The following is a 130,382-nucleotide window of genomic DNA, read 5'->3' as shown; positions in this document are numbered from 1 at the left end:
AGTGAGTGCAGAGTGAGTGTGCAGAGTAGTGAGTAGTGAGTGCAGAGTAGTGAGTAGTGAGTGCAGAGTAGTGAGTAGTGAGTGCAGAGTAGTGAGTGCAGAGTAGTGAGTGCAGAGTAGCGAGTGCAGATTAGTGAGTGCAGAGTAGTGAGTAGTGAGTGCAGAGTGAGTAGTGAGTGCAGAGTGAGTAGTGAGTGCAGAGTGAGTGTGCAGAGTAGTGAGTAGTGACTGCAGAATAGTGAGTGCAGAGTAGTGAGTAGTGAGTGCAGAGTGATGAGTGCAGAGTAGTGAGTGTAGAGTAGTGAGTGCAGAGTAGTGATTGCAGAGTAGTGAGTGCAAAGTAGTGAGTAGTGAGTGCAGAGTAGTGAGTAGTGAGTGTAGAGTGAGTGTGCAGAGTAGTGAGTAGTGAGTGCAGAGTAGTGAGTGCAGAGTAGTGAGTGCAGAGTAGTGAGTAGTGAGTGCAGAGTAGTGAGTGCAGAGTGAGTATTGCGAGTAGTGGGTAGTGAGTGAAGAGTGAGTGTGCAGAGTAGTGAGTAGTGAGTGCAGAGTAGTGAGTAGTGAGTGCAGATTAGTGAGTAGTGAGTGCAGAGTAGTGAGTGCAGAGTAGTGAGTGCAGAGTAGTGAGTGCAGAGTAGTGAGTAGTGAGTGCGTAGTGAGTAGTGAGTGCAGAGTAGTGAGTAGTGAGTGCATAGTGAGTAGTGAGTGCAGACTGAGTAGTGAGTAGTGAGTGCAGATTAGTGAGTAGTGAGTAGTGAGTGCAGAGTGAGTAGTGAGTGCAGAGTGAGTAGTGAGTGCAGAGTAGTGAGTGCAGATTAGTGAGTGCAGAGTAGTGAGTGGAGAGTAGTGAGTGCAGAGTAGTGAGTGCAGAGTAGTGAGTAGTGAGTGCAGAGTAGTGAGTGCAGAGTAGTGAGTAGTGAGTGCAGAGTAGTGAGTGCAGAGTAGTGAGTGCAGAGTAGTGAGTAGTGAGTAGTGAGTAGTGAGTAGTGAGTGCAGAGTAGCGAGTGCAGAGTAGTGAGTGCAGAGTAGTGAGTGCAGGGTGAGTAGTGAGTGCAGAGTGAGTAGTGAGTGCAGAGTGAGTAGTGAGTGCAGAGTGAGTGTGCAGAGTAGTGAGTAGTGAGTGCAGAGTAGTGAGTATTGAGTGCAGAGTAGTGAGTAGTGAGTGCAGAGTAGAGAGTGCAGAGTAGTGAGTGCAGAGTAGTTTGTGCAGAGTAGTGAGTGCAGAGTAGTGAGTGCAGAGTAGTGAGTGCAGAGTGAGTAGTGAGTGCGGAGTGAGTAGTGAGTGCAGAGTGAGTAGTGAGTGCAGAGTGAGTGTGCAGAGTAGTGAGTAGTGAGTGCAGAGTATTGAGTATTGAGTGCAGAGTAGTGAGTAGTGAGTGCAGAGTAGTGATTGCAGAGTAGTGAGTGCAGAGTAGTTTGTGCAGAGTAGTGAGTGCAGAGTAGTGAGTGCAGAGTAGTGAGTGCAGAGTAGTGATTGCAGAGTAGTGAGTAGTGAGTGCGTAGTGAGTAGTGAGTGCAGAGTAGTGAGTAGTGAGTGCGTAGTGAGTAGTGAGTGCAGATTGAGTAGTGAGTAATGAGTGCAAAGTAGTGAGTAGTGAGTGCAGAGTAGTGAGTAGTGAGTCCAGAGTGAGTAGTGAGTGCAGAGTGAGTAGTGAGTGCAGAGTGAGTAGTGAGTGCAGAGTAGTGAGTGCAGAGTAGTGAGTGCAGAGTAGTGAGTGCAGAGTAGTGAGTAGTGAGTGCACAGTAGTGAGTGAGTGCGTAGTGAGTAGTGAGTGCAGAGTGAGTGTGCAGAGTATTGAGTAGTGAGTGCAGGGTAGTGAGTAGTGAGTGCAGAGTAGTGAGTGCAGAGTAGTGAGTAGTGAGTGCAGAGTAGTGAGTGCAGAGTAGTGAGTGCAGAGTAGTGAGTAGTGAGTGCAGAGTAGTGAGTAGTGAGTGCAGAGTAGTGAGTAGTGAGTGCAGAGTAGGGAGTAGTGAGTAGTGAGTGCAGAGTGAGTGTGCAGAGTAGTGAGTAGTGAGTGCAGAGTAGTGAGTAGTGAGTGCAGAGTAGTGAGTAGTGAGTGCAGAGTAGTGAGTGCAGAGTAGTGAGTGCAGAGTAGCGAGTGCAGAGTAGTGAGTGCAGAGTAGTGAGTGCAGAGTAGTGAGTGCAGAGTAGTGAGTAGTGAGTGCAGAGTGAGTAGTGAGTGCAGAGTGAGTAGTGAGTGCAGAGTGAATAGTGAGTGCAGAGTGAGTGTGCAGAGTAGTGAGTAGTGACTGCAGAATAGTGAGTGCAGAGTAGTGAGTAGTGAGTGCAGAGTGATGAGTGCAGAGTAGTGAGTGTAGAGTAGTGAGTGCAGAGTAGTGATTGCAGAGTAGTGAGTGCAGAGTAGTGAGTAGTGAGTGCAGAGTAGTGAGTAGTGAGTGCAGAGTGAGTGTGCAGAGTAGTGAGTAGTGAGTGCAGAGTAGTGAGTGCAGAGTAGTGAGTGCAGAGTAGTGAGTAGTGAGTGCAGAGTAGTGAGTGCAGAGTGAGTATGCAGAGTAGTGGGTAGTGAGTGAAGAGTGAGTGTGCAGAGTAGTGAGTAGTGAGTGCAGAGTAGTGAGTAGTGAGTGCAGATTAGTGAGTAGTGAGTGCAGAGTAGTAAGTGCAGAGTAGTGAGTGCAGAGTAGTGAGTGCAGAGTAGTGAGTGCAGAATAGTGAGTGCAGAGTAGTGAGTGCAGAGTAGTGAGTAGTGAGTGCGTAGTGAGTAGTGAGTGCAGAGTAGTGAGTAGTGAGTGCGTAGTGAGTAGTGAGTGCAGACTGAGTAGTGAGTAGTGAGTGCAGATTAGTGAGTAGTGAGTGCAGAGTGAGTAGTGAGTGCAGAGTGAGTAGTGAGTGCAGAGTGAGTAGTGAGTGCAGAGTAGTGAGTGCAGATTAGTGAGTGCAGAGTAGTGAGTGGAGAGTAGTGAGTGCAGAGTAGTGAGTAGTGAGTGCAGAGTAGTGAGTAGTGAGTGCATAGTGAGTGCAGAGTAGTGAGTAGTGAGTGCGTAGTGAGTAGTGAGTGCAGAGTGAGTGTGCGGAGTAGTAAGTAGTGAGTGCAGATTAAGTGTGCAGAGTAGTGAGTAGTGAGTGCAGAGTAGTGAGTAGTGAGTGCAGAGTAGTGAGTAGTGAGTGCAGAGTAGTGAGTGCAGAGTAGTGAGTAGTGAGTGCAGAGTAGTGAGTGCAGAGTAGTGAGTAGTGAGTAGTGAGTAGTGAGTAGTGAGTAGTGAGTGCAGAGTAGCGAGTGCAGAGTAGTGAGTGCAGGGTAGTGAGTGCAGAGTGAGTAGTGAGTGCAGAGTGAGTAGTGAGTGCAGAGTGAGTAGTGAGTGCAGAGTGAGTGTGCAGAGTAGTGAGTAGTGAGTGCAGAGTAGTGAGTAGTGAGTGCAGAGTAGTGAGTAGTGAGTGCAGAGTAGTGAGTGCAGAGTAGTGAGTGCAGAGTAGCGAGTGCAGAGTAGTGAGTGCAGAGTAGTGAGTGCAGAGTAGTGAGTGCAGAGTAGTGAGTAGTGAGTGCAGAGTGAGTAGTGAGTGCAGAGTGAGTAGTGAGTGCAGAGTGAGTGTGCAGAGTAGTGAGTAGTGACTGCAGAATAGTGAGTGCAGAGTAGTGAGTAGTGAGTGCAGAGTGATGAGTGCAGAGTAGTGAGTGTAGAGTAGTGAGTGCAGAGTAGTGATTGCAGAGTAGTGAGTGCAGAGTAGTGAGTAGTGAGTGCAGAGTAGTGAGTAGTGAGTGCAGAGTGAGTGTGCAGAGTAGTGAGTAGTGAGTGCAGAGTAGTGAGTGCAGAGTAGTGAGTGCAGAGTAGTGAGTAGTGAGTGCAGAGTAGTGAGTGCAGAGTGAGTATTGCGAGTAGTGGGTAGTGAGTGAAGAGTGAGTGTGCAGAGTAGTGAGTAGTGAGTGCAGAGTAGTGAGTAGTGAGTGCAGATTAGTGAGTAGTGAGTGCAGAGTAGTAAGTGCAGAGTAGTGAGTGCAGAGTAGTGAGTGCAGAGTAGTGAGTGCAGAATAGTGAGTGCAGAGTAGTGAGTAGTGAGTGCAGAGTAGTGAGTGCAGAGTAGTGAGTGCAGAGTAGTGAGTAGTGAGTGCGTAGTGAGTAGTGAGTGCAGAGTAGTGAGTAGTGAGTGCGTAGTGAGTAGTGAGTGCAGACTGAGTAGTGAGTAGTGAGTGCAGATTAGTGAGTAGTGAGTGCAGAGTGAGTAGTGAGTGCAGAGTGAGTAGTGAGTGCAGAGTGAGTAGTGAGTGCAGAGTAGTGAGTGCAGATTAGTGAGTGCAGAGTAGTGAGTGGAGAGTAGTGAGTGCAGAGTAGTGAGTAGTGAGTGCAGAGTAGTGAGTAGTGAGTGCATAGTGAGTGCAGAGTAGTGAGTAGTGAGTGCGTAGTGAGTAGTGAGTGCAGAGTGAGTGTGCGGAGTAGTAAGTAGTGAGTGCAGATTAAGTGTGCAGAGTAGTGAGTAGTGAGTGCAGAGTAGTGAGTAGTGAGTGCAGAGTAGTGAGTAGTGAGTGCAGAGTAGTGAGTGCAGAGTAGTGAGTAGTGAGTGCAGAGTAGTGAGTGCAGAGTAGTGAGTAGTGAGTAGTGAGTAGTGAGTAGTGAGTAGTGAGTGCAGAGTAGCGAGTGCAGAGTAGTGAGTGCAGGGTAGTGAGTGCAGAGTGAGTAGTGAGTGCAGAGTGAGTAGTGAGTGCAGAGTGAGTAGTGAGTGCAGAGTGAGTGTGCAGAGTAGTGAGTAGTGAGTGCAGAGTAGTGAGTATTGAGTGCAGAGTAGTGAGTAGTGAGTGCAGAGTAGTGAGTGCAGAGTAGTGAGTGCAGAGTAGTTTGTGCAGAGTAGTGAGTGCAGAGTAGTGAGTGCAGAGTAGTGAGTGCGTAGTGAGTAGTGAGTGCAGAGTGAGTAGTGAGTAATGAGTGCAGAGTAGTGAGTAGTGAGTGCAGAGTAGTGAGTAGTGAGTGCAGAGTGAGTAGTGAGTGCAGAGTGAGTAGTGAGGGCAGAGTGAGTAGTGAGTGCAGAGTAGTGAGTGCAGAGTAGTGAGTGCAGAGTAGTGAGTAGTGAGTGCACAGTAGTGAGTGAGAGCGTAGTGAGTGCAGAGTGTGCAGAGTAGTGAGTGCTGAGTAGTGAGTAGTGAGTGCAGGGTAGTGAGTAGTGAGTGCAGAGTAGTGAGTGCAGAGTAGTGAGTAGTGAGTGCAGAGTAGTGAGTGCAGAGTAGTGAGTGCAGAGTAGTGAGTAGTGAGTGCAGAGTAGTGAGTAGTGAGTGCAGAGTAGTGAGTAGTGAGTGCAGAGTAGGGAGTAGTGAGTAGTGAGTGCAGAGTGAGTGTGCAGAGTAGTGAGTAGTGAGTGCAGAGTAGTGAGTAGTGAGTGCAGAGTAGTGAGTAGTGAGTGCAGAGTAGTGAGTAGTGAGTGCAGAGTAGTGAGTGCAGAGTAGTGAGTGCAGATTAGCGAGTGCAGAGTAGTGAGTGCAGAGTAGTGAGTGCAGAGTAGTGAGTGCAGAGTAGTGAGTAGTGAGTGCAGAGTGAGTAGTGAGTGCAGAGTGAGTAGTGAGTGCAGAGTGAGTGTGCAGAGTAGTGAGTAGTGAGTGCAGAATAGTGAGTGCAGAGTAGTGAGTAGTGAGTGCAGAGTGATGAGTGCAGAGTAGTGAGTGCAGAGTAGTGAGTGCACAGTAGTGAGTGCAGAGTAGTGAGTAGTGATTGCAGAGTAGTGAGTAGTGAGTGCAGAGTAGTGAGTAGTGAGTGCAGAGTGAGTGTGCAGAGTAGTGAGTAGTGAGTGCAGAGTAGTGAGTACAGAATAGTGAGTGCAGAGTAGTGAGTAGTGAGTGCAGAGTAGTGAGTGCAGAGTAGTGAGTGCAGAGTGAGTGTGCAGAGTAGTGGGTAGTGAGTGCAGAGTGAGTGTGCAGAGTAGTGAGTAGTGAGTGCAGAGTAGTGAGTAGTGAGTGCAGATTAGTGAGTAGTGAGTGCAGAGTAGTAAGTGCAGAGTAGTGAGTGCAGAGTAGTGAGTGCATAGTAGTGAGTGCAGAGTAGTGAGTGCTGAGTAGTGAGTAGTGATTGCAGAGTAGTGAGTGCAGAGTAGTGAGTAGTGAGTGCAGAGTGAGTGTGCAGAGTAGTGAGTAGTGAGTGCAGAGTAGTGAGTAGTGAGTGCAGAGTAGTGAGTAGTGAGTGCAGAGTAGTGAGTGCAGAGTAGTGAGTAGTGAGTGCAGAGTAGTGAGTGCAGAGTAGTGAGTAGTGAGTGCAGGGTAGTGAGTGAAGAGTAGTGAGTGCAGAGTAGTGAGTGCAGAGTAGTGAGTGCAGAGTAGCGAGTAGTGAGTGCAGAGTGAGTGTGCAGAGTAGTGAGTAGTGAGTGCAGAGTAGGGAGTAGTGAGTGCAGAGTAGGGAGTAGTGAGTGCAGAGTAGTGAGTAGTGAGTGCAGAGTAGTGATTAGTGAGTGCAGAGTAGTGAGTGCAGAGTAGTGAGTGCAGAGTAGTGAGTGCAGAGTAGTGAGTAGTGAGTGCGTAGTGAGTAGTGAGTGCAGAGTAGTGAGTAGTGAGTGCGTAGTGAGTAGTGAGTGCAGACTGAGTAGTGAGTAGTGAGTGCAGATTAGTCAGTAGTGAGTGCAGAGTGAGTAGTGAGTGCAGAGTGAGTAGTGAGTGCAGAGTGAGTAGTGAGTGCAGAGTAGTGAGTGCAGATTAGTGAGTGCAGAGTAGTGAGTGGAGAGTAGTGAGTGCAGAGTAGTGAGTGCAGAGTAGTGAGTAGTGAGTGCGTAGTGAGTGCAGAGTAGTGAGTAGTGAGTGCGTAGTGAGTAGTGAGTGCAGAGTGAGTGTGCGGAGTAGTAAGTAGTGAGTGCAGATTAAGTGTGCAGAGTAGTGAGTAGTGAGTGCAGAGTAGTGAGTAGTGAGTGCAGAGTAGTGAGTAGTGAGTGCAGAGTAGTGAGTGCAGAGTAGTGAGTAGTGAGTGCAGAGTACTGAGTATTGAGTGCAGAGTAGTGAGTAGTGAGTGCAGAGTAGTGATTGCAGAGTAGTGAGTGCAGAGTAGTTTGTGCAGAGTAGTGAGTGCAGAGTAGTGAGTGCAGAGTAGTGAGTGCAGAGTAGTGATTGCAGAGTAGTGAGTAGTGAGTGCGTAGTGAGTAGTGAGTGCAGAGTAGTGAGTAGTGAGTGCGTAGTGAGTAGTGAGTGCAGATTGAGTAGTGAGTAATGAGTGCAAAGTAGTGAGTAGTGAGTGCAGAGTAGTGAGTAGTGAGTCCAGAGTGAGTAGTGAGTGCAGAGTGAGTAGTGAGTGCAGAGTGAGTAGTGAGTGCAGAGTAGTGAGTGCAGAGTAGTGAGTGCAGAGTAGTGAGTGCAGAGTAGTGAGTAGTGAGTGCACAGTAGTGAGTGAGTGCGTAGTGAGTAGTGAGTGCAGAGTGAGTGTGCAGAGTAGTGAGTGCAGAGTATTGAGTAGTGAGTGCAGGGTAGTGAGTAGTGAGTGCAGAGTAGTGAGTGCAGAGTAGTGAGTAGTGAGTGCAGAGTAGTGAGTGCAGAGTAGTGAGTGCAGAGTAGTGAGTAGTGAGTGCAGAGTAGTGAGTAGTGAGTGCAGAGTAGTGAGTAGTGAGTGCAGAGTAGGGAGTAGTGAGTAGTGAGTGCAGAGTGAGTGTGCAGAGTAGTGAGTAGTGAGTGCAGAGTAGTGAGTAGTGAGTGCAGAGTAGCAGAGTAGTGAGTAGTGAGTGCAGAGTAGTGAGTAGTGAGTGCAGAGTAGTGAGTAGTGAGTGCAGAGTAGTGAGTGCAGAGTAGTGAGTGCAGAGTAGCGAGTGCAGAGTAGTGAGTGCAGAGTAGTGAGTGCAGAGTAGTGAGTGCAGAGTAGTGAGTAGTGAGTGCAGAGTGAGTAGTGAGTGCAGAGTGAGTAGTGAGTGCAGAGTGAATAGTGAGTGCAGAGTGAGTGTGCAGAGTAGTGAGTAGTGACTGCAGAATAGTGAGTGCAGAGTAGTGAGTAGTGAGTGCAGAGTGATGAGTGCAGAGTAGTGAGTGTAGAGTAATGAGTGCAGAGTAGTGATTGCAGAGTAGTGAGTGCAGAGTAGTGAGTAGTGAGTGCAGAGTAGTGAGTAGTGAGTGCAGAGTGAGTGTGCAGAGTAGTGAGTAGTGAGTGCAGAGTAGTGAGTGCAGAGTAGTGAGTGCAGAGTAGTGAGTAGTGAGTGCAGAGTAGTGAGTAGTGAGTGCAGATTAGTGAGTGCAGAGTAGTGAGTGGAGAGTAGTGAGTGCAGAGTAGTGAGTGCAGAGTAGTGAGTAGTGAGTGCAGAGTAGTGAGTGCAGAGTAGTGAGTGCAGAGTAGTGAGTGCAGAGTAGTGAGTAGTGAGTAGTGAGTAGTGAGTAGTGAGTGCAGAGTAGCGAGTGCAGAGTAGTGAGTGCAGAGTAGTGAGTGCAGGGTGAGTAGTGAGTGCAGAGTGAGTAGTGAGTGCAGAGTGAGTAGTGAGTGCAGAGTGAGTGTGCAGAGTAGTGAGTAGTGAGTGCAGAGTAGTGAGTATTGAGTGCAGAGTAGTGAGTAGTGAGTGCAGAGTAGAGAGTGCAGAGTAGTGAGTGCAGAGTAGTTTGTGCAGAGTAGTGAGTGCAGAGTAGTGAGTGCAGAGTAGTGAGTGCAGAGTGAGTAGTGAGTGCGGAGTGAGTAGTGAGTGCAGAGTGAGTAGTGAGTGCAGAGTGAGTGTGCAGAGTAGTGAGTAGTGAGTGCAGAGTACTGAGTATTGAGTGCAGAGTAGTGAGTAGTGAGTGCAGAGTAGTGATTGCAGAGTAGTGAGTGCAGAGTAGTTTGTGCAGAGTAGTGAGTGCAGAGTAGTGAGTGCAGAGTAGTGAGTGCAGAGTAGTGATTGCAGAGTAGTGAGTAGTGAGTGCGTAGTGAGTAGTGAGTGCAGAGTAGTGAGTAGTGAGTGCGTAGTGAGTAGTGAGTGCAGATTGAGTAGTGAGTAATGAGTGCAAAGTAGTGAGTAGTGAGTGCAGAGTAGTGAGTAGTGAGTCCAGAGTGAGTAGTGAGTGCAGAGTGAGTAGTGAGTGCAGAGTGAGTAGTGAGTGCAGAGTAGTGAGTGCAGAGTAGTGAGTGCAGAGTAGTGAGTGCAGAGTAGTGAGTAGTGAGTGCACAGTAGTGAGTGAGTGCGTAGTGAGTAGTGAGTGCAGAGTGAGTGTGCAGAGTAGTGAGTGCAGAGTATTGAGTAGTGAGTGCAGGGTAGTGAGTAGTGAGTGCAGAGTAGTGAGTGCAGAGTAGTGAGTAGTGAGTGCAGAGTAGTGAGTGCAGAGTAGTGAGTAGTGAGTGCAGAGTAGTGAGTAGTGAGTGCAGAGTAGTGAGTAGTGAGTGCAGAGTAGGGAGTAGTGAGTAGTGAGTGCAGAGTGAGTGTGCAGAGTAGTGAGTAGTGAGTGCAGAGTAGTGAGTAGTGAGTGCAGAGTAGTGAGTAGTGAGTGCAGAGTAGTGAGTGCAGAGTAGTGAGTGCAGAGTAGCGAGTGCAGAGTAGTGAGTGCAGAGTAGTGAGTGCAGAGTAGTGAGTGCAGAGTAGTGAGTAGTGAGTGCAGAGTGAGTAGTGAGTGCAGAGTGAGTAGTGAGTGCAGAGTGAATAGTGAGTGCAGAGTGAGTGTGCAGAGTAGTGAGTAGTGACTGCAGAATAGTGAGTGCAGAGTAGTGAGTAGTGAGTGCAGAGTGATGAGTGCAGAGTAGTGAGTGTAGAGTAGTGAGTGCAGAGTAGTGATTGCAGAGTAGTGAGTGCAGAGTAGTGAGTAGTGAGTGCAGAGTAGTGAGTAGTGAGTGCAGAGTGAGTGTGCAGAGTAGTGAGTAGTGAGTGCAGAGTAGTGAGTGCAGAGTAGTGAGTGCAGAGTAGTGAGTAGTGAGTGCAGAGTAGTGAGTGCAGAGTAGTGAGTGCAGAGTGAGTATGCAGAGTAGTGGGTAGTGAGTGAAGAGTGAGTGTGCAGAGTAGTGAGTAGTGAGTGCAGAGTAGTGAGTAGTGAGTGCAGATTAGTGAGTAGTGAGTGCAGAGTAGTAAGTGCAGAGTAGTGAGTGCAGAGTAGTGAGTGCAGAGTAGTGAGTGCAGAATAGTGAGTGCAGAGTAGTGAGTAGTGAGTGCAGAGTAGTGAGTGCAGAGTAGTGAGTGCAGAGTAGTGAGTAGTGAGTGCGTAGTGAGTAGTGAGTGCAGAGTAGTGAGTAGTGAGTGCGTAGTGAGTAGTGAGTGCAGACTGAGTAGTGAGTAGTGAGTGCAGATTAGTGAGTAGTGAGTGCAGAGTGAGTAGTGAGTGCAGAGTGAGTAGTGAGTGCAGAGTGAGTAGTGAGTGCAGAGTAGTGAGTGCAGATTAGTGAGTGCAGAGTAGTGAGTGGAGAGTAGTGAGTGCAGAGTAGTGAGTAGTGAGTGCAGAGTAGTGAGTAGTGAGTGCATAGTGAGTGCAGAGTAGTGAGTAGTGAGTGCGTAGTGAGTAGTGAGTGCAGAGTGAGTGTGCGGAGTAGTAAGTAGTGAGTGCAGATTAAGTGTGCAGAGTAGTGAGTAGTGAGTGCAGAGTAGTGAGTAGTGAGTGCAGAGTAGTGAGTAGTGAGTGCAGAGTAGTGAGTGCAGAGTAGTGAGTAGTGAGTGCAGAGTAGTGAGTGCAGAGTAGTGAGTAGTGAGTAGTGAGTAGTGAGTAGTGAGTAGTGAGTGCAGAGTAGCGAGTGCAGAGTAGTGAGTGCAGGGTAGTGAGTGCAGAGTGAGTAGTGAGTGCAGAGTGAGTAGTGAGTGCAGAGTGAGTAGTGAGTGCAGAGTGAGTGTGCAGAGTAGTGAGTAGTGAGTGCAGAGTAGTGAGTAGTGAGTGCAGAGTAGTGAGTAGTGAGTGCAGAGTAGTGAGTGCAGAGTAGTGAGTGCAGAGTAGCGAGTGCAGATTAGTGAGTGCAGAGTAGTGAGTAGTGAGTGCAGAGTGAGTAGTGAGTGCAGAGTGAGTAGTGAGTGCAGAGTGAGTGTGCAGAGTAGTGAGTAGTGACTGCAGAATAGTGAGTGCAGAGTAGTGAGTAGTGAGTGCAGAGTGATGAGTGCAGAGTAGTGAGTGTAGAGTAGTGAGTGCAGAGTAGTGATTGCAGAGTAGTGAGTGCAAAGTAGTGAGTAGTGAGTGCAGAGTAGTGAGTAGTGAGTGTAGAGTGAGTGTGCAGAGTAGTGAGTAGTGAGTGCAGAGTAGTGAGTGCAGAGTAGTGAGTGCAGAGTAGTGAGTAGTGAGTGCAGAGTAGTGAGTGCAGAGTGAGTATTGCGAGTAGTGGGTAGTGAGTGAAGAGTGAGTGTGCAGAGTAGTGAGTAGTGAGTGCAGAGTAGTGAGTAGTGAGTGCAGATTAGTGAGTAGTGAGTGCAGAGTAGTGAGTGCAGAGTAGTGAGTGCAGAGTAGTGAGTGCAGAGTAGTGAGTAGTGAGTGCGTAGTGAGTAGTGAGTGCAGAGTAGTGAGTAGTGAGTGCATAGTGAGTAGTGAGTGCAGACTGAGTAGTGAGTAGTGAGTGCAGATTAGTGAGTAGTGAGTAGTGAGTGCAGAGTGAGTAGTGAGTGCAGAGTGAGTAGTGAGTGCAGAGTAGTGAGTGCAGATTAGTGAGTGCAGAGTAGTGAGTGGAGAGTAGTGAGTGCAGAGTAGTGAGTGCAGAGTAGTGAGTAGTGAGTGCAGAGTAGTGAGTGCAGAGTAGTGAGTAGTGAGTGCAGAGTAGTGAGTGCAGAGTAGTGAGTGCAGAGTAGTGAGTAGTGAGTAGTGAGTAGTGAGTAGTGAGTGCAGAGTAGCGAGTGCAGAGTAGTGAGTGCAGAGTAGTGAGTGCAGGGTGAGTAGTGAGTGCAGAGTGAGTAGTGAGTGCAGAGTGAGTAGTGAGTGCAGAGTGAGTGTGCAGAGTAGTGAGTAGTGAGTGCAGAGTAGTGAGTATTGAGTGCAGAGTAGTGAGTAGTGAGTGCAGAGTAGAGAGTGCAGAGTAGTGAGTGCAGAGTAGTTTGTGCAGAGTAGTGAGTGCAGAGTAGTGAGTGCAGAGTAGTGAGTGCAGAGTGAGTAGTGAGTGCGGAGTGAGTAGTGAGTGCAGAGTGAGTAGTGAGTGCAGAGTGAGTGTGCAGAGTAGTGAGTAGTGAGTGCAGAGTACTGAGTATTGAGTGCAGAGTAGTGAGTAGTGAGTGCAGAGTAGTGATTGCAGAGTAGTGAGTGCAGAGTAGTTTGTGCAGAGTAGTGAGTGCAGAGTAGTGAGTGCAGAGTAGTGAGTGCAGAGTAGTGATTGCAGAGTAGTGAGTAGTGAGTGCGTAGTGAGTAGTGAGTGCAGAGTAGTGAGTAGTGAGTGCGTAGTGAGTAGTGAGTGCAGATTGAGTAGTGAGTAATGAGTGCAAAGTAGTGAGTAGTGAGTGCAGAGTAGTGAGTAGTGAGTCCAGAGTGAGTAGTGAGTGCAGAGTGAGTAGTGAGTGCAGAGTGAGTAGTGAGTGCAGAGTAGTGAGTGCAGAGTAGTGAGTGCAGAGTAGTGAGTGCAGAGTAGTGAGTAGTGAGTGCACAGTAGTGAGTGAGTGCGTAGTGAGTAGTGAGTGCAGAGTGAGTGTGCAGAGTATTGAGTAGTGAGTGCAGGGTAGTGAGTAGTGAGTGCAGAGTAGTGAGTGCAGAGTAGTGAGTAGTGAGTGCAGAGTAGTGAGTGCAGAGTAGTGAGTGCAGAGTAGTGAGTAGTGAGTGCAGAGTAGTGAGTAGTGAGTGCAGAGTAGTGAGTAGTGAGTGCAGAGTAGGGAGTAGTGAGTAGTGAGTGCAGAGTGAGTGTGCAGAGTAGTGAGTAGTGAGTGCAGAGTAGTGAGTAGTGAGTGCAGAGTAGTGAGTAGTGAGTGCAGAGTAGTGAGTGCAGAGTAGTGAGTGCAGAGTAGCGAGTGCAGAGTAGTGAGTGCAGAGTAGTGAGTGCAGAGTAGTGAGTGCAGAGTAGTGAGTAGTGAGTGCAGAGTGAGTAGTGAGTGCAGAGTGAGTAGTGAGTGCAGAGTGAATAGTGAGTGCAGAGTGAGTGTGCAGAGTAGTGAGTAGTGACTGCAGAATAGTGAGTGCAGAGTAGTGAGTAGTGAGTGCAGAGTGATGAGTGCAGAGTAGTGAGTGTAGAGTAGTGAGTGCAGAGTAGTGATTGCAGAGTAGTGAGTGCAGAGTAGTGAGTAGTGAGTGCAGAGTAGTGAGTAGTGAGTGCAGAGTGAGTGTGCAGAGTAGTGAGTAGTGAGTGCAGAGTAGTGAGTGCAGAGTAGTGAGTGCAGAGTAGTGAGTAGTGAGTGCAGAGTAGTGAGTGCAGAGTGAGTATGCAGAGTAGTGGGTAGTGAGTGAAGAGTGAGTGTGCAGAGTAGTGAGTAGTGAGTGCAGAGTAGTGAGTAGTGAGTGCAGATTAGTGAGTAGTGAGTGCAGAGTAGTAAGTGCAGAGTAGTGAGTGCAGAGTAGTGAGTGCAGAGTAGTGAGTGCAGAATAGTGAGTGCAGAGTAGTGAGTGCAGAGTAGTGAGTAGTGAGTGCGTAGTGAGTAGTGAGTGCAGAGTAGTGAGTAGTGAGTGCGTAGTGAGTAGTGAGTGCAGACTGAGTAGTGAGTAGTGAGTGCAGATTAGTGAGTAGTGAGTGCAGAGTGAGTAGTGAGTGCAGAGTGAGTAGTGAGTGCAGAGTGAGTAGTGAGTGCAGAGTAGTGAGTGCAGATTAGTGAGTGCAGAGTAGTGAGTGGAGAGTAGTGAGTGCAGAGTAGTGAGTAGTGAGTGCAGAGTAGTGAGTAGTGAGTGCATAGTGAGTGCAGAGTAGTGAGTAGTGAGTGCGTAGTGAGTAGTGAGTGCAGAGTGAGTGTGCGGAGTAGTAAGTAGTGAGTGCAGATTAAGTGTGCAGAGTAGTGAGTAGTGAGTGCAGAGTAGTGAGTAGTGAGTGCAGAGTAGTGAGTAGTGAGTGCAGAGTAGTGAGTGCAGAGTAGTGAGTAGTGAGTGCAGAGTAGTGAGTGCAGAGTAGTGAGTAGTGAGTAGTGAGTAGTGAGTAGTGAGTAGTGAGTGCAGAGTAGCGAGTGCAGAGTAGTGAGTGCAGGGTAGTGAGTGCAGAGTGAGTAGTGAGTGCAGAGTGAGTAGTGAGTGCAGAGTGAGTAGTGAGTGCAGAGTGAGTGTGCAGAGTAGTGAGTAGTGAGTGCAGAGTAGTGAGTAGTGAGTGCAGAGTAGTGAGTAGTGAGTGCAGAGTAGTGAGTGCAGAGTAGTGAGTGCAGAGTAGCGAGTGCAGAGTAGTGAGTGCAGAGTAGTGAGTGCAGAGTAGTGAGTGCAGAGTAGTGAGTAGTGAGTGCAGAGTGAGTAGTGAGTGCAGAGTGAGTAGTGAGTGCAGAGTGAGTGTGCAGAGTAGTGAGTAGTGACTGCAGAATAGTGAGTGCAGAGTAGTGAGTAGTGAGTGCAGAGTGATGAGTGCAGAGTAGTGAGTGTAGAGTAGTGAGTGCAGAGTAGTGATTGCAGAGTAGTGAGTGCAGAGTAGTGAGTAGTGAGTGCAGAGTAGTGAGTAGTGAGTGCAGAGTGAGTGTGCAGAGTAGTGAGTAGTGAGTGCAGAGTAGTGAGTGCAGAGTAGTGAGTGCAGAGTAGTGAGTAGTGAGTGCAGAGTAGTGAGTGCAGAGTGAGTATTGCGAGTAGTGGGTAGTGAGTGAAGAGTGAGTGTGCAGAGTAGTGAGTAGTGAGTGCAGAGTAGTGAGTAGTGAGTGCAGATTAGTGAGTAGTGAGTGCAGAGTAGTAAGTGCAGAGTAGTGAGTGCAGAGTAGTGAGTGCAGAGTAGTGAGTGCAGAATAGTGAGTGCAGAGTAGTGAGTAGTGAGTGCAGAGTAGTGAGTGCAGAGTAGTGAGTGCAGAGTAGTGAGTAGTGAGTGCGTAGTGAGTAGTGAGTGCAGAGTAGTGAGTAGTGAGTGCGTAGTGAGTAGTGAGTGCAGACTGAGTAGTGAGTAGTGAGTGCAGATTAGTGAGTAGTGAGTGCAGAGTGAGTAGTGAGTGCAGAGTGAGTAGTGAGTGCAGAGTGAGTAGTGAGTGCAGAGTAGTGAGTGCAGATTAGTGAGTGCAGAGTAGTGAGTGGAGAGTAGTGAGTGCAGAGTAGTGAGTAGTGAGTGCAGAGTAGTGAGTAGTGAGTGCATAGTGAGTGCAGAGTAGTGAGTAGTGAGTGCGTAGTGAGTAGTGAGTGCAGAGTGAGTGTGCGGAGTAGTAAGTAGTGAGTGCAGATTAAGTGTGCAGAGTAGTGAGTAGTGAGTGCAGAGTAGTGAGTAGTGAGTGCAGAGTAGTGAGTAGTGAGTGCAGAGTAGTGAGTGCAGAGTAGTGAGTAGTGAGTGCAGAGTAGTGAGTGCAGAGTAGTGAGTAGTGAGTAGTGAGTAGTGAGTAGTGAGTGCAGAGTAGCGAGTGCAGAGTAGTGAGTGCAGGGTAGTGAGTGCAGAGTGAGTAGTGAGTGCAGAGTGAGTAGTGAGTGCAGAGTGAGTAGTGAGTGCAGAGTGAGTGTGCAGAGTAGTGAGTAGTGAGTGCAGAGTAGTGAGTATTGAGTGCAGAGTAGTGAGTAGTGAGTGCAGAGTAGTGAGTGCAGAGTAGTGAGTGCAGAGTAGTTTGTGCAGAGTAGTGAGTGCAGAGTAGTGAGTGCAGAGTAGTGAGTGCGTAGTGAGTAGTGAGTGCAGAGTGAGTAGTGAGTAATGAGTGCAGAGTAGTGAGTAGTGAGTGCAGAGTAGTGAGTAGTGAGTGCAGAGTGAGTAGTGAGTGCAGAGTGAGTAGTGAGGGCAGAGTGAGTAGTGAGTGCAGAGTAGTGAGTGCAGAGTAGTGAGTGCAGAGTAGTGAGTAGTGAGTGCACAGTAGTGAGTGAGAGCGTAGTGAGTGCAGAGTGTGCAGAGTAGTGAGTGCTGAGTAGTGAGTAGTGAGTGCAGGGTAGTGAGTAGTGAGTGCAGAGTAGTGAGTGCAGAGTAGTGAGTAGTGAGTGCAGAGTAGTGAGTGCAGAGTAGTGAGTGCAGAGTAGTGAGTAGTGAGTGCAGAGTAGTGAGTAGTGAGTGCAGAGTAGTGAGTAGTGAGTGCAGAGTAGGGAGTAGTGAGTAGTGAGTGCAGAGTGAGTGTGCAGAGTAGTGAGTAGTGAGTGCAGAGTAGTGAGTAGTGAGTGCAGAGTAGTGAGTAGTGAGTGCAGAGTAGTGAGTAGTGAGTGCAGAGTAGTGAGTGCAGAGTAGTGAGTGCAGATTAGCGAGTGCAGAGTAGTGAGTGCAGAGTAGTGAGTGCAGAGTAGTGAGTGCAGAGTAGTGAGTAGTGAGTGCAGAGTGAGTAGTGAGTGCAGAGTGAGTAGTGAGTGCAGAGTAGTGATTGCAGAGTAGTGAGTGCAGAGTAGTGAGTAGTGAGTGCAGAGTAGTGAGTAGTGAGTGCAGAGTGAGTGTGCAGAGTAGTGAGTAGTGAGTGCAGAGTAGTGAGTGCAGAGTAGTGAGTGCAGAGTAGTGAGTAGTGAGTGCAGAGTAGTGAGTGCAGAGTGAGTATTGCGAGTAGTGGGTAGTGAGTGAAGAGTGAGTGTGCAGAGTAGTGAGTAGTGAGTGCAGAGTAGTGAGTAGTGAGTGCAGATTAGTGAGTAGTGAGTGCAGAGTAGTAAGTGCAGAGTAGTGAGTGCAGAGTAGTGAGTGCAGAGTAGTGAGTGCAGAATAGTGAGTGCAGAGTAGTGAGTAGTGAGTGCAGAGTAGTGAGTGCAGAGTAGTGAGTGCAGAGTAGTGAGTAGTGAGTGCGTAGTGAGTAGTGAGTGCAGAGTAGTGAGTAGTGAGTGCGTAGTGAGTAGTGAGTGCAGACTGAGTAGTGAGTAGTGAGTGCAGATTAGTGAGTAGTGAGTGCAGAGTGAGTAGTGAGTGCAGAGTGAGTAGTGAGTGCAGAGTAGTGAGTGCAGATTAGTGAGTGCAGAGTAGTGAGTGGAGAGTAGTGAGTGCAGAGTAGTGAGTAGTGAGTGCAGAGTAGTGAGTAGTGAGTGCATAGTGAGTGCAGAGTAGTGAGTAGTGAGTGCGTAGTGAGTAGTGAGTGCAGAGTGAGTGTGCGGAGTAGTAAGTAGTGAGTGCAGATTAAGTGTGCAGAGTAGTGAGTAGTGAGTGCAGAGTAGTGAGTAGTGAGTGCAGAGTAGTGAGTAGTGAGTGCAGAGTAGTGAGTGCAGAGTAGTGAGTAGTGAGTGCAGAGTAGTGAGTGCAGAGTAGTGAGTAGTGAGTAGTGAGTAGTGAGTAGTGAGTGCAGAGTAGCGAGTGCAGAGTAGTGAGTGCAGGGTAGTGAGTGCAGAGTGAGTAGTGAGTGCAGAGTGAGTAGTGAGTGCAGAGTGAGTAGTGAGTGCAGAGTGAGTGTGCAGAGTAGTGAGTAGTGAGTGCAGAGTAGTGAGTATTGAGTGCAGAGTAGTGAGTAGTGAGTGCAGAGTAGTGAGTGCAGAGTAGTGAGTGCAGAGTAGTTTGTGCAGAGTAGTGAGTGCAGAGTAGTGAGTGCAGAGTAGTGAGTGCGTAGTGAGTAGTGAGTGCAGAGTGAGTAGTGAGTAATGAGTGCAGAGTAGTGAGTAGTGAGTGCAGAGTAGTGAGTAGTGAGTGCAGAGTGAGTAGTGAGTGCAGAGTGAGTAGTGAGGGCAGAGTGAGTAGTGAGTGCAGAGTAGTGAGTGCAGAGTAGTGAGTGCAGAGTAGTGAGTAGTGAGTGCACAGTAGTGAGTGAGAGCGTAGTGAGTGCAGAGTGTGCAGAGTAGTGAGTGCTGAGTAGTGAGTAGTGAGTGCAGGGTAGTGAGTAGTGAGTGCAGAGTAGTGAGTGCAGAGTAGTGAGTAGTGAGTGCAGAGTAGTGAGTGCAGAGTAGTGAGTGCAGAGTAGTGAGTAGTGAGTGCAGAGTAGTGAGTAGTGAGTGCAGAGTAGTGAGTAGTGAGTGCAGATTAGGGAGTAGTGAGTAGTGAGTGCAGAGTGAGTGTGCAGAGTAGTGAGTAGTGAGTGCAGAGTAGTGAGTAGTGAGTGCAGAGTAGTGAGTAGTGAGTGCAGAGTAGTGAGTAGTGAGTGCAGAGTAGTGAGTGCAGAGTAGTGAGTGCAGATTAGCGAGTGCAGAGTAGTGAGTGCAGAGTAGTGAGTGCAGAGTAGTGAGTGCAGAGTAGTGAGTAGTGAGTGCAGAGTGAGTAGTGAGTGCAGAGTGAGTAGTGAGTGCAGAGTGAGTGTGCAGAGTAGTGAGTAGTGAGTGCAGAATAGTGAGTGCAGAGTAGTGAGTAGTGAGTGCAGAGTGATGAGTGCAGAGTAGTGAGTGCAGAGTAGTGAGTGCAGAGTAGTGAGTGCACAGTAGTGAGTGCAGAGTAGTGAGTAGTGATTGCAGAGTAGTGAGTGCAGAGTAGTGAGTAGTGAGTGCAGAGTGAGTGTGCAGAGTAGTGAGTAGTGAGTGCAGAGTAGTGAGTACAGAATAGTGAGTGCAGAGTAGTGAGTAGTGAGTGCAGAGTAGTGAGTGCAGAGTAGTGAGTGCAGAGTGAGTGTGCAGAGTAGTGGGTAGTGAGTGCAGAGTGAGTGTGCAGAGTAGTGAGTAGTGAGTGCAGAGTAGTGAGTAGTGAGTGCAGATTAGTGAGTAGTGAGTGCAGAGTAGTAAGTGCAGAGTAGTGAGTGCAGAGTAGTGAGTGCATAGTAGTGAGTGCAGAGTAGTGAGTGCTGAGTAGTGAGTAGTGATTGCAGAGTAGTGAGTGCAGAGTAGTGAGTAGTGAGTGCAGAGTGAGTGTGCAGAGTAGTGAGTAGTGAGTGCAGAGTAGTGAGTAGTGAGTGCAGAGTAGTGAGTAGTGAGTGCAGAGTAGTGAGTGCAGAGTAGTGAGTAGTGAGTGCAGAGTAGTGAGTGCAGAGTAGTGAGTAGTGAGTGCAGGGTAGTGAGTGAAGAGTAGTGAGTGCAGAGTAGTGAGTGCAGAGTAGTGAGTGCAGAGTAGCGAGTAGTGAGTGCAGAGTGAGTGTGCAGAGTAGTGAGTAGTGAGTGCAGAGTAGGGAGTAGTGAGTGCAGAGTAGGGAGTAGTGAGTGCAGAGTAGTGAGTAGTGAGTGCAGAGTAGTGATTAGTGAGTGCAGAGTAGTGAGTGCAGAGTAGTGAGTGCAGAGTAGTGAGTGCAGAGTAGTGAGTAGTGAGTGCGTAGTGAGTAGTGAGTGCAGAGTAGTGAGTAGTGAGTGCGTAGTGAGTAGTGAGTGCAGACTGAGTAGTGAGTAGTGAGTGCAGATTAGTGAGTAGTGAGTGCAGAGTGAGTAGTGAGTGCAGAGTGAGTAGTGAGTGCAGAGTGAGTAGTGAGTGCAGAGTAGTGAGTGCAGATTAGTGAGTGCAGAGTAGTGAGTGGAGAGTAGTGAGTGCAGAGTAGTGAGTGCAGAGTAGTGAGTAGTGAGTGCGTAGTGAGTGCAGAGTAGTGAGTAGTGAGTGCGTAGTGAGTAGTGAGTGCAGAGTGAGTGTGCGGAGTAGTAAGTAGTGAGTGCAGATTAAGTGTGCAGAGTAGTGAGTAGTGAGTGCAGAGTAGTGAGTAGTGAGTGCAGAGTAGTGAGTGCAGAGTAGTGAGTAGTGAGTGCAGAGTACTGAGTATTGAGTGCAGAGTAGTGAGTAGTGAGTGCAGAGTAGTGATTGCAGAGTAGTGAGTGCAGAGTAGTTTGTGCAGAGTAGTGAGTGCAGAGTAGTGAGTGCAGAGTAGTGAGTGCAGAGTAGTGATTGCAGAGTAGTGAGTAGTGAGTGCGTAGTGAGTAGTGAGTGCAGAGTAGTGAGTAGTGAGTGCGTAGTGAGTAGTGAGTGCAGATTGAGTAGTGAGTAATGAGTGCAAAGTAGTGAGTAGTGAGTGCAGAGTAGTGAGTAGTGAGTCCAGAGTGAGTAGTGAGTGCAGAGTGAGTAGTGAGTGCAGAGTGAGTAGTGAGTGCAGAGTAGTGAGTGCAGAGTAGTGAGTGCAGAGTAGTGAGTGCAGAGTAGTGAGTAGTGAGTGCACAGTAGTGAGTGAGTGCATAGTGAGTAGTGAGTGCAGAGTGAGTGTGCAGAGTAGTGAGTGCAGAGTATTGAGTAGTGAGTGCAGGGTAGTGAGTAGTGAGTGCAGAGTAGTGAGTGCAGAGTAGTGAGTAGTGAGTGCAGAGTAGTGAGTGCAGAGTAGTGAGTGCAGAGTAGTGAGTAGTGAGTGCAGAGTAGTGAGTAGTGAGTGCAGAGTAGTGAGTAGTGAGTGCAGAGTAGGGAGTAGTGAGTAGTGAGTGCAGAGTGAGTGTGCAGAGTAGTGAGTAGTGAGTGCAGAGTAGTGAGTAGTGAGTGCAGAGTAGTGAGTAGTGAGTGCAGAGTAGTGAGTGCAGAGTAGTGAGTGCAGAGTAGCGAGTGCAGAGTAGTGAGTGCAGAGTAGTGAGTGCAGAGTAGTGAGTAGTGAGTGCAGAGTGAGTAGTGAGTGCAGAGTGAGTAGTGAGTGCAGAGTGAATAGTGAGTGCAGAGTGAGTGTGCAGAGTAGTGAGTAGTGACTGCAGAATAGTGAGTGCAGAGTAGTGAGTAGTGAGTGCAGAGTGATGAGTGCAGAGTAGTGAGTGTAGAGTAGTGAGTGCAGAGTAGTGATTGCAGAGTAGTGAGTGCAGAGTAGTGAGTAGTGAGTGCAGAGTAGTGAGTAGTGAGTGCAGAGTGAGTGTGCAGAGTAGTGAGTAGTGAGTGCAGAGTAGTGAGTGCAGAGTAGTGAGTGCAGAGTAGTGAGTAGTGAGTGCAGAGTAGTGAGTGCAGAGTAGTGAGTGCAGAGTGAGTATGCAGAGTAGTGGGTAGTGAGTGAAGAGTGAGTGTGCAGAGTAGTGAGTAGTGAGTGCAGAGTAGTGAGTAGTGAGTGCAGATTAGTGAGTAGTGAGTGCAGAGTAGTAAGTGCAGAGTAGTGAGTGCAGAGTAGTGAGTGCAGAGTAGTGAGTGCAGAATAGTGAGTGCAGAGTAGTGAGTAGTGAGTGCAGAGTAGTGAGTGCAGAGTAGTGAGTGCAGAGTAGTGAGTAGTGAGTGCGTAGTGAGTAGTGAGTGCAGAGTAGTGAGTAGTGAGTGCGTAGTGAGTAGTGAGTGCAGACTGAGTAGTAGTGAGTGCAGATTAGTGAGTAGTGAGTGCAGAGTGAGTAGTGAGTGCAGAGTGAGTAGTGAGTGCAGAGTGAGTAGTGAGTGCAGAGTAGTGAGTGCAGATTAGTGAGTGCAGAGTAGTGAGTGGAGAGTAGTGAGTGCAGAGTAGTGAGTAGTGAGTGCAGAGTAGTGAGTAGTGAGTGCATAGTGAGTGCAGAGTAGTGAGTAGTGAGTGCGTAGTGAGTAGTGAGTGCAGAGTGAGTGTGCGGAGTAGTAAGTAGTGAGTGCAGATTAAGTGTGCAGAGTAGTGAGTAGTGAGTGCAGAGTAGTGAGTAGTGAGTGCAGAGTAGTGAGTAGTGAGTGCAGAGTAGTGAGTGCAGAGTAGTGAGTAGTGAGTGCAGAGTAGTGAGTGCAGAGTAGTGAGTAGTGAGTAGTGAGTAGTGAGTAGTGAGTGCAGAGTAGCGAGTGCAGAGTAGTGAGTGCAGGGTAGTGAGTGCAGAGTGAGTAGTGAGTGCAGAGTGAGTAGTGAGTGCAGAGTGAGTAGTGAGTGCAGAGTGAGTGTGCAGAGTAGTGAGTAGTGAGTGCAGAGTAGTGAGTAGTGAGTGCAGAGTAGTGAGTAGTGAGTGCAGAGTAGTGAGTGCAGAGTAGTGAGTGCAGAGTAGCGAGTGCAGATTAGTGAGTGCAGAGTAGTGAGTAGTGAGTGCAGAGTGAGTAGTGAGTGCAGAGTGAGTAGTGAGTGCAGAGTGAGTGTGCAGAGTAGTGAGTAGTGACTGCAGAATAGTGAGTGCAGAGTAGTGAGTAGTGAGTGCAGAGTGATGAGTGCAGAGTAGTGAGTGTAGAGTAGTGAGTGCAGAGTAGTGATTGCAGAGTAGTGAGTGCAAAGTAGTGAGTAGTGAGTGCAGAGTAGTGAGTAGTGAGTGTAGAGTGAGTGTGCAGAGTAGTGAGTAGTGAGTGCAGAGTAGTGAGTGCAGAGTAGTGAGTGCAGAGTAGTGAGTAGTGAGTGCAGAGTAGTGAGTGCAGAGTGAGTATTGCGAGTAGTGGGTAGTGAGTGAAGAGTGAGTGTGCAGAGTAGTGAGTAGTGAGTGCAGAGTAGTGAGTAGTGAGTGCAGATTAGTGAGTAGTGAGTGCAGAGTAGTGAGTGCAGAGTAGTGAGTGCAGAGTAGTGAGTGCAGAGTAGTGAGTAGTGAGTGCGTAGTGAGTAGTGAGTGCAGAGTAGTGAGTAGTGAGTGCATAGTGAGTAGTGAGTGCAGACTGAGTAGTGAGTAGTGAGTGCAGATTAGTGAGTAGTGAGTGCAGAGTGAGTAGTGAGTGCAGAGTGAGTAGTGAGTGCAGAGTGAGTAGTGAGTGCAGAGTAGTGAGTGCAGATTAGTGAGTGCAGAGTAGTGAGTGGAGAGTAGTGAGTGCAGAGTAGTGAGTGCAGAGTAGTGAGTAGTGAGTGCAGAGTAGTGAGTGCAGAGTAGTGAGTAGTGAGTGCAGAGTAGTGAGTGCAGAGTAGTGAGTGCAGAGTAGTGAGTAGTGAGTAGTGAGTAGTGAGTAGTGAGTGCAGAGTAGCGAGTGCAGAGTAGTGAGTGCAGAGTAGTGAGTGCAGGGTGAGTAGTGAGTGCAGAGTGAGTAGTGAGTGCAGAGTGAGTAGTGAGTGCAGAGTGAGTGTGCAGAGTAGTGAGTAGTGAGTGCAGAGTAGTGAGTATTGAGTGCAGAGTAGTGAGTAGTGAGTGCAGAGTAGAGAGTGCAGAGTAGTGAGTGCAGAGTAGTTTGTGCAGAGTAGTGAGTGCAGAGTAGTGAGTGCAGAGTAGTGAGTGCAGAGTGAGTAGTGAGTGCGGAGTGAGTAGTGAGTGCAGAGTGAGTAGTGAGTGCAGAGTGAGTGTGCAGAGTAGTGAGTAGTGAGTGCAGAGTACTGAGTATTGAGTGCAGAGTAGTGAGTAGTGAGTGCAGAGTAGTGATTGCAGAGTAGTGAGTGCAGAGTAGTTTGTGCAGAGTAGTGAGTGCAGAGTAGTGAGTGCAGAGTAGTGAGTGCAGAGTAGTGATTGCAGAGTAGTGAGTAGTGAGTGCGTAGTGAGTAGTGAGTGCAGAGTAGTGAGTAGTGAGTGCGTAGTGAGTAGTGAGTGCAGATTGAGTAGTGAGTAATGAGTGCAAAGTAGTGAGTAGTGAGTGCAGAGTAGTGAGTAGTGAGTCCAGAGTGAGTAGTGAGTGCAGAGTGAGTAGTGAGTGCAGAGTGAGTAGTGAGTGCAGAGTAGTGAGTGCAGAGTAGTGAGTGCAGAGTAGTGAGTGCAGAGTAGTGAGTAGTGAGTGCACAGTAGTGAGTGAGTGCGTAGTGAGTAGTGAGTGCAGAGTGAGTGTGCAGAGTATTGAGTAGTGAGTGCAGGGTAGTGAGTAGTGAGTGCAGAGTAGTGAGTGCAGAGTAGTGAGTAGTGAGTGCAGAGTAGTGAGTGCAGAGTAGTGAGTGCAGAGTAGTGAGTAGTGAGTGCAGAGTAGTGAGTAGTGAGTGCAGAGTAGTGAGTAGTGAGTGCAGAGTAGGGAGTAGTGAGTAGTGAGTGCAGAGTGAGTGTGCAGAGTAGTGAGTAGTGAGTGCAGAGTAGTGAGTAGTGAGTGCAGAGTAGTGAGTAGTGAGTGCAGAGTAGTGAGTGCAGAGTAGTGAGTGCAGAGTAGCGAGTGCAGAGTAGTGAGTGCAGAGTAGTGAGTGCAGAGTAGTGAGTGCAGAGTAGTGAGTAGTGAGTGCAGAGTGAGTAGTGAGTGCAGAGTGAGTAGTGAGTGCAGAGTGAATAGTGAGTGCAGAGTGAGTGTGCAGAGTAGTGAGTAGTGACTGCAGAATAGTGAGTGCAGAGTAGTGAGTAGTGAGTGCAGAGTGATGAGTGCAGAGTAGTGAGTGTAGAGTAGTGAGTGCAGAGTAGTGATTGCAGAGTAGTGAGTGCAGAGTAGTGAGTAGTGAGTGCAGAGTAGTGAGTAGTGAGTGCAGAGTGAGTGTGCAGAGTAGTGAGTAGTGAGTGCAGAGTAGTGAGTGCAGAGTAGTGAGTGCAGAGTAGTGAGTAGTGAGTGCAGAGTAGTGAGTGCAGAGTAGTGAGTGCAGAGTGAGTATGCAGAGTAGTGGGTAGTGAGTGAAGAGTGAGTGTGCAGAGTAGTGAGTAGTGAGTGCAGAGTAGTGAGTAGTGAGTGCAGATTAGTGAGTAGTGAGTGCAGAGTAGTAAGTGCAGAGTAGTGAGTGCAGAGTAGTGAGTGCAGAGTAGTGAGTACAGAATAGTGAGTGCAGAGTAGTGAGTAGTGAGTGCAGAGTAGTGAGTGCAGAGTAGTGAGTGCAGAGTAGTGAGTAGTGAGTAGTGAGTGCAGAGTGAGTGTGCAGAGTAGTGAGTAGTGAGTGCAGAGTAGTGAGTAGTGAGTGCAGAGTAGTGAGTAGTGAGTGCAGAGTAGTGAGTGCAGAGTAGTGAGTGCAGAGTAGCGAGTGCAGAGTAGTGAGTGCAGAGTAGTGAGTGCAGAGTAGTGAGTGCAGAGTAGTGAGTAGTGAGTGCAGAGTGAGTAGTGAGTGCAGAGTGAGTAGTGAGTGCAGAGTGAATAGTGAGTGCAGAGTGAGTGTGCAGAGTAGTGAGTAGTGACTGCAGAATAGTGAGTGCAGAGTAGTGAGTAGTGAGTGCAGAGTGATGAGTGCAGAGTAGTGAGTGTAGAGTAGTGAGTGCAGAGTAGTGATTGCAGAGTAGTGAGTGCAGAGTAGTGAGTAGTGAGTGCAGAGTAGTGAGTAGTGAGTGCAGAGTGAGTGTGCAGAGTAGTGAGTAGTGAGTGCAGAGTAGTGAGTGCAGAGTAGTGAGTGCAGAGTAGTGAGTAGTGAGTGCAGAGTAGTGAGTGCAGAGTAGTGAGTGCAGAGTGAGTATGCAGAGTAGTGGGTAGTGAGTGAAGAGTGAGTGTGCAGAGTAGTGAGTAGTGAGTGCAGAGTAGTGAGTAGTGAGTGCAGATTAGTGAGTAGTGAGTGCAGAGTAGTAAGTGCAGAGTAGTGAGTGCAGAGTAGTGAGTGCAGAGTAGTGAGTGCAGAATAGTGAGTGCAGAGTAGTGAGTAGTGAGTGCAGAGTAGTGAGTGCAGAGTAGTGAGTGCAGAGTAGTGAGTAGTGAGTGCGTAGTGAGTAGTGAGTGCAGAGTAGTGAGTAGTGAGTGCGTAGTGAGTAGTGAGTGCAGACTGAGTAGTGAGTAGTGAGTGCAGATTAGTGAGTAGTGAGTGCAGAGTGAGTAGTGAGTGCAGAGTGAGTAGTGAGTGCAGAGTGAGTAGTGAGTGCAGAGTAGTGAGTGCAGATTAGTGAGTGCAGAGTAGTGAGTGGAGAGTAGTGAGTGCAGAGTAGTGAGTAGTGAGTGCAGAGTAGTGAGTAGTGAGTGCATAGTGAGTGCAGAGTAGTGAGTAGTGAGTGCGTAGTGAGTAGTGAGTGCAGAGTGAGTGTGCGGAGTAGTAAGTAGTGAGTGCAGATTAAGTGTGCAGAGTAGTGAGTAGTGAGTGCAGAGTAGTGAGTAGTGAGTGCAGAGTAGTGAGTAGTGAGTGCAGAGTAGTGAGTGCAGAGTAGTGAGTAGTGAGTGCAGAGTAGTGAGTGCAGAGTAGTGAGTAGTGAGTAGTGAGTAGTGAGTAGTGAGTGCAGAGTAGCGAGTGCAGAGTAGTGAGTGCAGGGTAGTGAGTGCAGAGTGAGTAGTGAGTGCAGAGTGAGTAGTGAGTGCAGAGTGAGTAGTGAGTGCAGAGTGAGTGTGCAGAGTAGTGAGTAGTGAGTGCAGAGTAGTGAGTAGTGAGTGCAGAGTAGTGAGTAGTGAGTGCAGAGTAGTGAGTGCAGAGTAGTGAGTGCAGAGTAGCGAGTGCAGATTAGTGAGTGCAGAGTAGTGAGTAGTGAGTGCAGAGTGAGTAGTGAGTGCAGAGTGAGTAGTGAGTGCAGAGTGAGTGTGCAGAGTAGTGAGTAGTGACTGCAGAATAGTGAGTGCAGAGTAGTGAGTAGTGAGTGCAGAGTGATGAGTGCAGAGTAGTGAGTGTAGAGTAGTGAGTGCAGAGTAGTGATTGCAGAGTAGTGAGTGCAAAGTAGTGAGTAGTGAGTGCAGAGTAGTGAGTAGTGAGTGTAGAGTGAGTGTGCAGAGTAGTGAGTAGTGAGTGCAGAGTAGTGAGTGCAGAGTAGTGAGTGCAGAGTAGTGAGTAGTGAGTGCAGAGTAGTGAGTGCAGAGTGAGTATTGCGAGTAGTGGGTAGTGAGTGAAGAGTGAGTGTGCAGAGTAGTGAGTAGTGAGTGCAGAGTAGTGAGTAGTGAGTGCAGATTAGTGAGTAGTGAGTGCAGAGTAGTGAGTGCAGAGTAGTGAGTGCAGAGTAGTGAGTGCAGAGTAGTGAGTAGTGAGTGCGTAGTGAGTAGTGAGTGCAGAGTAGTGAGTAGTGAGTGCATAGTGAGTAGTGAGTGCAGACTGAGTAGTGAGTAGTGAGTGCAGATTAGTGAGTAGTGAGTGCAGAGTGAGTAGTGAGTGCAGAGTGAGTAGTGAGTGCAGAGTGAGTAGTGAGTGCAGAGTAGTGAGTGCAGATTAGTGAGTGCAGAGTAGTGAGTGGAGAGTAGTGAGTGCAGAGTAGTGAGTGCAGAGTAGTGAGTAGTGAGTGCAGAGTAGTGAGTGCAGAGTAGTGAGTAGTGAGTGCAGAGTAGTGAGTGCAGAGTAGTGAGTGCAGAGTAGTGAGTAGTGAGTAGTGAGTAGTGAGTAGTGAGTGCAGAGTAGCGAGTGCAGAGTAGTGAGTGCAGAGTAGTGAGTGCAGGGTGAGTAGTGAGTGCAGAGTGAGTAGTGAGTGCAGAGTGAGTAGTGAGTGCAGAGTGAGTGTGCAGAGTAGTGAGTAGTGAGTGCAGAGTAGTGAGTATTGAGTGCAGAGTAGTGAGTAGTGAGTGCAGAGTAGAGAGTGCAGAGTAGTGAGTGCAGAGTAGTTTGTGCAGAGTAGTGAGTGCAGAGTAGTGAGTGCAGAGTAGTGAGTGCAGAGTGAGTAGTGAGTGCGGAGTGAGTAGTGAGTGCAGAGTGAGTAGTGAGTGCAGAGTGAGTGTGCAGAGTAGTGAGTAGTGAGTGCAGAGTACTGAGTATTGAGTGCAGAGTAGTGAGTAGTGAGTGCAGAGTAGTGATTGCAGAGTAGTGAGTGCAGAGTAGTTTGTGCAGAGTAGTGAGTGCAGAGTAGTGAGTGCAGAGTAGTGAGTGCAGAGTAGTGATTGCAGAGTAGTGAGTAGTGAGTGCGTAGTGAGTAGTGAGTGCAGAGTAGTGAGTAGTGAGTGCGTAGTGAGTAGTGAGTGCAGATTGAGTAGTGAGTAATGAGTGCAAAGTAGTGAGTAGTGAGTGCAGAGTAGTGAGTAGTGAGTCCAGAGTGAGTAGTGAGTGCAGAGTGAGTAGTGAGTGCAGAGTGAGTAGTGAGTGCAGAGTAGTGAGTGCAGAGTAGTGAGTGCAGAGTAGTGAGTGCAGAGTAGTGAGTAGTGAGTGCACAGTAGTGAGTGAGTGCGTAGTGAGTAGTGAGTGCAGAGTGAGTGTGCAGAGTATTGAGTAGTGAGTGCAGGGTAGTGAGTAGTGAGTGCAGAGTAGTGAGTGCAGAGTAGTGAGTAGTGAGTGCAGAGTAGTGAGTGCAGAGTAGTGAGTGCAGAGTAGTGAGTAGTGAGTGCAGAGTAGTGAGTAGTGAGTGCAGAGTAGTGAGTAGTGAGTGCAGAGTAGGGAGTAGTGAGTAGTGAGTGCAGAGTGAGTGTGCAGAGTAGTGAGTAGTGAGTGCAGAGTAGTGAGTAGTGAGTGCAGAGTAGTGAGTAGTGAGTGCAGAGTAGTGAGTGCAGAGTAGTGAGTGCAGAGTAGCGAGTGCAGAGTAGTGAGTGCAGAGTAGTGAGTGCAGAGTAGTGAGTGCAGAGTAGTGAGTAGTGAGTGCAGAGTGAGTAGTGAGTGCAGAGTGAGTAGTGAGTGCAGAGTGAATAGTGAGTGCAGAGTGAGTGTGCAGAGTAGTGAGTAGTGACTGCAGAATAGTGAGTGCAGAGTAGTGAGTAGTGAGTGCAGAGTGATGAGTGCAGAGTAGTGAGTGTAGAGTAGTGAGTGCAGAGTAGTGATTGCAGAGTAGTGAGTGCAGAGTAGTGAGTAGTGAGTGCAGAGTAGTGAGTAGTGAGTGCAGAGTGAGTGTGCAGAGTAGTGAGTAGTGAGTGCAGAGTAGTGAGTGCAGAGTAGTGAGTGCAGAGTAGTGAGTAGTGAGTGCAGAGTAGTGAGTGCAGAGTGAGTATGCAGAGTAGTGGGTAGTGAGTGAAGAGTGAGTGTGCAGAGTAGTGAGTAGTGAGTGCAGAGTAGTGAGTAGTGAGTGCAGATTAGTGAGTAGTGAGTGCAGAGTAGTAAGTGCAGAGTAGTGAGTGCAGAGTAGTGAGTGCAGAGTAGTGAGTGCAGAATAGTGAGTGCAGAGTAGTGAGTGCAGAGTAGTGAGTAGTGAGTGCGTAGTGAGTAGTGAGTGCAGAGTAGTGAGTAGTGAGTGCGTAGTGAGTAGTGAGTGCAGACTGAGTAGTGAGTAGTGAGTGCAGATTAGTGAGTAGTGAGTGCAGAGTGAGTAGTGAGTGCAGAGTGAGTAGTGAGTGCAGAGTGAGTAGTGAGTGCAGAGTAGTGAGTGCAGATTAGTGAGTGCAGAGTAGTGAGTGGAGAGTAGTGAGTGCAGAGTAGTGAGTAGTGAGTGCAGAGTAGTGAGTAGTGAGTGCATAGTGAGTGCAGAGTAGTGAGTAGTGAGTGCGTAGTGAGTAGTGAGTGCAGAGTGAGTGTGCGGAGTAGTAAGTAGTGAGTGCAGATTAAGTGTGCAGAGTAGTGAGTAGTGAGTGCAGAGTAGTGAGTAGTGAGTGCAGAGTAGTGAGTAGTGAGTGCAGAGTAGTGAGTGCAGAGTAGTGAGTAGTGAGTGCAGAGTAGTGAGTGCAGAGTAGTGAGTAGTGAGTAGTGAGTAGTGAGTAGTGAGTAGTGAGTGCAGAGTAGCGAGTGCAGAGTAGTGAGTGCAGGGTAGTGAGTGCAGAGTGAGTAGTGAGTGCAGAGTGAGTAGTGAGTGCAGAGTGAGTAGTGAGTGCAGAGTGAGTGTGCAGAGTAGTGAGTAGTGAGTGCAGAGTAGTGAGTAGTGAGTGCAGAGTAGTGAGTAGTGAGTGCAGAGTAGTGAGTGCAGAGTAGTGAGTGCAGAGTAGCGAGTGCAGAGTAGTGAGTGCAGAGTAGTGAGTGCAGAGTAGTGAGTGCAGAGTAGTGAGTAGTGAGTGCAGAGTGAGTAGTGAGTGCAGAGTGAGTAGTGAGTGCAGAGTGAGTGTGCAGAGTAGTGAGTAGTGACTGCAGAATAGTGAGTGCAGAGTAGTGAGTAGTGAGTGCAGAGTGATGAGTGCAGAGTAGTGAGTGTAGAGTAGTGAGTGCAGAGTAGTGATTGCAGAGTAGTGAGTGCAGAGTAGTGAGTAGTGAGTGCAGAGTAGTGAGTAGTGAGTGCAGAGTGAGTGTGCAGAGTAGTGAGTAGTGAGTGCAGAGTAGTGAGTGCAGAGTAGTGAGTGCAGAGTAGTGAGTAGTGAGTGCAGAGTAGTGAGTGCAGAGTGAGTATTGCGAGTAGTGGGTAGTGAGTGAAGAGTGAGTGTGCAGAGTAGTGAGTAGTGAGTGCAGAGTAGTGAGTAGTGAGTGCAGATTAGTGAGTAGTGAGTGCAGAGTAGTAAGTGCAGAGTAGTGAGTGCAGAGTAGTGAGTGCAGAGTAGTGAGTGCAGAATAGTGAGTGCAGAGTAGTGAGTAGTGAGTGCAGAGTAGTGAGTGCAGAGTAGTGAGTGCAGAGTAGTGAGTAGTGAGTGCGTAGTGAGTAGTGAGTGCAGAGTAGTGAGTAGTGAGTGCGTAGTGAGTAGTGAGTGCAGACTGAGTAGTGAGTAGTGAGTGCAGATTAGTGAGTAGTGAGTGCAGAGTGAGTAGTGAGTGCAGAGTGAGTAGTGAGTGCAGAGTGAGTAGTGAGTGCAGAGTAGTGAGTGCAGATTAGTGAGTGCAGAGTAGTGAGTGGAGAGTAGTGAGTGCAGAGTAGTGAGTAGTGAGTGCAGAGTAGTGAGTAGTGAGTGCATAGTGAGTGCAGAGTAGTGAGTAGTGAGTGCGTAGTGAGTAGTGAGTGCAGAGTGAGTGTGCGGAGTAGTAAGTAGTGAGTGCAGATTAAGTGTGCAGAGTAGTGAGTAGTGAGTGCAGAGTAGTGAGTAGTGAGTGCAGAGTAGTGAGTAGTGAGTGCAGAGTAGTGAGTGCAGAGTAGTGAGTAGTGAGTGCAGAGTAGTGAGTGCAGAGTAGTGAGTAGTGAGTAGTGAGTAGTGAGTAGTGAGTAGTGAGTGCAGAGTAGCGAGTGCAGAGTAGTGAGTGCAGGGTAGTGAGTGCAGAGTGAGTAGTGAGTGCAGAGTGAGTAGTGAGTGCAGAGTGAGTAGTGAGTGCAGAGTGAGTGTGCAGAGTAGTGAGTAGTGAGTGCAGAGTAGTGAGTAGTGAGTGCAGAGTAGTGAGTAGTGAGTGCAGAGTAGTGAGTGCAGAGTAGTGAGTGCAGAGTAGCGAGTGCAGAGTAGTGAGTGCAGAGTAGTGAGTGCAGAGTAGTGAGTGCAGAGTAGTGAGTAGTGAGTGCAGAGTGAGTAGTGAGTGCAGAGTGAGTAGTGAGTGCAGAGTGAGTGTGCAGAGTAGTGAGTAGTGACTGCAGAATAGTGAGTGCAGAGTAGTGAGTAGTGAGTGCAGAGTGATGAGTGCAGAGTAGTGAGTGTAGAGTAGTGAGTGCAGAGTAGTGATTGCAGAGTAGTGAGTGCAGAGTAGTGAGTAGTGAGTGCAGAGTAGTGAGTAGTGAGTGCAGAGTGAGTGTGCAGAGTAGTGAGTAGTGAGTGCAGAGTAGTGAGTGCAGAGTAGTGAGTGCAGAGTAGTGAGTAGTGAGTGCAGAGTAGTGAGTGCAGAGTGAGTATTGCGAGTAGTGGGTAGTGAGTGAAGAGTGAGTGTGCAGAGTAGTGAGTAGTGAGTGCAGAGTAGTGAGTAGTGAGTGCAGATTAGTGAGTAGTGAGTGCAGAGTAGTAAGTGCAGAGTAGTGAGTGCAGAGTAGTGAGTGCAGAGTAGTGAGTGCAGAATAGTGAGTGCAGAGTAGTGAGTAGTGAGTGCAGATTAGTGAGTGCAGAGTAGTGAGTGGAGAGTAGTGAGTGCAGAGTAGTGAGTGCAGAGTAGTGAGTAGTGAGTGCGTAGTGAGTGCAGAGTAGTGAGTAGTGAGTGCGTAGTGAGTAGTGAGTGCAGAGTGAGTGTGCGGAGTAGTAAGTAGTGAGTGCAGATTAAGTGTGCAGAGTAGTGAGTAGTGAGTGCAGAGTAGTGAGTAGTGAGTGCAGAGTAGTGAGTAGTGAGTGCAGAGTAGTGAGTGCAGAGTAGTGAGTAGTGAGTGCAGAGTAGTGAGTGCAGAGTAGTGAGTAGTGAGTAGTGAGTAGTGAGTAGTGAGTGCAGAGTAGCGAGTGCAGAGTAGTGAGTGCAGGGTAGTGAGTGCAGAGTGAGTAGTGAGTGCAGAGTGAGTAGTGAGTGCAGAGTGAGTAGTGAGTGCAGAGTGAGTGTGCAGAGTAGTGAGTAGTGAGTGCAGAGTAGTGAGTAGTGAGTGCAGAGTAGTGAGTAGTGAGTGCAGAGTAGTGAGTGCAGAGTAGTGAGTGCAGAGTAGCGAGTGCAGATTAGTGAGTGCAGAGTAGTGAGTAGTGAGTGCAGAGTGAGTAGTGAGTGCAGAGTGAGTAGTGAGTGCAGAGTGAGTGTGCAGAGTAGTGAGTAGTGACTGCAGAATAGTGAGTGCAGAGTAGTGAGTAGTGAGTGCAGAGTGATGAGTGCAGAGTAGTGAGTGTAGAGTAGTGAGTGCAGAGTAGTGATTGCAGAGTAGTGAGTGCAAAGTAGTGAGTAGTGAGTGCAGAGTAGTGAGTAGTGAGTGTAGAGTGAGTGTGCAGAGTAGTGAGTAGTGAGTGCAGAGTAGTGAGTGCAGAGTAGTGAGTGCAGAGTAGTGAGTAGTGAGTGCAGAGTAGTGAGTGCAGAGTGAGTATTTCGAGTAGTGGGTAGTGAGTGAAGAGTGAGTGTGCAGAGTAGTGAGTAGTGAGTGCAGAGTAGTGAGTAGTGAGTGCAGATTAGTGAGTAGTGAGTGCAGAGTAGTGAGTGCAGAGTAGTGAGTGCAGAGTAGTGAGTGCAGAGTAGTGAGTAGTGCGTGCGTAGTGAGTAGTGAGTGCAGAGTAGTGAGTAGTGAGTGCATAGTGAGTAGTGAGTGCAGACTGAGTAGTGAGTAGTGAGTGCAGATTAGTGAGTAGTGAGTGCAGAGTGAGTAGTGAGTGCAGAGTGAGTAGTGAGTGCAGAGTGAGTAGTGAGTGCAGAGTAGTGAGTGCAGATTAGTGAGTGCAGAGTAGTGAGTGGAGAGTAGTGAGTGCAGAGTAGTGAGTGCAGAGTAGTGAGTAGTGAGTGCAGAGTAGTGAGTGCAGAGTAGTGAGTAGTGAGTGCAGAGTAGTGAGTGCAGAGTAGTGAGTGCAGAGTAGTGAGTAGTGAGTAGTGAGTAGTGAGTAGTGAGTGCAGAGTAGCGAGTGCAGAGTAGTGAGTGCAGAGTAGTGAGTGCAGGGTGAGTAGTGAGTGCAGAGTGAGTAGTGAGTGCAGAGTGAGTAGTGAGTGCAGAGTGAGTGTGCAGAGTAGTGAGTAGTGAGTGCAGAGTAGTGAGTATTGAGTGCAGAGTAGTGAGTAGTGAGTGCAGAGTAGAGAGTGCAGAGTAGTGAGTGCAGAGTAGTTTGTGCAGAGTAGTGAGTGCAGAGTAGTGAGTGCAGAGTAGTGAGTGCAGAGTGAGTAGTGAGTGCGGAGTGAGTAGTGAGTGCAGAGTGAGTAGTGAGTGCAGAGTGAGTGTGCAGAGTAGTGAGTAGTGAGTGCAGAGTACTGAGTATTGAGTGCAGAGTAGTGAGTAGTGAGTGCAGAGTAGTGATTGCAGAGTAGTGAGTGCAGAGTAGTTTGTGCAGAGTAGTGAGTGCAGAGTAGTGAGTGCAGAGTAGTGAGTGCAGAGTAGTGATTGCAGAGTAGTGAGTAGTGAGTGCGTAGTGAGTAGTGAGTGCAGAGTAGTGAGTAGTGAGTGCGTAGTGAGTAGTGAGTGCAGATTGAGTAGTGAGTAATGAGTGCAAAGTAGTGAGTAGTGAGTGCAGAGTAGTGAGTAGTGAGTCCAGAGTGAGTAGTGAGTGCAGAGTGAGTAGTGAGTGCAGAGTGAGTAGTGAGTGCAGAGTAGTGAGTGCAGAGTAGTGAGTGCAGAGTAGTGAGTGCAGAGTAGTGAGTAGTGAGTGCACAGTAGTGAGTGAGTGCGTAGTGAGTAGTGAGTGCAGAGTGAGTGTGCAGAGTATTGAGTAGTGAGTGCAGGGTAGTGAGTAGTGAGTGCAGAGTAGTGAGTGCAGAGTAGTGAGTAGTGAGTGCAGAGTAGTGAGTGCAGAGTAGTGAGTGCAGAGTAGTGAGTAGTGAGTGCAGAGTAGTGAGTAGTGAGTGCAGAGTAGTGAGTAGTGAGTGCAGAGTAGGGAGTAGTGAGTAGTGAGTGCAGAGTGAGTGTGCAGAGTAGTGAGTAGTGAGTGCAGAGTAGTGAGTAGTGAGTGCAGAGTAGTGAGTAGTGAGTGCAGAGTAGTGAGTGCAGAGTAGTGAGTGCAGAGTAGCGAGTGCAGAGTAGTGAGTGCAGAGTAGTGAGTGCAGAGTAGTGAGTGCAGAGTAGTGAGTAGTGAGTGCAGAGTGAGTAGTGAGTGCAGAGTGAGTAGTGAGTGCAGAGTGAATAGTGAGTGCAGAGTGAGTGTGCAGAGTAGTGAGTAGTGACTGCAGAATAGTGAGTGCAGAGTAGTGAGTAGTGAGTGCAGAGTGATGAGTGCAGAGTAGTGAGTGTAGAGTAGTGAGTGCAGAGTAGTGATTGCAGAGTAGTGAGTGCAGAGTAGTGAGTAGTGAGTGCAGAGTAGTGAGTAGTGAGTGCAGAGTGAGTGTGCAGAGTAGTGAGTAGTGAGTGCAGAGTAGTGAGTGCAGAGTAGTGAGTGCAGAGTAGTGAGTAGTGAGTGCAGAGTAGTGAGTGCAGAGTAGTGAGTGCAGAGTGAGTATGCAGAGTAGTGGGTAGTGAGTGAAGAGTGAGTGTGCAGAGTAGTGAGTAGTGAGTGCAGAGTAGTGAGTAGTGAGTGCAGATTAGTGAGTAGTGAGTGCAGAGTAGTAAGTGCAGAGTAGTGAGTGCAGAGTAGTGAGTGCAGAGTAGTGAGTACAGAATAGTGAGTGCAGAGTAGTGAGTAGTGAGTGCAGAGTAGTGAGTGCAGAGTAGTGAGTGCAGAGTAGTGAGTAGTGAGTAGTGAGTGCAGAGTGAGTGTGCAGAGTAGTGAGTAGTGAGTGCAGAGTAGTGAGTAGTGAGTGCAGAGTAGTGAGTAGTGAGTGCAGAGTAGTGAGTGCAGAGTAGTGAGTGCAGAGTAGCGAGTGCAGAGTAGTGAGTGCAGAGTAGTGAGTGCAGAGTAGTGAGTGCAGAGTAGTGAGTAGTGAGTGCAGAGTGAGTAGTGAGTGCAGAGTGAGTAGTGAGTGCAGAGTGAATAGTGAGTGCAGAGTGAGTGTGCAGAGTAGTGAGTAGTGACTGCAGAATAGTGAGTGCAGAGTAGTGAGTAGTGAGTGCAGAGTGATGAGTGCAGAGTAGTGAGTGTAGAGTAGTGAGTGCAGAGTAGTGATTGCAGAGTAGTGAGTGCAGAGTAGTGAGTAGTGAGTGCAGAGTAGTGAGTAGTGAGTGCAGAGTGAGTGTGCAGAGTAGTGAGTAGTGAGTGCAGAGTAGTGAGTGCAGAGTAGTGAGTGCAGAGTAGTGAGTAGTGAGTGCAGAGTAGTGAGTGCAGAGTAGTGAGTGCAGAGTGAGTATGCAGAGTAGTGGGTAGTAAGTGAAGAGTGAGTGTGCAGAGTAGTGAGTAGTGAGTGCAGAGTAGTGAGTAGTGAGTGCAGATTAGTGAGTAGTGAGTGCAGAGTAGTAAGTGCAGAGTAGTGAGTGCAGAGTAGTGAGTGCAGAGTAGTGAGTGCAGAATAGTGAGTGCAGAGTAGTGAGTAGTGAGTGCAGAGTAGTGAGTGCAGAGTAGTGAGTGCAGAGTAGTGAGTAGTGAGTGCGTAGTGAGTAGTGAGTGCAGAGTAGTGAGTAGTGAGTGCGTAGTGAGTAGTGAGTGCAGACTGAGTAGTGAGTAGTGAGTGCAGATTAGTGAGTAGTGAGTGCAGAGTGAGTAGTGAGTGCAGAGTGAGTAGTGAGTGCAGAGTGAGTAGTGAGTGCAGAGTAGTGAGTGCAGATTAGTGAGTGCAGAGTAGTGAGTGGAGAGTAGTGAGTGCAGAGTAGTGAGTAGTGAGTGCAGAGTAGTGAGTAGTGAGTGCATAGTGAGTGCAGAGTAGTGAGTAGTGAGTGCGTAGTGAGTAGTGAGTGCAGAGTGAGTGTGCGGAGTAGTAAGTAGTGAGTGCAGATTAAGTGTGCAGAGTAGTGAGTAGTGAGTGCAGAGTAGTGAGTAGTGAGTGCAGAGTAGTGAGTAGTGAGTGCAGAGTAGTGAGTGCAGAGTAGTGAGTAGTGAGTGCAGAGTAGTGAGTGCAGAGTAGTGAGTAGTGAGTAGTGAGTAGTGAGTAGTGAGTGCAGAGTAGCGAGTGCAGAGTAGTGAGTGCAGGGTAGTGAGTGCAGAGTGAGTAGTGAGTGCAGAGTGAGTAGTGAGTGCAGAGTGAGTAGTGAGTGCAGAGTGAGTGTGCAGAGTAGTGAGTAGTGAGTGCAGAGTAGTGAGTAGTGAGTGCAGAGTAGTGAGTAGTGAGTGCAGAGTAGTGAGTGCAGAGTAGTGAGTGCAGAGTAGCGAGTGCAGATTAGTGAGTGCAGAGTAGTGAGTAGTGAGTGCAGAGTGAGTAGTGAGTGCAGAGTGAGTAGTGAGTGCAGAGTGAGTGTGCAGAGTAGTGAGTAGTGACTGCAGAATAGTGAGTGCAGAGTAGTGAGTAGTGAGTGCAGAGTGATGAGTGCAGAGTAGTGAGTGTAGAGTAGTGAGTGCAGAGTAGTGATTGCAGAGTAGTGAGTGCAAAGTAGTGAGTAGTGAGTGCAGAGTAGTGAGTAGTGAGTGTAGAGTGAGTGTGCAGAGTAGTGAGTAGTGAGTGCAGAGTAGTGAGTGCAGAGTAGTGAGTGCAGAGTAGTGAGTAGTGAGTGCAGAGTAGTGAGTGCAGAGTGAGTATTGCGAGTAGTGGGTAGTGAGTGAAGAGTGAGTGTGCAGAGTAGTGAGTAGTGAGTGCAGAGTAGTGAGTAGTGAGTGCAGATTAGTGAGTAGTGAGTGCAGAGTAGTGAGTGCAGAGTAGTGAGTGCAGAGTAGTGAGTGCAGAGTAGTGAGTAGTGAGTGCGTAGTGAGTAGTGAGTGCAGAGTAGTGAGTAGTGAGTGCATAGTGAGTAGTGAGTGCAGACTGAGTAGTGAGTAGTGAGTGCAGATTAGTGAGTAGTGAGTGCAGAGTGAGTAGTGAGTGCAGAGTGAGTAGTGAGTGCAGAGTGAGTAGTGAGTGCAGAGTAGTGAGTGCAGATTAGTGAGTGCAGAGTAGTGAGTGGAGAGTAGTGAGTGCAGAGTAGTGAGTGCAGAGTAGTGAGTAGTGAGTGCAGAGTAGTGAGTGCAGAGTAGTGAGTAGTGAGTGCAGAGTAGTGAGTGCAGAGTAGTGAGTGCAGAGTAGTGAGTAGTGAGTAGTGAGTAGTGAGTAGTGAGTGCAGAGTAGCGAGTGCAGAGTAGTGAGTGCAGAGTAGTGAGTGCAGGGTGAGTAGTGAGTGCAGAGTGAGTAGTGAGTGCAGAGTGAGTAGTGAGTGCAGAGTGAGTGTGCAGAGTAGTGAGTAGTGAGTGCAGAGTAGTGAGTATTGAGTGCAGAGTAGTGAGTAGTGAGTGCAGAGTAGAGAGTGCAGAGTAGTGAGTGCAGAGTAGTTTGTGCAGAGTAGTGAGTGCAGAGTAGTGAGTGCAGAGTAGTGAGTGCAGAGTGAGTAGTGAGTGCGGAGTGAGTAGTGAGTGCAGAGTGAGTAGTGAGTGCAGAGTGAGTGTGCAGAGTAGTGAGTAGTGAGTGCAGAGTACTGAGTATTGAGTGCAGAGTAGTGAGTAGTGAGTGCAGAGTAGTGATTGCAGAGTAGTGAGTGCAGAGTAGTTTGTGCAGAGTAGTGAGTGCAGAGTAGTGAGTGCAGAGTAGTGAGTGCAGAGTAGTGATTGCAGAGTAGTGAGTAGTGAGTGCGTAGTGAGTAGTGAGTGCAGAGTAGTGAGTAGTGAGTGCGTAGTGAGTAGTGAGTGCAGATTGAGTAGTGAGTAATGAGTGCAAAGTAGTGAGTAGTGAGTGCAGAGTAGTGAGTAGTGAGTCCAGAGTGAGTAGTGAGTGCAGAGTGAGTAGTGAGTGCAGAGTGAGTAGTGAGTGCAGAGTAGTGAGTGCAGAGTAGTGAGTGCAGAGTAGTGAGTGCAGAGTAGTGAGTAGTGAGTGCACAGTAGTGAGTGAGTGCGTAGTGAGTAGTGAGTGCAGAGTGAGTGTGCAGAGTATTGAGTAGTGAGTGCAGGGTAGTGAGTAGTGAGTGCAGAGTAGTGAGTGCAGAGTAGTGAGTAGTGAGTGCAGAGTAGTGAGTGCAGAGTAGTGAGTGCAGAGTAGTGAGTAGTGAGTGCAGAGTAGTGAGTAGTGAGTGCAGAGTAGTGAGTAGTGAGTGCAGAGTAGGGAGTAGTGAGTAGTGAGTGCAGAGTGAGTGTGCAGAGTAGTGAGTAGTGAGTGCAGAGTAGTGAGTAGTGAGTGCAGAGTAGTGAGTAGTGAGTGCAGAGTAGTGAGTGCAGAGTAGTGAGTGCAGAGTAGCGAGTGCAGAGTAGTGAGTGCAGAGTAGTGAGTGCAGAGTAGTGAGTGCAGAGTAGTGAGTAGTGAGTGCAGAGTGAGTAGTGAGTGCAGAGTGAGTAGTGAGTGCAGAGTGAATAGTGAGTGCAGAGTGAGTGTGCAGAGTAGTGAGTAGTGACTGCAGAATAGTGAGTGCAGAGTAGTGAGTAGTGAGTGCAGAGTGATGAGTGCAGAGTAGTGAGTGTAGAGTAGTGAGTGCAGAGTAGTGATTGCAGAGTAGTGAGTGCAGAGTAGTGAGTAGTGAGTGCAGAGTAGTGAGTAGTGAGTGCAGAGTGAGTGTGCAGAGTAGTGAGTAGTGAGTGCAGAGTAGTGAGTGCAGAGTAGTGAGTGCAGAGTAGTGAGTAGTGAGTGCAGAGTAGTGAGTGCAGAGTGAGTATGCAGAGTAGTGGGTAGTGAGTGAAGAGTGAGTGTGCAGAGTAGTGAGTAGTGAGTGCAGAGTAGTGAGTAGTGAGTGCAGATTAGTGAGTAGTGAGTGCAGAGTAGTAAGTGCAGAGTAGTGAGTGCAGAGTAGTGAGTGCAGAGTAGTGAGTGCAGAATAGTGAGTGCAGAGTAGTGAGTGCAGAGTAGTGAGTAGTGAGTGCGTAGTGAGTAGTGAGTGCAGAGTAGTGAGTAGTGAGTGCGTAGTGAGTAGTGAGTGCAGACTGAGTAGTGAGTAGTGAGTGCAGATTAGTGAGTAGTGAGTGCAGAGTGAGTAGTGAGTGCAGAGTGAGTAGTGAGTGCAGAGTGAGTAGTGAGTGCAGAGTAGTGAGTGCAGATTAGTGAGTGCAGAGTAGTGAGTGGAGAGTAGTGAGTGCAGAGTAGTGAGTAGTGAGTGCAGAGTAGTGAGTAGTGAGTGCATAGTGAGTGCAGAGTAGTGAGTAGTGAGTGCGTAGTGAGTAGTGAGTGCAGAGTGAGTGTGCGGAGTAGTAAGTAGTGAGTGCAGATTAAGTGTGCAGAGTAGTGAGTAGTGAGTGCAGAGTAGTGAGTAGTGAGTGCAGAGTAGTGAGTAGTGAGTGCAGAGTAGTGAGTGCAGAGTAGTGAGTAGTGAGTGCAGAGTAGTGAGTGCAGAGTAGTGAGTAGTGAGTAGTGAGTAGTGAGTAGTGAGTAGTGAGTGCAGAGTAGCGAGTGCAGAGTAGTGAGTGCAGGGTAGTGAGTGCAGAGTGAGTAGTGAGTGCAGAGTGAGTAGTGAGTGCAGAGTGAGTAGTGAGTGCAGAGTGAGTGTGCAGAGTAGTGAGTAGTGAGTGCAGAGTAGTGAGTAGTGAGTGCAGAGTAGTGAGTAGTGAGTGCAGAGTAGTGAGTGCAGAGTAGTGAGTGCAGAGTAGCGAGTGCAGAGTAGTGAGTGCAGAGTAGTGAGTGCAGAGTAGTGAGTGCAGAGTAGTGAGTAGTGAGTGCAGAGTGAGTAGTGAGTGCAGAGTGAGTAGTGAGTGCAGAGTGAGTGTGCAGAGTAGTGAGTAGTGACTGCAGAATAGTGAGTGCAGAGTAGTGAGTAGTGAGTGCAGAGTGATGAGTGCAGAGTAGTGAGTGTAGAGTAGTGAGTGCAGAGTAGTGATTGCAGAGTAGTGAGTGCAGAGTAGTGAGTAGTGAGTGCAGAGTAGTGAGTAGTGAGTGCAGAGTGAGTGTGCAGAGTAGTGAGTAGTGAGTGCAGAGTAGTGAGTGCAGAGTAGTGAGTGCAGAGTAGTGAGTAGTGAGTGCAGAGTAGTGAGTGCAGAGTGAGTATTGCGAGTAGTGGGTAGTGAGTGAAGAGTGAGTGTGCAGAGTAGTGAGTAGTGAGTGCAGAGTAGTGAGTAGTGAGTGCAGATTAGTGAGTAGTGAGTGCAGAGTAGTAAGTGCAGAGTAGTGAGTGCAGAGTAGTGAGTGCAGAGTAGTGAGTGCAGAATAGTGAGTGCAGAGTAGTGAGTAGTGAGTGCAGAGTAGTGAGTGCAGAGTAGTGAGTGCAGAGTAGTGAGTAGTGAGTGCGTAGTGAGTAGTGAGTGCAGAGTAGTGAGTAGTGAGTGCGTAGTGAGTAGTGAGTGCAGACTGAGTAGTGAGTAGTGAGTGCAGATTAGTGAGTAGTGAGTGCAGAGTGAGTAGTGAGTGCAGAGTGAGTAGTGAGTGCAGAGTGAGTAGTGAGTGCAGAGTAGTGAGTGCAGATTAGTGAGTGCAGAGTAGTGAGTGGAGAGTAGTGAGTGCAGAGTAGTGAGTAGTGAGTGCAGAGTAGTGAGTAGTGAGTGCATAGTGAGTGCAGAGTAGTGAGTAGTGAGTGCGTAGTGAGTAGTGAGTGCAGAGTGAGTGTGCGGAGTAGTAAGTAGTGAGTGCAGATTAAGTGTGCAGAGTAGTGAGTAGTGAGTGCAGAGTAGTGAGTAGTGAGTGCAGAGTAGTGAGTAGTGAGTGCAGAGTAGTGAGTGCAGAGTAGTGAGTAGTGAGTGCAGAGTAGTGAGTGCAGAGTAGTGAGTAGTGAGTAGTGAGTAGTGAGTAGTGAGTAGTGAGTGCAGAGTAGCGAGTGCAGAGTAGTGAGTGCAGGGTAGTGAGTGCAGAGTGAGTAGTGAGTGCAGAGTGAGTAGTGAGTGCAGAGTGAGTAGTGAGTGCAGAGTGAGTGTGCAGAGTAGTGAGTAGTGAGTGCAGAGTAGTGAGTATTGAGTGCAGAGTAGTGAGTAGTGAGTGCAGAGTAGTGAGTGCAGAGTAGTGAGTGCAGAGTAGTTTGTGCAGAGTAGTGAGTGCAGAGTAGTGAGTGCAGAGTAGTGAGTGCGTAGTGAGTAGTGAGTGCAGAGTGAGTAGTGAGTAATGAGTGCAGAGTAGTGAGTAGTGAGTGCAGAGTAGTGAGTAGTGAGTGCAGAGTGAGTAGTGAGTGCAGAGTGAGTAGTGAGGGCAGAGTGAGTAGTGAGTGCAGAGTAGTGAGTGCAGAGTAGTGAGTGCAGAGTAGTGAGTAGTGAGTGCACAGTAGTGAGTGAGAGCGTAGTGAGTGCAGAGTGTGCAGAGTAGTGAGTGCTGAGTAGTGAGTAGTGAGTGCAGGGTAGTGAGTAGTGAGTGCAGAGTAGTGAGTGCAGAGTAGTGAGTAGTGAGTGCAGAGTAGTGAGTGCAGAGTAGTGAGTGCAGAGTAGTGAGTAGTGAGTGCAGAGTAGTGAGTAGTGAGTGCAGAGTAGTGAGTAGTGAGTGCAGAGTAGGGAGTAGTGAGTAGTGAGTGCAGAGTGAGTGTGCAGAGTAGTGAGTAGTGAGTGCAGAGTAGTGAGTAGTGAGTGCAGAGTAGTGAGTAGTGAGTGCAGAGTAGTGAGTAGTGAGTGCAGAGTAGCGAGTGCAGAGTAGTGAGTGCAGAGTAGTGAGTGCAGAGTAGTGAGTGCAGAGTAGTGAGTGCAGAGTAGTGAGTGCAGAGTAGTGAGTAGTGAGTGCAGAGTGAGTAGTGAGTGCAGAGTGAGTAGTGAGTGCAGAGTGAGTGTGCAGAGTAGTGAGTAGTGAGTGCAGAATAGTGAGTGCAGAGTAGTGAGTAGTGAGTGCAGAGTGATGAGTGCAGAGTAGTGAGTGCAGAGTAGTGAGTGCAGAGTAGTGAGTGCACAGTAGTGAGTGCAGAGTAGTGAGTAGTGATTGCAGAGTAGTGAGTAGTGAGTGCAGAGTAGTGAGTAGTGAGTGCAGAGTGAGTGTGCCGAGTAGTGAGTAGTGAGTGCAGAGTAGTGAGTACAGAATAGTGAGTGCAGAGTAGTGAGTAGTGAGTGCAGAGTAGTGAGTGCAGAGTAGTGAGTGCAGAGTGAGTGTGCAGAGTAGTGGGTAGTGAGTGCAGAGTGAGTGTGCAGAGTAGTGAGTAGTGAGTGCAGAGTAGTGAGTAGTGAGTGCAGATTAGTGAGTAGTGAGTGCAGAGTAGTAAGTGCAGAGTAGTGAGTGCAGAGTAGTGAGTGCATAGTAGTGAGTGCAGAGTAGTGAGTGCTGAGTAGTGAGTAGTGATTGCAGAGTAGTGAGTGCAGAGTAGTGAGTAGTGAGTGCAGAGTGAGTGTGCAGAGTAGTGAGTAGTGAGTGCGGAGTAGTGAGTAGTGAGTGCAGAGTAGTGAGTAGTGAGTGCAGAGTAGTGAGTGCAGAGTAGTGAGTAGTGAGTGCAGAGTAGTGAGTGCAGAGTAGTGAGTAGTGAGTGCAGGGTAGTGAGTGAAGAGTAGTGAGTGCAGAGTAGTGAGTGCAGAGTAGTGAGTGCAGAGTAGCGAGTAGTGAGTGCAGAGTGAGTGTGCAGAGTAGTGAGTAGTGAGTGCAGAGTAGGGAGTAGTGAGTGCAGAGTAGGGAGTAGTGAGTGCAGAGTAGTGAGTAGTGAGTGCAGAGTAGTGATTAGTGAGTGCAGAGTAGTGAGTGCAGAGTAGTGAGTGCAGAGTAGTGAGTGCAGAGTAGTGAGTAGTGAGTGCGTAGTGAGTAGTGAGTGCAGAGTAGTGAGTAGTGAGTGCGTAGTGAGTAGTGAGTGCAGACTGAGTAGTGAGTAGTGAGTGCAGATTAGTGAGTAGTGAGTGCAGAGTGAGTAGTGAGTGCAGAGTGAGTAGTGAGTGCAGAGTGAGTAGTGAGTGCAGAGTAGTGAGTGCAGATTAGTGAGTGCAGAGTAGTGAGTGGAGAGTAGTGAGTGCAGAGTAGTGAGTGCAGAGTAGTGAGTAGTGAGTGCATAGTGAGTGCAGAGTAGTGAGTAGTGAGTGCGTAGTGAGTAGTGAGTGCAGAGTGAGTGTGCGGAGTAGTAAGTAGTGAGTGCAGATTAAGTGTGCAGAGTAGTGAGTAGTGAGTGCAGAGTGAGTGTGCAGAGTAGTGAGTGCAGAGTAGTGAGTAGTGAGTGCAGAGTGAGTGTGCAGAGTAGTGAGTAGTGAGTGCAGAGTAGTGAGTGCAGAGTAGTGAGTGCAGAGTAGTGAGTAGTGAGTGCAGAGTAGTGAGTGCAGAGTGAGTATGCAGAGTAGTGGGTAGTGAGTGAAGAGTGAGTGTGCAGAGTAGTGAGTAGTGAGTGCAGAGTAGTGAGTAGTGAGTGCAGATTAGTGAGTAGTGAGTGCAGAGTAGTAAGTGCAGAGTAGTGAGTGCAGAGTAGTGAGTGCAGAGTAGTGAGTGCAGAATAGTGAGTGCAGAGTAGTGAGTGCAGAGTAGTGAGTAGTGAGTGCGTAGTGAGTAGTGAGTGCAGAGTAGTGAGTAGTGAGTGCGTAGTGAGTAGTGAGTGCAGACTGAGTAGTGAGTAGTGAGTGCAGATTAGTGAGTAGTGAGTGCAGAGTGAGTAGTGAGTGCAGAGTGAGTAGTGAGTGCAGAGTGAGTAGTGAGTGCAGAGTAGTGAGTGCAGATTAGTGAGTGCAGAGTAGTGAGTGGAGAGTAGTGAGTGCAGAGTAGTGAGTAGTGAGTGCAGAGTAGTGAGTAGTGAGTGCATAGTGAGTGCAGAGTAGTGAGTAGTGAGTGCGTAGTGAGTAGTGAGTGCAGAGTGAGTGTGCGGAGTAGTAAGTAGTGAGTGCAGATTAAGTGTGCAGAGTAGTGAGTAGTGAGTGCAGAGTAGTGAGTAGTGAGTGCAGAGTAGTGAGTAGTGAGTGCAGAGTAGTGAGTGCAGAGTAGTGAGTAGTGAGTGCAGAGTAGTGAGTGCAGAGTAGTGAGTAGTGAGTAGTGAGTAGTGAGTAGTGAGTAGTGAGTGCAGAGTAGCGAGTGCAGAGTAGTGAGTGCAGGGTAGTGAGTGCAGAGTGAGTAGTGAGTGCAGAGTGAGTAGTGAGTGCAGAGTGAGTAGTGAGTGCAGAGTGAGTGTGCAGAGTAGTGAGTAGTGAGTGCAGAGTAGTGAGTAGTGAGTGCAGAGTAGTGAGTAGTGAGTGCAGAGTAGTGAGTGCAGAGTAGTGAGTGCAGAGTAGCGAGTGCAGAGTAGTGAGTGCAGAGTAGTGAGTGCAGAGTAGTGAGTGCAGAGTAGTGAGTAGTGAGTGCAGAGTGAGTAGTGAGTGCAGAGTGAGTAGTGAGTGCAGAGTGAGTGTGCAGAGTAGTGAGTAGTGACTGCAGAATAGTGAGTGCAGAGTAGTGAGTAGTGAGTGCAGAGTGATGAGTGCAGAGTAGTGAGTGTAGAGTAGTGAGTGCAGAGTAGTGATTGCAGAGTAGTGAGTGCAGAGTAGTGAGTAGTGAGTGCAGAGTAGTGAGTAGTGAGTGCAGAGTGAGTGTGCAGAGTAGTGAGTAGTGAGTGCAGAGTAGTGAGTGCAGAGTAGTGAGTGCAGAGTAGTGAGTAGTGAGTGCAGAGTAGTGAGTGCAGAGTGAGTATTGCGAGTAGTGGGTAGTGAGTGAAGAGTGAGTGTGCAGAGTAGTGAGTAGTGAGTGCAGAGTAGTGAGTAGTGAGTGCAGATTAGTGAGTAGTGAGTGCAGAGTAGTAAGTGCAGAGTAGTGAGTGCAGAGTAGTGAGTGCAGAGTAGTGAGTGCAGAATAGTGAGTGCAGAGTAGTGAGTAGTGAGTGCAGAGTAGTGAGTGCAGAGTAGTGAGTGCAGAGTAGTGAGTAGTGAGTGCGTAGTGAGTAGTGAGTGCAGAGTAGTGAGTAGTGAGTGCGTAGTGAGTAGTGAGTGCAGACTGAGTAGTGAGTAGTGAGTGCAGATTAGTGAGTAGTGAGTGCAGAGTGAGTAGTGAGTGCAGAGTGAGTAGTGAGTGCAGAGTGAGTAGTGAGTGCAGAGTAGTGAGTGCAGATTAGTGAGTGCAGAGTAGTGAGTGGAGAGTAGTGAGTGCAGAGTAGTGAGTAGTGAGTGCAGAGTAGTGAGTAGTGAGTGCATAGTGAGTGCAGAGTAGTGAGTAGTGAGTGCGTAGTGAGTAGTGAGTGCAGAGTGAGTGTGCGGAGTAGTAAGTAGTGAGTGCAGATTAAGTGTGCAGAGTAGTGAGTAGTGAGTGCAGAGTAGTGAGTAGTGAGTGCAGAGTAGTGAGTAGTGAGTGCAGAGTAGTGAGTGCAGAGTAGTGAGTAGTGAGTGCAGAGTAGTGAGTGCAGAGTAGTGAGTAGTGAGTAGTGAGTAGTGAGTAGTGAGTAGTGAGTGCAGAGTAGCGAGTGCAGAGTAGTGAGTGCAGGGTAGTGAGTGCAGAGTGAGTAGTGAGTGCAGAGTGAGTAGTGAGTGCAGAGTGAGTAGTGAGTGCAGAGTGAGTGTGCAGAGTAGTGAGTAGTGAGTGCAGAGTAGTGAGTATTGAGTGCAGAGTAGTGAGTAGTGAGTGCAGAGTAGTGAGTGCAGAGTAGTGAGTGCAGAGTAGTTTGTGCAGAGTAGTGAGTGCAGAGTAGTGAGTGCAGAGTAGTGAGTGCGTAGTGAGTAGTGAGTGCAGAGTGAGTAGTGAGTAATGAGTGCAGAGTAGTGAGTAGTGAGTGCAGAGTAGTGAGTAGTGAGTGCAGAGTGAGTAGTGAGTGCAGAGTGAGTAGTGAGGGCAGAGTGAGTAGTGAGTGCAGAGTAGTGAGTGCAGAGTAGTGAGTGCAGAGTAGTGAGTAGTGAGTGCACAGTAGTGAGTGAGAGCGTAGTGAGTGCAGAGTGTGCAGAGTAGTGAGTGCTGAGTAGTGAGTAGTGAGTGCAGGGTAGTGAGTAGTGAGTGCAGAGTAGTGAGTGCAGAGTAGTGAGTAGTGAGTGCAGAGTAGTGAGTGCAGAGTAGTGAGTGCAGAGTAGTGAGTAGTGAGTGCAGAGTAGTGAGTAGTGAGTGCAGAGTAGTGAGTAGTGAGTGCAGAGTAGGGAGTAGTGAGTAGTGAGTGCAGAGTGAGTGTGCAGAGTAGTGAGTAGTGAGTGCAGAGTAGTGAGTAGTGAGTGCAGAGTAGTGAGTAGTGAGTGCAGAGTAGTGAGTAGTGAGTGCAGAGTAGCGAGTGCAGAGTAGTGAGTGCAGAGTAGTGAGTGCAGAGTAGTGAGTGCAGAGTAGTGAGTGCAGAGTAGTGAGTGCAGAGTAGTGAGTAGTGAGTGCAGAGTGAGTAGTGAGTGCAGAGTGAGTAGTGAGTGCAGAGTGAGTGTGCAGAGTAGTGAGTAGTGAGTGCAGAATAGTGAGTGCAGAGTAGTGAGTAGTGAGTGCAGAGTGATGAGTGCAGAGTAGTGAGTGCAGAGTAGTGAGTGCAGAGTAGTGAGTGCACAGTAGTGAGTGCAGAGTAGTGAGTAGTGATTGCAGAGTAGTGAGTAGTGAGTGCAGAGTAGTGAGTAGTGAGTGCAGAGTGAGTGTGCCGAGTAGTGAGTAGTGAGTGCAGAGTAGTGAGTACAGAATAGTGAGTGCAGAGTAGTGAGTAGTGAGTGCAGAGTAGTGAGTGCAGAGTAGTGAGTGCAGAGTGAGTGTGCAGAGTAGTGGGTAGTGAGTGCAGAGTGAGTGTGCAGAGTAGTGAGTAGTGAGTGCAGAGTAGTGAGTAGTGAGTGCAGATTAGTGAGTAGTGAGTGCAGAGTAGTAAGTGCAGAGTAGTGAGTGCAGAGTAGTGAGTGCATAGTAGTGAGTGCAGAGTAGTGAGTGCTGAGTAGTGAGTAGTGATTGCAGAGTAGTGAGTGCAGAGTAGTGAGTAGTGAGTGCAGAGTGAGTGTGCAGAGTAGTGAGTAGTGAGTGCGGAGTAGTGAGTAGTGAGTGCAGAGTAGTGAGTAGTGAGTGCAGAGTAGTGAGTGCAGAGTAGTGAGTAGTGAGTGCAGAGTAGTGAGTGCAGAGTAGTGAGTAGTGAGTGCAGGGTAGTGAGTGAAGAGTAGTGAGTGCAGAGTAGTGAGTGCAGAGTAGTGAGTGCAGAGTAGCGAGTAGTGAGTGCAGAGTGAGTGTGCAGAGTAGTGAGTAGTGAGTGCAGAGTAGGGAGTAGTGAGTGCAGAGTAGGGAGTAGTGAGTGCAGAGTAGTGAGTAGTGAGTGCAGAGTAGTGATTAGTGAGTGCAGAGTAGTGAGTGCAGAGTAGTGAGTGCAGAGTAGTGAGTGCAGAGTAGTGAGTAGTGAGTGCGTAGTGAGTAGTGAGTGCAGAGTAGTGAGTAGTGAGTGCGTAGTGAGTAGTGAGTGCAGACTGAGTAGTGAGTAGTGAGTGCAGATTAGTGAGTAGTGAGTGCAGAGTGAGTAGTGAGTGCAGAGTGAGTAGTGAGTGCAGAGTGAGTAGTGAGTGCAGAGTAGTGAGTGCAGATTAGTGAGTGCAGAGTAGTGAGTGGAGAGTAGTGAGTGCAGAGTAGTGAGTGCAGAGTAGTGAGTAGTGAGTGCATAGTGAGTGCAGAGTAGTGAGTAGTGAGTGCGTAGTGAGTAGTGAGTGCAGAGTGAGTGTGCGGAGTAGTAAGTAGTGAGTGCAGATTAAGTGTGCAGAGTAGTGAGTAGTGAGTGCAGAGTAGTGAGTAGTGAGTGCAGAGTAGTGAGTAGTGAGTGCAGAGTAGTGAGTGCAGAGTAGTGAGTAGTGAGTGCAGAGTAGTGAGTGCAGAGTAGTGAGTGCAGAGTAGTGAGTAGTGAGCAGTGAGTAGTGAGTAGTGAGTGCAGAGTAGCGAGTGCAGAGTAGTGAGTGCAGGGTAGTGAGTGCAGAGTGAGTAGTGAGTGCAGAGTGAGTAGTGAGTGCAGAGTGAGTAGTGAGTGCAGAGTGAGTGTACAGAGTAGTGAGTAGTGAGTGCAGAGTAGTGAGTATTGAGTGCAGAGTAGTGAGTAGTGAGTGCAGAGTAGTGAGTGCAGAGTAGTGAGTGCAGAGTAGTTTGTGCAGAGTAGTGAGTGCAGAGTAGTGAGTGCAGAGTAGTGAGTGCGTAGTGAGTAGTGAGTGCAGAGTGAGTAGTGGGTAATGAGTGCAGAGTAGTGAGTAGTGAGTGCAGAGTAGTGAGTAGTGAGTGCAGAGTGAGTAGTGAGTGCAGAGTGAGTAGTGAGGGCAGAGTGAGTAGTGAGTGCAGAGTAGTGAGTGCAGAGTAGTGAGTGCAGAGTAGTGAGTGCAGAGTAGTGAGTAGTGAGTGCACAGTAGTGAGTGAGAGTGTAGTGAGTGCAGAGTGAGTGTGCAGAGTAGTGAGTGCTGAGTAGTGAGTAGTGAGTGCAGGGTAGTGAGTAGTGAGTGCAGAGTAGTGAGTGCAGAGTAGTGAGTAGTGAGTGCAGAGTAGTGAGTGCAGAGTAGTGAGTGCAGAGTAGTGAGTAGTGAGTGCAGAGTAGTGAGTAGTGAGTGCAGAGTAGTGAGTAGTGAGTGCAGAGTAGGGAGTAGTGAGTAGTGAGTGCAGAGTGAGTGTGCAGAGTAGTGAGTAGTGAGTGCAGAGTAGTGAGTAGTGAGTGCAGAGTAGTGAGTAGTGAGTGCAGAGTAGTGAGTGCAGAGTAGTGAGTGCAGATTAGCGAGTGCAGAGTAGTGAGTGCAGAGTAGTGAGTGCAGAGTAGTGAGTGCAGAGTAGTGAGTAGTGAGTGCAGAGTGAGTAGTGAGTGCAGAGTGAGTAGTGAGTGCAGAGTGAGTGTGCAGAGTAGTGAGTAGTGAGTGCAGAATAGTGAGTGCAGAGTAGTGAGTAGTGAGTGCAGAGTGATGAGTGCAGAGTAGTGAGTGCAGAGTAGTGAGTGCAGAGTAGTGAGTGCACAGTAGTGAGTGCAGAGTAGTGAGTAGTGAGTGCAGAGTAGTGAGTAGTGAGTGCAGAGTAGTGAGTAGTGAGTGCAGAGTGAGTGTGCAGAGTAGTGAGTAGTGAGTGCAGAGTAGTGAGTGCAGAATAGTGAGTGCAGAGTGAGTAGTGAGTGCAGAGTGAGTAGTGAGTGCAGAGTGAGTAGTGAGTGCAGAGTGAGTGTACAGAGTAGTGAGTAGTGAGTGCAGAGTAGTGAGTATTGAGTGCAGAGTAGTGAGTAGTGAGTGCAGAGTAGTGAGTGCAGAGTAGTGAGTGCAGAGTAGTTTGTGCAGAGTAGTGAGTGCAGAGTAGTGAGTGCAGAGTAGTGAGTGCGTAGTGAGTAGTGAGTGCAGAGTGAGTAGTGGGTAATGAGTGCAGAGTAGTGAGTAGTGAGTGCAGAGTAGTGAGTAGTGAGTGCAGAGTGAGTAGTGAGTGCAGAGTGAGTAGTGAGGGCAGAGTGAGTAGTGAGTGCAGAGTAGTGAGTGCAGAGTAGTGAGTGCAGAGTAGTGAGTAGTGAGTGCACAGTAGTGAGTGAGAGTGTAGTGAGTGCAGAGTGAGTGTGCAGAGTAGTGAGTGCTGAGTAGTGAGTAGTGAGTGCAGGGTAGTGAGTAGTGAGTGCAGAGTAGTGAGTGCAGAGTAGTGAGTAGTGAGTGCAGAGTAGTGAGTGCAGAGTAGTGAGTGCAGAGTAGTGAGTAGTGAGTGCAGAGTAGTGAGTAGTGAGTGCAGAGTAGTGAGTAGTGAGTGCAGAGTAGGGAGTAGTGAGTAGTGAGTGCAGAGTGAGTGTGCAGAGTAGTGAGTAGTGAGTGCAGAGTAGTGAGTAGTGAGTGCAGAGTAGTGAGTAGTGAGTGCAGAGTAGTGAGTGCAGAGTAGTGAGTGCAGATTAGCGAGTGCAGAGTAGTGAGTGCAGAGTAGTGAGTGCAGAGTAGTGAGTGCAGAGTAGTGAGTAGTGAGTGCAGAGTGAGTAGTGAGTGCAGAGTGAGTAGTGAGTGCAGAGTGAGTGTGCAGAGTAGTGAGTAGTGAGTGCAGAATAGTGAGTGCAGAGTAGTGAGTAGTGAGTGCAGAGTGATGAGTGCAGAGTAGTGAGTGCAGAGTAGTGAGTGCAGAGTAGTGAGTGCACAGTAGTGAGTGCAGAGTAGTGAGTAGTGAGTGCAGAGTAGTGAGTAGTGAGTGCAGAGTAGTGAGTAGTGAGTGCAGAGTGAGTGTGCAGAGTAGTGAGTAGTGAGTGCAGAGTAGTGAGTGCAGAATAGTGAGTGCAGAGTAGTGAGTAGTGAGTGCAGAGTAGTGAGTGCAGAGTGAGTGTGCAGAGTAGTGGGTAGTGAGTGCAGAGTGAGTGTGCAGAGTAGTGAGTAGTGAGTGCAGAGTAGTGAGTAGTGAGTGCAGATTAGTGAGTAGTGAGTGCAGAGTAGTAAGTGCAGAGTAGTGAGTGCAGAGTAGTGAGTGCAGAGTAGTGAGTGCAGAGTAGTGAGTGCTGAGTAGTGAGTAGTGAGTGCAGAGTAGTGAGTGCAGAGTAGTGAGTAGTGAGTGCAGAGTGAGTGTGCAGAGTAGTGAGTAGTGAGTGCAGAGTAGTGAGTAGTGAGTGCAGAGTAGTGAGTAGTGAGTGCAGAGTAGTGAGTGCAGAGTAGTGAGTAGTGAGTGCAGAGTAGTGAGTGCAGAGTAGTGAGTGCAGAGTAGTGAGTAGTGAGTGCAGAGTAGTGAGTGAAGAGTAGTGAGTGCAGAGTAGTGAGTGCAGAGTAGTGAGTAGTGAGTGCAGAGTGAGTGTGCAGAGTAGTGAGTAGTGAGTGCAGAGTAGGGAGTAGTGAGTGCAGAGTAGGAAGTAGTGAGTGCAGAGTAGTGAGTGCAGAGTAGTGAGTAGTGAGTGCAGAGTAGTGAGTGCAGAGTAGTGAGTGCAGAGTAGTGAGTGCAGAGTAGTGAGTAGTGAGTGCAGAGTAGTGAGTGCAGAGTAGTGAGTGCAGAGTAGTGAGTGCAGAGTAGTGAGTAGTGATTGCAGAGTAGTGAGTGCAGCGTAGTGAGTGCAGAGTAGTGACTGCAGAGTAATGAGTGCAGAGTAGTGAGTGCAGAGTAGTGAGTACAGAGTAGTGAGCGTGGAGTAGTGAGTAGTGAGTGCAGAGTAGTGAGTAGTGAGTAGTGAGTGCAGAGTAGTGAGTGAGTGCGTAGTGAGTGCAGAGTGAATGTGCAGAGTAGTGAGTGCCGAGTAGTGAGTAGTGAGTGCAGAGTAGTGAGTAGTGAGTGCAGAGTATTGAGTGCAGAGTAGCGAGTGCAGAGTAGCGAGTGCAGAGTAGTGAGTGCAGAGTAGTGAGTGCAGAGTAGTGAGTGCAGAGTGAGTAGTGAGTGCAGAGTGAGTAGTGAGTGCAGAGTGAGTGTGCAGACTAGTGAGTAGTGCGTACAGAATAGTAAGTGCAGAGTAGTGAGTAGTGAGTGCAGAGTAGTTAGTGCAGAGTAGTGAGTGCAGAGTAGTGAGTGCAGAGTAGTGATTGCAGAGTAGTGAGTGCAGAGTAGTGAGTAGTGAGTGCAGAGTAGTGAGTAGTGAGTGCAGAGTAGTGAGTAGTGAGTGCAGAGTGAGTGTGCAGAGTAGTGAGTAGTGAGAGCAGAGTAGTGAGTGCGGAGTAGTGAGTGCAGAGTAGTGAGTGCAGAGTAGTGAGTGCAGAGTAGTGAGTAGTGATTGCAGAGTAGTGATTGCAGAGTAGTGAGTGCAGAGTAGTGAGTGCAGAGTAGTGAGTAGTGAGTGCAGAGTGAGTGTGCAGAGTAGTGAGTAGTGAGTGCAGAGTAGTGAGTAGTGAGTGCAGAGTAGTGAGTGCAGAGTAGTGAGTGGTGAGTGCAGAGTAGTGAGTGCAGAGTAGTGAGTGCAGAGTAGTGAGTGCAGAGTAGTGAGTGCAGAGTAGTGAGTAGTGAGTGCAGAGTAGTGAGTGCAGAGTGAGTGTGCAGAGTAGTGGGTAGTGAGTGCAGAGTGAGTGTACAGAGTAGTGAGTAGTGAGTGCAGAGTAGTGAGTAGTGAGTGCAGAGTAGTGAGTAGTGAGTGCAGAGTAGTAAGTGCAGAGTAGTGAGTGCAGAGTAGTGAGTGCAGAGTAGTGAGTAGTGAGTGCAGAGTAGTGAGTGCAGAGTAGTGAGTGCAGAGTAGTGAGTAGTGAGTGCAGAGTAGTGAGTAGTGAGTGCAGAGTAGTGAATAGTGAGTGCAGAGTAGTGAGTGCAGAGTAGTGAGTGCAGAGTAGTGAGTGCAGAGTAGTGAGTAGTGAGTGCAGAGTAGTGAGTGCAGAGTCAGTGTGCAGAGTAGTGAGTAGTGAGTGCAGAGTAGTGAGTGCAGAGTAGTGACTGCAGAGTAATGAGTGCAGAGTAGTGAGTGCAGAGTAGTGAGTACAGAGTAGTGAGCGTGGAGTAGTGAGTAGTGAGTGCAGAGTAGTGAGTAGTGATTGCAGAGTAGTGAGTGCAGAGTAGTGAGTAGTGAGTGCAGAGTAGTGAGTGCAGTGTAGTGAGTGCAGAGTAGTGAGTAGTGAGTGCAGAGTAGTGAGTAGTGATTGCAGAGTAGTGAGTGCAGAGTAGTGAGTAGTGAGTGCAGAGTAGTGAGTGCAGAGTAATGAGTGCAGAGTAGTGAGTAGTGAGTGCAGAGTAGTGAGTGCAGAGTAGTGAGTGCAGATTGAGTGTGCAGAGTAGTGAGTAGTGAGTGCAGAGTAGTGAGTAGTGAGTGCAGAGTAGTGAGTGCAGAGTAGTGAGTGCAGAGTAGTGAGTGCAGAGTAGTGAGTACAGAGTAGTGAGCGCAGAGTAGTGAGTAGTGAGTGCAGAGTATTGAGTAGTGATTGCAGAGTAGTGAGTGCAGAGAAGTGAGTAGTGAGTAGTGAGTGCAGAGTAGTGAGTAGTGAGTGCAGAGTAGTAAGTGCAGAGTAGTGAGTGCAGAGTAGTGAGTAGTGAGTGCAGAGTAGGGAGTAGTGAGTGCAGAGTAGGGAGTAGGGAGTAGTGAGTGCAGAGTAGTGAGTAGTGAGTGCAGAGTAGTGAGTAGTGAGTGCAGAGTAGTGAGTGCAGAGTAGTGAGTGCAGAGTAGTGAGTATTGAGTGCAGAGTAGTGAGTGCAGAGTAGTGAGTGCAGAGTAGTGAGTGCAGAGTAGTGAGTAGTGATTGCAGAGTAGTGAGTGCAGCGTAGTGAGTGCAGAGTAGTGAGTGCAGAGTAGTGAGTGCAGAGTGGTGAGTGCAGAGTAGTGAGTGCAGAGTAGTGAGTGCAGAGTAGTGAGTAGTGAGTGCAGAGTAGTGAGTGCAGAGTAGTGAGTGCAGAGTAGTGAGTGCAGAGTAGTGAGTAGTGAGTAGTGAGTGCAGAGTAGTGAGTGAGTGCATAGTGAGTAGTGAGTGCAGAGTGAATGTGCAGAGTAGTGAGTGCAGAGTAGTGAGTAGTGAGTGCAGAGTAGTGAGTGCTGAGTAGTGAGTGCAGAGTAGTGAGTAGTGAGTGCAGAGTAGTGAGTAGTGAGTGCAGAGTAGTGAGTGCAGAGTAGCGAGTGCAGAGTAGCGAGTGCAGAGTAGTGAGTGCAGAGTAGTGAGTGCAGAGTGAGTAGTGAGTGCAGAGTGAGTAGTGAGTGCAGAGTGAGTGTGCAGACTAGTGAGTAGTGAGTACAGAATAGTAAGTGCAGAGTAGTGAGTAGTGAGTGCAGAGTAGTTAGTGCAGAGTAGTGAGTGCAGAGTAGTGAGTGCAGAGTAGTGATTGCAGAGTAGTGAGTGCAGAGTAGTGAGTAGTGAGTGCAGAGTAGTGAGTAGTGAGTGCAGAGTAGTGAGTAGTGAGTGTGCAGAGTAGTGAGTAGTGAGAGCAGAGTAGTGAGTGCGGAGTAGTGAGTGCAGAGTAGTGAGTGCAGAGTAGTGAGTGCAGAGTAGTGAGTAGTGATTGCCGAGTAGTGAGTGCAGAGTAGTGAGTGCAGAGTAGTGAGTGCAGAGTGAGTGTGCAGAGTAGTGGGTAGTGAGTGCAGAGTGAGTGTGCAGAGTAGTGAGTAGTGAGTACAGAGTAGTGAGTGCAGATTAGTGAGTAGTGAGTGCAGAGTAGTAAGTGCAGAGTAGTGAGTGCAGAGTAGTGAGTACAGAGTAGTGAGTGCTGAGTAGTGAGTAGTGAGTGCAGAGTAGTGAGTGCAGAGTAGTGAGTAGTGAGTGCAGAGTGAGTGTGCAGAGTAGTGAGTGCAGAGTAGTGAGTAGTGTGTGCAGAGTAGTGAGTAGTGAGTGCAGAGTAGTGAGTGCAGAGTAGTGAATAGTGAGTGCAGAGTAGTGAGTGCAGAGTAGTGAGTAGTGAGTGCAGAGTAGTGAGAGAAGAGTAGTGAGTGCAGAGTAGTGAGTGCAGAGTAGTGAGTGCAGAGTAGTGAGTAGTGAGTGCAGAGTGAGTGTGCAGAGTAGTGAGTAGTGAGTGCAGAGTAGGGAGTAGTGAGTGCAGAGTAGGGAGTAGTGAGTGCAGAGTAGTGAGTAGTGAGTGCAGAGTAGTGAGTAGTGAGTGCAGAGTAGTGAGTGCAGAGTAGTGAGTGCAGAGTAGTGAGTGCAGAGTAGTGAGTAGTGATTGCAGAGTAGTGAGTGCAGCGTAGTGAGTGCAGAGTAGTGAGTGCAGAGTAGTGAGTGCAGAGTGGTGAGTGCAGAGTAGTGAGTGCAGAGTAGTGAGTGCAGAGTAGTGAGTAGTGAGTGCAGAGTAGTGAGTGCAGAGTAGTGAGTGCAGAGTAGTGAGTGCAGAGTAGTGAGTAGTGATTGCAGAGTAGTGAGTGCAGCGTAGTGAGTGCAGAGTAGTGAGTGCAGAGTAGTGAGTGCAGAGTGGTGAGTGCAGAGTAGTGAGTGCAGAGTAGTGAGTGCAGAGTAGTGAGTAGTGAGTGCAGAATGAGTAGTGAGTGCAGAGTAGTGAGTGCAGAGTAGTGAGTGCAGAGTAGTGAGTGCAGAGTAGTGAGTAGTGAGTAGTGAGTGCAGAGTAGTGAGTGAGTGCGTAGTGAGTAGTGAGTGCAGAGTGAATGTGCAGAGTAGTGAGTGCCGAGTAGTGAGTAGTGAGTGCAGAGTAGTGAGTAGTGAGTGCAGAGTAGTGAGTGCTGAGTAGTGAGTGCAGAGTAGTGAGTAGTGAGTGCAGAGTAGTGAGTAGTGAGTGCAGAGTAGTGAGTGCAGAGTAGCAAGTGCAGAGTAGCGATTGCAGAGTAGTGAGTGCAGAGTAGTGAGTGCAGAGTGGTGAGTGCAGAGTGAGTAGTGAGTGCAGAGTGAGTAGTGAGTGCCGAGTGAGTGTGCAGACTAGTGAGTAGTGCGTACAGAATAGTAAGTGCAGAGTAGTGAGTAGTGAGTGCAGAGTAGTTAGTGCAGAGTAGTGAGTGCAGAGTAGTGAGTGCAGAGTAGTGAGTGCAGAGTAGTGATTGCAGAGTAGTGAGTGCAGAGTAGTGAGTAGTGAGTGCAGAGTAGTGAGTAGTGAGTGCAGAGTAGTGAGTAGTGAGTGCAGAGTGAGTGTGCAGAGTAGTGAGTAGTGAGAGCAGAGTAGTGAGTGCGGAGTAGTGAGTGCAGAGTAGTGAGTGCAGAGTAGTGAGTGCAGAGTAGTGAGTAGTGATTGCAGAGTAGTGATTGCAGAGTAGTGAGTGCAGAGTAGTGAGTGCAGAGTAGTGAGTAGTGAGTGCAGAGTGAATGTGCAGAGTAGTGAGTAGTGAGTGCAGAGTAGTGAGTAGTGAGTGCAGAGTAGTGAGTGCAGAGTAGTGAGTGCAGAGTAGTGAGTGGTGAGTGCAGAGTAGTGAGTGCAGAGTAGTGAGTGCAGAGTAGTGAGTGCAGAGTAGTGAGTAATGAGTGCAGAGTAGTGAGTGCAGAGTGAGTGTGCAGAGTAGTGGGTAGTGAGTGCAGAGTGAGTGTACAGAGTAGTGAGTAGTGAGTGCAGAGTAGTGAGTAGTGAGTGCAGAGTAGTGAGTAGTGAGTGCAGAGTAGTAAGTGCAGAGTAGTGAGTGCAGAGTAGTGAGTGCAGAGTAGTGAGTAGTGAGTGCAGAGTAGTGAGTGCAGAGTAGTGAGTGCAGAGTAGTGAGTAGTGAGTGCAGAGTAATGAGTAGTGAGTGCAGAGTAGTGAATAGTGAGTGCAGAGTAGTGAGTGCAGAGTAGTGAGTGCAGAGTAGTGAGTGCAGAGTCAGTGTGCAGAATAGTGAGTAGTGAGTGCAGAGTAGTGAGTGCAGAGTAGTGAGTGCAGAGTAATGAGTGCAGAGTAGTGAGTGCAGAGTAGTGAGTACAGAGTAGTGAGCGTGGAGTAGTGAGTAGTGAGTACAGAGTAGTGAGTAGTGATTGCAGAGTAGTGAGTGCAGAGTAGTGAGTAGTGAGTGCAGAGTAGTGAGTGCAGAGTAGTGAGTGCAGAGTAGTGAGTAGTGAGTGCAGAGTAGTGAGTAGTGATTGCAGAGTAGTGAGTGCAGAGTAGTGAGTAGTGAGTGCAGAGTAGTGAGTGCAGAGTAGTGAGTGCAGAGTAGTGAGTAGTGAGTGCAGAGTAGTGAGTGCAGAGTAGTGATTTCAGATTGAGTGTGCAGAGTAGTGAGTAGTGAGTGCAGAGTAGTGAGTAGTGAGTGCAGAGTAGTGAGTGCAGAGTAGTGAGTGCAGAGTAGTGAGTACAGAGTAGTGAGCGCAGAGTAGTGAGTGCAAAGTAGTGAGTGCAGAGAAGTGAGTTGTGAGTAGTGAGTGCAGAGTAGTGAGTAGTGAGTGCAGAGTAGTAAGTGCAGAGTAGTGAGTGCAGAGTAGTGAGTGCAGAGTAGTGAGTGCAGAATAGTGAGTGCAGAGTAGTGAGTAGTGAGTGCAGAGTAGTGAGTGCAGAGTAGTGAGTGCAGAGTAGTGAGTAGTGAGTGCGTAGTGAGTAGTGAGTGCAGAGTAGTGAGTGCGTAGTGAGTAGTGAGTGCAGACTGAGTAGTGAGTAGTGAGTGCAGACTGAGTAGTGAGTAGTGAGTGCAGATTAGTGAGTAGTGAGTGCAGAGTGAGTAGTGAGTGCAGAGTGAGTAGTGAGTGCAGAGTAGTGAGTGCAAAGTAGTGAGTAGTGAGTGCAGAGTAGTGAGTGCAGAGTAGTGAGTGCAGAGTAGTGAGTAGTGAGTAGTGAGTAGTGAGTAGTGAGTGCAGAGTAGCGAGTGCAGAGTAGTGAGTGCAGAGTAGTGAGTGCAGAGTGAGTAGTGAGTGCAGAGTGAGTAGTGAGTGCAGAGTGAGTAGTGAGTGCAGAGTGAGTGTGCAGAGTAGTGAGTAGTGAGTGCAGAGTAGTGAGTATTGAGTGCAGAGTAGTGAGTAGTGAGTGCAGAGTAGTGAGTGCAGAGTAGTGAGTGCAGAGTAGTTTGTGCAGAGTAGTGAGTGCAGAGTAGTGAGTGCAGAGTAGTGAGTGCAGAGTAGTGAGTAGTGAGTGCAGAGTAGTGAGTAGTGAGTGCAGAGTAGTGAGTAGTGAGTGCAGAGTAGTGAGTGCAGAGTAGTGAGTAGTGAGTGCAGAGTAGTGAGTGCAGAGTAGTGAGTGCAGAGTAGTGAGTAGTGAGTAGTGAGTAGTGAGTAGTGAGTGCAGAGTAGCGAGTGCAGAGTAGTGAGTGCAGAGTAGTGAGTGCAGGGTGAGTAGTGAGTGCAGAGTGAGTAGTGAGTGCAGAGTGAGTAGTGAGTGCAGAGTGAGTGTGCAGAGTAGTGAGTAGTGAGTGCAGAGTAGTGAGTATTGAGTGCAGAGTAGTGAGTGCAGAGTAGTGAGTGCAGAGTAGTGAGTGCAGAGTGAGTAGTGAGTGCGGAGTGAGTAGTGAGTGCAGAGTGAGTAGTGAGTGCAGAGTGAGTGTGCAGAGTAGTGAGTAGTGAGTGCAGAGTACTGAGTATTGAGTGCAGAGTAGTGAGTAGTGAGTGCAGAGTAGTGATTGCAGAGTAGTGAGTGCAGAGTAGTTTGTGCAGAGTAGAGACTGCAGAGTAGTGAGTGCAGAGTAGTGAGTGCAGAGTAGTGATTGCAGAGTAGTGAGTAGTGAGTGCGTAGTGAGTAGTGAGTGCAGAGTAGTGAGTAGTGAGTGCGTAGTGAGTAGTGAGTGCAGATTGAGTAGTGAGTAATGAGTGCAAAGTAGTGAGTAGTGAGTGCAGAGTAGTGAGTAGTGAGTCCAGAGTGAGTAGTGAGTGCAGAGTGAGTAGTGAGTGCAGAGTGAGTAGTGAGTGCAGAGTAGTGAGTGCAGAGTAGTGAGTGCAGAGTAGTGAGTAGTGAGTGCACAGTAGTGAGTGAGTGCGTAGTGAGTAGTGAGTGCAGAGTGAGTGTGCAGAGTAGTGAGTGCAGAGTATTGAGTAGTGAGTGCAGGGTAGTGAGTAGTGAGTGCAGAGTAGTGAGTGCAGAGTAGTGAGTAGTGAGTGCAGAGTAGTGAGTGCAGAGTAGTGAGTGCAGAGTAGTGAGTAGTGAGTGCAGAGTAGTGAGTAGTGAGTGCAGAGTAGTGAGTAGTGAGTGCAGAGTAGGGAGTAGTGACTAGTGAGTGCAGAGTGAGTGTGCAGAGTAGTGAGTAGTGAGTGCAGAGTAGTGAGTAGTGAGTGCAGAGTAGTGAGTAGTGAGTGCAGAGTAGTGAGTGCAGAGTAGTGAGTGCAGAGTAGCGAGTGCAGAGTAGTGAGTGCAGAGTAGTGAGTGCAGAGTAGTGAGTGCAGAGTAGTGAGTAGTGAGTGCAGAGTGAGTAGTGAGTGCAGAGTGAGTAGTGAGTGCAGAGTGAGTGTGCAGAGTAGTGAGTAGTGACTGCAGAATAGTGAGTGCAGAGTAGTGAGTAGTGAGTGCAGAGTGATGAGTGCAGAGTAGTGAGTGTAGAGTAGTGAGTGCAGAGTAGTGATTGCAGAGTAGTGAGTGCAGAGTAGTGAGTAGTGAGTGCAGAGTAGTGAGTAGTGAGTGCAGAGTGAGTGTGCAGAGTAGTGAGTAGTGAGTGCAGAGTAGTGAGTGCAGAGTAGTGAGTGCAGAGTAGTGAGTAGTGAGTGCAGAGTAGTGAGTGCAGAGTAGTGAGTGCAGAGTGAGTATGCAGAGTAGTGGGTAGTGAGTGAAGAGTGAGTGTGCAGAGTAGTGAGTAGTGAGTGCAGAGTAGTGAGTAGTGAGTGCAGATTAGTGAGTAGTGAGTGCAGAGTAGTAAGTGCAGAGTAGTGAGTGCAGAGTAGTGAGTGCAGAGTAGTGAGTGCAGAATAGTGAGTGCAGAGTAGTGAGTGCAGAATAGTGAGTGCAGAGTAGTGAGTAGTGAGTGCAGAGTAGTGAGTGCAGAGTAGTGAGTGCAGAGTAGTGAGTAGTGAGTGCGTAGTGAGTAGTGAGTGCAGAGTAGTGAGTAGTGAGTGCGTAGTGAGTAGTGAGTGCAGACTGAGTAGTGAGTAGTGAGTGCAGATTAGTGAGTAGTGAGTGCAGAGTGAGTAGTGAGTGCAGAGTGAGTAGTGAGTGCAGAGTAGTGAGTGCAGATTAGTGAGTGCAGAGTAGTGAGTGGAGAGTAGTGAGTGCAGAGTAGTGAGTAGTGAGTGCAGAGTAGTGAGTAGTGAGTGCATAGTGAGTGCAGAGTAGTGAGTAGTGAGTGCATAGTGAGTAGTGAGTGCAGAGTGAGTGTGCGGAGTAGTAAGTAGTGAGTGCAGATTAAGTGTGCAGAGTAGTGAGTAGTGAGTGCAGAGTAGTGAGTAGTGAGTGCAGAGTAGTGAGTGCAGAGTAGTGAGTAGTGAGTGCAGAGTAGTGAGTGCAGAGTAGTGAGTAGTGAGTAGTGAGTAGTGAGTAGTGAGTAGTGAGTGCAGAGTAGCGAGTGCAGAGTAGTGAGTGCAGGGTAGTGAGTGCAGAGTGAGTAGTGAGTGCAGAGTGAGTAGTGAGTGCAGAGTGAGTGTGCAGAGTAGTGAGTAGTGAGTGCAGAGTAGTGAGTATTGAGTGCAGAGTAGTGAGTAGTGAGTGCAGAGTAGTGAGTGCAGAGTAGTGAGTGCAGAGTAGTTTGTGCAGAGTAGTGAGTGCAGAGTAGTGAGTGCGTAGTGAGTAGTGAGTGCAGAGTGAGTAGTGAGTAATGAGTGCAGAGTAGTGAGTAGTGAGTGCAGAGTAGTGAGTAGTGAGTGCAGAGTGAGTAGTGAGTGCAGAGTGAGTAGTGAGGGCAGAGTGAGTAGTGAGTGCAGAGTAGTGAGTGCAGAGTAGTGAGTGCAGAGTAGTGAGTAGTGAGTGCACAGTAGTGAGTGAGAGCGTAGTGAGTGCAGAGTGAGTGTGCAGAGTAGTGAGTGCTGAGTAGTGAGTAGTGAGTGCAGGGTAGTGAGTAGTGAGTGCAGAGTAGTGAGTGCAGAGTAGTGAGTAGTGAGTGCAGAGTAGTGAGTGCAGAGTAGTGAGTGCAGAGTAGTGAGTTCAGAGTAGTGAGTAGTGAGTGCAGAGTAGTGAGTAGTGAGTGCAGAGTAGGGAGTAGTGAGTAGTGAGTGCAGAGTGAGTGTGCAGAGTAGTGAGTAGTGAGTGCAGAGTAGTGAGTAGTGAGTGCAGAGTAGTGAGTAGTGAGTGCAGAGTAGTGAGTAGTGAGTGCAGAGTAGTGAGTGCAGAGTAGTGAGTGCAGATTAGTGAGTGCAGAGTAGTGAGTGCAGAGTAGTGAGTGCAGAGTAGTGAGTGCAGAGTAGTGAGTAGTGAGTGAGTAGTGAGTGCAGAGTGAGTAGTGAGTGCAGAGTGAGTGTGCAGAGTAGTGAGTAGTGAGTGCAGAATAGTGAGTGCAGAGTAGTGAGTAGTGAGTGCAGAGTGATGAATGCAGAGTAGTGAGTGCAGAGTAGTGAGTGCAGAGTAGTGAGTGCACAGTAGTGAGTGCAGAGTAGTGAGTAGTGATTGCAGAGTAGTGAGCAGTGAGTGCAGAGTAGTGAGTAGTGAGTGCAGAGTGAGTGTGCAGAGTAGTGAGTAGTGAGTGCAGAGTGGTGAGTGCAGAGTAGTGAGTGCAGAATAGTGAGTGCAGAGTAGTGAGTAGTGAGTGCAGAGTAGTGAGTGCAGAGTAGTGAGTGCAGAGTGAGTGTGCAGAGTAGTGGGTAGTGAGTGCAGAGTGAGTGTGCAGAGTAGTGAGTAGTGAGTGCAGAGTAGTGAGTAGTGAGTGCAGATTAGTGAGTAGTGAGTGCAGAGTAGTAAGTGCAGAGTAGTGAGTGCAGAGTAGTGAGTGCATAGTAGTGAGTGCAGAGTAGTGAGTGCTGAGTAGTGAGTAGTGAGTGCAGAGTAGTGAGTGCAGAGTAGTGAGTAGTGAGTGCAGAGTGAGTGTGCAGAGTAGTGAGTAGTGAGTGCAGAGTAGTGAGTAGTGAGTGCAGAGTAGTGAGTGCAGAGTAGTGAGTACAGAGTAGTGAGTAGTGAGTGCAGAGTAGTGAGTGCAGAGTAGTGAGTGCAGAGTAGTGAGTAGTGAGTGCAGAGTAGTGAGTGAAGAGTAGTGAGTGCAGAGTAGTGAGTGCAGAGTAGTGAGTGCAGAGTAGTGAGTAGTGAGTGCAGAGTGAGTGTGCAGAGTAGTGAGTAGTGAGTGCAGAGTAGGGAGTAGTGAGTGCAGAGTAGGGAGTAGTGAGTGCAGAGTAGTGAGTAGTGAGTGCAGAGTAGTGAGTAGTGAGTGCAGAGTAGTGAGTGCAGAGTAGTGAGTGCAGAGTAGTGAGTGCAGAGTAGTGAGTAGTGAGTGCGTAGTGAGTAGTGAGTGCAGGGTTGTGAGTAGTGAGTGCATAGTGAGTAGTGAGTGCAGAGTGAGTAGTGAGTAGTGAGTGCAGATTAGTGAGTAGTGAGTGCAGAGTGAGTAGTGAGTGCAGAGTGAGTAGTGAGTGCAGAGTGAGTAGTGAGTGCAGAGTAGTGTGTGCAGATTAGTGAGTGCAGAGTAGTGAGTGGAGAGTAGTGAGTGCAGAGTAGTGAGTGCAGAGTAGTGAGTAGTGAGTGCAGAGTAGTGAGTGCAGAGTAGTGAGTAGTGAGTGCAGAGTAGTGAGTGCAGAATAGTGAGTGCAGAGTAGTGAGTAGTGAGTAGTGAGTAGTGAGTAGTGAGTGCAGAGTAGCGAGTGCAGAGTAGTGAGTGCAGAGTAGTGAGTGCAGGGTGAGTAGTGAGTGCAGAGTGAGTAGTGAGTGCAGAGTGAGTAGTGAGTGCAGAGTGAGTGTGCAGAGTAGTGAGTAGTGAGTGCAGAGTAGTGAGTATTGAGTGCAGAGTAGTGAGTAGTGAGTGCAGAGCAGTGAGTGCAGAGTAGTGAGTGCAGAGTAGTTTGTGCAGAGTAGTGAGTGCAGAGTAGTGAGTGCAGAGTGAGTAGTGAGTGCGGAGTGAGTAGTGAGTGCAGAGTGAGTAGTGAGTGCAGAGTGAGTATGCAGAGTAGTGAGTAGTGAGTGCAGAGTACTGAGTATTGAGTGCAGAGTAGTGAGTAGTGAGTGCAGAGTAGTGATTGCAGAGTAGTGAGTGCAGAGTAGTTTGTGCAGAGTAGTGAGTGCAGAGTAGTGAGTGCAGAGTAGTGAGTGCAGAGTAGTGAGTGCAGAGTAGTGAGTAGTGAGTGCGTAGTGAGTAGTGAGTGCAGAGTAGTGAGTAGTGAGTGCGTAGTGAGTAGTGAGTGCAGATTGAGTAGTGAGTAATGAGTGCAAAGTAGTGAGTAGTGAGTGCAGAGTAGTGAGTAGTGAGTCCAGAGTGAGTAGTGAGTGCAGAGTGAGTAGTGAGTGCAGAGTGAGTAGTGAGTGCAGAGTAGTGAGTGCAGAGTAGTGAGTGCAGAGTAGTGAGTGCAGAGTAGTGAGTAGTGAGTGCACAGTAGTGAGTGAGTGCATAGTGAGTAGTGAGTGCAGAGTGAGTATGCAGAGTAGTGAGTGCAGAGTATTGAGTAGTGAGTGCAGGGTAGTGAGTAGTGAGTGCAGAGTAGTGAGTGCAGAGTAGTGAGTAGTGAGTGCAGAGTAGTGAGTGCAGAGTAGTGAGTAGTGAGTGCAGAGTAGTGAGTAGTGAGTGCAGAGTAGTGAGTAGTGAGTGCAGAGTAGGGAGTAGTGAGTAGTGAGTGCAGAGTGAGTGTGCAGAGTAGTGAGTAGTGAGTGCAGAGTAGTGAGTAGTGAGTGCAGAGTAGTGAGTAGTGAGTGCAGAGTAGTGAGTGCAGAGTAGTGAGTGCAGAGTAGCGAGTGCAGAGTAGTGAGTGCAGAGTAGTGAGTGCAGAGTAGTGAGTGCAGAGTAGTGAGTAGTGAGTGCAGAGTGAGTAGTGAGTGCAGAGTGAGTAGTGAGTGCAGAGTGAGTAGTGAGTGCAGAGTGAGTGTGCAGAGTAGTGAGTAGTGACTGCAGAATAGTGAGTGCAGAGTAGTGAGTAGTGAGTGCAGAGTGATGAGTGCAGAGTAGTGAGTGTAGAGTAGTGAGTGCAGAGTAGTGATTGCAGAGTAGTGAGTGCAGAGTAGTGAGTAGTGAGTGCAGAGTAGTGAGTAGTGAGTGAAGAGTGAGTGTGCAGAGTAGTGAGTAGTGAGTGCAGAGTAGTGAGTGCAGAGTAGTGAGTGCAGAGTAGTGAGTAGTGAGTGCAGAGTAGTGAGTGCAGAGTAGTGAGTGCAGAGTGAGTATGCAGAGTAGTGGGTAGTGAGTGAAGAGTGAGTGTGCAGAGTAGTGAGTAGTGAGTGCAGAGTAGTGAGTAGTGAGTGCAGATTAGTGAGTAGTGAGTGCAGATTAGTGAGTAGTGAGTGCAGAGTGAGTAGTGAGTGCAGAGTGAGTAGTGAGTGCAGAGTAGTGAGTGCAAAGTAGTGAGTAGTGAGTGCAGAGTAGTGAGTGCAGAGTAGTGAGTAGTGAGTGCAGAGTAGTGAGTAGTGAGTGCAGAGTAGTGAGTAGTGAGTGCAGAGTAGGGAGTAGTGAGTAGTGAGTGCAGAGTGAGTGTGCAGAGTAGTGAGTAGTGAGTGCAGAGTAGTGAGTAGTGAGTGCAGAGTAGTGAGTAGTGAGTGCAGAGTAGTGAGTAGTGAGTGCAGAGTAGTGAGTGCAGAGTAGTGAGTGCAGAGTAGTGAGTGCAGAGTAGCGAGTGCAGAGTAGTGAGTGCAGAGTAGTGAGTGCAGAGTAGTGAGTGCAGAGTAGTGAGTAGTGAGTGCAGAGTGAGTAGTGAGTGCAGAGTGAGTAGTGAGTGCAGAGTGAATAGTGAGTGCAGAGTGAGTGTGCAGAGTAGTGAGTAGTGACTGCAGAATAGTGAGTGCAGAGTAGTGAGTAGTGAGTGCAGAGTGATGAGTGCAGAGTAGTGAGTGTAGAGTAGTGAGTGCAGAGTAGTGATTGCAGAGTAGTGAGTGCAGAGTAGTGAGTAGTGAGTGCAGAGTAGTGAGTAGTGATTGCAGAGTGAGTGTGCAGAGTAGTGAGTAGTGAGTGCAGAGTAGTGAGTGCAGAGTAGTGAGTGCAGAGTAGTGAGTAGTGAGTGCAGAGTAGTGAGTGCAGAGTAGTGAGTGCAGAGTGAGTATGCAGAGTAGTGGGTAGTGAGTGAAGAGTGAGTGTGCAGAGTAGTGAGTAGTGAGTGCAGAGTAGTGAGTAGTGAGTGCAGATTAGTGAGTAGTGAGTGCAGAGTAGTAAGTGCAGAGTAGTGAGTGCAGAGTAGTGAGTGCAGAGTAGTGAGTGCAGAATAGTGAGTGCAGAGTAGTGAGTAGTGAGTGCAGAGTAGTGAGTGCAGAGTAGTGAGTGCAGAGTAGTGAGTAGTGAGTGCGTAGTGAGTAGTGAGTGCAGAGTAGTGAGTAGTGAGTGCGTAGTGAGTAGTGAGTGCAGACTGAGTAGTGAGTAGTGAGTGCAGATTAGTGAGTAGTGAGTGCAGAGTGAGTAGTGAGTGCAGAGTGAGTAGTGAGTGCAGAGTGAGTAGTGAGTGCAGAGTAGTGAGTGCAGATTAGTGAGTGCAGAGTAGTGAGTGGAGAGTAGTGAGTGCAGAGTAGTGAGTAGTGAGTGCAGAGTAGTGAGTAGTGAGTGCATAGTGAGTGCAGAGTAGTGAGTAGTGAGTGCGTAGTGAGTAGTGAGTGCAGAGTGAGTGTGCGGAGTAGTAAGTAGTGAGTGCAGATTAAGTGTGCAGAGTAGTGAGTAGTGAGTGCAGAGTAGTGAGTAGTGAGTGCAGAGTAGTGAGTGCAGAGTAGTGAGTAGTGAGTGCAGAGTAGTGAGTGCAGAGTAGTGAGTAGTGAGTAGTGAGTAGTGAGTAGTGAGTAGTGAGTGCAGAGTAGCGAGTGCAGAGTAGTGAGTGCAGGGTAGTGAGTGCAGAGTGAGTAGTGAGTGCAGAGTGAGTAGTGAGTGCAGAGTGAGTAGTGAGTGCAGAGTGAGTGTGCAGAATAGTGAGTAGTGAGTGCAGAGTAGTGAGTAGTGAGTGCAGAGTAGTGAGTAGTGAGTGCAGAGTAGTGAGTGCAGAGTAGTGAGTGCAGAGTAGCGAATGCAGAGTAGTGAGTGCAGAGTAGTGAGTGCAGAGTAGTGAGTGCAGAGTAGTGAGTAGTGAGTGCAGAGTGAGTAGTGAGTGCAGAGTGAGTAGTGAGTGCAGAGTGAGTGTGCAGAGTAGTGAGTAGTGACTGCAGAATAGTGAGTGCAGAGTAGTGAGTAGTGAGTGCAGAGTGATGAGTGCAGAGTAGTGAGTGTAGAGTAGTGAGTGCAGAGTAGTGATTGCAGAGTAGTGAGTGCAGAGTAGTGAGTAGTGAGTGCAGAGTAGTGAGTAGTGAGTGCAGAGTGAGTGTGCAGAGTAGTGAGTAGTGAGTGCAGAGTAGTGAGTGCAGAGTAGTGAGTGCAGAGTAGTGAGTAGTGAGTGCAGAGTAGTGAGTGCAGAGTGAGTATTGCGAGTAGTGGGTAGTGAGTGAAGAGTGAGTGTGCAGAGTAGTGAGTAGTGAGTGCAGAGTAGTGAGTAGTGAGTGCAGATTAGTGAGTAGTGAGTGCAGAGTAGTGGGTGCAGAGTAGTGAGTGCAGAGTAGTGAGTGCAGAGTAGTGAGTAGTGAGTGCGTAGTGAGTAGTGAGTGCAGAGTAGTGAGTAGTGAGTGCATAGTGAGTAGTGAGTGCAGACTGAGTAGTGAGTAGTGAGTGAAGATTAGTGAGTAGTGAGTGCAGAGTGAGTAGTGAGTGCAGAGTGAGTAGTGAGTGCAGAGTGAGTAGTGAGTGCAGAGTAGTGAGTGCAGATTAGTGAGTGCAGAGTAGTGAGTGGAGAGTAGTGAGTGCAGAGTAGTGAGTGCAGAGTAGTGAGTAGTGAGTGCAGAGTAGTGAGTGCAGAGTAGTGAGTAGTGAGTGCAGAGTAGTGAGTGCAGAGTAGTGAGTGCAGAGTAGTGAGTAGTGAGTAGTGAGTAGTGAGTGCAGAGTAGCGAGTGCAGAGTAGTGAGTGCAGAGTAGTGAGTGCAGGGTGAGTAGTGAGTGCAGAGTGAGTAGTGAGTGCAGAGTGAGTAGTGAGTGCAGAGTGAGTGTGCAGAGTAGTGAGTAGTGAGTGCAGAGTAGTGAGTATTGAGTGCAGAGTAGTGAGTAGTGAGTGCAGAGTAGAGAGTGCAGAGTAGTGAGTGCAGAGTAGTTTGTGCAGAGTAGTGAGTGCAGAGTAGTGAGTGCAGAGTAGTGAGTGCAGAGTGAGTAGTGAGTGCGGAGTGAGTAGTGAGTGCAGAGGGAGTAGTGAGTGCAGAGTGAGTGTGCAGAGTAGTGAGTAGTGAGTGCAGAGTACTGAGTATTGAGTGCAGAGTAGTGAGTAGTGAGTGCAGAGTAGTGATTGCAGAGTAGTGAGTGCAGAGTAGTTTGTGCAGAGTAGTGAGTGCAGAGTAGTGAGTGCAGAGTAGTGAGTGCAGAGTAGTGATTGCAGAGTAGTGAGTAGTGAGTGCGTAGTGAGTAGTGAGTGCAGAGTAGTGAGTAGTGAGTGCGTAGTGAGTAGTGAGTGCAGATTGAGTAGTGAGTAATGAGTGCAAAGTAGTGAGTAGTGAGTGCAGAGTAGTGAGTAGTGAGTCCAGAGTGAGTAGTGAGTGCAGAGTGAGTAGTGAGTGCAGAGTGAGTAGTGAGTGCAGAGTGAGTAGTGAGTGCAGAGTAGTGAGTGCAGAGTAGTGAGTGCAGAGTAGTGAGTGCAGAGTAGTGAGTAGTGAGTGCACAGTAGTGAGTGAGTGCGTAGTGAGTAGTGAGTGCAGAGTGAGTGTGCAGAGTAGTGAGTGCAGAGTATTGAGTAGTGAGTGCAGGGTAGTGAGTAGTGAGTGCAGAGTAGTGAGTGCAGAGTAGTGAGTAGTGAGTGCAGAGTAGTGAGTGCAGAGTAGTGAGTGCAGAGTAGTGAGTAGTGAGTGCAGAGTAGTGAGTAGTGAGTGCAGAGTAGTGAGTAGTGAGTGCAGAGTAGGGAGTAGTGAGTAGTGAGTGCAGAGTGAGTGTGCAGAGTAGTGAGTAGTGAGTGCAGAGTAGTGAGTAGTGAGTGCAGAGTAGTGAGTAGTGAGTGCAGAGTAGTGAGTGCAGAGTAGTGAGTGCAGAGTAGCGAGTGCAGAGTAGTGAGTGCAGAGTAGTGAGTGCAGAGTAGTGAGTGCAGAGTAGTGAGTAGTGAGTGCAGAGTGAGTAGTAAGTGCAGAGTGAGTAGTGAGTGCAGAGTGAATAGTGAGTGCAGAGTGAGTGTGCAGAGTAGTGAGTAGTGACTGCAGAATAGTGAGTGCAGAGTAGTGAGTAGTGAGTGCAGAGTGATGAGTGCAGAGTAGTGAGTGTAGAGTAGTGAGTGCAGAGTAGTGATTGCAGAGTAGTGAGTGCAGAGTAGTGAGTAGTGAGTGCAGAGTAGTGAGTAGTGAGTGCAGAGTGAGTGTGCAGAGTAGTGAGTAGTGAGTGCAGAGTAGTGAGTGCAGAGTAGTGAGTGCAGAGTAGTGAGTAGTGAGTGCAGAGTAGTGAGTGCAGAGTAGTGAGTGCAGAGTGAGTATGCAGAGTAGTGGGTAGTGAGTGAAGAGTGAGTGTGCAGAGTAGTGAGTAGTGAGTGCAGAGTAGTGAGTAGTGAGTGCAGATTAGTGAGTAGTGAGTGCAGAGTAGTAAGTGCAGAGTAGTGAGTGCAGAGTAGTGAGTGCAGAGTAGTGAGTGCAGAATAGTGAGTGCAGAGTAGTGAGTAGTGAGTGCAGAGTAGTGAGTGCAGAGTAGTGAGTGCAGAGTAGTGAGTAGTGAGTGCGTAGTGAGTAGTGAGTGCAGAGTAGTGAGTAGTGAGTGCGTAGTGAGTAGTGAGTGCAGACTGAGTAGTGAGTAGTGAGTGCAGATTAGTGAGTAGTGAGTGCAGAGTGAGTAGTGAGTGCAGAGTGAGTAGTGAGTGCAGAGTGAGTAGTGAGTGCAGAGTAGTGAGTGCAGATTAGTGAGTGCAGAGTAGTGAGTGGAGAGTAGTGAGTGCAGAGTAGTGAGTAGTGAGTGCAGAGTAGTGAGTAGTGAGTGCATAGTGAGTGCAGAGTAGTGAGTAGTGAGTGCGTAGTGAGTAGTGAGTGCAGAGTGAGTGTGCGGAGTAGTAAGTAGTGAGTGCAGATTAAGTGTGCAGAGTAGTGAGTAGTGAGTGCAGAGTAGTGAGTAGTGAGTGCAGAGTAGTGAGTAGTGAGTGCAGAGTAGTGAGTGCAGAGTAGTGAGTAGTGAGTGCAGAGTAGTGAGTGCAGAGTAGTGAGTAGTGAGTAGTGAGTAGTGAGTAGTGAGTAGTGAGTGCAGAGTAGCGAGTGCAGAGTAGTGAGTGCAGGGTAGTGAGTGCAGAGTGAGTAGTGAGTGCAGAGTGAGTAGTGAGTGCAGAGTGAGTAGTGAGTGCAGAGTGAGTGTGCAGAGTAGTGAGTAGTGAGTGCAGAGTAGTGAGTAGTGAGTGCAGAGTAGTGAGTAGTGAGTGCAGAGTAGTGAGTGCAGAGTAGTGAGTGCAGAGTAGCGAGTGCAGAGTAGTGAGTGCAGAGTAGTGAGTGCAGAGTAGTGAGTGCAGAGTAGTGAGTAGTGAGTGCAGAGTGAGTAGTGAGTGCAGAGTGAGTAGTGAGTGCAGAGTGAGTGTGCAGAGTAGTGAGTAGTGACTGCAGAATAGTGAGTGCAGAGTAGTGAGTAGTGAGTGCAGAGTGATGAGTGCAGAGTAGTGAGTGTAGAGTAGTGAGTGCAGAGTAGTGATTGCAGAGTAGTGAGTGCAGAGTAGTGAGTAGTGAGTGCAGAGTAGTGAGTAGTGAGTGCAGAGTGAGTGTGCAGAGTAGTGAGTAGTGAGTGCAGAGTAGTGAGTGCAGAGTAGTGAGTGCAGAGTAGTGAGTAGTGAGTGCAGAGTAGTGAGTGCAGAGTGAGTATTGCGAGTAGTGGGTAGTGAGTGAAGAGTGAGTGTGCAGAGTAGTGAGTAGTGAGTGCAGAGTAGTGAGTAGTGAGTGCAGATTAGTGAGTAGTGAGTGCAGAGTAGTAAGTGCAGAGTAGTGAGTGCAGAGTAGTGAGTGCAGAGTAGTGAGTGCAGAGTAGTGAGTAGTGAGTGCAGAGTAGTGAGTGCAGAGTAGTGAGTGCAGAGTAGTGAGTAGTGAGTGCGTAGTGAGTAGTGAGTGCAGAGTAGTGAGTAGTGAGTGCGTAGTGAGTAGTGAGTGCAGACTGAGTAGTGAGTAGTGAGTGCAGATTAGTGAGTAGTGAGTGCAGAGTGAGTAGTGAGTGCAGAGTGAGTAGTGAGTGCAGAGTGAGTAGTGAGTGCAGAGTAGTGAGTGCAGATTAGTGAGTGCAGAGTAGTGAGTGGAGAGTAGTGAGTGCAGAGTAGTGAGTAGTGAGTGCAGAGTAGTGAGTAGTGAGTGCATAGTGAGTGCAGAGTAGTGAGTAGTGAGTGCGTAGTGAGTAGTGAGTGCAGAGTGAGTGTGCGGAGTAGTAAGTAGTGAGTGCAGATTAAGTGTGCAGAGTAGTGAGTAGTGAGTGCAGAGTAGTGAGTAGTGAGTGCAGAGTAGTGAGTAGTGAGTGCAGAGTAGTGAGTGCAGAGTAGTGAGTAGTGAGTGCAGAGTAGTGAGTGCAGAGTAGTGAGTAGTGAGTAGTGAGTAGTGAGTAGTGAGTAGTGAGTGCAGAGTAGCGAGTGCAGAGTAGTGAGTGCAGGGTAGTGAGTGCAGAGTGAGTAGTGAGTGCAGAGTGAGTAGTGAGTGCAGAGTGAGTAGTGAGTGCAGAGTGAGTGTGCAGAGTAGTGAGTAGTGAGTGCAGAGTAGTGAGTATTGAGTGCAGAGTAGTGAGTAGTGAGTGCAGAGTAGTGAGTGCAGAGTAGTGAGTGCAGAGTAGTTTGTGCAGAGTAGTGAGTGCAGAGTAGTGAGTGCAGAGTAGTGAGTGCGTAGTGAGTAGTGAGTGCAGAGTGAGTAGTGAGTAATGAGTGCAGAGTAGTGAGTAGTGAGTGCAGAGTAGTGAGTAGTGAGTGCAGAGTGAGTAGTGAGTGCAGAGTAGTGAGTGCAGAGTAGTGAGTGCAGAGTAGTGAGTAGTGAGTGCACAGTAGTGAGTGAGAGCGTAGTGAGTGCAGAGTGAGTGTGCAGAGTAGTGAGTGCTGAGTAGTGAGTAGTGAGTGCAGGGTAGTGAGTAGTGAGTGCAGAGTAGTGAGTGCAGAGTAGTGAGTAGTGAGTGCAGAGTAGTGAGTGCAGAGTAGTGAGTGCAGAGTAGTGAGTAGTGAGTGCAGAGTAGTGAGTAGTGAGTGCAGAGTAGTGAGTAGTGAGTGCAGAGTAGGGAGTAGTGAGTAGTGAGTGCAGAGTGAGTGTGCAGAGTAGTGAGTAGTGAGTGCAGAGTAGTGAGTAGTGAGTGCAGAGTAGTGAGTAGTGAGTGCAGAGTAGTGAGTAGTGAGTGCAGAGTAGTGAGTGCAGAGTAGTGAGTGCAGATTAGCGAGTGCAGAGTAGTGAGTGCAGAGTAGTGAGTGCAGAGTAGTGAGTAGTGAGTGCAGAGTGAGTAGTGAGTGCAGAGTGAGTAGTGAGTGCAGAGTGAGTGTGCAGAGTAGTGAGTAGTGAGTGCAGAATAGTGAGTGCAGAGTAGTGAGTAGTGAGTGCAGAGTGATGAGTGCAGAGTAGTGAGTGCAGAGTAGTGAGTGCAGAGTAGTGAGTGCACAGTTGTGAGTGCAGAGTAGTGAGTAGTGATTGCAGAGTAGTGAGTAGTGAGTGCAGAGTAGTGAGTAGTGAGTGCAGAGTGAGTGTGCAGAGTAGTGAGTAGTGAGTGCAGAGTAGTGAGTACAGAATAGTGAGTGCAGAGTAGTGAGTAGTGAGTGCAGAGTAGTGAGTGCAGAGTAGTGAGTGCAGAGTGAGTGTGCAGAGTAGTGGGTAGTGAGTGCAGAGTGAGTGTGCAGAGTAGTGAGTAGTGAGTGCAGAGTAGTGAGTAGTGAGTGCAGATTAGTGAGTAGTGAGTGCAGAGTAGTAAGTGCAGAGTAGTGAGTGCAGAGTAGTGAGTGCATAGTAGTGAGTGCAGAGTAGTGAGTGCTGAGTAGTGAGTAGTGAGTGCAGAGTAGTGAGTGCAGAGTAGTGAGTAGTGAGTGCAGAGTGAGTGTGCAGAGTAGTGAGTAGTGAGTGCAGAGTAGTGAGTAGTGAGTGCAGAGTAGTGAGTAGTGAGTGCAGAGTAGTGAGTGCAGAGTAGTGAGTAGTGAGTGCAGAGTAGTGAGTGCAGAGTAGTGAGTGCAGAGTAGTGAGTAGTGAGTGCAGGGTAGTGAGTGAAGAGTAGTGAGTGCAGAGTAGTGAGTGCAGAGTAGTGAGTGCAGAGTAGCGAGTAGTGAGTGCAGAGTGAGTGTGCAGAGTAGTGAGTAGTGAGTGCAGAGTAGGGAGTAGTGAGTGCAGAGTAGGGAGTAGTGAGTGCAGAGTAGTGAGTAGTGAGTGCAGAGTAGTGATTAGTGAGTGCAGAGTAGTGAGTGCAGAGTAGTGAGTGCAGAGTAGTGAGTGCAGAGTAGTGAGTAGTGAGTGCGTAGTGAGTAGTGAGTGCAGAGTAGTGAGTAGTTAGTGCGTAGTGAGTAGTGAGTGCAGACTGAGTAGTGAGTAGTGAGTGCAGATTAGTGAGTAGTGAGTGCAGAGTGAGTAGTGAGTGCAGAGTGAGTAGTGAGTGCAGAGTGAGTAGTGAGTGCAGAGTAGTGAGTGCAGATTAGTGAGTGCAGAGTAGTGAGTGGAGAGTAGTGAGTGCAGAGTAGTGAGTGCAGAGTAGTGAGTAGTGAGTGCGTAGTGAGTGCAGAGTAGTGAGTAGTGAGTGCGTAGTGAGTAGTGAGTGCAGAGTGAGTGTGCGGAGTAGTAAGTAGTGAGTGCAGATTAAGTGTGCAGAGTAGTGAGTAGTGAGTGCAGAGTAGTGAGTAGTGAGTGCAGAGTAGTGAGTAGTGAGTGCAGAGTAGTGAGTGCAGAGTAGTGAGTAGTGAGTGCAGAGTAGTGAGTGCAGAGTAGTGAGTGCAGAGTAGTGAGTAGTGAGCAGTGAGTAGTGAGTAGTGAGTGCAGAGTAGCGAGTGCAGAGTAGTGAGTGCAGGGTAGTGAGTGCAGAGTGAGTAGTGAGTGCAGAGTGAGTAGTGAGTGCAGAGTGAGTAGTGAGTGCAGAGTGAGTGTACAGAGTAGTGAGTAGTGAGTGCAGAGTAGTGAGTATTGAGTGCAGAGTAGTGAGTAGTGAGTGCAGAGTAGTGAGTGCAGAGTAGTGAGTGCAGAGTAGTTTGTGCAGAGTAGTGAGTGCAGAGTAGTGAGTGCAGAGTAGTGAGTGCGTAGTGAGTAGTGAGTGCAGAGTGAGTAGTGGGTAATGAGTGCAGAGTAGTGAGTAGTGAGTGCAGAGTAGTGAGTAGTGAGTGCAGAGTGAGTAGTGAGTGCAGAGTGAGTAGTGAGGGCAGAGTGAGTAGTGAGTGCAGAGTAGTGAGTGCAGAGTAGTGAGTGCAGAGTAGTGAGTGCAGAGTAGTGAGTAGTGAGTGCACAGTAGTGAGTGAGAGTGTAGTGAGTGCAGAGTGAGTGTGCAGAGTAGTGAGTGCTGAGTAGTGAGTAGTGAGTGCAGGGTAGTGAGTAGTGAGTGCAGAGTAGTGAGTGCAGAGTAGTGAGTGCAGAGTAGTGAGTGCAGAGTAGTGAGTGCAGAGTAGTGAGTAGTGAGTGCAGAGTAGTGAGTAGTGAGTGCAGAGTAGTGAGTAGTGAGTGCAGAGTAGGGAGTAGTGAGTAGTGAGTGCAGAGTGAGTGTGCAGAGTAGTGAGTAGTGAGTGCAGAGTAGTGAGTAGTGAGTGCAGAGTAGTGAGTAGTGAGTGCAGAGTAGTGAGTGCAGAGTAGTGAGTGCAGATTAGCGAGTGCAGAGTAGTGAGTGCAGAGTAGTGAGTGCAGAGTAGTGAGTGCAGAGTAGTGAGTAGTGAGTGCAGAGTGAGTAGTGAGTGCAGAGTGAGTAGTGAGTGCAGAGTGAGTGTGCAGAGTAGTGAGTAGTGAGTGCAGAATAGTGAGTGCAGAGTAGTGAGTAGTGAGTGCAGAGTGATGAGTGCAGAGTAGTGAGTGCAGAGTAGTGAGTGCAGAGTAGTGAGTGCACAGTAGTGAGTGCAGAGTAGTGAGTAGTGAGTGCAGAGTAGTGAGTAGTGAGTGCAGAGTAGTGAGTAGTGAGTGCAGAGTGAGTGTGCAGAGTAGTGAGTAGTGAGTGCAGAGTAGTGAGTGCAGAATAGTGAGTGCAGAGTGAGTAGTGAGTGCAGAGTGAGTAGTGAGTGCAGAGTGAGTAGTGAGTGCAGAGTGAGTGTACAGGGTAGTGAGTAGTGAGTGCAGAGTAGTGAGTATTGAGTGCAGAGTAGTGAGTAGTGAGTGCAGAGTAGTGAGTGCAGAGTAGTGAGTGCAGAGTAGTTTGTGCAGAGTAGTGAGTGCAGAGTAGTGAGTGCAGAGTAGTGAGTGCGTAGTGAGTAGTGAGTGCAGAGTGAGTAGTGGCTAATGAGTGCAGAGTAGTGAGTAGTGAGTGCAGAGTAGTGAGTAGTGAGTGCAGAGTGAGTAGTGAGTGCAGAGTGAGTAGTGAGGGCAGAGTGAGTAGTGAGTGCAGAGTAGTGAGTGCAGAGTAGTGAGTGCAGAGTAGTGAGTAGTGAGTGCACAGTAGTGAGTGAGAGTGTAGTGAGTGCAGAGTGAGTGTGCAGAGTAGTGAGTGCTGAGTAGTGAGTAGTGAGTGCAGGGTAGTTGTTGGACAGGCCGCATGGTCGGGCTGCCCCCCCTCCCCGCAGTAGGACCTGGACCCTGGCTCTCCCTGCATCCCCAGCCAGAGTCCCTAAACGACCACCCGAAGTACCCTGCAATCCCTCCACTACAAGACACCAGCCCCGGACCCAGCTGGCCCGGGTCACCATCCACACCACGACATCGAACCGGCCGCCATCTTGGGGCACTGCAGCACGAGGCCGCGTGGCCTCAACTCGACCCTAACCCTGGGCCCGGCCGGCCCCGACATCGGGGCACCAACCTCCCCCCAGGAGGCAGAGTGACCACTTGGCAAATCAATGGGAGAAGGAATCGTCAACGGCTCCCCTCCGCCAGGTGTCGATCACCCCCGGCCGCCCTGGGCGCTGGCTCCACCCCCCTGCTGGGTGTCTGGAGGACTCCCTCATCCCGGACCTCCCGGCCCCCAGGCGCGAGGGTCCGGACATCAAAGGGGACCAGACCTATAACTGGGGCAGTGCCAGACCAGGAAGGGAGTTGTATCCTGGAGTCGAGAGACCCGAGAAGAACTCATCCGTGACTGGCCTGCTGGCGCTGCCGCGGCCCTCTGCCTAGTGAAACCATCTTGGCCTGCTGGCGCTGCCGCGGCCCTCTGCCTCGTGAAACCATCGACTTGGCCTGCTGGCGCTGCCGCGGCCCTCTGCCTTGTGAGACTACCATCTTGGCCTGCTGGCGCTGCCGCGGCCCTCTGCCTCGTGAAACCATCGTCTTGGCCTGCTGGCGCTGCCGCGGCCCTCTGCCTAGTGAAACCATCTTGGCCTGCTGGCGCTGCCGCGGCCCTCTGCCTCGTGAAACCATCGACTTGGCCTGCTGGCGCTGCCGCGGCCCTCTGCCTTGTGAGACTACCATCTTGGCCTGCTGGCGCTGCCGCGGCCCGATCCACAGACCCTCCAGCTCGAGGATTGTGAGCTCGCCCCTTACCACTACCTGTACCGATCCGGTACCAAGACTGTCCCGCTACCCCCTTTCCCTACAGAGACTAGAAGTGAGAGGACCCCCGGGTCCGAGATATCCTGTATCGCTGATATCCTTGCCTTAAGAACCTTATATAAAGCCTTGAACTCGACTTGGTGTGGTGCCTGTTTGTGGGGAGGGAGGTAACTTGTCTGTACGATCACCGGAGACGGTCCCCCTCGGGGATCTCTCCCTCAGTATCCGGCCGACCCTCAGGGTCCCCGTCCAACATTGGTGGCCAGCGACGGGATCCGAACCTACGCATAATCGTACAGAAAGTCACCCGACCCACGACACACGACCACCATGACAACAGAGAGCGGAACAACGGAGAAATTCCAGATGGAAAAATTGGAAGACTACAACCACCGAGAACTGAAGCAATATTGCATGGAACTTGGTCTCCCAACCACGGGTCTGAGTACGAAGGAAGACTTCAAACGAGCCCTAGAAGCCTGGGCGGAAACGGGTACGGCCGTACCCCGAACACAAACGACCGAAACGAGCCCCGCACCAACTAAAGAAAGAGCGGGTCTCTCCCTGGAAGAGATCCGAGAAAGAGAAAAAACCAGACTCCACGAATTAGAACTAGCCCGACTTCGCTTGGATGGAGAACTCAAGCTGGCCGAACAAAAAATAACCCTGGAACACTTACGGCTCAAGGAAGAGCGAGAAGACAAGCAAAGACAGAGAGAGCTAGAGGAAAAGAAACTAGAGTACGAACATGAGCGCGATCTCAAAGCACTGGAGATCCAGAAACAGAATAAAGACCTCGGGCTCCCCGAACGACCGACCCCGTCTGCCTCGACCGAACCCAAGGTTCACATCCCCAAAGAGGTCATCCGGGAATACCACAAGAACGATGATATACAGCAGTGGTTTAAAGCCTATGAGGTGGCAATGACCTCCCACCGGATTCCCCGAAGCGATTGGGGAGCCGGATTATGGGGGAGGTTTGTCAACGAAGGGCGGGACGCCCTGCTGCAACTCCCGGACCAGCTGATGACCTCCTACGACCACATGAAGGCCGCCCTCCTCACTCGATACGGGCTCACACCTGAGATGTACCGCCAACGGTTCCGCGACTGCAAACGGATTCCGGGTACAACTTGGGTGGAGTACGTGAACTTTTTTAGCCGAGCCTTCGAGGGGTGGATCAAGGGCAACAAAGTGACCACCTACGAACAACTCTTTGACCTTATCGTATGGGAGCACCTGTCAAACAACTGCTTCGTGGAGCTCCGGCAACACCTCCTGGACAGTAAGCTAACCGACCCTCGACAACTCGCCGTCGAAGCCGACCGGTGGGAAAGCACCCGGGTTGGCCGGAACGCACCCAGCGAATTATCCAGACCGTATCGCCCCCGAGGGGGAGGAGGGAGTCAGGGTCGGGGGAGAGACCCCGGCCCCTCGTCACCCCCCAGAAACCCCTCGACCCCGGTTGGCCGAGGAAGCCCTGCCGTCCGGGCCGGTTTCCGGGCCAACATTACGTGCCACAGGTGCCAGCGACCCGGCCACTACGCCAGTGATCCCAACTGCCTAAAGAATCCGAACACTACCCCCCGCCAAGTTGCAGCGGCGGCCCTAGGGGAAGAACTAATCCCGGAAGACCAAGAAGAGTACGAGACCGATCCCTCTGAATGGGCGCCCGCCGCCATGGCACTGGTCTGCTTAGGGGAGAGAGACATGATTCCGCGGGCCCCCCTTCCCGCCAACACCCAGAAGTACGGTCAATGGGTCAACATTAATGGCCGCCGGGCGGAAGCCCTCCGCGACACCGGGGCCAGTGTAACGGCGGTCCGACGCCACCTCGTCACTCCCGACCAAATCTTGCCGAACATTCTTTGCCCTGTCCGATCAGCCGACAACTCCGAAAGCCTATGCCACATGGCCTGCGTCCCCTTCGAGTGGGGAGGAGTAACAGGGATGTTAAAAGTAACTGTCCGCGATGATGCCCCCGTGGACTGCCTCCTAGGAAACGACCTTGAAAGCTCTCCATGGGCAGCTGTCGAACGGAGGGAGCACCTGGGGATGCTTGGCCTCCCCGAATGGGTCTGCGTCACGACCCGGTCTATGACCGCCCGCGCGGACCCCAGCCCAGAAGAGCCCGAGTGGCCAGAACCTCCTCCCGCGCTCATCCCAGAGGAGGCCGCCCCAGGAGCCAGTCCATTGACCCAAACCGAAGAAGGATCTGACCAGCTTCGGGACGTCCCTGACCTGGCACAATGGCGGCAGGAGGGAGGCCCCACGCAGGAACAATTCCGGGCCGAACAGAAAACCTGTCCCTCTCTCGAAGGACTCCGGCAGCAAGCCCTGGCCCAGAGCACCGGGGATACCTCGGGGGCCCACTGGATCTACTGGGACCAAGACCTGCTCTACAGCGAGCAGAAAGTGGCGGAACTAGGGGCCAGTCGGGTGCTGGTGGTGCCCCTTCGCTTCCGAGACTTCCTCCTGAACTTAGCCCACGATGTCCCCCTTGCCGGACACCTGGGGCAGGATAAAACCTACGACCGCCTGGTGACCCATTTTTTCTGGCCCCACATGCGAAAGGATGTCACCAACCACTGCAAGGCCTGCCCCACCTGCCAGGCCAGCGGAAAAAGTGGCCGAAAAATCAAAGCACCATTGCAACCCTTTCCTGTCGTCACCACCCCGTTTGAACGAGTGGGAATAGACATTGTGGGGCCCCTCGACCCTCGAACAGCCCAAGGACACCGGTTCATCCTGGTCCTCGTAGACCACGCCACTCGCTATCCCGAGGCCATCCCTCTTCGGACGGTGACGGCCCCCGTGGTGGGCCGGGCCCTGATGGGGATCTTCTCCCGGGTGGGGTTCCCCCGGGAGGTCGTCAGTGACAGGGGCACGAACTTTATCTCCAGATATATGAAGTCTCTTTGGCAACAATGCGGGGTCACCTACAAATTCACGACCCCCTATCACCCGCAAGGAAACGGACTGGTCGAGAGGTTCAACCGCACCCTCAAGGGGATGATTATGGGCCTAGAAGAACCCCTTCGACGCCAGTGGGACGTGCTACTTCCCTGCCTCCTGTTTGCCTATCGGGAGGTCCCGCAGAAGTCCCTCGGCTTCAGCCCATTTGAACTCCTGTACGGGCACCCCGTCCGGGGCCCCCTCAGCCTAGTCAAGGAAGGTTGGGAGCAGCCTCCCCAGAAAACTCCCCCGGACATCTACAGGTACCTCCTGGCTCTCCGCAACCAGACCCGGCAGTTCCGAAACACCGCCAAAGCCAATCTCGAGGCCAGTCAGGAGGACATGAAGAGGTGGTACGATCAGCACGCGTCCTCCATTGAGTTCGAACCGGGACAACAGGTCTGGGTGATGTCCCCGGTTGAACCCTGTGCACTCCAAGACCGATGGTCCGGGCCCTTCAAGGTAATCGAACGCAAAGGGCCCGTCACCTATTTAATCGACATGGAGACTGCCCGGAACCCCCTACGGGTCCTCCATGCCAACAGGCTAAAACCCCATTTTGTGCGATCCGAGCTCAGCCTCCTGATGGCTACCGATAATGGGACAGAAGAAGACTCCGAACCCCTTCCGGACTTACTGAGGGCCTTCGAGCAGGATGGCTCAGTGGAAGGGGTCCAGCTCTCCGAGGCCCTGTCCCTGGAGCAACGCCAAGACTGCCAAGCGCTCCTGAGGCGGTTCGCCTCCCTGTTCTCCCTCACCCCCGGAGTCACCCCCTGGTGCCTCCACGATGTGGACACCGGGGACAGCCCTCCCATCCGACACCGGGCATACCGCGTACCAGACCGGGTACGAGCCTGCATCCAGACCGAGGTGTCCAAAATGCTGACCCTGGGAGTGATCGAACCCTCAGACAGCCCCTGGGCAAGCCCAGTCGTCCTGGTTCCCAAGGCGGCCGCCCCGGGCGTTGCCCCTGAGCTCCGGTTCTGCGTGGACTATCGGGGGCTGAATGCAGTTACCAGGACCGACGCTCATCCCATCCCCCGGGCCGACGAGCTAATTGACCGGATGGGGGCCGCCCGCTACCTGAGCATCTTCGACCTAACAGCGGGCTACTGGCAGATCGGCCTCACCCCTCGGGCCCAAGAACGATCCGCCTTCTCTACCCCAGACGGGCACTACCACTTTAAAGTCATGCCCTTCGGCATGAAAAACGCCCCGGCCACGTTCCAACGGCTGGTAAACCAGGTACTGGCGGGCCTGGAAGACTTCAGCGCCGCCTACCTGGACGACATTGCTGTGTACAGCCACCAGTGGACCGACCACCTCCGCCACCTGCGGGAGGTTCTACACGCCCTCCAGCAAGCCGGGCTCACCATCAAGGCCAGCAAGTGCCAGGTTGGCCAAGGGTCCGTGACCTACCTGGGACACCAAGTGGGAAGCGGGCTAGTGGCTCCTCTCCAACTCAAGATTGCTGCCATCCAGGCCTGGCAACCCCCTACGACCCAAACGGAGGTCCGGGCCTTCCTGGGGCTCACCGGATACTACCGGCGGTTCGTGAAGGACTATGGCAGCATCGCGGGGCCCCTCACAGAGCTCACCTCCAAAAAGGGCCCCAAAACCGTCAACTGGACCCTGGACTGCCAATCGGCCTTCGAGAAACTAAAGACCGCCATGTGCACGGCCCCCGTGCTCCAGGCTCCCGACTACAGCCGGGAATTCATTGTGCAGACGGACGCCTCCGATCATGGTGTGGGGGCCGTCCTCTCCCAACTCAACGCCGAAGGGGTCGACCATCCGGTGGTCTTCATCAGCAGACGCCTCTTGCCCCGAGAACAGCGCTGGAGCACCATTGAGAGAGAGGCCTTCGCCGTAGTCTGGGCACTCAAGAAGCTCCGGCCATACCTCTTCGGCACCCACTTCCGGGTGCAAACAGACCACCGACCCCTGCAATGGCTGATGCAAATGCGGGGGGAAAACCCGAAGCTGTTGCGCTGGTCCATCTCCCTGCAGGGGATGGACTTCACGGTGGAACATCGTCCAGGCCAGGACCACGCCAACGCCGACGGCCTGTCACGCTTTTTCCGCCTCAGCGAGGAGAGTCCCCAGGAAGATGGCTGACTCTCCCCGCCTTCAGCTGGGGGGGACGCATGTTGGACAGGCCGCATGGTCGGGCTGCCCCCCCTCCCCGCAGTAGGACCTGGACCCTGGCTCTCCCTGCATCCCCAGCCAGAGTCCCTAAACGACCACCCGAAGTACCCTGCAATCCCTCCACTACAAGACACCAGCCCCGGACCCAGCTGGCCCGGGTCACCATCCACACCACGACATCGAACCGGCCGCCATCTTGGGGCACTGCAGCACGAGGCCGCGTGGCCTCAACTCGACCCTAACCCTGGGCCCGGCCGGCCCCGACATCGGGGCACCAACCTCCCCCCAGGAGGCAGAGTGACCACTTGGCAAATCAATGGGAGAAGGAATCGTCAACGGCTCCCCTCCGCCAGGTGTCGATCACCCCCGGCCGCCCTGGGCGCTGGCTCCACCCCCCTGCTGGGTGTCTGGACTCCCTCATCCCGGACCTCCCGGCCCCCAGGCGCGAGGGTCCGGACATCAAAGGGGACCAGACCTATAACTGGGGCAGTGCCAGACCAGGAAGGGAGTTGTATCCTGGAGTCGAGAGACCCGAGAAGAACTCATCCGTGACTGGCCTGCTGGCGCTGCCGCGGCCCTCTGCCTAGTGAAACCATCTTGGCCTGCTGGCGCTGCCGCGGCCCTCTGCCTCGTGAAACCATCGACTTGGCCTGCTGGCGCTGCCGCGGCCCTCTGCCTTGTGAGACTACCATCTTGGCCTGCTGGCGCTGCCGCGGCCCTCTGCCTCGTGAAACCATCGTCTTGGCCTGCTGGCGCTGCCGCGGCCCTCTGCCTAGTGAAACCATCTTGGCCTGCTGGCGCTGCCGCGGCCCTCTGCCTCGTGAAACCATCGACTTGGCCTGCTGGCGCTGCCGCGGCCCTCTGCCTTGTGAGACTACCATCTTGGCCTGCTGGCGCTGCCGCGGCCCGATCCACAGACCCTCCAGCTCGAGGATTGTGAGCTCGCCCCTTACCACTACCTGTACCGATCCGGTACCAAGACTGTCCCGCTACCCCCTTTCCCTACAGAGACTAGAAGTGAGAGGACCCCCGGGTCCGAGATATCCTGTATCGCTGATATCCTTGCCTTAAGAACCTTATATAAAGCCTTGAACTCGACTTGGTGTGGTGCCTGTTTGTGGGGAGGGAGGTAACTTGTCTGTACGATCACCGGAGACGGTCCCCCTCGGGGATCTCTCCCTCAGTATCCGGCCGACCCTCAGGGTCCCCGTCCAACAGTAGTGAGTAGTGAGTGCAGAGTAGTGAGTGCAGAGTAGTGAGTAGTGAGTGCAGAGTAGTGAGTGCAGAGTAGTGAGTGCAGAGTAGTGAGTAGTGAGTGCAGAGTAGTGGGTAGTGAGTGCAGAGTAGTGAGTAGTGAGTGCAGAGTAGGGAGTAGTGAGTAGTGAGTGCAGAGTGAGTGTGCAGAGTAGTGAGTAGTGAGTGCAGAGTAGTGAGTAGTGAGTGCAGAGTAGTGAGTAGTGAGTGCAGAGTAGTGAGTGCAGAGTAGTGAGTGCAGATTAGCGAGTGCAGAGTAGTGAGTGCAGAGTAGTGAGTGCAGAGTAGTGAGTGCAGAGTAGTGAGTAGTGAGTGCAGAGTGAGTAGTGAGTGCAGAGTGAGTAGTGAGTGCAGAGTGAGTGTGCAGAGTAGTGAGTAGTGAGTGCAGAATAGTGAGTGCAGAGTAGTGAGTAGTGAGTGCAGAGTGATGAGTGCAGAGTAGTGAGTGCAGAGTAGTGAGTGCAGAGTAGTGAGTGCACAGTAGTGAGTGCAGAGTAGTGAGTAGTGAGTGCAGAGTAGTGAGTAGTGAGTGCAGAGTAGTGAGTAGTGAGTGCAGAGTGAGTGTGCAGAGTAGTGAGTAGTGAGTGCAGAGTAGTGAGTGCAGAATAGTGAGTGCAGAGTAGTGAGTAGTGAGTGCAGAGTAGTGAGTGCAGAGTGAGTGTGCAGAGTAGTGGGTAGTGAGTGCAGAGTGAGTGTGCAGAGTAGTGAGTAGTGAGTGCAGAGTAGTGAGTAGTGAGTGCAGATTAGTGAGTAGTGAGTGCAGAGTAGTAAGTGCAGAGTAGTGAGTGCAAAGTAGTGAGTGCAGAGTAGTGAGTGCAGAGTAGTGAGTGCTGAGTAGTGAGTAGTGAGTGCAGAGTAGTGAGTGCAGAGTAGTGAGTAGTGAGTGCAGAGTGAGTGTGCAGAGTAGTGAGTAGTGAGTGCAGAGTAGTGAGTAGTGAGTGCAGAGTAGTGAGTAGTGAGTGCAGAGTAGTGAGTGCAGAGTAGTGAGTAGTGAGTGCAGAGTAGTGAGTGCAGAGTAGTGAGTGCAGAGTAGTGAGTAGTGAGTGCAGAGTAGTGAGTGAAGAGTAGTGAGTGCAGAGTAGTGAGTGCAGAGTAGTGAGTAGTGAGTGCAGAGTGAGTGTGCAGAGTAGTGAGTAGTGAGTGCAGAGTAGGGAGTAGTGAGTGCAGAGTAGGGAGTAGTGAGTGCAGAGTAGTGAGTGCAGAGTAGTGAGTAGTGAGTGCAGAGTAGTGAGTGCAGAGTAGTGAGTGCAGAGTAGTGAGTGCAGAGTAGTGAGTAGTGAGTGCAGAGTAGTGAGTGCAGAGTAGTGAGTGCAGAGTAGTGAGTGCAGAGTAGTGAGTAGTGATTGCAGAGTAGTGAGTGCAGCGTAGTGAGTGCAGAGTAGTGAGTGCAGAGTAGTGAGTGCAGAGTGGTGAGTGCAGAGTAGTGAGTGCAGAGTAGTGAGTGCAGAGTAGTGAGTAGTGAGTGCAGAATGAGTAGTGAGTGCAGAGTAGTGAGTGCAGAGTAGTGAGTGCAGAGTAGTGAGTGCAGAGTAGTGAGTAGTGAGTAGTGAGTGCAGAGTAGTGAGTGAGTGCGTAGTGAGTAGTGAGTGCAGAGTGAATGTGCATAGTAGTGAGTGCCGAGTAGTGAGTAGTGAGTGCAGAGTAGTGAGTAGTGAGTGCAGAGTAGTGAGTGCTGAGTAGTGAGTGCAGAGTAGTGAGTGCAGAGTAGTGAGTAGTGAGTGCAGAGTAGTGAGTGCAGAGTAGCGAGTGCAGAGTAGCGAGTGCAGAGTAGTGAGTGCAGAGTAGTGAGTGCAGAGTGAGTAGTGAGTGCAGAGTGAGTAGTGAGTGCAGAGTGAGTGTGCAGACTAGTGAGTAGTGAGTACAGAATAGTAAGTGCAGAGTAGTGAGTAGTGAGTGCAGAGTAGTTAGTGCAGAGTAGTGAGTGCAGAGTAGTGAGTGCAGAGTAGTGATTGCAGAGTAGTGAGTGCAGAGTAGTGAGTAGTGAGTGCAGAGTAGTGAGTAGTGAGTGCAGAGTAGTGAGTAGTGAGTGCAGAGTGAGTGTGCAGAGTAGTGAGTAGTGAGAGCAGAGTAGTGAGTGCGGAGTAGTGAGTGCAGAGTAGTGAGTGCAGAGTAGTGAGTGCAGAGTAGTGAGTAGTGATTGCAGAGTAGTGATTGCAGAGTAGTGAGTGCAGAGTAGTAAGTGCAGAGTAGTGAGTGCAGAGTGAGTGTGCAGAGTAGTGGGTAGTGAGTGCAGAGTGAGTGTGCAGAGTAGTGAGTAGTGAGTGCAGAGTAGTGAGTAGTGAGTGCAGATTAGTGAGTAGTGAGTGCAGAGTAGTAAGTGCAGAGTAGTGAGTGCAGAGTAGTGAGTGCAGAGTAGTGAGTGCTGAGTAGTGAGTAGTGAGTGCAGAGTAGTGAGTGCAGAGTAGTGAGTAGTGAGTGCAGAGTGAGTGTGCAGAGTAGTGAGTGCAGAGTAGTGAGTAGTGTGTGCAGAGTAGTGAGTAGTGAGTGCAGAGTAGTGAGTGCAGAGTAGTGAGTAGTGAGTGCAGAGTAGTGAGTGCAGAGTAGTGAGTGCAGAGTAGTGAGTAGTGAGTGCAGAGTAGTGAGTGAAGAGTAGTGAGTGCAGAGTAGTGAGTGCAGAGTAGTGAGTGCAGAGTAGTGAGTAGTGAGTGCAGAGTGAGTGTGCAGAGTAGTGAGTAGTGAGTGCAGAGTAGGGAGTAGTGAGTGCAGAGTAGGGAGTAGTGAGTGCAGAGTAGTGAGTAGTGAGTGCAGAGTAGTGAGTAGTGAGTGCAGAGTAGTGAGTGCAGAGTAGTGAGTGCAGAGTAGTGAGTGCAGAGTAGTGAGTAGTGAGTGCAGAGTAGTGAGTGCAGAGTAGTGAGTGCAGAGTAGTGAGTGCAGAGTAGTGAGTAGTGATTGCAGAGTAGTGAGTGCAGCGTAGTGAGTGCAGAGTAGTGAGTGCAGAGTAGTGAGTGCAGAGTGGTGAGTGCAGAGTAGTGAGTGCAGAGTAGTGAGTGCAGAGTAGTGAGTAGTGAGTGCAGAATGAGTAGTGAGTGCAGAGTAGTGAGTGCAGAGTAGTGAGTGCAGAGTAGTGAGTAGTGAGTAGTGAGTGCAGAGTAGTGAGTGAGTGCGTAGTGAGTAGTGAGTGCAGAGTGAATGTGCAGAGTAGTGAGTGCCGAGTAGTGAGTAGTGAGTGCAGAGTAGTGAGTAGTGAGTGCAGAGTAGTGAGTGCTGAGTAGTGAGTGCAGAGTAGTGAGTAGTGAGTGCAGAGTAGTGAGTGCAGAGTAGCGAGTGCAGAGTAGTGAGTGCAGAGTAGTGAGTGCAGAGTAGTGAGTGCAGAGTAGTGAGTGCAGAGTGAGTAGTGAGTGCAGAGTGAGTAGTGAGTGCAGAGTGAGTGTGCAGACTAGTGAGTAGTGCGTACAGAATAGTAAGTGCAGAGTAGTGAGTAGTGAGTGCAGAGTAGTTAGTGCAGAGTAGTGAGTGCAGAGTAGTGAGTGCAGAGTAGTGATTGCAGAGTAGTGAGTGCAGAGTAGTGAGTAGTGAGTGCAGAGTAGTGAGTAGTGAGTGCAGAGTAGTGAGTAGTGAGTGCAGAGTGAGTGTGCAGAGTAGTGAGTAGTGAGAGCAGAGTAGTGAGTGCGGAGTAGTGAGTGCAGAGTAGTGAGTGCAGAGTAGTGAGTGCAGAGTAGTGAGTAGTGATTGCAGAGTAGTGATTGCAGAGTAGTGATTGCAGAGTAGTGATTGCAGAGTAGTGAGTGCAGAGTAGTGAGTAGTGAGTGCAGAGTGAGTGTGCAGAGTAGTGAGTAGTGATTGCAGAGTAGTGAGTAGTGAGTGCAGAGTAGTGAGTGCAGAGTAGTGAGTGCAGAGTAGTGAGTGGTGAGTGCAGAGTAGTGAGTGCAGAGTAGTGAGTGCAGAGTAGTGAGTGCAGAGTAGTGAGTAGTGAGTGCAGAGTAGTGAGTGCAGAGTGAGTGTGCAGAGTAGTGGGTAGTGAGTGCAGAGTGAGTGTACAGAGTAGTGAGTAGTGAGTGCAGAGTAGTGAGTAGTGAGTGCAGAGTAGTGAGTAGTGAGTGCAGAGTAGTAAGTGCAGAGTAGTGAGTGCAGAGTAATGAGTGCAGAGTAGTGAGTAGGGAGTGCAGAGTAGTGAGTGCAGAGTAGTGAGTGCAGAGTAGTGAGTAGTGAGTGCAGAGTAGTGAGTAGTGAGTGCAGAGTAGTGAATAGTGAGTGCAGAGTAGTGAGTGCAGAGTAGTGAGTGCAGAGTAGTGAGTGCAGAGTAGTGAGTAGTGAGTGCAGAGTAGTGAGTGCAGAGTCAGTGTGCAGAGTAGTGAGTAGTGAGTGCAGAGTAGGGAGTGCAGAGTAGTGAGTGCAGAGTAATGAGTGCAGAGTAGTGAGTGCAGAGTAGTGAGTACAGAGTAGTGAGCGTGGAGTAGTGAGTAGTGAGTGCAGAGTAGTGAGTAGTGATTGCAGAGTAGTGAGTGCAGAGTAGTGAGTAGTGAGTGCAGAGTAGTGAGTGCAGAGTAGTGAGTAATGAGTGCAGAGTAGTGAGTGCAGAGTGAGTGTGCAGAGTAGTGGGTAGTGAGTGCAGAGTGAGTGTACAGAGTAGTGAGTAGTGAGTGCAGAGTAGTGAGTAGTGAGTGCAGAGTAGTGAGTAGTGAGTGCAGAGTAGTGAGTGCAGAGTAGTGAGTGCAGATTAGCGAGTGCAGAGTAGTGAGTGCAGAGTAGTGAGTGCAGAGTAGTGAGTGCAGAGTAGTGAGTAGTGAGTGCAGAGTGAGTAGTGAGTGCAGAGTGAGTAGTGAGTGCAGAGTGAGTGTGCAGAGTAGTGAGTAGTGAGTGCAGAATAGTGAGTGCAGAGTAGTGAGTAGTGAGTGCAGAGTGATGAGTGCAGAGTAGTGAGTGCAGAGTAGTGAGTGCAGAGTAGTGAGTGCACAGTAGTGAGTGCAGAGTAGTGAGTAGTGAGTGCAGAGTAGTGAGTAGTGAGTGCAGAGTAGTGAGTAGTGAGTGCAGAGTGAGTGTGCAGAGTAGTGAGTAGTGAGTGCAGAGTAGTGAGTGCAGAATAGTGAGTGCAGAGTAGTGAGTAGTGAGTGCAGAGTAGTGAGTGCAGAGTGAGTGTGCAGAGTAGTGGGTAGTGAGTGCAGAGTGAGTGTGCAGAGTAGTGAGTAGTGAGTGCAGAGTAGTGAGTAGTGAGTGCAGATTAGTGAGTAGTGAGTGCAGAGTAGTAAGTGCAGAGTAGTGAGTGCAGAGTAGTGAGTGCAGAGTAGTGAGTGCAGAGTAGTGAGTGCTGAGTAGTGAGTAGTGAGTGCAGAGTAGTGAGTGCAGAGTAGTGAGTAGTGAGTGCAGAGTGAGTGTGCAGAGTAGTGAGTAGTGAGTGCAGAGTAGTGAGTAGTGAGTGCAGAGTAGTGAGTAGTGAGTGCAGAGTAGTGAGTGCAGAGTAGTGAGTAGTGAGTGCAGAGTAGTGAGTGCAGAGTAGTGAGTGCAGAGTAGTGAGTAGTGAGTGCAGAGTAGTGAGTGAAGAGTAGTGAGTGCAGAGTAGTGAGTGCAGAGTAGTGAGTAGTGAGTGCAGAGTGAGTGTGCAGAGTAGTGAGTAGTGAGTGCAGAGTAGGGAGTAGTGAGTGCAGAGTAGGGAGTAGTGAGTGCAGAGTAGTGAGTGCAGAGTAGTGAGTAGTGAGTGCAGAGTAGTGAGTGCAGAGTAGTGAGTGCAGAGTAGTGAGTGCAGAGTAGTGAGTAGTGAGTGCAGAGTAGTGAGTGCAGAGTAGTGAGTGCAGAGTAGTGAGTGCAGAGTAGTGAGTAGTGATTGCAGAGTAGTGAGTGCAGCGTAGTGAGTGCAGAGTAGTGAGTGCAGAGTAGTGAGTGCAGAGTGGTGAGTGCAGAGTAGTGAGTGCAGAGTAGTGAGTGCAGAGTAGTGAGTAGTGAGTGCAGAATGAGTAGTGAGTGCAGAGTAGTGAGTGCAGAGTAGTGAGTGCAGAGTAGTGAGTGCAGAGTAGTGAGTAGTGAGTAGTGAGTGCAGAGTAGTGAGTGAGTGCGTAGTGAGTAGTGAGTGCAGAGTGAATGTGCATAGTAGTGAGTGCCGAGTAGTGAGTAGTGAGTGCAGAGTAGTGAGTAGTGAGTGCAGAGTAGTGAGTGCTGAGTAGTGAGTGCAGAGTAGTGAGTGCAGAGTAGTGAGTAGTGAGTGCAGAGTAGTGAGTGCAGAGTAGCGAGTGCAGAGTAGCGAGTGCAGAGTAGTGAGTGCAGAGTAGTGAGTGCAGAGTGAGTAGTGAGTGCAGAGTGAGTAGTGAGTGCAGAGTGAGTGTGCAGACTAGTGAGTAGTGAGTACAGAATAGTAAGTGCAGAGTAGTGAGTAGTGAGTGCAGAGTAGTTAGTGCAGAGTAGTGAGTGCAGAGTAGTGAGTGCAGAGTAGTGATTGCAGAGTAGTGAGTGCAGAGTAGTGAGTAGTGAGTGCAGAGTAGTGAGTAGTGAGTGCAGAGTAGTGAGTAGTGAGTGCAGAGTGAGTGTGCAGAGTAGTGAGTAGTGAGAGCAGAGTAGTGAGTGCGGAGTAGTGAGTGCAGAGTAGTGAGTGCAGAGTAGTGAGTGCAGAGTAGTGAGTAGTGCTTGCAGAGTAGTGATTGCAGAGTAGTGAGTGCAGAGTAGTAAGTGCAGAGTAGTGAGTGCAGAGTGAGTGTGCAGAGTAGTGGGTAGTGAGTGCAGAGTGAGTGTGCAGAGTAGTGAGTAGTGAGTGCAGAGTAGTGAGTAGTGAGTGCAGATTAGTGAGTAGTGAGTGCAGAGTAGTAAGTGCAGAGTAGTGAGTGCAGAGTAGTGAGTGCAGAGTAGTGAGTGCTGAGTAGTGAGTAGTGAGTGCAGAGTAGTGAGTGCAGAGTAGTGAGTAGTGAGTGCAGAGTGAGTGTGCAGAGTAGTGAGTGCAGAGTAGTGAGTAGTGTGTGCAGAGTAGTGAGTAGTGAGTGCAGAGTAGTGAGTGCAGAGTAGTGAGTAGTGAGTGCAGAGTAGTGAGTGCAGAGTAGTGAGTGCAGAGTAGTGAGTAGTGAGTGCAGAGTAGTGAGTGAAGAGTAGTGAGTGCAGAGTAGTGAGTGCAGAGTAGTGAGTGCAGAGTAGTGAGTAGTGAGTGCAGAGTGAGTGTGCAGAGTAGTGAGTAGTGAGTGCAGAGTAGGGAGTAGTGAGTGCAGAGTAGGGAGTAGTGAGTGCAGAGTAGTGAGTAGTGAGTGCATAGTAGTGAGTAGTGAGTGCAGAGTAGTGAGTGCAGAGTAGTGAGTGCAGAGTAGTGAGTGCAGAGTAGTGAGTAGTGAGTGCAGAGTAGTGAGTGCAGAGTAGTGAGTGCAGAGTAGTGAGTGCAGAGTAGTGAGTAGTGATTGCAGAGTAGTGAGTGCAGCGTAGTGAGTGCAGAGTAGTGAGTGCAGAGTAGTGAGTGCAGAGTGGTGAGTGCAGAGTAGTGAGTGCAGAGTAGTGAGTGCAGAGTAGTGAGTAGTGAGTGCAGAATGAGTAGTGAGTGCAGAGTAGTGAGTGCAGAGTAGTGAGTGCAGAGTAGTGAGTAGTGAGTAGTGAGTGCAGAGTAGTGAGTGAGTGCGTAGTGAGTAGTGAGTGCAGAGTGAATGTGCAGAGTAGTGAGTGCCGAGTAGTGAGTAGTGAGTGCAGAGTAGTGAGTAGTGAGTGCAGAGTAGTGAGTGCTGAGTAGTGAGTGCAGAGTAGTGAGTAGTGAGTGCAGAGTAGTGAGTGCAGAGTAGCGAGTGCAGAGTAGTGAGTGCAGAGTAGTGAGTGCAGAGTAGTGAGTGCAGAGTAGTGAGTGCAGAGTGAGTAGTGAGTGCAGAGTGAGTAGTGAGTGCAGAGTGAGTGTGCAGACTAGTGAGTAGTGCGTACAGAATAGTAAGTGCAGAGTAGTGAGTAGTGAGTGCAGAGTAGTTAGTGCAGAGTAGTGAGTGCAGAGTAGTGAGTGCAGAGTAGTGATTGCAGAGTAGTGAGTGCAGAGTAGTGAGTAGTGAGTGCAGAGTAGTGAGTAGTGAGTGCAGAGTAGTGAGTAGTGAGTGCAGAGTGAGTGTGCAGAGTAGTGAGTAGTGAGAGCAGAGTAGTGAGTGCGGAGTAGTGAGTGCAGAGTAGTGAGTGCAGAGTAGTGAGTGCAGAGTAGTGAGTAGTGATTGCAGAGTAGTGATTGCAGAGTAGTGATTGCAGAGTAGTGAGTGCAGAGTAGTGAGTAGTGAGTGCAGAGTGAGTGTGCAGAGTAGTGAGTAGTGATTGCAGAGTAGTGAGTAGTGAGTGCAGAGTAGTGAGTGCAGAGTAGTGAGTGCAGAGTAGTGAGTGGTGAGTGCAGAGTAGTGAGTGCAGAGTAGTGAGTGCAGAGTAGTGAGTGCAGAGTAGTGAGTAGTGAGTGCAGAGTAGTGAGTGCAGAGTGAGTGTGCAGAGTAGTGGGTAGTGAGTGCAGAGTGAGTGTACAGAGTAGTGAGTAGTGAGTGCAGAGTAGTGAGTAGTGAGTGCAGAGTAGTGAGTAGTGAGTGCAGAGTAGTAAGTGCAGAGTAGTGAGTGCAGAGTAATGAGTGCAGAGTAGTGAGTAGGGAGTGCAGAGTAGTGAGTGCAGAGTAGTGAGTGCAGAGTAGTGAGTAGTGAGTGCAGAGTAGTGAGTAGTGAGTGCAGAGTAGTGAATAGTGAGTGCAGAGTAGTGAGTGCAGAGTAGTGAGTGCAGAGTAGTGAGTGCAGAGTAGTGAGTAGTGAGTGCAGAGTAGTGAGTGCAGAGTCAGTGTGCAGAGTAGTGAGTAGTGAGTGCAGAGTAGGGAGTGCAGAGTAGTGAGTGCAGAGTAATGAGTGCAGAGTAGTGAGTGCAGAGTAGTGAGTACAGAGTAGTGAGCGTGGAGTAGTGAGTAGTGAGTGCAGAGTAGTGAGTAGTGATTGCAGAGTAGTGAGTGCAGAGTAGTGAGTAGTGAGTGCAGAGTAGTGAGTGCAGAGTAGTGAGTGCAGAGTAGTGAGTAGTGAGTGCAGAGTAGTGAGTAGTGATTGCAGAGTAGTGAGTGCAGAGTAGTGAGTAGTGAGTGCAGAGTAGTGAGTGCAGAGTAGTGAGTGCAGAGTAGTGAGTAGTGAGTGCAGAGTAGTGAGTGCAGAGTAGTGAGTGCAGATTGAGTGTGCAGAGTAGTGAGTAGTGAGTGCAGAGTAGTGAGTAGTGAGTGCAGAGTAGTGAGTGCAGAGTAGTGAGTGCAGAGTAGTGAGTGCAGAGTAGTGAGTACAGAGTAGTGAGCGCAGAGTAGTGAGTAGTGAGTGCAGAGTATTGAGTAGTGATTGCAGAGTAGTTAGTGCAGAGAAGTGAGTAGTGAGTAGTGAGTGCAGAGTAGTGAGTAGTGAGTGCAGAGTAGTAAGTGCAGAGTAGTGAGTGCAGAGTAGTGAGTAGTGAGTGCAGAGTAGGGAGTAGTGAGTGCAGAGTAGGGAGTAGGGAGTAGTGAGTGCAGAGTAGTGAGTGCAGAGTAGTGAGTAGTGAGTGCAGAGTAGTGAGTGCAGAGTAGTGAGTGCAGAGTAGTGAGTGCAGAGTAGTGAGTAGTGAGTGCAGAGTAGTGAGTGCAGAGTAGTGAGTGCAGAGTAGTGAGTGCAGAGTAGTGAGTAGTGATTGCAGAGTAGTGAGTGCAGCGTAGTGAGTGCAGAGTAGTGAGTGCACAGTAGTGAGTGCAGAGTGGTGAGTGCAGAGTAGTGAGTGCAGAGTAGTGAGTGCAGAGTAGTGAGTAGTGAGTGCAGAATGAGTAGTGAGTGCAGAGTAGTGAGTGCAGAGTAGTGAGTGCAGAGTAGTGAGTGCAGAGTAGTGAGTAGTGAGTGCAGAGTAGTGAGTGAGTGCGTAGTGAGTAGTGAGTGCAGAGTGAATGTGCAGAGTAGTGAGTGCCGAGTAGTGAGTAGTGAGTGCAGAGTGGTGAGTAGTGAGTGCAGAGTAGTGAGTGCTGAGTAGTGAGTGCAGAGTAGTGAGTAGTGAGTGCAGAGTAGTGAGTAGTGAGTGCAGAGTAGTGAGTGCAGAGTAGCGAGTGCAGAGTAGCAAGTGCAGAGTAGTGAGTGCAGAGTAGTGAGTGCAGAGTAGTGAGTGCAGAGTGAGTAGTGAGTGCAGAGTGAGTAGTGAGTGCAGAGTGAGTGTGCAGACTAGTGAGTAGTGAGTACAGAATAGTAAGTGCAGAGTAGTGAGTAGTGAGTGCAGAGTAGTTAGTGCAGAGTAGTGAGTGCAGAGTAGTGAGTGCAGAGTAGTGATTGCAGAGTAGTGAGTGCAGAGTAGTGAGTAGTGAGTGCAGAGTAGTGAGTAGTGAGTGCAGAGTGAGTGTGCAGAGTAGTGAGTAGTGAGAGCAGAGTAGTGAGTGCGGAGTAGTGAGTGCAGAGTAGTGAGTGCAGAGTAGTGAGTGCAGAGTAGTGAGTAGTGATTGCAGAGTAGTGAGTGCAGAGTAGTGAGTAGTGATTGCAGAGTAGTGATTGCAGAGTAGTGAGTGCAGAGTAGTGAGTGCAGAGTAGTGAGTGCAGAGTGAGTGTGCAGAGTAGTGGGTAGTGAGTGCAGAGTGAGTGTGCAGAGTAGTGAGTAGTGAGTGCAGAGTAGTGAGTAGTGAGTGCAGAGTAGTAAGTGCAGAGTAGTGAGTGCAGAGTAGTGAGTGCAGAGTAGTGAGTGCTGAGTAGTGAGTAGTGAGTGCAGAGTAGTGAGTGCAGAGTAGTGAGTAGTGAGTGCAGAGTGAGTGTGCAGAGTAGTGAGTGCAGAGTGGTGAGTAGTGTGTGCAGAGTAGTGAGTAGTGAGTGCAGAGTAGTGAGTGCAGAGTAGTGAGTAGTGAGTGCAGAGTAGTGAGTGCAGAGTAGTGAGTGCAGAGTAGTGAGTAGTGAGTGCAGAGTAGTGAGTGAAGAGTAGTGAGTGCAGAGTAGTGAGTGCATAGTAGTGAGTGCAGAGTAGTGAGTAGTGAGTGCAGAGTGAGTGTGCAGAGTAGTGAGTAGTGAGTGCAGAGTAGGGAGTAGTGAGTGCAGAGTAGGGAGTAGTGAGTGCAGAGTAGTGAGTAGTGAGTGCAGAGTAGTGAGTAGTGAGTGCAGAGTAGTGAGTGCAGAGTAGTGAGTGCAGAGTAGTGAGTGCAGAGTAGTGAGTAGTGAGAGCAGAGTAGTGAGTGCAGAGTAGTGAGTGCAGAGTAGTGAGTGCAGAGTAGTGAGTAGTGAGTCCAGAGTAGTGAGTAGTGATTGCAGAGTAGTGAGTGCAGAGTAGTGAGTGCAGAGTAGTGAGTGCAGAGTGGTGAGTGCAGAGTAGTGAGTGCAGAGTAGTGAGTGCAGAGTAGTGAGTAGTGAGTGCAGAATGAGTAGTGAGTGCAGAGTAGTGAGTGCAGAGTAGTGAGTGCAGAGTAGTGAGTGCAGAGTAGTGAGTAGTGAGTAGTGAGTGCAGAGTAGTGAGTGAGTGCGTAGTGAGTAGTGAGTGCAGAGTGAATGTGCAGAGTAGTGAGTGCCGAGTAGTGAGTAGTGAGTGCAGAGTAGTGAGTAGTGAGTGCAGAGTAGTGAGTGCTGAGTAGTGAGTGCAGAGTAGTGAGTAGTGAGTGCAGAGTAGTGAGTAGTGAGTGCAGAGTAGTGAGTGCAGAGTAGCGAGTGCAGAGTAGCGAGTGCAGAGTAGTGAGTGCAGAGTAGTGAGTGCAGAGTAGTGAGTGCAGAGTGAGTAGTGAGTGCAGAGTGAGTAGTGAGTGCAGAGTGAGTGTGCAGACTAGTGAGTAGTGCGTACAGAATAGTAAGTGCAGAGTAGTGAGTAGTGAGTGCAGAGTAGTTAGTGCAGAGTAGTGAGTGCAGAGTAGTGAGTGCAGAGTAGTGATTGCAGAGTAGTGAGTGCAGAGTAGTGAGTAGTGAGTGCAGAGTAGTGAGTAGTGAGTGCAGAGTAGTGAGTAGTGAGTGCAGAGTGAGTAGTGAGAGCAGAGTAGTGAGTGCAGAGTAGTGAGTGCAGAGTAGTGAGTGCAGAGTAGTGAGTAGTGATTGCAGAGTAGTGATTGCAGAGTAGTGATTGCAGAGTAGTGAGTGCAGAGTAGTGAGTGCAGAGTAGTGAGTAGTGAGTGCAGAGTGAATGTGCAGAGTAGTGAGTAGTGAGTGCAGAGTAGTGAGTAGTGAGTGCAGAGTAGTGAGTGCAGAGTAGTGAGTGCAGAGTAGTGAGTGCAGAGTAGTGAGTGCAGAGTAGTGAGTAGTGAGTGCAGAGTAGTGAGTGCAGAGTGAGTGTGCAGAGTAGTGGGTAGTGAGTGCAGAGTGAGTGTACAGAGTAGTGAGTAGTGAGTGCAGAGTAGTGAGTAGTGAGTGCAGAGTAGTGAGTAGTGAGTGCAGAGTAGTAAATGCAGAGTAGTGAGTGCAGAGTAGTGAGTGCAGAGTAGTGAGTAGTGAGTGCAGAGTAGTGAGTGCAGAGTAGTGAGTGCAGAGTAGTGAGTAGTGAGTGCAGAGTAGTGAATAGTGAGTGCAGAGTAGTGAGTGCAGAGTAGTGAGTGCAGAGTAGTGAGTAGTGAGTGCAGAGTAGTGAGTGCAGAGTCAGTGTGCAGAGTAGTGAGTAGTGAGTGCAGAGTAGTGAGTGCAGAGTAGTGAGTGCAGAGTAATGAGTGCAGAGTAGTGAGTGCAGAGTAGTGAGTACAGAGTAGTGAGCGTGGAGTAGTGAGTAGTGAGTGCAGAGTAGTGAGTAGTGATTGCAGAGTAGTGAGTGCAGAGTAGTGAGTAGTGAGTGCAGAGTAGTGAGTGCAGAGTAGTGAGTGCAGAGTAGTGAGTAGTGAGTGCAGAGTAGTGAGTAGTGATTGCGGAGTAGTGAGTGCAGAATAGTGAGTAGTGAGTGCAGAGTAGTGAGTGCAGAGTAGTGAGTGCAGAGTAGTGAGTAGTGAGTGCAGAGTAGTGAGTGCAGAGTAGTGAGTGCAGATTGAGTGTGCAGAGTAGTGAGTAGTGAGTGCATAGTAGTGAGTAGTGAGTGCAGAGTAGTGAGTGCAGAGTAGTGAGTGCAGAGTAGTGAGTGCAGAGTAGTGAGTACAGAGTAGTGAGCGCAGAGTAGTGAGTAGTGAGTGCAGAGTATTGAGTAGTGATTGCAGAGTAGTGAGTGCAGAGAAGTGAGTAGTGAGTAGTGAGTGCAGAGTAGTGAGTAGTGAGTGCAGAGTAGTAAGTGCAGAGTAGTGAGTGCAGAGTAGTGAGTGCAGAGTAGTGAGTGCAGAATAGTGAGTGCAGAGTAGTGAGTAGTGAGTGCAGAGTAGTGAGTGCAGAGTAGTGAGTGCAGAGTAGTGAGTAGTGAGTGCGTAGTGAGTGCAGAGTAGTGAGTGCGTAGTGAGTAGTGAGTGCAGACTGAGTAGTGAGTAGTGAGTGCAGACTGAGTAGTGAGTAGTGAGTGCAGATTAGTGAGTAGTGAGTGCAGAGTGAGTAGTGAGTGCAGAGTGAGTAGTGAGTGCAGAGTAGTGAGTGCAAAGTAGTGAGTAGTGAGTGCAGAGTAGTGAGTGCAGAGTAGTGAGTGCAGAGTAGTGAGTAGTGAGTAGTGAGTAGTGAGTGCAGAGTAGCGAGTGCAGAGTAGTGAGTGCAGAGTAGTGAGTGCAGAGTGAGTAGTGAGTGCAGAGTGAGTAGTGAGTGCAGAGTGAGTAGTGAGTGCAGAGTGAGTGTGCAGAGTAGTGAGTAGTGAGTGCAGAGTAGTGAGTATTGAGTGCAGAGTAGTGAGTAGTGAGTGCAGAGTAGTGAGTGCAGAGTAGTGAGTGCAGAGTAGTTTGTGCAGAGTAGTGAGTGCAGAGTAGTGAGTGCAGAGTAGTGAGTGCAGAGTAGTGAGTAGTGAGTGCAGAGTAGTGAGTAGTGAGTGCAGAGTAGTGAGTAGTGAGTGCAGAGTAGTGAGTGCAGAGTAGTGAGTAGTGAGTGCAGAGTAGTGAGTGCAGAGTAGTGAGTGCAGAGTAGTGAGTAGTGAGTAGTGAGTAGTGAGTGCAGAGTAGCGAGTTCAGAGTAGTGAGTGCAGAGTAGTGAGTGCAGGGTGAGTAGTGAGTGCAGAGTGAGTAGTGAGTGCAGAGTGAGTAGTGAGTGCAGAGTGAGTGTGCAGAGTAGTGAGTAGTGAGTGCAGAGTAGTGAGTATTGAGTGCAGAGTAGTGAGTAGTGAGTGCAGAGTAGTGAGTGCAGAGTAGTGAGTGCAGAGTAGTTTGTGCAGAGTAGTGAGTGCAGAGTAGTGAGTGCAGAGTAGTGAGTGCAGAGTGAGTAGTGAGTGCAGAGTGAGTCGTGAGTGCAGAGTGAGTAGTGAGTGCAGAGTGAGTGTGCAGAGTAGTGAGTAGTGAGTGCAGAGTAGTGAGTATTGAGTGCAGAGTAGTGAGTAGTGAGTGCAGAGTAGTGATTGCAGAGTAGTGAGTGCAGAGTAGTAAGTGCAGAGTAGTGAGTGCAGAGTAGTGAGTGCAGAGTAGTGAGTGCAGAATAGTGAGTGCAGAGTAGTGAGTAGTGAGTGCAGAGTAGTGAGTGCAGAGTAGTGAGTGCAGAGTAGTGAGTAGTGAGTGCGTAGTGAGTAGTGAGTGCAGAGTAGTGAGTGCGTAGTGAGTAGTGAGTGCAGACTGAGTAGTGAGTAGTGAGTGCAGACTGAGTAGTGAGTAGTGAGTGCAGATTAGTGAGTAGTGAGTGCAGAGTGAGTAGTGAGTGCAGAGTGAGTAGTGAGTGCAGAGTAGTGAGTGCAAAGTAGTGAGTAGTGAGTGCAGAGTAGTGAGTGCAGAGTAGTGAGTGCAGAGTAGTGAGTAGTGAGTAGTGAGTAGTGAGTAGTGAGTGCAGAGTAGCGAGTGCAGAGTAGTGAGTGCAGAGTGAGTAGTGAGTGCAGAGTGAGTAGTGAGTGCAGAGTGAGTAGTGAGTGCAGAGTGAGTGTGCAGAGTAGTGAGTAGTGAGTGCAGAGTAGTGAGTATTGAGTGCAGAGTAGTGAGTAGTGAGTGCAGAGTAGTGAGTGCAGAGTAGTGAGTGCAGAGTAGTTTGTGCAGAGTAGTGAGTGCAGAGTAGTGAGTGCAGAGTAGTGAGTGCAGAGTAGTGAGTAGTGAGTGCAGAGTAGTGAGTAGTGAGTGCATAGTAGTGAGTAGTGAGTGCAGAGTAGTGAGTGCAGAGTAGTGAGTAGTGAGTGCAGAGTAGTGAGTGCAGAGTAGTGAGTGCAGAGTAGTGAGTAGTGAGTAGTGAGTAGTGAGTAGTGAGTGCAGAGTAGCGAGTTCAGAGTAGTGAGTGCAGAGTAGTGAGTGCAGGGTGAGTAGTGAGTGCAGAGTGAGTAGTGAGTGCAGAGTGAGTAGTGAGTGCAGAGTGAGTGTGCAGAGTAGTGAGTAGTGAGTGCAGAGTAGTGAGTATTGAGTGCAGAGTAGTGAGTAGTGAGTGCAGAATAGTGAGTGCAGAGTAGTGAGTGCAGAGTAGTTTGTGCAGAGTAGTGAGTGCAGAGTAGTGAGTGCAGAGTAGTGAGTGCAGAGTGAGTAGTGAGTGCAGAGTGAGTAGTGAGTGCAGAGTGAGTAGTGAGTGCAGAGTGAGTGTGCAGAGTAGTGAGTAGTGAGTGCAGAGTAGTGAGTATTGAGTGCAGAGTAGTGAGTAGTGAGTGCAGAGTAGTGATTGCAGAGTAGTGAGTGCAGAGTAGTTTGTGCAGAGTAGTGAGTGCAGAGTAGTGAGTGCAGAGTAGTGAGTGCAGAGTAGTGATTGCAGAGTAGTGAGTAGTGAGTGCGTAGTGAGTAGTGAGTGCAGAGTAGTGAGTAGTGAGTGCGTAGTGAGTAGTGAGTGCAGAGTGAGTAGTGAGTAATGAGTGCAAAGTAGTGAGTAGTGAGTGCAGAGTAGTGAGTAGTGAGTCCAGAGTGAGTAGTGAGTGCAGAGTGAGTAGTGAGTGCAGAGTGAGTAGTGAGTGCAGAGTAGTGAGTGCAGAGTAGTGAGTGCAGAGTAGTGAGTGCAGAGTAGTGAGTAGTGAGTGCACAGTAGTGAGTGAGTGCGTAGTGAGTAGTGAGTGCAGAGTGAGTGTGCAGAGTAGTGAGTGCAGAGTATTGAGTAGTGAGTGCAGAGTGAGTAGTGAGTGCAGAGTAGTGAGTGCAAAGTAGTGAGTAGTGAGTGCAGAGTAGTGAGTGCAGAGTAGTGAGTGCAGAGTAGTGAGTAGTGAGTAGTGAGTAGTGAGTAGTGAGTGCAGAGTAGCGAGTGCAGAGTAGTGAGTGCAGAGTGAGTAGTGAGTGCAGAGTGAGTAGTGAGTGCAGAGTGAGTAGTGAGTGCAGAGTGAGTGTGCAGAGTAGTGAGTAGTGAGTGCAGAGTAGTGAGTATTGAGTGCAGAGTAGTGAGTAGTGAGTGCAGAGTAGTGAGTGCAGAGTAGTGAGTGCAGAGTAGTTTGTGCAGAGTAGTGAGTGCAGAGTAGTGAGTGCAGAGTAGTGAGTGCAGAGTAGTGAGTAGTGAGTGCAGAGTAGTGAGTAGTGAGTGCATAGTAGTGAGTAGTGAGTGCAGAGTAGTGAGTGCAGAGTAGTGAGTAGTGAGTGCAGAGTAGTGAGTGCAGAGTAGTGAGTGCAGAGTAGTGAGTAGTGAGTAGTGAGTAGTGAGTAGTGAGTGCAGAGTAGCGAGTTCAGAGTAGTGAGTGCAGAGTAGTGAGTGCAGGGTGAGTAGTGAGTGCAGAGTGAGTAGTGAGTGCAGAGTGAGTAGTGAGTGCAGAGTGAGTGTGCAGAGTAGTGAGTAGTGAGTGCAGAGTAGTGAGTATTGAGTGCAGAGTAGTGAGTAGTGAGTGCAGAATAGTGAGTGCAGAGTAGTGAGTGCAGAGTAGTTTGTGCAGAGTAGTGAGTGCAGAGTAGTGAGTGCAGAGTAGTGAGTGCAGAGTGAGTAGTGAGTGCAGAGTGAGTAGTGAGTGCAGAGTGAGTAGTGAGTGCAGAGTGAGTGTGCAGAGTAGTGAGTAGTGAGTGCAGAGTAGTGAGTATTGAGTGCAGAGTAGTGAGTAGTGAGTGCAGAGTAGTGATTGCAGAGTAGTGAGTGCAGAGTAGTTTGTGCAGAGTAGTGAGTGCAGAGTAGTGAGTGCAGAGTAGTGAGTGCAGAGTAGTGATTGCAGAGTAGTGAGTAGTGAGTGCGTAGTGAGTAGTGAGTGCAGAGTAGTGAGTAGTGAGTGCGTAGTGAGTAGTGAGTGCAGAGTGAGTAGTGAGTAATGAGTGCAAAGTAGTGAGTAGTGAGTGCAGAGTAGTGAGTAGTGAGTCCAGAGTGAGTAGTGAGTGCAGAGTGAGTAGTGAGTGCAGAGTGAGTAGTGAGTGCAGAGTAGTGAGTGCAGAGTAGTGAGTGCAGAGTAGTGAGTGCAGAGTAGTGAGTAGTGAGTGCACAGTAGTGAGTGAGTGCGTAGTGAGTAGTGAGTGCAGAGTGAGTGTGCAGAGTAGTGAGTGCAGAGTATTGAGTAGTGAGTGCAGGGTAGTGAGTAGTGAGTGCAGAGTAGTGAGTGCAGAGTAGTGAGTAGTGAGTGCAGAGTAGTGAGTGCAGAGTAGTGAGTGCAGAGTAGTGAGTAGTGAGTGCAGAGTAGTGAGTAGTGAGTGCAGAGTAGTGAGTAGTGAGTGCAGAGTAGGGAGTAGTGAGTAGTGAGTGCAGAGTGAGTGTGCAGAGTAGTGAGTAGTGAGTGCAGAGTAGTGAGTAGTGAGTGCAGAGTAGTGAGTAGTGAGTGCAGAGTAGTGAGTGCAGAGTAGTGAGTGCAGAGTAGCGAGTGCAGAGTAGTGAGTGCAGAGTAGTGAGTGCAGAGTAGTGAGTGCTGAGTAGTGAGTAGTGAGTGCAGAGTAGTGAGTGCAGAGTAGTGAGTAGTGAGTGCAGAGTGAGTGTGCAGAGTAGTGAGTGCAGAGTAGTGAGTAGTGTGTGCAGAGTAGTGAGTAGTGAGTGCAGAGTAGTGAGTGCAGAGTAGTGAGTAGTGAGTGCAGAGTAGTGAGTGCAGAGTAGTGAGTGCAGAGTAGTGAGTAGTGAGTGCAGAGTAGTGAGTGAAGAGTAGTGAGTGCAGAGTAGTGAGTGCAGAGTAGTGAGTGCAGAGTAGTGAGTAGTGAGTGCAGAGTGAGTGTGCAGAGTAGTGAGTAGTGAGTGCAGAGTAGGGAGTAGTGAGTGCAGAGTAGGGAGTAGTGAGTGCAGAGTAGTGAGTAGTGAGTGCAGAGTAGTGAGTAGTGAGTGCAGAGTAGTGAGTGCAGAGTAGTGAGTGCAGAGTAGTGAGTGCAGAGTAGTGAGTAGTGAGTGCAGAGTAGTGAGTGCAGAGTAGTGAGTGCAGAGTAGTGAGTAGTGAGTGCAGAGTAGTGAGTGAAGAGTAGTGAGTGCAGAGTAGTGAGTGCAGAGTAGTGAGTGCAGAGTAGTGAGTAGTGAGTGCAGAGTGGTGAGTGCAGAGTAGTGAGTGCAGAGTAGTGAGTGCAGAGTAGTGAGTAGTGAGTGCAGAATCAGTAGTGAGTGCCGAGTAGTGAGTGCAGAGTAGTGAGTGCAGAGTAGTGAGTGCAGAGTAGTGAGTAGTGAGTGCAGAGTAGTGAGTGAGTGCGTAGTGAGTAGTGAGTGCAGAGTGAATGTGAAAAGTAGTGAGTGCCGAGTAGTGAGTAGTGAGTGCAGAGTAGTGAGTAGTGAGTGCAGAGTAGTGAGTGCTGAGTAGTGAGTGCAGAGTAGTGAGTAGTGAGTGCAGAGTAGTGAGTAGTGAGTGCAGAGTAGTGAGTGCAGAGTAGCGAGTGCAGAGTAGCGAGTGCAGAGTAGTGAGTGCAGAGTAGTGAGTGCAGAGTAGTGAGTGCAGAGTAGTGAGTGCAGAGTGAGTAGTGAGTGCAGAGTGAGTAGTGAGTGCAGAGTGAGTGTGCAGACTAGTGAGTAGTGCGTACAGAATAGTAAGTGCAGAGTAGTGAGTAGTGAGTGCAGAGTAGTTAGTGCAGAGTAGTGAGTGCAGAGTAGTGAGTGCAGAGTAGTGATTGCAGAGTAGTGAGTGCAGAGTAGTGTGTAGTGAGTGCAGAGTAGTGAGTAGTGAGTGCAGAGTAGTGAGTAGTGAGTGCAGAGTGAGTGTGCAGAGTAGTGAGTAGTGAGAGCAGAGTAGTGAGTGCAGAGTAGTGAGTGCAGAGTAGTGAGTGCAGAGTAGTGAGTGCAGAGTAGTGAGTAGTGATTGCAGAGTAGTGATTGCAGAGTAGTGAGTGCAGAGTAGTGAGTGCAGAGTAGTGAGTAGTGAGTGCAGAGTGAATGTGCAGAGTAGTGAGTAGTGAGTGCAGAGTAGTGAGTAGTGAGTGCAGAGTAGTGAGTGCAGAGTAGTGAGTGCAGAGTAGTGAGTGCAGAGTAGTGAGTAGTGAGTGCAGAGTAGTGAGTGCAGAGTGAGTGTGCAGAGTAGTTGGTAGTGAGTGCAGAGTGAGTGTACAGAGTAGTGAGTAGTGAGTGCAGAGTAGTGAGTAGTGAGTGCAGAGTAGTGAGTAGTGAGTGCAGAGTAGTAAGTGCAGAGTAGTGAGTGCAGAGTAGTGAGTGCAGATTAGTGAGTAGTGAGTGCAGAGTAGTGAGTGCAGAGTAGTGAGTGCAGAGTAGTGAGTAGTGAGTGCAGAGTAGTGAATAGTGAGTGCAGAGTAGTGAGTGCAGAGTAGTGAGTGCAGAGTAGTGAGTAGTGAGTGCAGAGTCAGTGTGCAGAGTAGTGAGTAGTGAGTGCAGAGTAGTGAGTGCAGAGTAGTGAGTGCAGAGTAATGAGTGCAGAGTAGTGAGTGCAGAGTAGTGAGTACAGAGTAGTGAGCGTGGAGTAGTGAGTAGTGAGTGCAGAGTAGTGAGTAGTGAGTGCAGAGTAGTGAGTGCAGAGTAGTGAGTAGTGAGTGCAGAGTAGTGAGTGCAGAGTAGTGAGTGCAGAGTAGTGAGTAGTGAGTGCAGAGTAGTGAGTAGTGATTGCGGAGTAGTGAGTGCAGAATAGTGAGTAGTGAGTGCAGAGTAGTGAGTGCAGAGTAGTGAGTGCAGAGTAGTGAGTAGTGAGTGCAGAGTAGTGAGTGCAGAGTAGTGAGTGCAGATTGAGTGTGCAGAGTAGTGAGTAGTGAGTGCAGAGTAGTGAGTAGTGAGTGCAGAGTAGTGAGTGCAGAGTAGTGAGTGCAGAGTAGTGAGTGCAGAGTAGTGAGTACAGAGTAGTGAGCGCAGAGTAGTGAGTAGTGAGTGCAGAGTATTGAGTAGTGATTGCAGAGTAGTGAGTGCAGAGAAGTGAGTAGTGAGTAGTGAGTGCAGAGTAGTGAGTAGTGAGTGCAGAGTAGTAAGTGCAGAGTAGTGAGTGCAGAGTAGTGAGTGCAGAGTAGTGAGTGCAGAATAGTGAGTGCAGAGTAGTGAGTAGTGAGTGCAGAGTAGTGAGTGCAGAGTAGTGAGTGCAGAGTAGTGAGTAGTGAGTGCGTAGTGAGTAGTGAGTGCAGAGTAGTGAGTGCGTAGTGAGTAGTGAGTGCAGACTGAGTAGTGAGTAGTGAGTGCAGACTGAGTAGTGAGTAGTGAGTGCAGATTAGTGAGTAGTGAGTGCAGAGTGAGTAGTGAGTGCAGAGTGAGTAGTGAGTGCAGAGTAGTGAGTGCAAAGTAGTGAGTAGTGAGTGCAGAGTAGTGAGTGCAGAGTAGTGAGTGCAGAGTAGTGAATAGTGAGTAGTGAGTAGTGAGTAGTGAGTGCAGAGTAGCGAGTGCAGAGTAGTGAGTGCAGAGTAGTGAGTGCAGAGTGAGTAGTGAGTGCAGAATGAGTAGTGAGTGCAGAGTGAGTGTGCAGAGTAGTGAGTAGTGAGTGCAGAGTAGTGAGTATTGAGTGCAGAGTAGTGAGTAGTGAGTGCAGAGTAGTGAGTGCAGAGTAGTGAGTAGTGAGTGCAGAGTAGTGAGTGCAGAGTAGTGAGTAGTGAGTGCAGAGTAGTGAGTGCAGAGTAGTGAGTGCAGAGTAGTGAGTAGTGAGTGCAGAGTAGTGAGTGAAGAGTAGTGAGTGCAGAGTAGTGAGTGCAGAGTAGTGAGTGCAGAGTAGTGAGTAGTGAGTGCAGAGTGAGTGTGCAGAGTAGTGAGTAGTGAGTGCAGAGTAGGGAGTAGTGAGTGCAGAGTAGGGAGTAGGGAGTAGTGAGTGCAGAGTAGTGAGTAGTGAGTGCAGAGTAGTGAGTAGTGAGTGCAGAGTAGTGAGTGCAGAGTAGTGAGTGCAGAGTAGTGAGTGCAGAGTAGTGAGTAGTGAGTGCAGAGTAGTGAGTGCAGAGTAGTGAGTGCAGAGTAGTGAGTGCAGAGTAGTGAGTAGTGATTGCAGAGTAGTGAGTGCAGCGTAGTGAGTGCAGAGTAGTGAGTGCAGAGTAGTGAGTGCAGAGTGGTGAGTGCAGAGTAGTGAGTGCAGAGTAGTGAGTGCAGAGTAGTGAGTAGTGAGTGCAGAATGAGTAGTGAGTGCAGAGTAGTGAGTGCAGAGTAGTGAGTGCAGAGTAGTGAGTGCAGAGTAGTGAGTAGTGAGTGCAGAGTAGTGAGTGAGTGCGTAGTGAGTAGTGAGTGCAGAGTGAATGTGAAAAGTAGTGAGTGCCGAGTAGTGAGTAGTGAGTGCAGAGTAGTGAGTAGTGAGTGCAGAGTAGTGAGTGCTGAGTAGTGAGTGCAGAGTAGTGAGTAGTGAGTGCAGAGTAGTGAGTAGTGAGTGCAGAGTAGTGAGTGCAGAGTAGCAAATGCAGAGTAGCGAGTGCAGAGTAGTGAGTGCAGAGTAGTGAGTGCAGAGTAGTGAGTGCAGAGTGAGTAGTGAGTGCAGAGTGAGTGTGCAGACTAGTGAGTAGTGCATACAGAATAGTAAGTGCAGAGTAGTGAGTAGTGAGTGCAGAGTAGTTAGTGCAGAGTAGTGAGTGCAGAGTAGTGAGTGCAGAGTAGTGATTGCAGAGTAGTGAGTGCAGAGTAGTGTGTAGTGAGTGCAGAGTAGTGAGTAGTGAGTGCAGAGTAGTGAGTAGTGAGTGCAGAGTGAGTGTGCAGAGTAGTGAGTAGTGAGAGCAGAGTAGTGAGTGCAGAGTAGTGAGTGCAGAGTAGTGAGTGCAGAGTAGTGAGTGCAGAGTAGTGAGTAGTGATTGCAGAGTAGTGATTGCAGAGTAGTGAGTGCAGAGTAGTGAGTGCAGAGTAGTGAGTAGTGAGTGCAGAGTGAATGTGCAGAGTAGTGAGTGCAGAGTAGTGAGTAGTGAGTGCAGAGTAGTGAGTGCAGAGTAGTGAGTGCAGAGTAGTGAGTAGTGAGTGCAGAGTAGTGAGTGCAGAGTGAGTGTGCAGAGTAGTGGGTAGTGAGTGCAGAGTGAGTGTACAGAGTAGTGAGTAGTGAGTGCAGAGTAGTGAGTAGTGAGTGCAGAGTAGTGAGTAGTGAGTGCAGAGTAGTAAGTGCAGAGTAGTGAGTGCAGAGTAGTGAGTGCAGAGTAGTGAGTAGTGAGTGCAGAGTAGTGAGTGCAGAGTAGTGAGTGCAGAGTAGTGAGTAGTGAGTGCAGAGTAGTGAATAGTGAGTGCAGAGTAGTGAGTGCAGAGTAGTGAGTGCAGAGTAGTGAGTAGTGAGTGCAGAGTCAGTGTGCAGAGTAGTGAGTAGTGAGTGCAGAGTAGTGAGTGCAGAGTAGTGAGTGCAGAGTAATGAGTGCAGAGTAGTGAGTGCAGAGTAGTGAGTACAGAGTAGTGAGCGTGGAGTAGTGAGTAGTGAGTGCAGAGTAGTGAGTAGTGATTGCAGAGTAGTGAGTGCAGAGTAGTGAGTAGTGAGTGCAGAGTAGTGAGTGCAGAGTAGTGAGTGCAGAGTAGTGAGTAGTGAGTGCAGAGTAGTGAGTAGTGATTGCGGAGTAGTGAGTGCAGAATAGTGAGTAGTGAGTGCAGAGTAGTGAGTGCAGAGTAGTGAGTGCAGAGTAGTGAGTAGTGAGTGCAGAGTAGTGAGTGCAGAGTAGTGAGTGCAGATTGAGTGTGCAGAGTAGTGAGTAGTGAGTGCAGAGTAGTGAGTAGTGAGTGCAGAGTAGTGAGTGCAGAGTAGTGAGTGCAGAGTAGTGAGTGCAGAGTAGTGAGTACAGAGTAGTGAGCGCAGAGTAGTGAGTAGTGAGTGCAGAGTATTGAGTAGTGATTGCAGAGTAGTGAGTGCAGAGAAGTGAGTGGTGAGTAGTGAGTGCAGAGTAGTGAGTAGTGAGTGCAGAGTAGTAAGTGCAGAGTAGTGAGTGCAGAGTAGTGAGTGCAGAGTAGTGAGTGCAGAATAGTGAGTGCAGAGTAGTGAGTAGTGAGTGCAGAGTAGTGAGTGCAGAGTAGTGAGTGCAGAGTAGTGAGTAGTGAGTGCGTAGTGAGTAGTGAGTGCAGAGTAGTGAGTGCGTAGTGAGTAGTGAGTGCAGACTGAGTAGTGAGTAGTGAGTGCAGACTGAGTAGTGAGTAGTGAGTGCAGATTAGTGAGTAGTGAGTGCAGAGTGAGTAGTGAGTGCAGAGTGAGTAGTGAGTGCAGAGTAGTGAGTGCAAAGTAGTGAGTAGTGAGTGCAGAGTAGTGAGTGCAGAGTAGTGAGTGCAGAGTAGTGAATAGTGAGTAGTGAGTAGTGAGTAGTGAGTGCAGAGTAGCGAGTGCAGAGTAGTGAGTGCAGAGTAGTGAGTGCAGAGTGAGTAGTGAGTGCAGAGTGAGTAGTGAGTGCAGAGTGAGTGTGCAGAGTAGTGAGTAGTGAGTGCAGAGTAGTGAGTATTGAGTGCAGAGTAGTGAGTAGTGAGTGCAGAGTAGTGAGTGCAGAGTAGTGAGTGCAGAGTAGTTTGTGCAGAGTAGTGAGTGCAGAGTAGTGAGTGCAGAGTAGTGAGTGCAGAGTAGTGAGTAGTGAGTGCAGAGTAGTGAGTAGTGAGTGCAGAGTAGTGAGTAGTGAGTGCAGAGTAGTGAGTGCAGAGTAGTGAGTAGTGAGTGCAGAGTAGTGAGTGCAGAGTAGTGAGTGCAGAGTAGTGAGTAGTGAGTAGTGAGTAGTGAGTGCAGAGTAGCGAGTTCAGAGTAGTGAGTGCAGAGTAGTGAGTGCAGGATGAGTAGTGAGTGCAGAGTGAGTAGTGAGTGCAGAGTGAGTAGTGAGTGCAGAGTGAGTGTGCAGAGTAGTGAGTAGTGAGTGCAGAGTAGTGAGTATTGAGTGCAGAGTAGTGAGTAGTGAGTGCAGAGTAGTGAGTGCAGAGTAGTGAGTGCAGAGTAGTTTGTGCAGAGTAGTGAGTGCAGAGTAGTGAGTGCAGAGTAGTGAGTGCAGAGTGAGTAGTGAGTGCGGAGTGAGTAGTGAGTGCAGAGTGAGTAGTGAGTGCAGAGTGAGTGTGCAGAGTAGTGAGTGCAGAGTAGTGAGTATTGAGTGCAGAGTAGTGAGTAGTGAGTGCAGAGTAGTGATTGCAGAGTAGTGAGTGCAGAGTAGTTTGTGCAGAGTAGTGAGTGCAGAGTAGTGAGTGCAGAGTAGTGAGTGCAGAGTAGTGATTGCAGAGTAGTGAGTAGTGAGTGCATAGTGAGTAGTGAGTGCAGAGTAGTGAGTAGTGAGTGCGTAGTGAGTAGTGAGTGCAGAGTGAGTAGTGAGTAATGAGTGCAAAGTAGTGAGTAGTGAGTGCAGAGTAGTGAGTAGTGAGTCCAGAGTGAGTAGTGAGTGCAGAGTGAGTAGTGAGTGCAGAGTGAGTAGTGAGTGCAGAGTAGTGAGTGCAGAGTAGTGAGTGCAGAGTAGTGAGTGCAGTGTAGTGAGTAGTTAGTGCACAGTAGTGAGTGAGTGCGTAGTGAGTAGTGAGTGCAGAGTGAGTGTGCAGAGTAGTGATTGCAGAGTATTGAGTAGTGAGTGCAGGGTAGTGAGTAGTGAGTGCAGAGTAGTGAGTGCAGAGTAGTGAGTAGTGAGTGCAGAGTAGTGAGTGCAGAGTAGTGAGTAGTGAGTGCAGAGTAGTGAGTAGTGAGTGCAGAGTAGTGAGTAGTGAGTGCAGAGTAGGGAGTAGTGAGTAGTGAGTGCAGAGTGAGTGTGCAGAGTAGTGAGTAGTGAGTGCAGAGTAGTGAGTAGTGAGTGCAGAGTAGTGAGTAGTGAGTGCAGAGTAGTGAGTGCAGAGTAGTGAGTGCAGAGTAGCGAGTGCAGAGTAGTGAGTGCAGAGTAGTGAGTGCAGAGTAGTGAGTGCAGAGTAGTGAGTAGTGAGTGCAGAGTGAGTAGTGAGTGCAGAGTGAGTAGTGAGTGCAGAGTGAGTAGTGAGTGCAGAGTGAGTGTGCAGAGTAGTGAGTAGTGACTGCAGAATAGTGAGTGCAGAGTAGTGAGTAGTGAGTGCAGAGTGATGAGTGCAGAGTAGTGAGTGTAGAGTAGTGAGTGCAGAGTAGTGATTGCAGAGTAGTGAGTGCAGAGTAGTGAGTGCAGAGTAGTGAGTAGTGAGTGCAGAGTAGTGAGTGCAGAGTAGTGAGTGCAGAGTAGTGAGTAGTGAGTGCAGAGTAGTGAGTGCAGAGTAGTGAGTGCAGAGTAGTGAGTAGTGAGTGCAGAGTAGTGAATAGTGAGTGCAGAGTAGTGAGTGCAGAGTAGTGAGTGCAGAGTAGTGAGTAGTGAGTGCAGAGTCAGTGTGCAGAGTAGTGAGTAGTGAGTGCAGAGTAGTGAGTGCAGAGTAGTGAGTGCAGAGTAATGAGTGCAGAGTAGTGAGTGCAGAGTAGTGAGTACAGAGTAGTGAGCGTGGAGTAGTGAGTAGTGAGTGCAGAGTAGTGAGTAGTGATTGCAGAGTAGTGAGTGCAGAGTAGTGAGTAGTGAGTGCAGAGTAGTGAGTGCAGAGTAGTGAGTGCAGAGTAGTGAGTAGTGAGTGCAGAGTAGTGAGTAGTGATTGCGGAGTAGTGAGTGCAGAATAGTGAGTAGTGAGTGCAGAGTAGTGAGTGCAGAGTAGTGAGTGCAGAGTAGTGAGTAGTGAGTGCAGAGTAGTGAGTGCAGAGTAGTGAGTGCAGATTGAGTGTGCAGAGTAGTGAGTAGTGAGTGCAGAGTAGTGAGTAGTGAGTGCAGAGTAGTGAGTGCAGAGTAGTGAGTGCAGAGTAGTGAGTGCAGAGTAGTGAGTACAGAGTAGTGAGCGCAGAGTAGTGAGTAGTGAGTGCAGAGTATTGAGTAGTGATTGCAGAGTAGTGAGTGCAGAGAAGTGAGTGGTGAGTAGTGAGTGCAGAGTAGTGAGTAGTGAGTGCAGAGTAGTAAGTGCAGAGTAGTGAGTGCAGAGTAGTGAGTGCAGAGTAGTGAGTGCAGAATAGTGAGTGCAGAGTAGTGAGTAGTGAGTGCAGAGTAGTGAGTGCAGAGTAGTGAGTGCAGAGTAGTGAGTAGTGAGTGCGTAGTGAGTAGTGAGTGCAGAGTAGTGAGTGCGTAGTGAGTAGTGAGTGCAGACTGAGTAGTGAGTAGTGAGTGCAGACTGAGTAGTGAGTAGTGAGTGCAGATTAGTGAGTAGTGAGTGCAGAGTGAGTAGTGAGTGCAGAGTGAGTAGTGAGTGCAGAGTAGTGAGTGCAAAGTAGTGAGTAGTGAGTGCAGAGTAGTGAGTGCAGAGTAGTGAGTGCAGAGTAGTGAATAGTGAGTAGTGAGTAGTGAGTAGTGAGTGCAGAGTAGCGAGTGCAGAGTAGTGAGTGCAGAGTAGTGAGTGCAGAGTGAGTAGTGAGTGCAGAGTGAGTAGTGAGTGCAGAGTGAGTGTGCAGAGTAGTGAGTAGTGAGTGCAGAGTAGTGAGTATTGAGTGCAGAGTAGTGAGTAGTGAGTGCAGAGTAGTGAGTGCAGAGTAGTGAGTGCAGAGTAGTTTGTGCAGAGTAGTGAGTGCAGAGTAGTGAGTGCAGAGTAGTGAGTGCAGAGTAGTGAGTAGTGAGTGCAGAGTAGTGAGTAGTGAGTGCAGAGTAGTGAGTAGTGAGTGCAGAGTAGTGAGTGCAGAGTAGTGAGTAGTGAGTGCAGAGTAGTGAGTGCAGAGTAGTGAGTGCAGAGTAGTGAGTAGTGAGTAGTGAGTAGTGAGTGCAGAGTAGCGAGTTCAGAGTAGTGAGTGCAGAGTAGTGAGTGCAGGATGAGTAGTGAGTGCAGAGTGAGTAGTGAGTGCAGAGTGAGTAGTGAGTGCAGAGTGAGTGTGCAGAGTAGTGAGTAGTGAGTGCAGAGTAGTGAGTATTGAGTGCAGAGTAGTGAGTAGTGAGTGCAGAGTAGTGAGTGCAGAGTAGTGAGTGCAGAGTAGTTTGTGCAGAGTAGTGAGTGCAGAGTAGTGAGTGCAGAGTAGTGAGTGCAGAGTGAGTAGTGAGTGCGGAGTGAGTAGTGAGTGCAGAGTGAGTAGTGAGTGCAGAGTGAGTGTGCAGAGTAGTGAGTAGTGAGTGCAGAGTAGTGAGTATTGAGTGCAGAGTAGTGAGTAGTGAGTGCAGAGTAGTGATTGCAGAGTAGTGAGTGCAGAGTAGTTTGTGCAGAGTAGTGAGTGCAGAGTAGTGAGTGCAGAGTAGTGAGTGCAGAGTAGTGATTGCAGAGTAGTGAGTAGTGAGTGCGTAGTGAGTAGTGAGTGCAGAGTAGTGAGTAGTGAGTGCGTAGTGAGTAGTGAGTGCAGAGTGAGTAGTGAGTAATGAGTGCAAAGTAGTGAGTAGTGAGTGCAGAGTAGTGAGTAGTGAGTCCAGAGTGAGTAGTGAGTGCAGAGTGAGTAGTGAGTGCAGAGTGAGTAGTGAGTGCAGAGTAGTGAGTGCAGAGTAGTGATTGCAGAGTAGTGAGTGCAGTGTAGTGAGTAGTTAGTGCACAGTAGTGAGTGAGTGCGTAGTGAGTAGTGAGTGCAGAGTGAGTGTGCAGAGTAGTGATTGCAGAGTATTGAGTAGTGAGTGCAGGGTAGTGAGTAGTGAGTGCAGAGTAGTGAGTGCAGAGTAGTGAGTAGTGAGTGCAGAGTAGTGAGTGCAGAGTAGTGAGTAGTGAGTGCAGAGTAGTGAGTAGTGAGTGCAGAGTAGTGAGTAGTGAGTGCAGAGTAGGGAGTAGTGAGTAGTGAGTGCAGAGTGAGTGTGCAGAGTAGTGAGTAGTGAGTGCAGAGTAGTGAGTAGTGAGTGCAGAGTAGTGAGTAGTGAGTGCAGAGTAGTGAGTGCAGAGTAGTGAGTGCAGAGTAGCGAGTGCAGAGTAGTGAGTGCAGAGTAGTGAGTGCAGAGTAGTGAGTGCAGAGTAGTGAGTAGTGAGTGCAGAGTGAGTAGTGAGTGCAGAGTGAGTAGTGAGTGCAGAGTGAGTAGTGAGTGCAGAGTGAGTGTGCAGAGTAGTGAGTAGTGACTGCAGAATAGTGAGTGCAGAGTAGTGAGTAGTGAGTGCAGAGTGATGAGTGCAGAGTAGTGAGTGTAGAGTAGTGAGTGCAGAGTAGTGATTGCAGAGTAGTGAGTGCAGAGTAGTGAGTGCAGAGTAGTGAGTAGTGAGTGCAGAGTAGTGAGTGCAGAGTAGTGAGTGCAGAGTAGTGAGTAGTGAGTGCAGAGTAGTGAGTGCAGAGTAGTGAGTGCAGAGTAGTGAGTAGTGAGTGCAGAGTAGTGAATAGTGAGTGCAGAGTAGTGAGTGCAGAGTAGTGAGTGCAGAGTAGTGAGTAGTGAGTGCAGAGTCAGTGTGCAGAGTAGTGAGTAGTGAGTGCAGAGTAGTGAGTGCAGAGTAGTGAGTGCAGAGTAATGAGTGCAGAGTAGTGAGTGCAGAGTAGTGAGTACAGAGTAGTGAGCGTGGAGTAGTGAGTAGTGAGTGCAGAGTAGTGAGTAGTGATTGCAGAGTAGTGAGTGCAGAGTAGTGAGTAGTGAGTGCAGAGTAGTGAGTGCAGAGTAGTGAGTGCAGAGTAGTGAGTAGTGAGTGCAGAGTAGTGAGTAGTGATTGCGGAGTAGTGAGTGCAGAATAGTGAGTAGTGAGTGCAGAGTAGTGAGTGCAGAGTAGTGAGTGCAGAGTAGTGAGTAGTGAGTGCAGAGTAGTGAGTGCAGAGTAGTGAGTGCAGATTGAGTGTGCAGAGTAGTGAGTAGTGAGTGCAGAGTAGTGAGTAGTGAGTGCAGAGTAGTGAGTGCAGAGTAGTGAGTGCAGAGTAGTGAGTGCAGAGTAGTGAGTACAGAGTAGTGAGCGCAGAGTAGTGAGTAGTGAGTGCAGAGTATTGAGTAGTGATTGCAGAGTAGTGAGTGCAGAGAAGTGAGTGGTGAGTAGTGAGTGCAGAGTAGTGAGTAGTGAGTGCAGAGTAGTAAGTGCAGAGTAGTGAGTGCAGAGTAGTGAGTGCAGAGTAGTGAGTGCAGAATAGTGAGTGCAGAGTAGTGAGTAGTGAGTGCAGAGTAGTGAGTGCAGAGTAGTGAGTAGTGAGTGCGTAGTGAGTAGTGAGTGCAGAGTAGTGAGTGCGTAGTGAGTAGTGAGTGCAGACTGAGTAGTGAGTAGTGAGTGCAGACTGAGTAGTGAGTAGTGAGTGCAGATTAGTGAGTAGTGAGTGCAGAGTGAGTAGTGAGTGCAGAGTGAGTAGTGAGTGCAGAGTAGTGAGTGCAAAGTAGTGAGTAGTGAGTGCAGAGTAGTGAGTGCAGAGTAGTGAGTGCAGAGTAGTGAATAGTGAGTAGTGAGTAGTGAGTAGTGAGTGCAGAGTAGCGAGTGCAGAGTAGTGAGTGCAGAGTAGTGAGTGCAGAGTGAGTAGTGAGTGCAGAGTGAGTAGTGAGTGCAGAGTGAGTGTGCAGAGTAGTGAGTAGTGAGTGCAGAGTAGTGAGTATTGAGTGCAGAGTAGTGAGTAGTGAGTGCAGAGTAGTGAGTGCAGAGTAGTGAGTGCAGAGTAGTTTGTGCAGAGTAGTGAGTGCAGAGTAGTGAGTGCAGAGTAGTGAGTGCAGAGTAGTGAGTAGTGAGTGCAGAGTAGTGAGTAGTGAGTGCAGAGTAGTGAGTAGTGAGTGCAGAGTAGTGAGTGCAGAGTAGTGAGTAGTGAGTGCAGAGTAGTGAGTGCAGAGTAGTGAGTGCAGAGTAGTGAGTAGTGAGTAGTGAGTAGTGAGTAGTGAGTGCAGAGTAGCGAGTTCAGAGTAGTGAGTGCAGAGTAGTGAGTGCAGGGTGAGTAGTGAGTGCAGAGTGAGTAGTGAGTGCAGAGTGAGTAGTGAGTGCAGAGTGAGTGTGCAGAGTAGTGAGTAGTGAGTGCAGAGTAGTGAGTATTGAGTGCAGAGTAGTGAGTAGTGAGTGCAGAGTAGTGAGTGCAGAGTAGTGAGTGCAGAGTAGTTTGTGCAGAGTAGTGAGTGCAGAGTAGTGAGTGCAGAGTAGTGAGTGCAGAGTGAGTAGTGAGTGCGGAGTGAGTAGTGAGTGCAGAGTGAGTAGTGAGTGCAGAGTGAGTGTGCAGAGTAGTGAGTAGTGAGTGCAGAGTAGTGAGTATTGAGTGCAGAGTAGTGAGTAGTGAGTGCAGAGTAGTGATTGCAGAGTAGTGAGTGCAGAGTAGTTTGTGCAGAGTAGTGAGTGCAGAGTAGTGAGTGCAGAGTAGTGAGTGCAGAGTAGTGATTGCAGAGTAGTGAGTAGTGAGTGCGTAGTGAGTAGTGAGTGCAGAGTAGTGAGTAGTGAGTGCGTAGTGAGTAGTGAGTGCAGAGTGAGTAGTGAGTAATGAGTGCAAAGTAGTGAGTAGTGAGTGCAGAGTAGTGAGTAGTGAGTCCAGAGTGAGTAGTGAGTGCAGAGTGAGTAGTGAGTGCAGAGTGAGTAGTGAGTGCAGAGTAGTGAGTGCAGAGTAGTGAGTGCAGAGTAGTGAGTGCAGTGTAGTGAGTAGTTAGTGCACAGTAGTGAGTGAGTGCGTAGTGAGTAGTGAGTGCAGAGTGAGTGTGCAGAGTAGTGAGTGCAGAGTATTGAGTAGTGAGTGCAGGGTAGTGAGTAGTGAGTGCAGAGTAGTGAGTGCAGAGTAGTGAGTAGTGAGTGCAGAGTAGTGAGTGCAGAGTAGTGAGTAGTGAGTGCAGAGTAGTGAGTAGTGAGTGCAGAGTAGTGAGTAGTGAGTGCAGAGTAGGGAGTAGGGAGTAGTGAGTGCAGAGTGAGTGTGCAGAGTAGTGAGTAGTGAGTGCAGAGTAGTGAGTAGTGAGTGCAGAGTAGTGAGTAGTGAGTGCAGAGTAGTGAGTGCAGAGTAGTGAGTGCAGAGTAGCGAGTGCAGAGTAGTGAGTGCAGAGTAGTGAGTGCAGAGTAGTGAGTGCAGAGTAGTGAGTAGTGAGTGCAGAGTGAGTAGTGAGTGCAGAGTGAGTAGTGAGTGCAGAGTGAGTAGTGAGTGCAGAGTGAGTGTGCAGAGTAGTGAGTAGTGACTGCAGAATAGTGAGTGCAGAGTAGTGAGTAGTGAGTGCAGAGTGATGAGTGCAGAGTAGTGAGTGTAGAGTAGTGAGTGCAGAGTAGTGATTGCAGAGTAGTGAGTGCAGAGTAGTGAGTAGTGAGTGCAGAGTAGTGAGTAGTGAGTGCAGAGTGAGTGTGCAGAGTAGTGAGTAGTGAGTGCAGAGTAGTGAGTGCAGAGTAGTGAGTGCAGAGTAGTGAGTAGTGAGTGCAGAGTAGTGAGTGCAGAGTGAGTATGCAGAGTAGTGGGTAGTGAGTGAAGAGTGAGTGTGCAGAGTAGTGAGTAGTGAGTGCAGAGTAGTGAGTAGTGAGTGCAGATTAGTGAGTAGTGAGTGCAGAGTAGTAAGTGCAGAGTAGTGAGTGCAGAGTAGTGAGTGCAGAGTAGTGAGTGCAGAATAGTGAGTGCAGAGTAGTGAGTAGTGAGTGCAGAGTAGTGAGTGCAGAGTAGTGAGTGCAGAGTAGTGAGTAGTGAGTGCGTAGTGAGTAGTGAGTGCAGAGTAGTGAGTAGTGAGTGCGTAGTGAGTAGTGAGTGCAGACTGAGTAGTGAGTAGTGAGTGCAGATTAGTGAGTAGTGAGTGCAGAGTGAGTAGTGAGTGCAGAGTGAGTAGTGAGTGCAGAGTGAGTAGTGAGTGCAGAGTAGTGAGTGCAGATTAGTGAGTGCAGAGTAGTGAGTGGAGAGTAGTGAGTGCAGAGTAGTGAGTAGTGAGTGCAGAGTAGGGAGTAGTGAGTAGTGAGTGCAGAGTGAGTGTGCAGAGTAGTGAGTAGTGAGTGCAGAGTAGTGAGTAGTGAGTGCAGAGTAGTGAGTAGTGAGTGCAGAGTAGTGAGTGCAGAGTAGTGAGTGCAGAGTAGCGAGTGCAGAGTAGTGAGTGCAGAGTAGTGAGTTGTTAGACGGGGACCCTGAGGGTCGGCCGGATACTGAGGGAGAGATCCCCGAGGGGGACCGTCTACGGTGATCGTACAGACAAGTTACCTCCCTCCCCACAAACAGGCACCACACCAAGTCGAGTTCAAGGCTTTATATAAGGTTCTTAAGGCAAGGATATCAGCGATACAGGTTATCTCGGACCCGGGGGTCCTCTCACTTCTAGTCTCTGTAGGGAAAGGGGGTAGCGGGACAGTCTTGGTACCGGATCGGTACCGGTAGTGGTAAGGGGCGAGCTCACAATCCTCGAGCTGGAGGGTCTGTGGATCGGGCCGCGGCAGCGCCAGCAGGCCAAGATGGTAGTCTCACAAGGCAGAGGGCCGCGGCAGCGCCAGCAGGCCAAGTCGATGGTTTCACGAGGCAGAGGGCCGCGGCAGCGCCAGCAGGCCAAGATGGTTTCACTAGGCAGAGGGCCGTGGCAGCGCCAGCAGGCCAAGACGATGGTTTCACGAGGCAGAGGGCCGCGGCAGCGCCAGCAGGCCAAGATGGTAGTCTCACAAGGCAGAGGGCCGCGGCAGCGCCAGCAGGCCAAGTCGATGGTTTCACGAGGCAGAGGGCCGCGGCAGCGCCAGCAGGCCAAGATGGTTTCACTAGGCAGAGGGCCGCGGCAGCGCCAGCAGGCCAGTCACGGATGAGTTCTTCTCGGGTCTCTCGACTCCAGGATACAACTGCCTTCCTGGTCTGGCACTGCCCCAGTTATAGGTCTGGTCCCCTTTGATGTCCGGACCCTCGCGCCTGGGGGCCGGGAGGTCCAGGATGAGGGAGTCCAGACACCCAGCAGGGGGGTGGAGCCAGCGCCCAGGGCGGCCGGGGGTGATCGACACCTGGCGGAGGGGAGCCGTTGACGATTCCTTCTCCCATTGATTTGCCAAGTGGTCACTCTGCCTCCTGGGGGGAGGTTGGTGCCCCGATGTCGGGGCCGGCCGGGCCCAGGGTTAGGGTCGAGTTGAGGCCACGCGGCCTCGTGCTGCAGTGCCCCAAGATGGCGGCCGGTTCGATGTCGTGGTGTGGATGGTGACCCGGGCCAGCTGGGTCCGGGGCTGGTGTCTTGTAGTGGAGGGATTGCAGGGTACTTCGGGTGGTCGTTTAGGGACTCTGGCTGGGGATGCAGGGAGAGCCAGGGTCCAGGTCCTACTGCGGGGAGGGGGGGCAGCCCGACCATGCGGCCTGTCCAACATGCGTCCCCCCCAGCTGAAGGCGGGGAGAGTCAGCCATCTTCCTGGGGACTCTCCTCGCTGAGGCGGAAAAAGCGTGACAGGCCGTCGGCGTTGGCGTGGTCCTGGCCTGGACGATGTTCCACCGTGAAGTCCATCCCCTGCAGGGAGATGGACCAGCGCAACAGCTTCGGGTTTTCCCCCCGCATTTGCATCAGCCATTGCAGGGGTCGGTGGTCTGTTTGCACCCGGAAGTGGGTGCCGAAGAGGTATGGCCGGATCTTCTTGAGTGCCCAGACTACGGCGAAGGCCTCTCTCTCAATGGTGCTCCAGCGCTGTTCTCGGGGCAAGAGGCGTCTGCTGATGAAGACCACCGGATGGTCGACCCCTTCGGCGTTGAGTTGGGAGAGGACGGCCCCCACACCATGATCGGAGGCGTCCGTCTGCACAATGAATTCCCGGCTGTAGTCGGGAGCCTGGAGCACGGGGGCCGTGCACATGGCAGTCTTTAGTTTCTCGAAGGCCGATTGGCAGTCCAGGGTCCAGTTGACGGTTTTGGGGCCCTTTTTGGAGGTGAGCTCTGTGAGGGGCCCCACGATGCTGCCATAGTCCTTCACGAACCGCCGGTAGTATCCGGTGAGCCCCAGGAAGGCCCGGACCTCCGTTTGGGTCGTAGGGGGTTGCCAGGCCTGGATGGCAGCAATCTTGAGTTGGAGAGGAGCCACTAGCCCGCTTCCCACTTGGTGTCCCAGGTAGGTCACGGACCCTTGGCCAACCTGGCACTTGCTGGCCTTGATGGTGAGCCCGGCTTGCTGGAGGGCGTGTAGAACCTCTCGCAGGTGGCGGAGGTGGTCGGTCCACTGGTGGCTGTACACAGCAATGTCGTCCAGGTAGGCGGCGCTGAAGTCTTCCAGGCCCGCCAGTACCTGGTTTACCAGCCGTTGGAACGTGGCCGGGGCGTTTTTCATGCCGAAGGGCATGACTTTAAAGTGGTAGTGCCCGTCTGGGGTAGAGAAGGCGGATCGTTCTTGGGCCCGAGGGGTGAGGCCGATCTGCCAGTAGCCCGCTGTTAGGTCGAAGATGCTCAGGTAGCGGGCGGCCCCCATCCGGTCAATTAGCTCGTCGGCCCGGGGGATGGGATGAGCGTCGGTCCTGGTAACTGCATTCAGCCCCCGATAGTCCACGCAGAACCGGAGCTCAGGGGCAACGCCCGGGGCGGCCGCCTTGGGAACCAGGACGACTGGGCTTGCCCAGGGGCTGTCTGAGGGTTCGATCACTCCCAGGGTCAGCATTTTGGACACCTCGGTCTGGATGCAGGCTCGTACCCGGTCTGGTACGCGGTATGCCCGGTGTCGGATAGGAGGGCTGTCCCCGGTGTCCACATCGTGGAGGCACCAGGGGGTGACTCCGGGGGTGAGGGAGAACAGGGAGGCGAACCGCCTCAGGAGCGCTTGGCAGTCTTGGCGTTGCTCCGGGGACAGGGCCTCGGAGAGCTGGACCCCTTCCACTGAGCCATCCTGCTCGAAGGCCCTCAGTAAGTCCGGAAGGGGTTCGGAGTCTTCTTCTGTCCCATTATCGGTAGCCATCAGGAGGCTGAGCTCGGATCGCACAAAATGGGGTTTTAGCCTGTTGGCATGGAGGACCCGTAGGGGGTTCCGGGCAGTCTCCATGTCGATTAAATAGGTGACGGGCCCTTTGCGTTCGATTACCTTGAAGGGCCCGGACCATCGGTCTTGGAGTGCACAGGGTTCAACCGGGGACATCACCCAGACCTGTTGTCCCGGTTCGAACTCAATGGAGGACGCGTGCTGATCGTACCACCTCTTCATGTCCTCCTGACTGGCCTCGAGATTGGCTTTGGCGGTGTCTCGGAACTGCCGGGTCTGGTTGCGGAGAGCCAGGAGGTACCTGTAGATGTCCGGGGGAGTTTTCTGGGGAGGCTGCTCCCAACCTTCCTTGACTAGGCTGAGGGGGCCCCGGACGGGGTGCCCGTACAGGAGTTCAAATGGGCTGAAGCCGAGGGACTTCTGCGGGACCTCCCGATAGGCAAACAGGAGGCAGGGAAGTAGCACGTCCCACTGGCGTCGAAGGGGTTCTTCTAGGCCCATAATCATCCCCTTGAGGGTGCGGTTGAACCTCTCGACCAGTCCGTTTCCTTGCGGGTGATAGGGGGTCGTGAATTTGTAGGTGACCCCGCATTGTTGCCAAAGAGACTTCATATATCTGGAGATAAAGTTCGTGCCCCTGTCACTGACGACCTCCCGGGGGAACCCCACCCGGGAGAAGATCCCCATCAGGGCCCGGCCCACCACGGGGGCCGTCACCGTCCGAAGAGGGATGGCCTCGGGATAGCGAGTGGCGTGGTCTACGAGGACCAGGATGAACCGGTGTCCTTGGGCTGTTCGAGGGTCGAGGGGCCCCACAATGTCTATTCCCACTCGTTCAAACGGGGTGGTGACGACAGGAAAGGGTTGCAATGGTGCTTTGATTTTTCGGCCACTTTTTCCGCTGGCCTGGCAGGTGGGGCAGGCCTTGCAGTGGTTGGTGACATCCTTTCGCATGTGGGGCCAGAAAAAATGGGTCACCAGGCGGTCGTAGGTTTTATCCTGCCCCAGGTGTCCGGCAAGGGGGACATCGTGGGCTAAGTTCAGGAGGAAGTCTCGGAAGCGAAGGGGCACCACCAGCACCCGACTGGCCCCTAGTTCCGCCACTTTCTGCTCGCTGTAGAGCAGGTCTTGGTCCCAGTAGATCCAGTGGGCCCCCGAGGTATCCCCGGTGCTCTGGGCCAGGGCTTGCTGCCGGAGTCCTTCGAGAGAGGGACAGGTTTTCTGTTCGGCCCGGAATTGTTCCTGCGTGGGGCCTCCCTCCTGCCGCCATTGTGCCAGGTCAGGGACGTCCCGAAGCTGGTCGGATCCTTCTTCGGTTTGGGTCAATGGACTGGCTCCTGGGGCGGCCTCCTCTGGGATGAGCGCGGGAGGAGGTTCTGGCCACTCGGGCTCTTCTGGGCTGGGGACCGCGCGGGCGGTCATGGACCGGGTCGTGACGCAGACCCATTCGGGGAGGCCAAGCATCCCCAGGTGCTCCCTCCGTTCGACAGCCGCCCATGGAGAGCTTTCAAGGTCGTTTCCTAGGAGGCAGTCCACGGGGGCATCATCGCGGACAGTTACTTTTAACATCCCTGTTACTCCTCCCCACTCGAAGGGGACGCAGGCCATGTGGCATAGGCTTTCGGAGTTGTCGGCTGATCGGACAGGGCAAAGAATGTTCGGCAAGATTTGGTCGGGAGTGACGAGGTGGCGTCGGACCGCCGTTACACTGGCCCCGGTGTCGCGGAGGGCTTCCGCCCGGCGGCCATTAATGTTGACCCATTGACCGTACTTCTGGGTGTTGGCGGGAAGGGGGGCCCGCGGAATCATGTCTCTCTCCCCTAAGCAGACCAGTGCCATGGCGGCGGGCGCCCATTCAGAGGGATCGGTCTCGTACTCTTCTTGGTCTTCCGGGATTAGTTCTTCCCCTAGGGCCGCCGCTGCAACTTGGCGGGGGGTAGTGTTCGGATTCTTTGGGCAGTTGGGATCACTGGCGTAGTGGCCGGGTCGCTGGCACCTGTGGCACGTAATGTTGGCCCGGAAACCGGCCCGGACGGCAGGGCTTCCTCGGCCAACCGGGGTCGAGGGGTTTCTGGGGGGTGACGAGGGGCCGGGGTCTCTCCCCCGACCCTGACTCCCTCCTCCCCCTCGGGGGCGATACGGTCTGGATAATTCGCTGGGTGCGTTCCGGCCAACTCGGGTGCTTTCCCACCGGTCGGCTTCGACGGCGAGTTGTCGAGGGTCGGTTAGCTTACTGTCCAGGAGGTGTTGCCGGAGCTCCACGAAGCAGTTGTTTGACAGGTGCTCCCATACGATAAGGTCAAAGAGTTGTTCGTAGGTGGTCACTTTGTTGCCCTTGATCCACCCCTCGAAGGCTCGGCTAAAAAAGTTCACGTACTCCACCCAAGTTGTACCCGGAATCCGTTTGCAGTCGCGGAACCGTTGGCGGTACATCTCAGGTGTGAGCCCGTATCGAGTGAGGAGGGCGGCCTTCATGTGGTCGTAGGAGGTCATCAGCTGGTCCGGGAGTTGCAGCAGGGCGTCCCGCCCTTCGTTGACAAACCTCCCCCATAATCCGGCTCCCCAATCGCTTCGGGGAATCCGGTGGGAGGTCATTGCCACCTCATAGGCTTTAAACCACTGCTGTATATCATCGTTCTTGTGGTATTCCCGGATGACCTCTTTGGGGATGTGAACCTTGGGTTCGGTCGAGGCAGACGGGGTCGGTCTTTCGGGGAGCCCGAGGTCTTTATTCTGTTTCTGGATCTCCAGTGCTTTGAGATCGCGCTCATGTTCGTACTCTAGTTTCTTTTCCTCTAGCTCTCTCTGTCTTTGCTTGTCTTCTCGCTCTTCCTTGAGCCGTAAGTGTTCCAGGGTTATTTTTTGTTCGGCTAGCTTGAGTTCTCCATCCAAGCGAAGTCGGGCTAGTTCTAATTCGTGGAGTCTGGTTTTTTCTCTTTCTCGGATCTCTTCCAGGGAGAGACCCGCTCTTTCTTTGGTTGGTGCGGGGCTCGTTTCGGTCGTTTGTGTTTGGGGTACGGCCGTACCCGTTTCCGCCCAGGCTTCTAGGGCTCGTTTGAAGTCTTCCTTCGTACTCAGACCCGTGGTTGGGAGACCAAGTTCCATGCAATATTGCTTCAGTTCTCGGTGGTTGTAGTCTTCCAATTTTTCCATCTGGAATTTCTCCGTTGTTCCGCTCTCTGTTGTCATGGTGGTCGTGTGTCGTGGGTCGGGTGACTTTCTGTACGATTATGCGTAGGTTCGGATCCCGTCGCTGGCCACCAATGTTAGACGGGGACCCTGAGGGTCGGCCGGATACTGAGGGAGAGATCCCCGAGGGGGACCGTCTACGGTGATCGTACAGACAAGTTACCTCCCTCCCCACAAACAGGCACCACACCAAGTCGAGTTCAAGGCTTTATATAAGGTTCTTAAGGCAAGGATATCAGCGATACAGGTTATCTCGGACCCGGGGGTCCTCTCACTTCTAGTCTCTGTAGGGAAAGGGGGTAGCGGGACAGTCTTGGTACCGGATCGGTACCGGTAGTGGTAAGGGGCGAGCTCACAATCCTCGAGCTGGAGGTTCTGTGGATCGGGCCGCGGCAGCGCCAGCAGGCCAAGATGGTAGTCTCACAAGGCAGAGGGCCGCGGCAGCGCCAGCAGGCCAAGTCGATGGTTTCACGAGGCAGAGGGCCGCGGCAGCGCCAGCAGGCCAAGATGGTTTCACTAGGCAGAGGGCCGCGGCAGCGCCAGCAGGCCAAGACGATGGTTTCACGAGGCAGAGGGCCGCGGCAGCGCCAGCAGGCCAAGATGGTAGTCTCACAAGGCAGAGGGCCGCGGCAGCGCCAGCAGGCCAAGTCGATGGTTTCACGAGGCAGAGGGCCGCGGCAGCGCCAGCAGGCCAAGATGGTTTCACTAGGCAGAGGGCCGCGGCAGCGCCAGCAGGCCAGTCACGGATGAGTTCTTCTCGGGTCTCTCGACTCCAGGATACAACTGCCTTCCTGGTCTGGCACTGCCCCAGTTATAGGTCTGGTCCCCTTTGATGTCCGGACCCTCGCGCCTGGGGGCCGGGAGGTCCGGGATGAGGGAGTCCAGACACCCAGCAGGGGGGTGGAGCCAGCGCCCAGGGCGGCCGGGGGTGATCGACACCTGGCGGAGGGGAGCCGTTGACGATTCCTTCTCCCATTGATTTGCCAAGTGGTCACTCTGCCTCCTGGGGGGAGGTTGGTGCCCCGATGTCGGGGCCGGCCGGGCTCAGGGTTAGGGTCGAGTTGAGGCCACGCGGCCTCGTGCTGCAGTGCCCCAAGATGGCGGCCGGTTCGATGTCGTGGTGTGGATGGTGACCCGGGCCAGCTGGGTCCGGGGCTGGTGTCTTGTAGTGGAGGGATTTCAGGGTACTTCGGGTGGTCGTTTAGGGACTCTGGCTGGGGATGCAGGGAGAGCCAGGGTCCAGGTCCTACTGCGGGGAGGGGGGGCAGCCCGACCATGCGGCCTGTCCAACATGAGTGCAGAGTAGTGAGTAGTGAGTGCAGAGTGAGTAGTGAGTGCAGAGTGAGTAGTGAGTGCAGAGTGAGTAGTGAGTGCAGAGTGAGTGTGCAGAGTAGTGAGTAGTGACTGCAGAATAGTGAGTGCAGAGTAGTGAGTAGTGAGTGCAGAGTGATGAGTGCAGAGTAGTGAGTGTAGAGTAGTGAGTGCAGAGTAGTGATTGCAGAGTAGTGAGTGCAGAGTAGTGAGTAGTGAGTGCAGAGTAGTGAGTAGTGAGTGCAGAGTGAGTGTGCAGAGTAGTGAGTAGTGAGTGCAGAGTAGTGAGTGCAGAGTAGTGAGTGCAGAGTAGTGAGTAGTGAGTGCAGAGTAGTGAGTGCAGAGTGAGTATGCAGAGTAGTGGGTAGTGAGTGAAGAGTGAGTGTGCAGAGTAGTGAGTAGTGAGTGCAGAGTAGTGAGTAGTGAGTGCAGATTAGTGAGTAGTGAGTGCAGAGTAGTAAGTGCAGAGTAGTGAGTGCAGAGTAGTGAGTGCAGAGTAGTGAGTGCAGAATAGTGAGTGCAGAGTAGTGAGTAGTGAGTGCAGAGTAGTGAGTGCAGAGTAGTGAGTGCAGAGTAGTGAGTAGTGAGTGCGTAGTGAGTAGTGAGTGCACAGTAGTGAGTAGTGAGTGCGTAGTGAGTAGTGAGTGCAGACTGAGTAGTGAGTAGTGAGTGCAGATTAGTGAGTAGTGAGTGCAGAGTGAGTAGTGAGTGCAGAGTGAGTAGTGAGTGCAGAGTGAGTAGTGAGTGCAGAGTAGTGAGTGCAGATTAGTGAGTGCAGAGTAGTGAGTGGAGAGTAGTGAGTGCAGAGTAGTGAGTAGTGAGTGCAGAGTAGTGAGTAGTGAGTGCATAGTGAGTGCAGAGTAGTGAGTAGTGAGTGCGTAGTGAGTAGTGAGTGCAGAGTGAGTGTGCGGAGTAGTAAGTAGTGAGTGCAGATTAAGTGTGCAGAGTAGTGAGTGCAGAGTAGTGAGTAGTGAGTGCAGAGTAGTGAGTAGTGAGTGCAGAGTAGTGAGTGCAGAGTAGTGAGTAGTGAGTGCAGAGTAGTGAGTGCAGAGTAGTGAGTAGTGAGTAGTGAGTAGTGAGTAGTGAGTGCAGAGTAGCGAGTGCAGAGTAGTGAGTGCAGGGTAGTGAGTGCAGAGTGAGTAGTGAGTGCAGAGTGAGTAGTGAGTGCAGAGTGAGTAGTGAGTAATGAGTGCAAAGTAGTGAGTAGTGAGTGCAGAGTAGTGAGTAGTGAGTCCAGAGTGAGTAGTGAGTGCAGAGTGAGTAGTGAGTGCAGAGTGAGTAGTGAGTGCAGAGTAGTGAGTGCAGAGTAGTGAGTGCAGAGTAGTGAGTGCAGAGTAGTGAGTAGTTAGTGCACAGTAGTGAGTGAGTGCGTAGTGAGTAGTGAGTGCAGAGTGAGTGTGCAGAATAGTGAGTGCAGAGTATTGAGTAGTGAGTGCAGGGTAGTGAGTAGTGAGTGCAGAGTAGTGAGTGCAGAGTAGTGAGCAGTGAGTGCAGAGTAGTGAGTGCAGAGTAGTGAGTAGTGAGTGCAGAGTAGTGAGTAGTGAGTGCAGAGTAGTGAGTAGTGAGTGCAGAGTAGGGAGTAGTGAGTAGTGAGTGCTGAGTGAGTGTGCAGAGTAGTGAGTGCAGAGTAGTGAGTAGTGAGTGCAGAGTAGTGAGTAGTGAGTGCAGAGTAGTGAGTGCAGAGTAGTGAGTGCAGAGTAGCGAGTGCAGAGTAGTGAGTGCAGAGTAGTGAGTGCAGAGTAGTGAGTGCAGAGTAGTGAGTAGTGAGTGCAGAGTGAGTAGTGAGTGCAGAGTGAGTAGTGAGTGCAGAGTGAGTAGTGAGTGCAGAGTGAGTGTGCAGAGTAGTGAGTAGTAACTGCAGAATAGTGAGTGCAGAGTAGTGAGTAGTGAGTGCAGAGTGATGAGTGCAGAGTAGTGAGTGTAGAGTAGTGAGTGCAGAGTAGTGATTGCAGAGTAGTGAGTGCAGAGTAGTGAGTAGTGAGTGCAGAGTAGTGAGTAGTGAGTGCAGAGTGAGTGTGCAGAGTAGTGAGTAGTGAGTGCAGAGTAGTGAGTGCAGAGTAGTGAGTGCAGAGAAGTGAGTAGTGAGTGCAGAGTAGTGAGTGCAGAGTGAGTATGCAGAGTAGTGGGTAGTGAGTGAAGAGTGAGTGTGCAGAGTAGTGAGTAGTGAGTGCAGAGTAGTGAGTAGTGAGTGCAGATTAGTGAGTAGTGAGTGCAGAGTAGTAAGTGCAGAGTAGTGAGTGCAGAGTAGTGAGTGCAGAGTAGTGAGTGCAGAATAGTGAGTGCAGAGTAGTGAGTAGTGAGTGCAGAGTAGTGAGTGCAGAGTAGTGAGTGCAGAGTAGTGAGTAGTGAGTGCGTAGTGAGTAGTGAGTGCAGAGTAGTGAGTAGTGAGTGCGTAGTGAGTAGTGAGTGCAGACTGAGTAGTGAGTAGTGAGTGCAGATTAGTGAGTAGTGAGTGCAGAGTGAGTAGTGAGTGCAGAGTGAGTAGTGAGTGCAGAGTGAGTAGTGAGTGCAGAGTAGTGAGTGCAGATTAGTGAGTGCAGAGTAGTGAGTGGAGAGTAGTGAGTGCAGAGTAGTGAGTAGTGAGTGCAGAGTAGTGAGTAGTGAGTGCATAGTGAGTGCAGAGTAGTGAGTAGTGAGTGCGTAGTGAGTAGTGAGTGCAGAGTGAGTGTGCGGAGTAGTAAGTAGTGAGTGCAGATTAAGTGTGCAGAGTAGTGAGTAGTGAGTGCAGAGTAGTGAGTAGTGAGTGCAGAGTAGTGAGTAGTGAGTGCAGAGTAGTGAGTGCAGAGTAGTGAGTAGTGAGTGCAGAGTAGTGAGTGCAGAGTAGTGAGTAGTGAGTAGTGAGTAGTGAGTAGTGAGTAGTGAGTGCAGAGTAGCGAGTGCAGAGTAGTGAGTGCAGGGTAGTGAGTGCAGAGTGAGTAGTGAGTGCAGAGTGAGTAGTGAGTGCAGAGTGAGTAGTGAGTGCAGAGTGAGTGTGCAGAGTAGTGAGTAGTGAGTGCAGAGTAGTGAGTATTGAGTGCAGAGTAGTGAGTAGTGAGTGCAGAGTAGTGAGTGCAGAATAGTGAGTGCAGAGTAGTTTGTGCAGAGTAGTGAGTGCAGAGTAGTGAGTGCAGAGTAGTGAGTGCGTAGTGAGTAGTGAGTGCAGAGTGAGTAGTGAGTAATGAGTGCAGAGTAGTGAGTAGTGAGTGCAGAGTAGTGAGTAGTGAGTGCAGAGTAGTGAGTGCAGAGTGAGTAGTGAGGGCAGAGTGAGTAGTGAGTGCAGAGTAGTGAGTGCAGAGAAGTGAGTAGTGAGTGCACAGTAGTGAGTGAGAGCGTAGTGAGTGCAGAGTGAGTGTGCAGAGTAGTGAGTGCTGAGTAGTGAGTAATGAGTGCAGGGTAGTGAGTAGTGAGTGCAGAGTAGTGAGTGCAGAGTAGTGAGTAGTGAGTGCAGAGTAGTGAGTGCAGAGTAGTGAGTGCAGAGTAGTGAGTAGTGAGTGCAGAGTAGTGAGTAGTGAGTGCAGAGTAGTGAGTAGTGAGTGCAGAGTAGGGAGTAGTGAGTAGTGAGTGCAGAGTGAGTGTGCAGAGTAGTGAGTAGTGAGTGCAGAGTAGTGAGTGCAGAGTAGTGAGTAGTGAGTGCAGAGTAGTGAGTAGTGAGTGCAGAGTAGTGAGTGCAGAGTAGTGAGTGCAGATTAGCGAGTGCAGAGTAGTGAGTGCAGAGTAGTGAGTGCAGAGTAGTGAGTGCAGAGTAGTGAGTAGTGAGTGCAGAGTGAGTAGTGAGTGCAGAGTGAGTAGTGAGTGCAGAGTGAGTGTGCAGAGTAGTGAGTAGTGAGTGCAGAATAGTGAGTGCAGAGTAGTGAGTAGTGAGTGCAGAGTGATGAGTGCAGAGTAGTGAGTGCAGAGTAGTGAGTGCAGAGTAGTGAGTGCACAGTAGTGAGTGCAGAATAGTGAGTAGTGATTGCAGAGTAGTGAGTAGTGAGTGCAGAGTAGTGAGTAGTGAGTGCAGAGTGAGTGTGCAGAGTAGTGAGTAGTGAGTGCAGAGTAGTGAGTGCAGAATAGTGAGTGCAGAGTAGTGAGTAGTGAGTGCAGAGTAGTGAGTGCAGAGTAGTGAGTGCAGAGTGAGTGTGCAGAGTAGTGGGTAGTGAGTGCAGAGTGAGTGTGCAGAGTAGTGAGTAGTGAGTGCAGAGTAGTGAGTAGTGAGTGCAGATTAGTGAGTAGTGAGTGCAGAGTAGTAAGTGCAGAGTAGTGAGTGCAGAGTAGTGAGTGCATAGTAGTGAGTGCAGAGTAGTGAGTGCTGAGTAGTGAGTAGTGAGTGCAGAGTAGTGAGTGCAGAGTAGTGAGTAGTGAGTGCAGAGTGAGTGTGCAGAGTAGTGAGTAGTGAGTGCAGAGTAGTGAGTAGTGAGTGCAGAGTAGTGAGTGCTGAGTAGTGAGTGCAGAGTAGTGAGTAGTGAGTGCAGAGTAGTGAGTAGTGAGTGCAGAGTAGTGAGTGCAGAGTAGCGAGTGCAGAGTAGCGAGTGCAGAGTAGTGAGTGCAGAGTAGTGAGTGCAGAGTAGTGAGTGCAGAGTGAGTAGTGAGTGCAGAGTGAGTAGTGAGTGCAGAGTGAGTGTGCAGACTAGTGAGTAGTGAGTGCAGAGTAGTGAGTATTGAGTGCAGAGTAGTGAGTAGTGAGTGCAGAGTAGTGAGTGCAGAGTAGTGAGTGCAGAGTAGTTTGTGCAGAGTAGTGAGTGCAGAGTAGTGAGTGCAGAGTAGTGAGTGCAGAGTGAGTAGTGAGTGCGGAGTGAGTAGTGAGTGCAGAGTGAGTAGTGAGTGCAGAGTGAGTGTGCAGAGTAGTGAGTAGTGAGTGCAGAGTAGTGAGTATTGAGTGCAGAGTAGTGAGTAGTGAGTGCAGAGTAGTGATTGCAGAGTAGTGAGTGCAGAGTAGTGAGTGCAGAGTAGTGAGTGCAGAGTAGTGATTGCAGAGTAGTGAGTAGTGAGTGCGTAGTGAGTAGTGAGTGCAGAGTAGTGAGTAGTGAGTGCGTAGTGAGTAGTGAGTGCAGAGTGAGTAGTGAGTAATGAGTGCAAAGTAGTGAGTAGTGAGTGCAGAGTAGTGAGTAGTGATTCCAGAGTGAGTAGTGAGTGCAGAGTGAGTAGTGAGTGCAGAGTGAGTAGTGAGTGCAGAGTAGTGAGTGCAGAGTAGTGAGTGCAGAGTAGTGAGTGCAGTGTAGTGAGTAGTTAGTGCACAGTAGTGAGTGAGTGCGTAGTGAGTAGTGAGTGCAGAGTGAGTGTGCAGAGTAGTGAGTGCAGAGTATTGAGTAGTGAGTGCAGGGTAGTGAGTAGTGAGTGCAGAGTAGTGAGTGCAGAGTAGTGAGTAGTGAGTGCAGAGTAGTGAGTGCAGAGTAGTGAGTAGTGAGTGCAGAGTAGTGAGTAGTGAGTGCAGAGTAGTGAGTAGTGAGTGCAGAGTAGGGAGTAGTGAGTAGTGAGTGCAGAGTGAGTGTGCAGAGTAGTGAGTAGTGAGTGCAGAGTAGTGAGTAGTGAGTGCAGAGTAGTGAGTAGTGAGTGCAGAGTAGTGAGTGCAAAGTAGTGAGTGCAGAGTAGCGAGTGCAGAGTAGTGAGTGCAGAGTAGTGAGTGCAGAGTAGTGAGTGCAGAGTAGTGAGTAGTGAGTGCAAAGTGAGTAGTGAGTGCAGAGTGAGTAGTGAGTGCAGAGTGAGTAGTGAGTGCAGAGTGAGTGTGCAGAGTAGTGAGTAGTGACTGCAGAATAGTGAGTGCAGAGTAGTGAGTAGTGAGTGCAGAGTGATGAGTGCAGAGTAGTGAGTGTAGAGTAGTGAGTGCAGAGTAGTGATTGCAGAGTAGTGAGTGCAGAGTAGTGAGTGCAGAGTAGTGAGTAGTGAGTGCAGAGTAGTGAGTGCAGAGTAGTGAGTGCAGAGTAGTGAGTAGTGAGTGCAGAGTAGTGAGTGCAGAGTAGTGAGTGCAGAGTAGTGAGTAGTGAGTGCAGAGTAGTGAATAGTGAGTGCAGAGTAGTGAGTGCAGAGTAGTGAGTGCAGAGTAGTGAGTAGTGAGTGCAGAGTCAGTGTGCAGAGTAGTGAGTAGTGAGTGCAGAGTAGTGAGTGCAGAGTAGTGAGTGCAGAGTAATGAGTGCAGAGTAGTGAGTGCAGAGTAGTGAGTACAGAGTAGTGAGCGTGGAGTAGTGAGTAGTGAGTGCAGAGTAGTGAGTAGTGATTGCAGAGTAGTGAGTGCAGAGTAGTGAGTAGTGAGTGCAGAGTAGTGAGTGCAGAGTAGTGAGTGCAGAGTAGTGAGTAGTGAGTGCAGAGTAGTGAGTAGTGATTGCGGAGTAGTGAGTGCAGAATAGTGAGTAGTGAGTGCAGAGTAGTGAGTGCAGAGTAGTGAGTGCAGAGTAGTGAGTAGTGAGTGCAGAGTAGTGAGTGCAGAGTAGTGAGTGCAGATTGAGTGTGCAGAGTAGTGAGTAGTGAGTGCAGAGTAGTGAGTAGTGAGTGCAGAGTAGTGAGTGCAGAGTAGTGAGTGCAGAGTAGTGAGTGCAGAGTAGTGAGTACAGAGTAGTGAGCGCAGAGTAGTGAGTAGTGAGTGCAGAGTATTGAGTAGTGATTGCAGAGTAGTGAGTGCAGAGAAGTGAGTGGTGAGTAGTGAGTGCAGAGTAGTGAGTAGTGAGTGCAGAGTAGTAAGTGCAGAGTAGTGAGTGCAGAGTAGTGAGTGCAGAGTAGTGAGTGCAGAATGGTGAGTGCAGAGTAGTGAGTAGTGAGTGCAGAGTAGTGAGTGCAGAGTAGTGAGTGCAGAGTAGTGAGTAGTGAGTGCGTAGTGAGTAGTGAGTGCAGAGTAGTGAGTGCGTAGTGAGTAGTGAGTGCAGACTGAGTAGTGAGTAGTGAGTGCAGACTGAGTAGTGAGTAGTGAGTGCAGATTAGTGAGTAGTGAGTGCAGAGTGAGTAGTGAGTGCAGAGTGAGTAGTGAGTGCAGAGTAGTGAGTGCAATGTAGTGAGTAGTGAGTGCAGAGTAGTGAGTGCAGAGTAGTGAGTGCAGAGTAGTGAATAGTGAGTAGTGAGTAGTGAGTAGTGAGTGCAGAGTAGCGAGTGCAGAGTAGTGAGTGCAGAGTAGTGAGTGCAGAGTGAGTAGTGAGTGCAGAGTGAGTAGTGAGTGCAGAGTGAGTGTGCAGAGTAGTGAGTAGTGAGTGCAGAGTAGTGAGTATTGAGTGCAGAGTAGTGAGTAGTGAGTGCAGAGTAGTGAGTGCAGAGTAGTGAGTGCAGAGTAGTTTGTGCAGAGTAGTGAGTGCAGAGTAGTGAGTGCAGAGTAGTGAGTGCAGAGTAGTGAGTAGTGAGTGCAGAGTAGTGAGTAGTGAGTGCAGAGTAGTGAGTAGTGAGTGCAGAGTAGTGAGTGCAGAGTAGTGAGTAGTGAGTGCAGAGTAGTGAGTGCAGAGTAGTGAGTGCAGAGTAGTGAGTAGTGAGTAGTGAGTAGTGAGTAGTGAGTGCAGAGTAGCGAGTTCAGAGTAGTGAGTGCAGAGTAGTGAGTGCAGGGTGAGTAGTGAGTGCAGAGTGAGTAGTGAGTGCAGAGTGAGTAGTGAGTGCAGAGTGAGTGTGCAGAGTAGTGAGTAGTGAGTGCAGAGTAGTGAGTATTGAGTGCAGAGTAGTGAGTAGTGAGTGCAGAGTAGTGAGTGCAGAGTAGTGAGTGCAGAGTAGTTTGTGCAGAGTAGTGAGTGCAGAGTAGTGAGTGCAGAGTAGTGAGTGCAGAGTGAGTAGTGAGTGCGGAGTGAGTAGTGAGTGCAGAGTGAGTAGTGAGTGCAGAGTGAGTGTGCAGAGTAGTGAGTAGTGAGTGCAGAGTAGTGAGTATTGAGTGCAGAGTAGTGAGTAGTGAGTGCAGAGTAGTGATTGCAGAGTAGTGAGTGCAGAGTAGTTTGTGCAGAGTAGTGAGTGCAGAGTAGTGAGTGCAGAGTAGTGAGTGCAGAGTAGTGATTGCAGAGTAGTGAGTAGTGAGTGCGTAGTGAGTAGTGAGTGCAGAGTAGTGAGTAGTGAGTGCGTAGTGAGTAGTGAGTGCAGAGTGAGTAGTGAGTAATGAGTGCAAAGTAGTGAGTAGTGAGTGCAGAGTAGTGAGTAGTGAGTCCAGAGTGAGTAGTGAGTGCAGAGTGAGTAGTGAGTGCAGAGTGAGTAGTGAGTGCAGAGTAGTGAGTGCAGAGTAGTGAGTGCAGAGTAGTGAGTGCAGTGTAGTGAGTAGTTAGTGCACAGTAGTGAGTGAGTGCGTAGTGAGTAGTGAGTGCAGAGTGAGTGTGCAGAGTAGTGAGTGCAGAGTATTGAGTAGTGAGTGCAGGGTAGTGAGTAGTGAGTGCAGAGTAGTGAGTGCAGAGTAGTGAGTAGTGAGTGCAGAGTAGTGAGTGCAGAGTAGTGAGTAGTGAGTGCAGAGTAGTGAGTAGTGAGTGCAGAGTAGTGAGTAGTGAGTGCAGAGTAGGGAGTAGTGAGTAGTGAGTGCAGAGTGAGTGTGCAGAGTAGTGAGTAGTGAGTGCAGAGTAGTGAGTAGTGAGTGCAGAGTAGTGAGTAGTGAGTGCAGAGTAGTGAGTGCAGAGTAGTGAGTGCAGAGTAGCGAGTGCAGAGTAGTGAGTGCAGAGTAGTGAGTGCAGAGTAGTGAGTGCAGAGTAGTGAGTAGTGAGTGCAGAGTGAGTAGTGAGTGCAGAGTGAGTAGTGAGTGCAGAGTGAGTAGTGAGTGCAGAGTGAGTAGTGAGTGCAGAGTGAGTGTGCAGAGTAGTGAGTAGTGACTGCAGAATAGTGAGTGCAGAGTAGTGAGTAGTGAGTGCAGAGTGATGAGTGCAGAGTAGTGAGTGTAGAGTAGTGAGTGCAGAGTAGTGATTGCAGAGTAGTGAGTGCAGAGTAGTGAGTAGTGAGTGCAGAGTAGTGAGTAGTGAGTGCAGAGTGAGTGTGCAGAGTAGTGAGTAGTGAGTGCAGAGTAGTGAGTGCAGAGTAGTGAGTGCAGAGTAGTGAGTAGTGAGTGCAGAGTAGTGAGTGCAGAGTGAGTATGCAGAGTAGTGGGTAGTGAGTGAAGAGTGAGTGTGCAGAGTAGTGAGTAGTGAGTGCAGAGTAGTGAGTAGTGAGTGCAGATTAGTGAGTAGTGAGTGCAGAGTAGTAAGTGCAGAGTAGTGAGTGCAGAGTAGTGAGTGCAGAGTAGTGAGTGCAGAATAGTGAGTGCAGAGTAGTGAGTAGTGAGTGCAGAGTAGTGAGTGCAGAGTAGTGAGTGCAGAGTAGTGAGTAGTGAGTGCGTAGTGAGTAGTGAGTGCAGAGTAGTGAGTAGTGAGTGCGTAGTGAGTAGTGAGTGCAGACTGAGTAGTGAGTAGTGAGTGCAGATTAGTGAGTAGTGAGTGCAGAGTGAGTAGTGAGTGCAGAGTGAGTAGTGAGTGCAGAGTGAGTAGTGAGTGCAGAGTAGTGAGTGCAGATTAGTGAGTGCAGAGTAGTGAGTGGAGAGTAGTGAGTGCAGAGTAGTGAGTAGTGAGTGCAGAGTAGGGAGTAGTGAGTAGTGAGTGCAGAGTGAGTGTGCAGAGTAGTGAGTAGTGAGTGCAGAGTAGTGAGTAGTGAGTGCAGAGTAGTGAGTAGTGAGTGCAGAGTAGTGAGTGCAGAGTAGTGAGTGCAGAGTAGCGAGTGAAGAGTAGTGAGTGCAGAGTAGTGAGTGCAGAGTAGTGAGTGCAGAGTAGTGAGTAGTGAGTGCAGAGTGAGTAGTGAGTGCAGAGTGAGTAGTGAGTGCAGAGTGAGTAGTGAGTGCAGAGTGAGTGTGCAGAGTAGTGAGTAGTGACTGCAGAATAGTGAGTGCAGAGTAGTGAGTAGTGAGTGCAGAGTGATGAGTGCAGAGTAGTGAGTGTAGAGTAGTGAGTGCAGAGTAGTGATTGCAGAGTAGTGAGTGCAGAGTAGTGAGTAGTGAGTGCAGAGTAGTGAGTAGTGAGTGCAGAGTGAGTGTGCAGAGTAGTGAGTAGTGAGTGCAGAGTAGTGAGTGCAGAGTAGTGAGTGCAGAGTAGTGAGTAGTGAGTGCAGAGTAGTGAGTGCAGAGTGAGTATGCAGAGTAGTGGGTAGTGAGTGAAGAGTGAGTGTGCAGAGTAGTGAGTAGTGAGTGCAGAGTAGTGAGTAGTGAGTGCAGATTAGTGAGTAGTGAGTGCAGAGTAGTAAGTGCAGAGTAGTGAGTGCAGAGTAGTGAGTGCAGAGTAGTGAGTGCAGAATAGTGAGTGCAGAGTAGTGAGTAGTGAGTGCAGAGTAGTGAGTGCAGAGTAGTGAGTGCAGAGTAGTGAGTAGTGAGTGCGTAGTGAGTAGTGAGTGCAGAGTAGTGAGTAGTGAGTGCGTAGTGAGTAGTGAGTGCAGACTGAGTAGTGAGTAGTGAGTGCAGATTAGTGAGTAGTGAGTGCAGAGTGAGTAGTGAGTGCAGAGTGAGTAGTGAGTGCAGAGTGAGTAGTGAGTGCAGAGTAGTGAGTGCAGATTAGTGAGTGCAGAGTAGTGAGTGGAGAGTAGTGAGTGCAGAGTAGTGAGTAGTGAGTGCAGAGTAGTGAGTAGTGAGTGCATAGTGAGTGCAGAGTAGTGAGTAGTGAGTGCGTAGTGAGTAGTGAGTGCAGAGTGAGTGTGCGGAGTAGTAAGTAGTGAGTGCAGATTAAGTGTGCAGAGTAGTGAGTGCAGAGTAGTGAGTAGTGAGTGCAGAGTAGTGAGTAGTGAGTGCAGAGTAGTGAGTGCAGAGTAGTGAGTAGTGAGTGCAGAGTAGTGAGTGCAGAGTAGTGAGTAGTGAGTAGTGAGTAGTGAGTAGTGAGTAGTGAGTGCAGAGTAGCGAGTGCAGAGTAGTGAGTGCAGGGTAGTGAGTGCAGAGTGAGTAGTGAGTGCAGAGTGAGTAGTGAGTGCAGAGTGAGTAGTGAGTAATGAGTGCAAAGTAGTGAGTAGTGAGTGCAGAGTAGTGAGTAGTGAGTCCAGAGTGAGTAGTGAGTGCAGAGTGAGTAGTGAGTGCAGAGTGAGTAGTGAGTGCAGAGTAGTGAGTGCAGAGTAGTGAGTGCAGAGTAGTGAGTGCAGAGTAGTGAGTAGTTAGTGCACAGTAGTGAGTGAGTGCGTAGTGAGTAGTGAGTGCAGAGTGAGTGTGCAGAATAGTGAGTGCAGAGTATTGAGTAGTGAGTGCAGGGTAGTGAGTAGTGAGTGCAGAGTAGTGAGTGCAGAGTAGTGAGTAGTGAGTGCAGAGTAGTGAGTGCAGAGTAGTGAGTAGTGAGTGCAGAGTAGTGAGTAGTGAGTGCAGAGTA

This window comes from Lissotriton helveticus, chromosome 2_2, assembly GCF_964261635.1.
Source record: "Lissotriton helveticus chromosome 2_2, aLisHel1.1, whole genome shotgun sequence".
Lineage (NCBI taxonomy): Eukaryota > Metazoa > Chordata > Amphibia > Caudata > Salamandridae > Lissotriton > Lissotriton helveticus.
The sequence above is the reverse complement of the archived record's forward strand: the minus strand, read 5'-3'. Positions refer to the sequence as shown.